Source organism: Lepidothrix coronata, unplaced genomic scaffold (genome assembly GCF_001604755.1).
Source record: "Lepidothrix coronata isolate B3197 unplaced genomic scaffold, Lepidothrix_coronata-1.0 Scaffold8, whole genome shotgun sequence".
In the NCBI taxonomy this organism is placed as follows: domain Eukaryota; kingdom Metazoa; phylum Chordata; class Aves; order Passeriformes; family Pipridae; genus Lepidothrix; species Lepidothrix coronata.
The window spans coordinates 8,614,031-8,758,209 of record NW_016690188.1 but is presented as its reverse complement, the minus strand read 5'-3'; the positions used below and the strand labels follow the sequence as shown (position 1 = coordinate 8,758,209).

At 39.4% G+C, this 144,179-nt stretch overlaps 3 protein-coding genes across 14 annotated transcripts; all 3 read right to left on the bottom strand.

Annotated features, from left to right (window-relative positions):
- Positions 1-32,311: 32,311 nt before the first annotated feature.
- LOC108509974 (cytochrome P450 26A1) lies at positions 32,312-36,726 on the bottom strand. 3 transcript variants are annotated; one of them, XM_017839620.1, is made up of 7 exons: positions 36,582-36,726; positions 34,770-34,994; positions 34,391-34,678; positions 34,121-34,270; positions 33,667-33,801; positions 33,303-33,455; positions 32,312-33,110 (listed from the first exon to the last, which is right to left on the bottom strand). In XM_017839620.1, the coding sequence occupies exons 2-7, from the start codon at positions 34,974-34,976 to the stop codon at positions 32,769-32,771; spliced, it is 1,275 nt and encodes a 424-aa protein (XP_017695109.1). In that variant the 5' UTR covers positions 34,977-34,994; positions 36,582-36,726; the 3' UTR covers positions 32,312-32,768. The 3 variants fall into 3 exon arrangements, with proteins under 3 accessions (XP_017695109.1, XP_017695092.1, XP_017695100.1); XM_017839603.1 differs by lacking the exon at positions 36,582-36,726 and adding an exon at positions 35,183-35,763; XM_017839611.1 differs by lacking the exon at positions 36,582-36,726 and adding an exon at positions 35,183-35,763 and having other exon boundaries at positions 33,667-33,798.
- A 212-nt stretch (positions 36,727-36,938) lies between these two features.
- On the bottom strand, positions 36,939-45,884 carry LOC108509901 (cytochrome P450 26C1). The gene is made up of 6 exons (XM_017839517.1): positions 45,693-45,884; positions 45,392-45,616; positions 44,988-45,263; positions 43,200-43,355; positions 39,746-40,252; positions 36,939-39,494 (listed from the first exon to the last, which is right to left on the bottom strand). The coding sequence occupies exons 1-6, from the start codon at positions 45,882-45,884 to the stop codon at positions 39,156-39,158; spliced, it is 1,695 nt and encodes a 564-aa protein (XP_017695006.1). The 3' UTR covers positions 36,939-39,155.
- A 685-nt stretch (positions 45,885-46,569) lies between these two features.
- Positions 46,570-136,596, bottom strand: EXOC6 (exocyst complex component 6). Of its 10 annotated transcripts, none has more exons than XM_017803935.1 (25): positions 135,977-136,589; positions 115,719-115,890; positions 114,394-114,441; positions 114,187-114,277; positions 113,242-113,287; positions 106,471-106,675; positions 105,233-105,388; positions 104,495-104,563; positions 101,087-101,170; positions 100,946-100,992; positions 100,438-100,558; positions 98,524-98,595; positions 97,833-97,930; positions 96,620-96,725; positions 94,620-94,649; positions 93,059-93,168; positions 91,952-92,063; positions 91,729-91,863; positions 87,779-87,958; positions 84,693-84,722; positions 78,874-79,015; positions 71,055-71,128; positions 48,588-48,700; positions 48,161-48,172; positions 46,570-47,693 (listed from the first exon to the last, which is right to left on the bottom strand). In XM_017803935.1, the coding sequence occupies exons 1-25, from the start codon at positions 136,096-136,098 to the stop codon at positions 47,561-47,563; spliced, it is 2,508 nt and encodes an 835-aa protein (XP_017659424.1). In that variant the 5' UTR covers positions 136,099-136,589; the 3' UTR covers positions 46,570-47,560. The 10 variants fall into 10 exon arrangements, with proteins under 10 accessions (XP_017659424.1, XP_017659428.1, XP_017659426.1 ...); XM_017803939.1 differs by lacking the exon at positions 135,977-136,589 and adding an exon at positions 133,707-133,812; XM_017803937.1 differs by lacking the exon at positions 84,693-84,722 and having other exon boundaries at positions 135,977-136,588.
- Positions 136,597-144,179: the final 7,583 nt, after the last annotated feature.

Sequence of the window (144,179 nt, the reverse complement as noted above, 5' to 3'; positions counted from 1 at the left end):
CTGAAATTCTCTTCAGCTCACAGGTTATACAGCACTTCTGGAAGGTTGTCTGTATGTTGTACCTCTACACATAGCTCTCAGAGAAGTGACAGAACGCTCATTTATTTTAAAGCCATCTCCATGCCTTCTCTGAAGACACAATGTATCCCAGTGCCTAAGGTCACTTGCTGACGGCTTTATGGAAGGCTGCCCAGACGCAATGAAGCCTATGAGTTTCATCTCCAGTGACTCTCCTACCATCAACCCGCCTCCAGAAACGCTGGAAAAGCTGGGAGGAGAGGTCTCAGAAGACAGCCTTCCTCACCTAGACCTAGAATTCTGAAAGCTTGTTGTACTGCTCTGTGATTTTTACCCAGCATAAATGGACTAAGGAAATACTTACATGCACATGTGTAAGTTAGGTCATAAGCAAACCTTCACAGTAGGTCAACAGCTCAAGCTGAAAATCACTAATGCATTACATAAAACTTCCTGCCACCACTAGTAGGAAGCTATTGCCACTGAAGTGAATGGCTTGTATACTGGAAATTCTACTTTTACTTCTCTGGCTTTTTCCCACAGCAGGCTGAAAGCAGGAAGAAAGCTGATGCTTGCTTCAGCAGAGCTAGTCCATTGATTAAGTACCAACCAGCCCCAGAACAGGTGCACGTGATTAAGATGCTGCAGCAGAACCGCCCAAGACAATCAACATTTGCAACTATCAGACACAACATGCAATGCACTCTTTCTTACAACCTGTATTTTTTCCATTTAGCAGACACAAGGCTACAGAAAGAGGAAGGAGATAGGGTAGTGATCCTAGTAACAATCACAACTTGCATCACAAGATCAGTCACAATCTCAACTACAAATATGAGCTTGGCAGCACAGGTTTTGAATTATTGCAGATGTCCACCAAATGTGACATTTCCTCATTCTCCTCTCTTTGCTCTTCACAAAGAACATAATTGCTAATTTCTTCTCTATGTTTATATCTGTTCTTTGCTGAGTAATGCAAGAATACCAATGAATTATTTCCAACAATAATTTACTCCTTTTGCCAAGAGCATGTGCCTCATACAGAGACCAAATAAAGCAATTTTAACAAAAATCTGTAATTATTTTACGTTTTCCTTGAATGAGAAGTTTATAGGGTGTTGTAATCAAATGACAAGTCCCCAAAACAAGATCTGAGCTCTTACACAGCATCAAGAAAAAAGCAAAAATTCAAACTTTTTGTAATGTAAAAATCAGAAAATATATGTGATATTAAAAAATATATTTTAGATAATCATGTTGGGTTTGGAGGGTTCTTTTGTGTTTTTTTAACAGATGTAGCAGTTCTGGAGAGCCTTGAACAGTCAGAGAAAACAGCCTTAAATTAATTGTTCCTTCTGATTCCAAATGTAAGTCTGAAAAAGAATTGTTGCTTCTTCCTGGTAGATTGAGTCTCCAGACCTACTATAAGAAAAGGAGAGTGTGCATAAGGAATTCCTTTTCATGGAAAAGAAGCTGAATTTATTACAGGCTCTTCAGTTTCTGGTAAGTTTCCGTATTTAAAAAATATTTTTGTACAAACTAGTTTTGCCCACATATTTTTATTTTCTGCTAAGCAGGTGAAAATTGCATTAACTGACTTTTCATTTCTACCAGCCTTATACTTCACATACGCTTGTAAAACCCGCTCAACTCAAGACTATATCATGAGATGACATAGATTAAAACTTTAAACAAATACATAAAGCCATGACCCATTTGTTTTGATATTCTGCAATGTTCCAGACGGGGAGAAAAGCCATCACTGAAACCATGAGACATACAAGACTTCACAATTTATTAAGAAGATTAGCTGGGTTTAGTTTGTGCAGTAATGATTAGTCACTGAATATGTGTTGGTTTGAAAGACTAAAAGGTCAGGGATCAAGGAATTATTTGGCTTAATTGTGTTTAGGGGTTTTTTGTCTTTTAAATAGTTAAAAGGTTTTTTTAAGTCAAGCAGAACTTTGCAAATGCAGAACCCCAAGTATATTCCACACAGAAAAACAAACACACCTTAAATATAGCATGTTTTTTCACTTTCGGATTATATTTGTAGAACTGCCTGCTGTGAAATGACAAAGTTCATGGTTCATCTGAACTTTTGAACTCAAGTGAGTATTTGACACAGCAAAACAATCTAAATGAACCTAACACAAAGTTTTCATAGTTTAAACCTAGCTTTCAGGCCTTTGTCTGGGGCAATTGGGTAGGAAAGTTCTTTTATTGATGTTGTAAAAACTACCAGTTTAATAACAGGCAGAGAGAGTGGAGCGATCAGTGGAAAGAGCACCTTAGCATTTCTGAAATAGTGCTGGTTTGGTAGTTCATTGAACTTTACCTGACCCCATTACGAAGGCTTCCCCAGGACAAGTTGTAGCTGCATTTGTGACAAGACTGAAGCTTCCTATCTTATTTCAAATAGGCTCCAGGGCTGGGAGTTCACAGATAAAGTTAGTTTTTTAAAAAAAAAAAATACTCTGCACACATGAATTCACTTGGCTCCCTGCACTGTTCTTTCATTTTAATGTTCCAACTGGATTCTCTTTATTATGGAGAACTAGAAATTATTTTTTCCAAAAGGAAAAAGTTTGTCACCTGCATTCCTGATTTATACCAGAAAAAGTCCTTGAAAAAAATGGGAAAACACAGTGCATTTAAGATTCCTATGCTGATGCTCCTCACAGAGCCTAAATCTTGGCCTGCCTGCATGTGACTACTATGATCCCTTCTTAATGTTACTAAAAATTCTACAGCAGTCTCAATTCATGCTTTATCAATTATAGACCAACTTATCAATCAAACAATAAAACCTGAAAAATATTATGAGGCTTTTAAAGTTACTTTTAAGGCTGTACAATACTTCCTGTACTTTGAGTTCACAAGCAGTTTCATAACTCACTAGCATATATGAACGACAAAGATTTTCACATTAGAAATGCTGACTCCATACTACAGTAGCAATCACTAACAATATTACACTCAAGGTCTCCTCTCTGATGCAGCTCACTAACAAATTTGTATGTTTTTATTCAGCTGAACTATGACAGGAAGGTAGATTCGAGAATTAGAAAATTTCTAAAGCAATTTGATGACAGTCATTATTATTAACGTCCTTTTCTAAGTCTTCCAACTCTACCATTTAACTCCAAAGCCTACTAATACAGCTCTCTTTCTAACCCTTTCACTTCATTTGCTGTCAAGTTTTATGTCCAAGATATCTGCTCTTTTTTTTTCCTATTCACCAAAGAGGTGAGCTTTCTGTAGGAATGAGAAAAGGAAATACCTATCTCGCTGCCTTAAAAAAAAAAAACAAAAAAAAAAACAAAAAAAACAAAACAAAACAAAACAAAAAAAAAAAAAAAAAAGGAAAGAAAGAAAGAAAGAAAAGAGAAAAAGGGTTGTGGGGTCTGGGCTGGCTCTCCCGGAGCGGGCAGGCGCGGTAGGTCCCGCCGGGACGGCAGGGAAGGCACAGCCCCAGCCGCTCTCGGCTCCGGCGTGTACCATCCTCCGGGGACTTCGCTCTCCAACCCTCCGGGCTCCCGCTCCGCTCCTGGCCACGCAATTAGCAGGTTACACAGATGCACATGACCGTAAGGAAGCGCTTTAGCTCCCACCCAAAACCGATGCGGACCCGCTGCCTTCCAAACAGCCAAACGAAAGGATGCCCTGCGCCTGCAAGTCACAGTCCCGGTATCTTCTCAAGGCACTTGCAAAAGGCACTAAACACGCGTGGCTTTGGCAAGGGACGGCAACAGCCCCAGGCCCGCCAGGCACCGGCTGAGCAGCAGTGGGGGGAAGGCAGGGTGGAAACAAGCCCATCGGTGGGGACAGGAGGGGACGGGACGGGACGGCCGCGGTGCCAAGCGGAGCCGCGATCCCGGGACCCGCTCCAGCCGCCCCTCAGCCCGAGACAGGGAGGGCTCAGCAACGTCAGCTGGAAAGGATTGTCCCACCTGTGCCTTGTAACCAGGGTGATGGCTGAGGGTTTTGCGTTTTCTTTTTTTTTTTTTTTTTTTTTTTTTAATGTACTTATTTTCTTTTTCAGGACCCACCTGTGCTCTACAATGTCATAAAATATGTGAAGTAGCTAACAGTGAGTCACTAGCTCACCATTTGAAGGGCAACACCGAGGTGAAATTCCATACAGTGACATGATCCAAAACAATAACATTTTGTACACTCCAATAATTGTATTGTTACCGGAAACCTGAAAAATAAATGCCTGAATCATTGCTTGATTAATTCTATATATTCTTCATGAAGTATCTAAATTCACACTCCAGATGCTCTATGAATTAACCTTCTGAACACTTCAAGGGATAAAGTTTAGTTTCTCTATTGTCCTTCCTGTTGTTGAAGACCCCAAATACTCCCTGTCAAGAATCACAAACCCTATCAAGCCTGGACCCAAGGTTCAGCACACACTCTGCAACTGTGTCACCACAAATTTACCCCACGGTTTCCAACCTGCTTGCTGGTGGCTCTTCTAAGTGAGCCTTGCTGGGCATGGCTTTCCAGTCAGGTCTTTTGCCACGCAGCAAGGAGAATTTCTTTTCACCTCAAATGTATAGGAGCGATTTTGCTGCTTCCTCCCACTCTCTGCAAAGACTGGGCTGGGATTTGTCTGAACTTGAGGAGTGGCTGTTGGCATCCATTTTGTGATCCAGGGAGAAAGTTACCTCTGGCATCTGGAATGATAACAACTAGGAAAGATTTTGTTGCCAGCCCTCCTGAGGCTGCAGTTACCTTCACAATGACAGGTGTGGATGACCAATATGTGTTTAATACTGCAGATCCCCATGTCTTTCTTCTGGGAAGTTCAGAACAGTATGTCAAACCCATTCTCCCACCGAAACACCGAATCCTCTGGGAGACATAGGAAGTTGACCCTTGCTCTGTAGACCCTGTGTGTGCCCCTGCTCTCCCATTTCTTTCTAATTTGTTGTAGGACTTGTACTGGCAACCTATTACAGAAGCATCAATCAAATCAGCTCCTAAAATGGTTTGTCAGACTGCTGTGTACATTTATGCTTTTTTAAGAGAGTTGGAGGGAGAAAGTCAGAAACAAGCGGTGCTGCTAAAATTGGCTGGGCCAGTTTTATTAATTCTGGAGTAAGCAGAAGCAAAGTAGCAAATGTGTGCAGAGTATGGTGTTTGGAATTATGCAAAAAATGCCACAAGCTTTTTAAAATCTGTGTTTAGATATGACATCTTTAATCGAACAATCAGCCCGCTTGATGCTGAAGAAAGGTTGGGTCTATAAGGCAATTCAAGGTAGCCAGGGGATCACGCAAAAGTTAAATCTTCTATTTATGGGCTGTTGTATGTAGCTATTTCATAAGCTACAGGGTAGCATCAAGTAACTCTGGCCTCTGGAACCATAATTTTGTACAAGTGTTATTAGTTATTCTTCTCTTGGCATCTCCGCAGGTCCTAGCAATGCTACATAAATGCAGAGCAGAAAAAGTCCGTAAGTCCATGCCCCAAAGAGCTCTACTATTAAATAAAAGAGGACAAATTACAACAGAGCTTTACAACAGAACACCAGAACAACGCTCATCAGCTTGAGGAACAGGCATTTCAGGAACCCAGCAGTCTGTTGGTAATTTTTTGTAGGCATTGTATCTAAGGGCAGTGAAGATAAATAGGTTGCATTTCTTTGTGAGTTCTGAATGGAGTTTCTGCCAAATATATGGATGAAAGCACTCTGGTGCTCTTTTGAAAATGTAACAAGTGGAAAATAGACACTGGCATCATTAACAGGTTAAAAATAGTAGTCAACCTTTAGATGCTGAATGAGATGATCACAAAGCTATGAAAATCTTTAAAAGACAGATCACTTCTACTGATTTAGACTGTGGAGAGAATGATTGTGAGACAGAGGTGAGTGAAATAACAGCCTAGGAAAATTAATTTTTAGCCATTTTTCTGAGCAGGAATTCAAGGAGAAGAACTGAATTTGTGAAAAACAGACAAAAAGATGTGTTAGAAACTGAGATATGAGTGGGTGAGAGTTTTATAAAAAGGTTTTAGCTGTGTAGGCATCTGGAGGTCACAGATCGGGAAAAATGTGTAAGATAAATATAGCACCATGGTCAACACTGGTACCAACTCAAGCATGTGGTGTTGTGCAGACAAATGGGTGAGGGTTTATTACATGGGACTCAGCTGGTGCACATGGTCTGTAGACTAGTTCCTTGGACCAGACTCCAGCTGTGACCATCCTCCCTTTGGCAGCTAATTGCAATGATTTGTTCTTTTTGCATGTTGCCCTGGGAATTTGTTTTTTCTCTACCAGTTTTGAACCGTTTCAGACAGCAGTAGAAGTTAAAATTATACAGACTTGACACTCAAATAATTCAAGACTATAAACTCCAGGACAAAGACTATTATGTTTTATAACCATAATGATGTTTTTTTATGGCTAGGATTTGAAAGAATGTGTGTTAGGTCTGTACTCAGATTTGTCTGAAAAATAAAACTCTGAAAAACATTGTATGGAAGCCAATTATTTGGTTCCTCCCATTGATCTCATTGCACTCCTCTAATCATGAATTATATCTTTTATTCAGTTAGGTTTGATGTAACTGAATCAAGTTTAAGTCAATTATTCTAAAGCATGGGAGCCGTACATTAAGAGAAATGTAAAGAAATGCACTAAAACCATCCACAGTTATCACTGTAACTACAAAGATGTATTTTTCATACATTTAAACTGAAGGACATTTTTATCTACTCTTTCTGGTATTTCCTGTGCTGCTTTTATGTAATCAGTACCAGCTGTATTGTTAATACAACTCACAGCAATGTAGATTTCCAGCTCAAATAATTGACAGCTTTCTCCACTGACCTCATCCTCTATTGAGGCATCATCTCTAAAACACTTTCCACAGACATACTCTTACTGTTTGCATACTCTTAACTCCTTTGGTTACTGTACTGTCAGGTTACATTTGGATCTCTGTCCATCCACTCTTCTGTTCTGAAGTTTCTGGAAATAAACTCATGGTCATGTTACTAAAATATTATGAAATGTTTTCTCAGTCATTCTAATGTCTGTTGTAAGACCATGATTTTTGCGGAGCATCCTTTTTATTTTGTTCATGCTTTTTTTGTCACTACCTGTCCTTCCTCTGTCAGTACCTAATACTGCTCCTTCATTACAACCTTAACAAAAACTCAGGGATCCTTACAGGTCACTAGGTTTCTGGTGAGATGCCCATTGACTTTAGCCAATTTGTGGTCTCCTCTAATGATTTTGTTCTGTTTTCCACTCTCTTAATTCTCTCAGGACTATGGTTACTCACTTAAGGATATACTCTGCTGACTAAGGCCTGCCCTCCAAATGAGATTTCAATGGACAAGATACCACTGCAGTCCCTTCAAACCCTCTAGTTGTGGTGGTGTCAGCACTGCCCTCGCTGTGACCATACTGCCCTGACATGCCCTCAGATAAAACTGTTCAGAATAGATAAGATACCACAAATAGTCCTTCTGCCTGAGCATTCAGCAAAGATTTCCCACAAGATGATCTTGCATCTTTTATCTGTACTGGTGCAACTGCCTCCCCTAACTTATTTTTGGCAATTGCTTTTCCTTTAAGGCCTTTGGCTTATATATTTTTTCTATTTCACATTTCTCCATCTGATCATGTTTGTTTTCAAATCTGTGTGCAGTCTTTAGAGGTTGTGTGTCATTAAAACCAGCTAGTACCAAACACTGTTAACTGCTGCCTCCTTTTGCAATGAGGCATGCTGTGCTGCCTCTGGATCTATTGCCCCAATAAACATCACATCTGTGACCTCAGCTCATTCTCTTCTATGGACCTCTATGTTTCTTTCTTGGGAAACACATTTTTTGCAGGGGGCTTTTCTTTTCCCTTTGAACACAGTTTATCATAGTCTACCACGTGCTGGCAGTTTTGCTTTTAAGTGGATGATTGGTGCTCCATTGCTTGCACCCCTTCCCATTTCTCTTCCCTCTTGAGTCAATGTGCAGTTTGTAGTCAACCAAACCTCATCCTTCCTCCTCTAAAGCAACATCTCCTCTGATCAAATTAATTTAGGGGCTGCTGTTCAGTGTAAGGATCCACCTGGTCTTTCTATCAGGTATCATTCAAACCCTACTTCAATTGATGAAAACACCGTATCTGACCTAAGTGAACTCTAGATTGGTCCTCTTAGTATTTAGCATTTAACCTGATCAAGTTAGATAGTCCCTTGCAGAGTAGTTGATGACATAGAGTTTTCAATGTTTTTTTTATTTAGTGGAAAAAATAAGTTTATTTCAAGAGGTCTATTTCATAACACAGTCACAAAATCAAACTTTCTCCTACGTCTCTCAAAAAGAAAAAAAAGAAAAAGAAAAAAACAACAACAAAAAAACCCCCCAAATAAACAAAAAACCAACCAACCAAAAAACCCCCCCAAAAAACCAAAAAAAACCCACAAACAAACAAAACCCACCACCAACAACAACAAAACCAAACCAGAAAACCTCCAAATCCTTCTGAATTGACCCGTGAAAGGTATACCATGCATAGGTGTCATTGCTTTTCATGTAACAGAATGGCACTTTGGCACTTTGATCCATGGGCTCTAAGCTGTCTTGGCACAACTGAAGCAGGACTTTGTTGTGAAATTTGTGCCTGCAATACAGATTATGCAGTATGACGAACATCTTGCCTTACAACCTATGCAGTGTTGCTTCAAGATAGCAGGAGTGCATTATGGCATTATCTAGGGACTACTACTTTCACTTTTACAAACTTCCACTGAAGTAAGTGGGTTTACTCACTCGAGTAACATAGGCAGAATTCATTACCAAATTAATATTTTCAGCAGATCTGTATGTAGACTTCACAAAAGACTGACTACCGTAACATTTTTACAGTAAACATCCATCAAAAACTTTACATATTTTGCTGCTGGATTTTCTGCTTAACTCTTAAAAGTTTCTGTTTAGTATTTTAACATTTTTAAACTAAAGTAAACAAAGGAAGAGGTGAAGGTGTTTCACAGACACGATCGCTTCAGGCAACTGTCAGATGTAAAACTCAGTGGAAAGCTTCAGCATGTCTCTAGTTTAACTCAGTTGAGGAATGCTGCAAAAACAGGTGTTGTCTGACACAAGCAATAATTATCTTTCACCTTGATGGATGTTAGTTTAATCTGTTTTTTACATGGTAGCTAGGTCTCAGCTGGGTTAATGCCAGAAAGCAGATGAGATGTTTTGCGTACTTTGTGTATGACAATACCCCAGACAATTTTTACTCCCCTTTTTTATTTATTATATAGAACAGTTTTAATAGTCTCAGTGGTTTATCCATGAAATTTTAACTCTAGATTCATTTTATTTTACATTATAAATGTGTTTTAAATGACTTTACAATTAAGCAGTTGGCTATTGAGTACTTTACTGGAAGAAAAGAGACTAATGAACAGAATATGCTTCTAAAATATGGATAGTTACCTATGTAATATTCACAAAGCAAAATGGCTTAAAGTACAAGATTAGAGGAACAAACTTCAGAAAAACCAAAAAACAAATCCAACTTGTTGTCATTCTTTTGCATATATTTAAACTAGAAAATAAAACCCTGGAAGTTCTATCTTTAATCTAAAATGCTTTGTTACTTTCTAGTATCTGGTGGTTGTGTTACATCTTTCATCATATTAAGCCATTCCAAACTAGATTACACCCTTCCTATGCCCTTGGGCAGACTTTCTAGCCCTGTGGGCATGGGAATAGTCTATAAACGATGTAACATTGAACTTGGCATAATGTCAGGGATTCTTTTTGTATAAAACAGTTTCTTCAAGGTGCTGGACAATAAATACAGCATGTTAAACAAAAGGCATGCAGAGCCTCATGGTTTAGCAAAGTTTTCTACAAAGCTTAAATTTATAGATACATGGTACACCACCTCTGATGTCAGATGCTTGCTGCTATTTCTTGCTTGTGCACACACATGATGTTGAACATTGGAATGATTTCAAACTAGCACTCATTCTAGTCACAGTTGGCTGGTGACTTCCATCAAAATGTATACAAGTACATTTCCACCAGATTATGTTGTCCAATCTGTTTCTAAGGAGCTCCTGACAGATAAATTTTCTGAACACCTTTGTGAATCACCTACCTCCAGGAACAAGAAGAGATCAATATTCAGTGGCTGCACTGCTTCTCTAATTTACAGTCCACCTCTTAATAGTTCTCGTATGACACAAAATTTCAGCATGAAATTTCACTATTTTTATGCACTGAAAATGGTAGGTTAATATTAACAGCAGTGGTGGCCTCTGAACATAGACCCTACTTCTCCCACTGTACAGAACAGCCAATGGTTTAAGTGCACTCTTCGACATACATATGCTTCTCTCCATACTCTGCATGCCCTAAGATTCTCATTTATTTCATCTTAAGACAACTACCATTACTCTTATGTTATGGTATTAGGCTTAAACAATAGGAAAAAAGTTCCAAATGACAGCACATAACAGAATTAGAAGACATGGCTACCTGAAAACCTGTGTTGAAAACAGACTGTGGTCTGCAGAGCCTACAGAGACACAGGGAAAATTGTCTCAAAGTCATATATTCGAAAGAGGCTACTAAAAAGGATTTCTTACTGCCCATGAAAGCAAAGCACTTAAGGAACAGGGAAAACGCACAGAAGGAACAGGGAAAACTCTCTATAAAGAGTTATCAGTAAATTTGAATGCTCTAGGGTGGTGGTAAATTTTGTAATTGTGCAGTTTGCCTCAGGGAAAACATAAGTCAGGTAACACAGATTAAAAGATGACAAAATGTAAAGAACATTACAAGAAAGACCTACGTAATAAGGCAGAAGTCTATCCATTCTTCACAGAACAGGAAATCAGAAAAATAACAAAACAACCTTCAAAGTTGAGGAATTTGATTTTGTTTAGGTACCTTTATGCATAAAGTGTGGAAGTATCACTGAGTTATTTAAAAATCCTACCCCATGTATGTTTTCATTCTTTACTATTAAAATGTGTGTAATATTATTCTCTGACATACTCATGCTTCTCCAGCAGGAAATTATTCTATTACAATGTTCTCATTTCTAGAGAGCAGCATAAAACAAAACAAATGAGAATTGCCTGCATTTTATATATTGGATATACAAACATAGTTTCACAGTTATGCATCCATTTTTTCATCTTTCTGGTTCCCCATTTCAATATGACCCTCAAACCACAAACTTTGCACAGAGTACAATGCTTGGCAGATGATTTTACACCTTATGGAAAAGAAACAAAAGATAAAAAGAGATGACCATGTGTGCTTAGGTATTTAATAAAAATACTTATGGATATCTTTTAATTAAAAGTGAAAAGTAAGTCTTATAACAGGTGCCCAGGAATTTCTGTGAAAGACATTCATGTGAAAGATTGGCCAGCTTTCAATATGGAATCTGGTTCTATTTTGTCAATGTTTTTAAGATGGCATTATGATTTATTTAGCAGCAGCTGGAGATATCATTACTAACATGTGTGCCCCTCCCAGGGTAAGTGTCGGAAACGCTCAGCAGGCACCTCAGATACAACATTAATGTTTTTGAATGTTGCTACAATAGACAGAGAAAGTCCATACATGTAAAGGAAGAGAAGAAAAAATCCTGTGCCTGTGTAGACAGAAAATATGACAAAGCAGAACTCAAGCTTGTAAACAAATTTGTGCAACAGTCTATAAATATTTTTCATCCAAAACCCCATGAATTTCAGACTACATAGAACCCTATTTTGCTAAGGGGTTTTCCTTTAAAAGGTTGAGTTAGAAGCCACACATAAAGCACAGTAACCATACTAAAATTCCAGTAGTTAGGACACAAGGAGTTGAAAATCTGTGTTGAAGTATGTAGACAATCATAAACTGAACCATTCTGAGCCATATGTGAATCAGGGGTAACAACACTTTCCTCATTAAGAAAAATGTACAGAAAATGCGTTGGGTCTGCAGTACTCAGATATTACATTCTTAGTGGCTCTATGCAGGACAGATCAATCTCAATATACATCTCAGATGGTGCTGTTCAGGAAGCTTCTTAGTTTGAGAGTGAAAATTGCAAAAGAATGGTTGAGCTCTGTGTAGTCATGGCCCAGAAGCACAGCCATGCCCACTGAATCAATACATCTCCAGGTAGAGATGGCAAAAGGAGCTGCAAACCTCTCAAGAGCCTATAAAATATTTAGCTTTAAAAAGTTGTCCAAACACTGAATGAAAGAGTGAGCACAGTCAGTGAACTTTGGGTAAAATCTTTTAAAAATAAGAAATAATTCAAGGGGACAAATACAAGGAAATGCGGCACCATTTCTTAAATGTTTTTAAATAAAAGTTAAAGATCCAAGGAAGAAAGAAACCCAAATACTGCTCAGAGATTGGCACCACTCAGGGAGCTCACAGAATTTATGGTGGAAATACACAATCATTAAAATTAATGAGAGCAATAATAAAAGACCAACATGAGACAGATAATCTTATATATATATATATATATATATATATATATATATATATATATATATAAAACCAAAAGAACTAGAGCATATTGTCAAGTTGATCCTTCCTTCACGCTGTTTAAAGGAATACATAATAAATCCTTTATTCAAAATCAGTAAAATTAGAATGGGGAAAAAAGGGCAGAGTAAACACTATTTCTAACATTATTGTAAATAACACAAGAACTGTAAAAAATAAACAATAACTCATATTTGTGAAAAGAAGCCAAAAGTTGAATTGCAAAAAGAAATTCTCTCTTTCCCTCCTCCTCAATAAGGCCAAAAGAAATTGGAGACATGGAGACTGTCAGGAAATAAGGATGAGATGCATCTTCCCAGTGCAGGGGTAGTAGAAGCAACATAACCAATCCTGATTGCTGCTGCATGTTTGGATGCACGTGTCTTGGGGAAAGCTGACTACTATTCCTGATTATATCCTAACATAACTTGACTGTGGAATAGCAGCTGCTGAGTGAGTAGGCTCAAAACTTTAGAGGCATCTACTGCTAAATTTTGAGAAATTCCAGAGGAGGAGTAGGCTTCCTCCAGGCACACTTAGACCGGCATGAATGCAATGCTTAAGAGTACTTCAGGCTTATATGGGATAATGAGGCTCTAAAGAAATTATATGAGACGGATCAACTCAAAATTTTTGGGGGCAGAAGAAAATGATCATGAGATGTTTTATTCACTTTCTCTTGGACTTACTGATAAGCAGCAATTTTTCCCCTTTTCACCTGTGAATGAACTGTTTGTTGTCAGAAATGGATAAGAAGCAGACTTTGCTGTGCTGCTGAGAAGATCACATTCGACACAACACTGCCTTCTTGTAGTCTTTGATAAGCACCATGTCACTAACATGGCTAAAATGAAGAGAGCATAGAACAATTAAAGCCGAACCGTAATCTCCTTACATTTGACAAGCTTCAAAGTATATGGAATACTTTTTTTTTCCTTATTTTCCCCTCCCAAAGCCATGTACAGAAATATATAAACAATTAATTGGAAGAAATTTCAACAGTGAGCAGATGTTATCTTCAGTTTTGTGAAGCAATTGGATCTACGAGCTTGGAATAGTATCTGGTTTAGGAAGACAGTCTCTCCCTTCCTGTGTAGTCAGTCTACGGTTCACATTTGAATTAGATTTTTGATGTGATATAGCTGATGAGGGCTACAACTTTCTTTCGTTTCTCACAATTTAAAGAGATATTATTTTTTAATTTCTGATTTTGACTACAAAATATCAACACACAAATAATGATATACTATTTTACTAGAGATGCTAGCAAAAAAATTATACTTGTTTTTTCTCGTGTTTTGCCCGTAGCTTCACTGTTGCTGGCAGCTCCACTAATTTTGAATCCCCTCTATTGAGCTCACCCCATTATGGAACAAGTTTATATAGGTTCACTTATAAGAGTTTAAATTATTTTAATTTTATACCTGTGATTTAATTTCATATATTTATCATAGATCCAGTTGCTTTACATTTTTGAATGACTTACAGGAAAAAATATCTTGTAAGATTTGAAGTGATGAGATAAGAGGACAGTAGCTGAGACTGAACTTCTAGAAATCATTGTAAAACTGTTTCCCTAACAAATTTTGATATTAAATGCTTGCATTCCAAAACAGGGTAATGACTGGTTTTGGATTATGATTTATGAGTCACATCCAGCTACATGTAACAGAAAAAGATCCATTTTCCTTTATCAAATGCCAAAGGAGAAAGCTGAGGCTTTGGTCACTCTGGAAATTGATTATGTAATTAATCCACTGAAGAATTATGGAAAAAGAGAATTATTCCTGCACCACATACAGGTATTAAAGATTAGTAGTAAACAAGATGCCGTTACACAAATATTTATTTTCTTGAGTAAGTCAGGTGTTTAACAGTGCTATTACAGCACTGGCATAGTATATGATTTCTTCTCCCTCCTCTTTAGAGAAAACATCCAGATTAAACAAAACATCCCCAAAAGCCCTCAGCTGAATTTTTTAATTATTTGCATTCAGATTGACTATACTATTAAATGTACTGCCCTCTGGAGCAAGTGAAGCTGGGTAAGGCAGGCATAAAACCTAGTGATTGCTGTTTCATACGCTTGGTTTCAAACGTCTCTGAGGTTTAGAAGTAGGACATTTTAAAGAGAAACACTCATTCAACTCCATACTGAAGGCGTAAGACTAATATTTTGAAAACCTCTAATTCAAAGACCTGTTATCTTTGCTTGACCTTATTTCCTGTCATTGGCAAGAAGTGAGTTGCTTCTATTCACTCTAATAGCCATATAGTATAACCCTTGCTGTGAACAACTGCTATTTATGCATCCCTTTGTAGAGTGCTCCAGTCTTGGGAAGTCATACCCTGCCTCAGAAGGGTCATTTACAAACAGCCTCTTGTTTGACCTAAGGGATACATCACATTGCCTTGCCCTGTACTTTTTACCTTGTGTACTGTACTTCCTTCCTCTCATGTTTAACACTGCACAGGTGGTTCTGTGGTTCAAAACCAGGTGTCTGAGTCTAAAGTCATCTGCCGAAACGTTTACCTTCTTATAATTTTTAGCTGGATTTCAGAAGTTATAAATATGCAGTTATTTTTCTTTGAGGAGGAAAAACCAATTTATCATGGCTTCTTTCCATTTTGTAAAGAAGAGATTTGAGATGTTTTTGTCATCGGACCAAACCACCTATTTATTCTCTTTTCCAAAAAATTATCAGTGATAAGATATTGGCTAAAAGTATATAGGAACAAACAAGAAATAGGAGTCTGTATCTGAAGAATTATAAACTATTTTCCACTATTAAAAGAATGGCTAATATAGAAATTACAGAAGGTATTTTACAACAGAGTCCAAGCATGAAAACTTTCTGAAGTCTCTCTGCTTTCCATTTCTATTTTTTCACTAGTATACAGACAGCTTTGTATAGGTAACTGTATCTGAGGTTGTCCATATCAGGAAAAGAGAAAACTCCTCTTTTTCTTTCTCAAATCCATTGTGCTTCACAAAGACCAAGATCTCAAAAAAATGTAAAGTCATAAAATGATACAGAATAGAAGACATTAGTGTAAACATGAAGGCATTAGTATATACATCATCTCTATGTAATTAGAATATTAATATTTCTTGAAGCATGTTTTTTATTAGGACAGATCAACTATGCCAGGTCCCTATTACAAAGATGTAATCATTAGGTAAATAAAGATGATATTTTGCAGAACTATAGTCACAAAATTTCTTTCATCAGCTCTGAAAGAATTTCATCATTTTGATTCTGAGTGAAGAAACCAACAGACAAAAAAAGCAAGTCAGACAAGCATTTAAAAAGCATTATCCTACTTCTGCATTCTATCCCCTCTGTTATGGGAAGAACTATTGCACTGATGTACCACAAAGTTGCATCTGTTAACAATACCATTATCCATATTTGAAATGCATACATTTTGCATTTTTCCTGACAAGTTAAGGATTGTTTCATAAAAAACTGTGCAGAACTAACATATGAAACTCAGCTCTACCAGTGAGAATTCATAGTAAATATATCAGACTGAATGAGACAATTCATGATGGTTTGTTTTGAAAAAATAAGAGAATTTCTTGCCACAGAAAAAGCCTGCAGTGAGCACTCAATGCTATGCTGCTTAAGTGGTTTAAGTTAAGGTAGAGGAGATAGGAATTGTGATTTGTGAGGTGGCTGATAATTTTGCTAGGGGGAGGTGCTGAAAGGAGTAATATTTGATCAGAGGTGCTTAGATGGGAAATAACTACTGTAATTTCTCAGTGATCAGTTTTTTGACCGTCTCATTTCATAAGACAGCAAAGAGTCAGGGGGGTTGTAGTGTCCAAAAGAGAATGGCACTTAAGAGTGGGCCAGTAGCAAAAGTGGGATGAAAAGTATCATATAAAGTACATGTTTAACAACTAATAGCAAGAGTTTAAAATGGACTAAGATGAGACTAATAATTCTCCTCGGCTGGAAACAACTGAAGGAAAAGATCAGGAGGTATTACCTGATCATGGAACGACTGAGTCGCCAATGTGATATGGCTGTGAAAAGCCAAAAGTGATCCTGGAATATATGAGGCAAGGCATTTCCAGTGGAAATAGGCAAATATTCATAACACTGGAGAAGGTGTTGGTCCAGCCTCATCTGGAATACTGTTCACATTAGCCCATATTTTAAATTCATCTTTGTTCAAAATTGAATGAACTGAAGAGAAACTTGCTGCACTGACCCTGGAGAAGAGAATGAAAAGGCTCATGTGGTGCAATAGAACGAAGTCTGCTAGAATGGTTCTCTATAATCAAATTGGGAAAAATCTTAATTAGTTTTAAAATCAAATTAGTGCAAGAATAAATAGATATAATCTCACTATGAGCAATTTTTTTTCTGGATTTTGAAGAAGGTTTTAACTATTAGAAAAGGGACACTGAAGAAGAGTTTTCCAATAAGAATAGTGGAAGCAAGTAACATACTGTTTTCAAGACCAAATTTGGTACAGTTTGAGAATGGGTTTTGTGACTAGATAGTAATTACCTGAACAGCAGTGTCAAAGGTGATCTTTTCTAGTCCAGTGCCATGATAATGCATATTGCATATGATAAAAATTACCAGCTCTGATATAAAATTTACCACATTGTTGCCAAAATAAAGTTATCTGTAAAATAACACCTGCAAGGTATTGACATATTAATATAGTTTCTCTCAAAATTTAAATTTAGAAACAAACTCTTTCTCCCACCCTTCCTCCCACCACTTAACATCAGCAGATACTAAAGTTTGCAAGAACCACTTCACCGAGCAGTAGTAATGGTAGGAATATATTATACATTACTTCCAAAAGAAAACATACCTTAGGATGTGGTTAAGTGTAGAAAGATCTTTTTACTGTCAATGTGAATATTTTAGTTTCTAGTTTTTGTGGCACATAATGATATTATGCTAAGCTATTATTCTGTAGTGTATGACTTACTGCCCCGTCCTCCTGTTTTAACTCAGATCTATCATGACTCCTTTTCAGACAAGGTGATTCTTTTACTTTAATTGTGCATTTGAGTAAGGAATGCAAAACTGAATCCCCATTTACTACATTGAAATAACATGAACAAACCAAATAGGGTATGAGAACAAGGAATTTGTATTTTGCATTTATTCCATCCATATGACAGATGTTTTCCAGATTTAACGCTCATTTTCAGAATTCTCCTACTACTTGATAAATCACTTAGAAAGGTTCAGGTCTATGACTATCTTTTATTCAATTCCTCTTTCCAGACAGAGATAATAAAGTGGACAATATTCACATTCAGGCACACAAAAGGTGATAGCCCACTAGGAAATAAGAGTATTTCTGCAGTAAGTCAACGTTGCGGTTTCTTGCCTCAGTCTTGTCAGTTTTAACTACTGTTGCCAGGACCACCATGGGCAGATATATTCCCCAGTGCACTGGTCTCTACTGTCCTCGTAGGAAATAACTGAACTAAATCATGGAGGTAAAAACTTTAGCCTTTGGAACTAGGGTCCCTGGGAGCTTAACTTTCATCCTTTGCAGTATTCTTCTCTCAAAAATCAAGTGCACTTATCACTAGAGAGCTTGGGTGTTTGTTATACAGTACTGAGATTGCAGGTTGCAATCTCAAAAGCAGTTAGAGTTGCCATCTCACCACCAGGGTAGCCAAATTGACATCAAATTCATCCTCAGCCTAATCAAGCTGTCTTTGAAAGATGTACAACTTTGTAAAAGGTATAGCAAAGCCCCTCACTTTCAGACAAGCACTCCAACTCCTGTGATAGCATCCTGCTTCCTGGCCAGACTAGCGAATACTTATAATCTTAGTCTGGCACAACTCCAGGTAAAGCTGAGCACTCCGCCATGCTGCTGGAGGCTCTGTGGTTAGGAATGCTTCCCCAGCAAGGGGGAGAAGCATGTCACCCAGCCAAGGTATGACTTAAGTTTTCTAGGTTTTGGATGCCAACCTCCATTAGCAGGCAATTAGATGAAAGGAAGACATCATTGCTATTTTCTCTCTTTCGGGTGACATCCTAAGCATATCTACTAAAAAATTCATGCATCTAGGACCCTTGAGACTCATAGATTATTGAGTACAAAGACATGGTAGAAAATGCTCTTTTAGACTCATAGTCTGTGCTTCAGATTCACAGATGCTATGAAAAAATTTTAAATAGCGACAAGATAAATAAGGATAGTCTCTTTATAGGGTTGCTAGGGAAGTCCTGCAAGACATTTGGGCAAGATACAGCCTGGCTTTTCAAATTCAAGTGGAGTTTTGCTATCAACTCAAATGAGGTTGTCTTTCAAATTATGCCTTGCTTTTGTAACACTGCATGGTCCCTGTGTTAGACAATGCCATCTTGACATCATATCATTAACAATGAACTTGATTTGAGTATTCTAGCAATTTCCTAAGATATCATTAATTTAGAATAAAATATGTAACAGAGGTAGTTTTCTTTTGTTGCTTTGAAAGAGTTAAGTAGCATTCAGCAAGGTAGGCAAAAATAACACTGCAGCCTACAAATACTGACAAGAGCCCGGTTAGGATTCACTTCTGAATGTCCACCAAAAATTACAGCCTCTCAGAAATCAACATTTTCTTCAACAGTCTTCTATTTTCTCACATATATCTTTCAGGTAATTCAGCCAGTACCTGAATATATCAAAGTCTACAGTTCTTAACATTTCTGTTTTCCCAACTTTTTCATATAGACAGTTGGGTCAGGTCCCATGACTTTCAGTTGTAGCATCATAGATACTGTGAACACAGTAGTTGTTACTGCCTTCACCTGAATGTTACCTATTCCTGAAGGATTCAGAAATGAAACAACTGGTTTCTTGGTAGAACTAGGCAAGCTTTTGATCTCATTATTATCTTCAGATGCTGCTCCTGAAAGCCCTCTAGAAATTAATTTTCTTGCTTTTGAAGGGACATAGTTACCTCTTTAGCTTCAATTTGGTCTGCAAAGGCCTTCTGCATGATGTAGACACTGGGCAAGGACAGGCTAACACGAAGAAGCTGGTCAGGAGAAGGATGCAATACCATCTGTGCTCCTCAGCCTACGATGTGTTTAGATGAATGACCTTGGCTTCTTGTAGAAAATGTCAGCCCAGGGAATAGAAGATACACACTTTGCAGTACTGGAAAATAACCACCCTCTCTGTGATCAAAAATGTTCCTAAGAGTTTAACATTGTTAAGTTATCAGGATGCTGAGCGGATACCATAGTCATACAGAACATACCTAATATACCTAAAGTGTTCTGAATTAACCAACCTTTCACATACCTGAAGGTGCAGGTAGAACACACCATTTGTGTAATAACAACATGAAATTCTTCTATGGAGTGCTCAGTCACCCATAATTCTGAATATATCAGTCTGCATCACAATTGGTGTACACAAGACAGAATTTCCATCTTGAAAAAATACATACCACAAATTACCCATAACATGCTGACTCTTTTCCTTACTGTGCACTTTGAATTGAAAACAATTAGCCAGATAAACTATTATTAATAATCTTGCCCAAATACTATGTATACCACTGGTTGCACAGAAGCTGAGAAATCATTCAGCCTTTTGTCAAGAAAATCTGAACCGCTGATCACTTACTGCTACCATAACATGCTTCTGATCTGGAACTGCCAGCCAAAGTCAGACCTTGTGCCTTCACAGTCAGCAGGCAGAGCAAAACCTCCCTCGACAGGGTGTAAAGAAGGGATATATGGGATATATAATACCTTTTACACAGCTCCACTTATAACAGGCTTATAGTTTGTGTAAGCCTAGGCACATTTCCTTCAATGAATCCCATATATCACTCTTCCCACAATTTAATGGACAGCTGATACTGCTACCATAATTTTATATTCAAAAGGATATTGTGTAAACACTTTTTTTGTGTGTGTGTGAAGATGTATGTAAAAGATGAACAGAAACAAATGTTTCATCATCCCCCAAACAATTCAATGGCTCCATTTCTTTGCCTAGTGAGATGAAAAATTCCATCAATCCAAGATGGGTGCTAATGTCATTGCTCAATTCATTTTTGGAAGGTTCTCATAGTGATGAGCACAGCAAGGGAACCCTACCTAGAACAAAACATGGTAATGTAGCACAGAAAATAAACAGAGCTCTGGACTCAAGCAGGTAACGTTGACAGAGTTGTCGGTGCAGGTTTGCTGACAACAGCATTTTGAACACTGGCTTGGTCTGTATACACCAGCACAACAGGCAATCTCTTCTTCCTAGTGCCAGGACATTCTGACTACAACATTGAAAAGAGAAGGGTTCACAGTCAGGGACATTTGAACAATGTTTAAGACATGTTTTAGTCATATTACTGCAATTTACACCAGTGATAGTAATGCCCACCGTCCTGTTACCTATCTTCATAGCCCTTACCCTTTCAAAGGAGAAAAAGTCTTTTGGCAAGGGCAGAGAGAGGTGAAGAGCCATACTGAAGGTGACAAAAAAGGAATCGGCAATCTCGGGAGGGGAACTCAAGCCCCAGCTGAGCAGTCTGGGAGTTACTTAGAATATGTGGAAACCTCTTTTTTTCTGCGGTAAAGAATGGTGAAAAGGGTGCACACATTTGTCAATAGATAGTGTTGCACTCCTGTCAAAGTGGTGCTATAATTGGCATCCAGCAGCCTCCGCAGAAGGCCACATGGTTAGAAGAAATTGCTAAATTATTTGACTTGTAAACTGGGTTTGAAATGCTAACTGCAGAGTATTTGTCTGAGTGATAAACTCTTTAAGGAGAAACCTTTGATCTCCAGTCAAGTAAAGACCTTTAAAAGTCCTGAAGTCTGGAGTAGTCAGCCCTAAAGACCTTTGTTTGCAGCCATCACTGGAAGAGGGGGAGGGGAAAAGCATTTTGCACAGTGATTGCCGAGAAGTTTGGCTTCGCTTGTAAAGCAGGAAGGTGAAAGGCCGTGCAGCTCCCTTCCCCCCAGAAAAAAAAAAAAAAAAAAAAAAGGTTGTCCAGCTTTATGGTATAAGGTAGTCCTTAACTTTAAACCAATGAATTTTGGCTTAATGAAGAAGGTTGTATTAATCTGAAAAAAAGGTTATACACAGTGAATTTTCTTGTTCATGAAAATACTCTTTCAAGATCAAATTTGAAATAGCTTGTGGTAGCCCCTAAATACAGCATGTTGCAAGACAGCACTGAAATGGGAAAGAGTTCGGTCTGAATGCAAGTTCTGGTAGAGACACTTACTCCGTTTATCACCCAGTTCAGCTCAAGAGGGCCAAAGCCTGCACGTGTTCTGCTCCCCATTCTTCAGCATCACTCAGACTAAAAGCAGCAGGGTGTTGGACTGCCACTGCAGTTCCAGGACAGTTGAACCAGATGTGAACTCTCTCCTGCCACTGCACAGGCAACCTCTAGGGGAGGCAGGCAGTGTTACTAACCTTTCCTTCCTCACGAGTTATTCATGGATAATATACTTAATTGCCATCATTCCTTCTGATGGAAGCAAGTAGAGTTAAAAAAAGTCTGGTAAGAAATTGGTAAGGCCCAAGTGTCACTCCTCCTACTTCCTCCTGTGTCCTTTCACCACCACCACCCCCTGGACAAAAGTTCACAGCTCACTAGCAGTGTCTGTAAATGGGCAGATCTTTTACTGCTGGCTTTAGCTGCTGCTGAGCTCCCAAATGGGATGGTGTTGCTTGATGGAGTCATCTGTTTACTTAAAACAGGACTGGGATCAAAAGTTCATTTTCATAGACCATTAAAGGACAATGATATGTTAACCACATCAGCCACTGCTGAGTTGGGCTGGATGTGACTGGTAGGTGAATGACACCATATGCCAGCCACCCTGTTTCTTACAAGATTTATTCCAAATGCCTTCCCTACACCAATCAGGGAATATGGAAACAGCCATCTGCCAGACCAGTCTAGAAGGTGTATCTGTAGGCAATCTCTGACACATTATCTTCCCCTTAGAGGTCACTAGTGATTCATTACAGCATATTTACAGACATACCACCAACCACTTGGATTTGTTTCAATGAATCAGTAACACTCAATTTCTGACCAGAAAAATCTTACTCATCTTCCACTTTTTTCGGTCACAAGGAAAACTCTGACTTACTGCCTGTGGAGCATTAAATATTAAGGTCAGCACTTGTGATCCAGAGAGATGGTGAGGGAGAAAGAGGAAAAAAATAATGGCAAAGGGTGAAAATTTAAGTAATTTCCAAGTCTTTAGGCAGCAGAATTGAAAAAGTGAGCAACAATTCATGCTGTCTCCAACAGGCAGCCCTCTGAAAAGTGGAAAAAATATGGCAGTGAATGATTTTTGGTATAAAAACCTGAGTTATTTAGGCTCTCCAAAGCCCTCTCCATACTCAAAGCCTCGAGTCTTTAATGACACTCGTCATGAGGCCTTTTCTCAGCTCGAGGGTGTTTCTCCCTCTGTAGTATGGTGTGTTTCGACTACCTCATCAAATCCACTAGAAAACGCCAAAGAATGGTGTAGACCAATGCCAGACCCTTCTTCAACTGGAGGAAAATTTGAAAACTGAGAACGGAGAAGTGGAAAACCCTTGTGCTCTGGGCAGCACCAGGGACTTCTGCTACAGTGTTTCGAACACACAAGTGTCTGGTGGCACCCATTAACTGCTTTCAGCATAACAATGGCTCTTTCTCACGTCTGCCCATCCTCCCTGTCCCAGTTAAATGAGCTATTTCCCAGACAAATAAAGACTGGAAAGACTGCTTCACTAGGGGTAGGAGACTGGGAAAGGGAATTCAAATGGGAATGATGGAAGCCCCCGGCAGAGGTGGGGAGACAGGGTCATCCTGAGCACTGCTAAGGGATATGAGGAGAAAGGTAGGAAAGCCTGGTACAGGGGAGCAAGGTGCAGGGAGCATGAGGGGACATGAACCACATATACACTCTGTAACAGGGATCTGCAGGAGGGAAGGGAAGCCACAGTGCAGCAGCAGATATTAGGGATCAAAGACGTGCAGGAGGTCAAAGGAGGATGGGAAAGGAGGAAGCTGACAGGGAGGTGGCCCTGGTGCAGGCACCAGCTCAGCCTACAGGAGTTGCAAAGTACACAAGTGTTCAGTAAAACCAGCAGCAAAGGGCTAGGCTTCTGCTCTCATCACTTAGTTTTCTTAGCATACCTCTGAAGAAGTTGAGCAGGCTGGAGGACAACTACACCGACCTTGTCTCAAGCTGGTGGCCTGATGCACCCCTGCCCTTTTTCAGCTGGGGCTGCAAGGACAGAGTGTCTGATCAAGAAGCTGCTTCTGAAATTCTTCTTCCTCCAGCCTTCAAGAAAAGCAAGCAAACAAGGAGCAGGTGGGACACACATTGTGCTTTAAAGGTGATGACAGGTCAAGGTTCAAATCCACAGATGCAGCTCTGTTTCTTTACCTAATGTTGGTAATGTGAAGATAAAAACCATTTTTCATATTTCCATCTGACTTTATATAGCTAGATGTATAACTATATACATTTGCCCACATACAGCATGAACAAATATTTCTATGTCTAACCCAACTGCGGACTTCATTCTGCCAGATAAAACAGTCAGTTTTAAGGAATTCAAGAATACAAGATTGGTTTATAACATCTCAATTGTAATTTTGCTGCTTCTGTTGAAAACAACTGTTCCAAAACCCCAGCCAGCCACAGTGATACAGCAGAGCCCAGAAGAAGGGGTTTGAGAGCATGAAGTTCAGTATATAAAGAAAAAAATAGCAAGACACAGACTTAATTTTTTAAAAGACTTTGGGCCAAATCTTCCTCTACAGCAATGTTAATTATAAGAAGCAATTATCAAAATAATTCAAAGAAAACCACTTTGAGTCTGCAGCACTGTCCCAATTCAGAGAGAGCAGAGAGCCTTGTGCAAGGCTGTGAAAGCATATTTGGGAACATTTTATTGTAGACCTCCTCAAACATAATTCTCTGCTGAAAGGATGAAGCCAATCAGCACTGAAATCAGAATGTTACTGACAAGCGCTGACTCAGCCTTGCCCAGGTATCTCCTTCCCAATGTAGCCACTCCTTAACTCCCTATTACACGTTCTGATGCCTCTGTATACAGGACAAGCTTGCTGGTACATGCAGCTCTGCTCACCCTTTCCACAGGCTGAAGAAGCAAGGAAGTCAGCTGAGGGCATACTCCGAGGAGGAACGCTCGCAGGGGCGTTTGCAGCACAGTCTCCCCCTCTTCCAAGTGTACTTTCTTCAATATACCCCTTGTTAATGTTGCTGTGACTTTTTTTCCCCCTCATGTAGTAATAGTGGTGCTGAATTTTGATGAGACAAAACCACATGTAGCCCATGACATTTATTTATTTATTTAGAAGCAAATGCAATATTTTGGTAAATATTTTGGAGTTACAAAGAGGAATGCTAGGTCAGCTGCTTCTCTCAATCCATAGTGAGTTCTTATATTTTTACGTGGTCAATTAAAGGAAATACTTGCCTTGAATCCACAACTGTATTTTTCCTTTTAGGTATTCCAGACACTTTTGATCTTACATTAAAGTTAGTGTTAGCTCTTTATATAATTCATACAGTAGCCACAGGCATCAAAAAAAAGTTAATTTCTTAACTGTAGCTTTCCTCTTTTTATGTTTGCAATTTCAATTAACTGTTCTAAATAACTGACAACATGGAATATAAAACATTCCTGCAACAATGTAGGTCTAACAGCAATTACGTTGATTTACTCTGGACCATGTTAAGTTCAGGGAGTAGGATAAAGAGACAAGAGTTTAAAACTTCTTTCACACTGATGTAATAAATTCAGTACATTGCTTTAAAGTTAGGGCAAAATAGCTGGTAACTGAAAGTCAAAAAAACCCCTTGTTTTGTTTTCCACTGTGATAGAAAACAATAGATTATGGGAAAGTTCTTCAGAAGGTGATCAGAGGAAAAGTTCACCAGCATCTATCATGGACTGTGTCTCTGTGGCCTGCTGGGATAGGAGGGAGGGACATAAAGGTGTCAGCAGTTGAACTGATACGGTAAATCACAGTAGGGCCAGTAAAGCGCAATGGCAGCCTAGTGTAAATGCCTTCAGACTTCTATTTCTTCTCCGAGGTTGTACTCGGGACACGTCCCCTCTTTGTGACCTTATCTCTGGGGCAGTGGGTTGTGCACTGGTCTCCTCTCTTTAGTTTACGAGGACTAATCCATTTGCAGGTTAATGAAAGGTGAAAAGGACAATCACCAAGAAGCCACCAAAATAAACAAGTAGTACCTTTGACTGCTTAAGAATTCTTGGTTTTCTGCAGTAGCACGCTCCTCCCATCTCCTTTCTGTCCTCTTAAATACTTTGATAATAAGTACATCTGCAAACCGTTGATTAAAAAAAAGTACTGACTATGCAACAGATGAGAACAATAAGACAATTCCATAAAAAGTGAGTGATTCCACTTTGCAGGCATGTAACTCATCTCTGGAAAATGTACTTTTCTGTGCACGTCCCTGTGGTTGAAATTTTCAACTTTTTTCTAGAAATGCTGACTGACAGTGCATTTCAGTGACCAACATGCTCTTAGTCCCAGTTAGAGGAAAGGTCCCCTCAGAAATGTCACAAATCTGAGATATTTCATTTCATTTCATATAATGAGCAAAAAGGTCACGACATGCCATTACTTCAAGCAAGATTAATGAACTTTTCTCTTTAACCACTAGATTTATAATGCACCTATTATCTTGCTGCAGTGCTGTAGGCAGCATCATTAACATCAATAATATATATGTAATATAACGATACCAAGAGCTAGAGAGTGTGGGACAAGAAGGATGACACCAGGGTGAAAATCACCTGTGTGTTAGGCAGCCAGGGCTGTAGTGTGGTGCTGGAGTGGTGGGGGTGTTTGTCTCTCTGCTGGTTCCCCTTTGTTCCCACCCTATCTCCTTCCATTCTTGTCAAAGTTAAGGACAATCCACAAAAGAGGAGGCTATTGCCAGGTCAGGGAGCAGTTTCCGATTACTTCATGGTCCTGAGGCTTCCAAGGGAAGCTTTGAAGAGAAGCAGGGTGTTTGATGAGTAGGTGTATGACGAAGACTTTGAAGTAAGAGGGAAAAAAACCCACTGTATTCACGCAGGCTGGCACCACTATAGCTAGCAGGGTAATATCCAGTCCCTTCCTTGCTTTCCCATAGGATACAACCAGGCAGTTAATTCAAAAGGGCTCCGATATAAAATAAAGGCTGTTGGGTAAAGCACACCACAGGCCCTTGCTTCTTTTAGTCAATTAAGGCAGCAAGTCAAGAAAACCAAGACCTACCATCATTCCACTGAAAATTCAGATTCAATCCTGAAAAAAATGTTTGCTCTGCTGACATTTCACACAGAAAAGCAGTGTATTTCTGAGATACAGGTACATTAAATTAATGCTGATCAAATACATCCACAGCAGAAAAATATCCCCAAACTAAGTTGTTGCTCTTCCCTCAAAACAGTGATCCCTTGAGGAACCTCGTTCATTTAAAGCAGCATTAACAAAGATGACTTAACACAGGTAGGTGTGTGCCTATGTGCAGCTCCTCCTTAAACTATCTGAGCTGTACCCAGACCACCGCTCAGGACCCACATCTCCATATTGACACCAATCTTATCAGCTTCCAACCACCTCAGAAAGTTACTGACCTGCCTCCTACTCGAAAGAGTGCTAATGGGACTGACTGCATTTTGGTTACTTTTATCTCTAGAGAGATCCTGTAAGGGGCCCTCATCTCTGGAATTTATTTCCCCCCTTTGCTTGAAAACAGCCTTCAACAATCTTTGACCTTCTGTGTAAGCTTTGAGGTCCAAATCCAAGGATTTGCTGTGGGAGAGGCATGAGAAAGGTTGGCATTTGTTGGTGTGGTAGGAAAGTGTGTTTTCTATAGCTGATTTAGTCCTGGGTTTATAATTTTCTCATGTTGTGGCATTTCTTTTGTAGAATAGTGTAAACTTAACCTGTGGAGTCTTAGGCTTTCCTAAACGTTCATAAATTGGGGAAAAGAAATGCATCGAAATCTACCAGCATATGAATGACTGTGTATTTGTGAACAAAATGACCTGGCAAACAAGTACATCATAAGTCACATTTACTAAAATGATCCTTCCAGCCTTGCAAATCACTCAAGTTCTGCGTGTGTCTCTGGGGCACTAACAGCATGCACAAGTGAAACTGCACTGTTGGAACTGCTGATAAAGAGACAAATATCACTTCAGTTGACTGAGAATACTTAATATGTGGCCCTGCCTGTGTTGCAACTGAGAGGCAAGCTGTAAACACCTATTAAAACAGCACTATTATGTCCTCCTGTCAAAGTTCTCTTGTCTGTTACCTTTTAAATATTTAAATCTCAGATTCTTTAAAAGCTGTTTCCGCTGCTTTTACTCTTTGGATGTAAACAGATTTGTTAAATATTTTATTTTTAACCCACCCATGAAGATACATTAATTTACATAACTTAATGAAGGCTGCATTATTCATTGAACTTCTCATATAACATTTTTCGTAAGACATTATTAAACAAGTGAAGCAAGCCAGTCTAGTAATGAGTTTTCTCTAAACTTGCTGCCAGTTACATTTCCTTTCTCCTAATCTATCACTCTAATGGTTGCGACTAATAAACTTTTTGAATTTTCGCTGCTAATCTGTATATGTTTTGCATTGCATGCTGGATGTATAAGTTGACAGAGAATTTACAATACAAACCACCTGGCAAACAAAACTATCTGGATTAACAAATGCTATTCAAACCCACCCCATTCTTTTTTGTTATAATAGAGAGGACAGCTACATGTAACGTAATACCTTTAAGCCATAAATAAATTCACTAATTTGGGGCTGGAACATATGAGCAGTATGTCCCAAACACAAGATTTGTGTCTGCCTTCTACAATTTCTAAAACTTTGCCAAAAGTCAATAGATTGAAGTTTGGTTTATGCAGATGTTCAGCATGGCCTTGTAAAAGATCCTATAGTCTTGCATAGGATCCTGTTAGACTGTTCTAGGAAGGACAGTATGTAATAATTTTAAGGTAAAGAAATTCAGCAATGAGTTGCTTACATTTGGGCTACTTAATCTTTGGGACTATGTCAAAAGCAGTTGGATTTTCAGGGAGCCTAAGCAGTGCAGCTCCCTTTGAGACAGCAAATTTTCAGAATTTATACCTCATAAAAATCAATTCCAATGCTTAAAAAACAGAGACAGAGATCCAGGGTTCTAATTTTATGCATATTGGTTTTTAAAAGACTGGGGTATACTCTTTTATCAGCACCCACCCTGAAAACCTCTGCAGATGTGTAGAGTTAACAAAACACAGAAGTATTCTGTTCTCAAAGATGACTAGATGCAGATTTGTAAAAAATTTTTAAAAACTTCCTATAGCACTTAGGAAAGTACCACTTGAAAGTCAAGAATGAAGCATTTTACATATTATTAAGTGTTTTTCTTGGTACCTCTCCAAAGGTTATTCTAAATCACTGAACAGAATAAAATGAGAGAACATATGATAGATTGAAATGGGGTAGAAAAAAGGAAAACTTCCCTCTCAGCCTCTCATCTTGCAAGGTCCAGGAAAAAACTCTTCTAATAAAGGCTAAAAAATAAAATAAAGTGCCAGAAAAAATAAATTTTAAAAACCCTAGGCATATAAGATTTCAAATTATATTTTCCCTTGAATAAGTTCTTCTATGAATCAAAAATAAAAAAAAAAATCTTTCCCAGCTCAACTACTGAAAGCAGCACACAAGTAACATGTCCTCATTTTACATGGACAAAATAAATAAATATGACCAAATTATTTTTAATCATTTCCAATGAATCTTCAGCTTTTTTTTTCCCTTACTCATATAACCTTTACCAAAATTCACTGTTACCCGTTCTGATATTATCTGGAAATACTGTTGTCTCTTTCAATAAGGTATTGATTTATCAAGTAACATTCCTCAGTGTCAACTTACACCCATGTCATTCTTTAATGTCCTTTTTGTTCAAAAATAGATATAACTGTTTGTTGTTAAGAACCACACATTTAGCATAGAATAGATATCAGAAACTCTAAGCACTAGAGATGCTGCTGGCTGGCAGCAGCTGTTATTCAGGTGGGTTTAGAAGTGTGGATTCTAGTAACTCATCTTACCCTAGGGAAGAAGCAGCATGCTACATAGAAATGCTGACCTTTTACTCCAAGACCAAAGCATAGTACTTTCTAAACTGCATGTGATTTTTCAAAGAGAGACCTAGTCAAATACTTTTCTTTTAAATGGCAGGTTAACCAATAGAAGGAATATGATACACTCCAAAAAGGCTGGGCTACAAGAAGGGAGAGAGTGCTCCTCACCAAATCTGTCCCTTTTGTTTGTATCACCTTGTGAGCCCTGGAGCATCAGTCACTAACAGTAACACCTCGTAACACCTGTGAAACGAAAGCGAGAGCGTGGCTGTAGGAGCTACCTGTCAGCAGCAGGGCAGGCTGAAGTGGCTGCTTCTTCTTCCTGCCTCCTCTGCATTGGTGCAGCAGCCCGGCACAAACAATGCTCATGCGGGGAGCTGGAATGAGGAGCTGGTCTGCCTGAAAAACAGTCAGTTTTTTTGGTAGATAATTTTTCAACAAGATCAGTTCCTGGACCCAGCATAACAAGAGGGGTAGGGGCTGGGAGTGCAACTGCCCCTGAACAGTAGCCACAGTCTCGGCGTGTGCCCACCCCAGCCTCTGCTGAGCAGGCAAAGCTACGCTGTCATACCACAGCTCACCTGAAACTGGTCTGCAGCCAGCATCTAAGCTGTCAAAATACAGCTGCAAGAGGAGATTAGCAGGGATTGTAAAACCTGCTCAAGAAGTTGGGCAAACATTTTAGCAATTAACCCAGACAGAGCTCCATTTTACTGTAACTACACTACTACCATTTCTTGAGATAGCTGTTTAAAACTAGCTCCAGGATGCCTAAATTGCACAGCAGTGACAGACCGTTTAACTACAGAAATAAATTATTACAGGGGCAGTACCTAACATAGGCTATGTTGTCATGATTTACAACAGCTTAGGATGTGCTCCCAGATGTCCAGACAAAATCAAATGAAGTATATGATTTTTTTCTTGTTTGAACATAAAAGCCACGCAAACTTGACTCAAAACCAAAAATGAGATTTGCACGTATGACCTTGGACTTACACCGTGAAAGTGTTTGTATTCTCCAGACAGCACTTAGATTCCTATTCATTATAAAAATAAAATATAAACTAAAATAGTAGGAAGACCATGTAAAAAGTTCCCACTTATAAAAGACTTCCATTAAAACCAAACATAACATTTAAAGAATATCAGCATCTATCTGGATTTGCAGAATGTTGTAATGTTATGGAAGAAAATGTTAGGAAAGGATACCAAGACAAGAGTCTTGCTGTTCTCCAGACTTCAGATCACCTCCAAATCAGGACCAAGGTTTGCAATTTTCTGCTACTATATATGTTATAAAAGTGTCTTAAACTGAGGTCATTCATCAAGTCCCTGAGAACATAATGGTACAAGAGGTTTGCATGGGAAAAATATTTAAGATTTTAAACATTGCCAAGAAGACAAAGGCACAATCTGAATAGAATATATTTTGTATTTTAAAATTACAAAAAAATGGATATGAAAAATTCTTGATAGTTAAACTCATATGTAGCTTGTATCTAAGGCCATAAGTTAGAAGCTTATGTATTTAAAATTGTAGCTGGAAACATATCAAATGTGTAATAGAAACACTCCTTAAAAAGAAATCCCAAATCTCATAGATGCTATTAAGCACCTGCAGCTATTTTGAGCAACTTAACTAAATACTTAATTTTGATCTTGGGAGAACGTAATGAAAAAGTGACTGTTTTCCAGAAGCAAACAGAAAATTAAATTAGTCTATGTGGTGCTATAAGTGTTCATGACACTGAATTACATTGGTTTACTTTGTAGATGTTTATAAAGCCAGCCTATGTTGTTTGACTTTTGAGGGAAGACTAATAGGTGTAGTAAGTGGGGGTGGGCACAAACCCCCTTATGGTTAAGCCAAAATAGGGGTCATGCCTAGGGCATTTTATCTGCCCTGCTTACACACCCCTGGGGAATTGCATCTCAACAGTTGATTCTCTGTTAATCAATTCACATTAGTGCCTGCCTTTTAGTTTTCACTTTGCTGAATTCCAGGAAAGAAGTTCTTAAATCAAATGGATGCTCTCTCTCTGACCTAGCCAGAGCTGTTGCATTTCAAGAAGAAATCAGCAGATTTTGTTTGCTCTACCAGCTGATAAGGGACACCTTCGTAAGTAAAGATTCATAGCCAGCAGACTCAACACAGAACAAGATCCAGTGGTCTGTTTGCACAGGTCAGCAGTAATATGGGAAGAGAGGACATTTATGGAATTTTTTTTCCTCAACCTATTTTCTCTAGCTACAAAGACTCACGTAATACATAATTCTTCTGCTTTCCTTTACTCTCTTATTTACTGTGACTCAAAATGACGTGCTTGATAAGGAGACCTGTAGCTCTTGTCATCACTCCTTGTCAATAAGCATGTGTTTTTGCATTGCTCTTGCACTTACAGGCTAAAACTTAGAATAATTCACAAGCGAGAACCACAGGTGAAGAGGGGAGGCAGGGAAGAGTTATGAGCACAGAAATAGCAAGTACGTCATTCACAAAAGCAGATCTGACTTTACATCCAAACTCTTGAGCCCCATTCATTAAGCTACTCTCTAGCAGACACACAGATCTTCATACAGAGGATCATAAAAAATAAACTTTATTACCAAACTTAAAATTCACACAATAAACATAAGATCTAGACACAAATAATACTGAAAACATTCTCAAACAATAACCATTTCAGGTAACTTGCATGAGTAGTTAGTTACCATTTTTTTGAATGCTTTTAGAATATTTCTTATTACATATGCCATCCTGAAATATCTTAAAATGCTTAGCTGGCCAGCTTTCAATGAGATTTTTAAATAGGGGAAAACTTATTTCTATAGAAATAACATTATCTAATTATGAATCAGAGACCCATAATTGTAGTGCTTGGGGAAAAAAAATATCATAGCCTTTCAAAATATTTAGAAGACATAAATAACTATTGTACATTTACAAGTTTAAATATTTAAAGGTCTTTGTTACTATAAAAAGTTACTATGTACATATTAGATGCTATATAGAAATCCAGTCAGAGGCAAATGTTGAACTCTCAGATTTGGCCACTGAAACCTGTGAATTTGGTAGGCAGATTGTCCACAGGGTACACTATGGGGCCCGTTTTCATTGTAGGAGGTCCATTCAGCAGCTGCCAGTCACAGCTCCGAGCCAACTCCACTGTAAATATTTTTAGAAGGACTTTTGCAAACTCTTTGCCCACGCAGCTCCTCAAGCCCCCACCAAAAGGAATGAAACTGAACCGAGAGGAATCCTCTGGAGATGGAGACATGAAGCGATCCGGGTTAAATTCTTCCTTGTTGGTAAAGAGATCTGCCACATCGTGGGTATCACAGATACTGTAAATAACATTCCAACCTTTAGGGATCTGGTAGCCCTATGAAAAGAAGAGAAAGAAGTCATGAAGCACCTTGCTGTGTTAATATATGTGAAGTGACAGCATAGGACACATAGGTTCACCCCACCTCCCCCTCCTGGCTTCCTGCAGGCCACTCTAAGGCAGACAGGCTATGTGAAAGCACTAGTACTTTGCAGCTGCTCTGAGGAGTTGTGCCCAAGCCTTGCTTACATTTAACTCAAGGGTCTTGAGTGCAATTCGAAATCCTCCAGGAACAGGCGGGCTCAGCCTGAGGGTCTCTTTGATGACACAGCCCGTGTACTTCAGCTGCTCCAAGACCTCCATGTCCAGCTGCTTCTCTTGGTTGGAACTGCACAGTAACCCCTAGAAAGGAAGATGCTGCCATGACATTCACGGAGCGGGCAGCCAGGACTCCTGGACTGCAAAGGAGCTGCCCCCCTCAGTGAGTTGTATTATCCTGCCACCCCTAAAAGTAGGGTACCACCTGGGTTAAAGGGAGCCCTGTCTGGGACACCTGTCCTGGAGGTACGTCCCACTGCCCCCTCCTTGAAATGGCTCTGGGGAAGATACACACCTTCACCTGCAGTTCTTTCCTCACTTTCTGCAGGACTTCGTGGTGGAGCCCTAGGAAGGCAATCAGTGATGTGGCAGCACTAGCAGTGGTTTCATGGCCCCCAAACAGCAGCTCTGTGGCAGACTCCTTCAGCTCCTTACACAAAGGAAAGAAGAGGGATAAACTAGACACTAAACACAGTATCTCTACCAAGCCCATTCTTCCACTGCAATGCTATGCATTGCTCCCAGAATGGAGCAGACACCCAGGGGCCAGGATGGAGGTGATCAGAGGTGCTTACGCTCCCAATCCAACAGCCTGGTTGCAACCTCTGCACCCCAGTGCTCAACACAAGCTGGTTTATTTTATGGGGAAAGGGAGCACCTCCTGCTCCTTCCTTTTTATCCAAAAGATAAGTGTGATGCTGACAAGGGGACTGGGGGAAAGGGATGGATCTGGCCCTGGGGAACCTTACCTGCATGTTTAGCTGCTCCCCATTGCCCTGTGTGTATTCCATCAGCAGCTGCAGCGCATCCTTATAGCCACCCTCGGGCTCCTTACGGGCCATCTTGGCACGGATGTTCTCCTCGATCTTGGCGTGGATGATGTTGCGTGCCCGCAAGCCCTAACCAAGCAGCAGGGAGAGCAATGTGGAACTTGGGCTGTACTGCCATCCCTCCCATCTGTTCCCCACTGCCCTGGCTGCAGGGGTACCTCTCTCCTCCTGGCCCACCGTGAGCCTTACCCGGTAGAGCCCACTGAACGGCACATCGATGGGGAGGGAGAATAGATTGCGGATCATCTCCTCGAAGGCCTCCACAAGCTGCTGCTCGCCGTCGGGGCTGGCCTGGCGGGGCTGGAAGCCCAGGAGGATCCTCATGGCAATACGAAACATGAGGCGCTTCACCTCGGGGTACACCAGCAGGCAGGGCCCGGCGGCGCCCAGCCATCGCTCCAGGCAGGCGCTCACCTCCTCCTGGATGACGGGCACGTAGTGCTGCAGGGCGTCCCGGGAGAAGGCTCGCATGATCACCTGCCCGAGGGGACGAGGAGGAATGGGACAGAGGCTCAGCCGCCGCGTCCGGGGCGACCGCGCCCGCTCCCCGCCCGCTGTCGGGCCGTACCTTTTTGCGGTGCTTGTGCTGCCCGTTGTGGAGGTTGGAGAGGCAGCCCGAGCCCAGGATGGTGCGCACCGAGGCGGGCCACTGCACAGAGACGAGCCGGTGCTCGCCCAGCAGGATGTGCCGCACGTTCTCGGCGCCCATCACCCGCACCGTGGGCCGCCCGAAGAGGTGAGTCTTGTAGATGAACCCGTATTTCCTGCGCTTCATCTGTAGGAATTTCCGCCTCTGGACAGAGGAGGAGAGGGGAGAATGATAAAATAAATTTTAGAAGGGAGGAGAGGAAGAGGCAGGGAGAGCAGCTCTTTCCCACCTGGGCACGGGAGCCTGGCAAAGTTGTTGCTCATCTCCCTCCCCTGCAGCCAGAGCAGCAGCCGGGGAGCCTCTCCGCTCCCCGCGGCATCGCCTCGCCTTACCTGCAGCACCAGCTGCAGCGTCTCCCCGAAGAAGGGGAGCCCCATGGTGCCCGGGGGCAGTGGGAGCGGGCAGCTGGGGTCGCGGCTGCTCACGCAGTACAAGTCCCAGAGCTTGACGGCGGCTAGAAACAGCAGCAGGGGCAGCAGGAAGGTGCACAGGGCGCTGGCGACCAGGACAGAGAAGCCCATGACTGGGGAGCGAGTCCCGCCTGGCCCCCTGGGAGCTCCGAGTGCGCGGGCCGGGCTCGCCGCGGGCCGCCTTTTATACCCTTCCCAGGTTGCTGCCCACCCTACCTTGGTCCGATAAATTAGTTCACCCAAAGTTCATCTTTAATTGCGGATTGCGGCCTGGCTCCTCCCCCCGAAATCTTTAACTATTTGCTTTGCGTAGTGCATCCTGCCCGCCGCAGATCACTGCCAGGGAAGGAAAGGTGCCACCGGGAGCAGCGGCAGAGCCTTCGGGCTCGCTGCCCCTGCACCGCGCTCGGCGAGTAGGCTGCGGGACGCCGCTGATAACTGGTGGCGGCCACCTCCTCCTCCTGCTCCTCGGATTTATTGTCGATGCTCGTCACAGACCAGCAGCTGCGCCGAGAAATGTCCCGCGGCTCGGCTGCCCGCAGACACCTACCCCCGGCGCGCTGCCCGGCCGGCTCCGGTGCGCTCTACGAGCTGCGGAGCTCCTTCGCTCGCTCGCCGCTGTCGCCGGCCGGGAACGGCGAGGTAGCGGCCGGAGCCGGACCGAGGGGTCCCCGGTGCTAGGGCAGCTGGGCGGCACCCCGGGCAGAGCCGCAGCAGTGCCACCGCATCGGCGGAGGAGCCTCCGCTGTCCCCTGGTTCACCTCGAAAGGCCCGGCTTGTATTTCTGCCGGCCGCGGAGGAAGGAGCCGCCGGCAACAGTCCGTCTCTCGATGCAGGTTCAAGCGCGGGTCACCGAGGGAAAGGGAGGTGAGGGCGGAAAGGAAACACCAAACCCGCCGTGCCCAGCTTCTCTCCCCGGGATCCACTGCTCACCCTCGCCTGAGGCTGCCTGGCATCCCGTCGGGGCTGCCGCGGTCGGAAAGAGGCGCTCAGCACCGGCGGGCACTCCGCCTGCAGGCGCGCCGCAGAGGGGTTCGCTCCCGGTGCCCACAGGCAGGCACCGGGGGCTGCGCTCCGGGCGGGAGCGGCGGCCCCGAGCGGGAGGAGCGCGGCGGTACCGGGGCGCCCGGCGGGACTGGGCAGGCTGTGCTGGCTGGGGCTGGGGCGGCCGCCGTGTCCCGGCGCAGAAGCCGCTGGGGAAGGGGCGCCCGTCGTGGAGCGCGGCTGCGGGGCCGCGGAGCTCTCCGCCGGGCACGGCTGCTGCCAATACACTACCGCGCTCGCTTTTTTCTTCTTCTTTTTTTTTTTTTACAGTTTTTACCTCTTCCCTCTTTGTTACTTTTGCTTTATTGCTCCCAGACAAGCCCAATAAACGCTGGAAGTTTTGTGTGTGTGTCTGTGTATGGGAGAGGGAGATGTCACTTTTAATTATTATTTTTCTAGCAATGAACGCATCACACGGGACCCTCCCTCCTCTTACGATCCCTTGCGGGAGCGAGGCTGCCCGCCTCCGCACCCTGTTACCCAAGAGGGACACCCCCGGAGGGTAGTCCCCCGGCCCCGGAGGCAGCAGCCCCTCGGGGTACGCCGCGGTCCCGGGCGGCTCCGCGGAGCCCGTCCGAGAGCGGCGGCCGCGCCCTGACCCGGCGCTCTCTCCTTGCCGGGCGCTGACCTGCTTGTGACCTACAACACGGACCGTGACATCTGCGTGAACCCGGCCGGCAAGCGCGCCAAGTTCACTGTCTATCAAAATAACGAGATACGGTGGCCTGAGCACCGATAATTGCCACAGGAAGGCTTTATTATCTCCCCAGCTGTGTATTCCCCAGCCACCGGCTTGAAAAGAATCAAATGGTAAAGAGTGAAAGGGATAATTAAAAACATCTTGGAAGGGGGTCAAGAAATTAACAGCCTAATATGAACAAACTTTGATTACAAGTAACAATTATTACACTTCATTTGTAAATGCTCGTGTTTATCTGCAAACAAAATCAGTTTCAAGTCTTTTTTTTTTTTAACTAGATTCATGTTACATTTTTCAGCGGGTGGCTACAGGGCTCGTTAGCGCTCGGGGTAATTTTTAAGTGCGCTGCTGGAGAAGCCCCGACCCTTCTGCACCAGGCTCAGCCCTGCCCACAGCCCTGCCTGCGGTGGGACCCCGAATCGCCCGCGGTCTCAGTCAGCCAGCAGCTCCTGCTAATTAAAGTTAGTCATTGCCACTTGCACCCGCCATCTACTGATTTCACCTCTGATAAGCAAAAGATACACCTTTCAGGACAAGGTCAGGAGGGGCAGAGGCTCTGGTTCGCCACAGGGCCGGCCTGCCAACAGCACTTAACTCAGCCCTGCAGTTCAACCTCCAGATTTGACCTGTTACATTTGGGAGCCACATTTCTGCCCCAGGTGGCAGAGTGGTCACTGCACAGCCCTCAGACAGCCAACGGCGGCACACACCCTGCTGCAGTGCCCCGGCACGGACAAGGGGGATTGGCCAGGGTGAGGTCATTTGTAGCCTGGCACTGAAGCAGGAGGATGACAGTTTCAGGAGACTGAAAAGCTCTCAGGGCCTTTCCAAAGGGACACTGTGCCACATTTTGGCCCTCACAGGTCAAGCTGGTGCTTCACACAGAGCACACCACACCACCAGACACAGAATGCTCCGGAGGAACAAGGCAGATTATTTTCCCCACTGCATCCACACAGGATGTATGACAGTGGGGAGCAAAGGGGAAGCTGAAAGAAGCTTATAAACGTATTGTTGTGGACCAAGGACCTGGCTCTAGTTCTGTTATCAGTACACAAGCAACAGGACTCACTTCATTTTACATGGGAGAGAAACACTCTGTGGAGGTACTCAAAAACCATCTAGAATGGTGCTCTCAGAACCCAAGCTTCCACCCTGTGGATGGACCATGGAGCTGCTGTCCTGGCACTTTCGCTGGCAGAGCTAGGCTGACAGAGCTGGCAAGGTCAGTCTGGCCAGCCAGTCACCACAGAGCCTGTGTCACCTTGCAAATGTCCCCTCTGCAATGTGAACAGCATCACCAGGAACAAGGGACTTTCTACCACAAATCAGACATACTCAGAAATGTCCATTTTCTAAATGTTTGCTCCCCAAAACCCCCTCCCATGCTTCAGTTCGATCCTGTGGTTAGGATTGGACTTGTAGCTGGGGAGCACATCCTGTGGGGACAGCAGAGTGGGGCTTCATGGCAGACCCCAAGCAGCAGCACAGTGCTCAACACAACATACACAGCTACTACTACTGGGTGACTGAGAGATATCCTCTTTGTGCCAGCTCTAATGGGAAGTGCAGGAATGAGATTAAATATTTACAATAAAAACCACTTTACACCCTATTATTCCAGCTAGCACTGATGCCATGAATTGAGCAGCTCTGGCTTGTGTTTTCCTGCAGAGCCCCCCATCTTTCTTCTTTTTACATCTAAAAAGCTACAGTGTTCAGGATGTTCATCCTGCCTCTCCTATAACACAGGAGAGGTAGGAGACAACCCAGGGATAGAAATGCTCTGGGAGCCTTAGCTGTAGGCCTGAGTTTTGCTCCACATCCCTGGTAGCTGGAGACCTTTATGGAGTGGGGGCTGGCTGAGGCCCCATGGCATATGCTCCCTGCCAGCAACTTCGATGGGTTTTGCCCCCAGGCTGGGGCTGAGGTTCACCCTAGCGTTCAGGAGCGTGACTCTGCAGGACTCTCCCTACCAGCCTGTACACTAGGAGGGGAAAAACAGACCTTTAGGTTTTGCTCTGCAGTGATCCAGTGCCATACCCAGCCTGAAGCAGTGGAGACCTGCCCCCAGTAGCTGTGGAGGGGCATCAGCTCCAGGGCTGAGGGGAGCAGCGTACCCCTAGCTCAGGCCCCACAGCCATGGCCAGGCTACAAGGGGTGGAAGTAGAGCTGCAGCCCATCATCAACGGGGTGCACGATGGGCACAGTCTGCATGGCGGGGTAGCCAGGGGTGGCCAGCTCCCAGCGGGCTGTGCTGACCAGCTCAATGGCCAGCAGCTTGAGGATGGCCTGTGCCAGCTCCTTCCCGATGCAGCTCCGTGCCCCACCACCGAAGGGGATGTAGTGGAACCGGCCTGCAGCCTCCATCCGGGTGGCACCAAAGCGGTCTGGGTCGAAGCTGCTGGGGGGGCTCTGGTAGACAGCAGCTGTCTCATGTGTGTCACGGATGCTGTACATGACACTCCAGCCTTTGGGGATCTGGTAGCCCTGGGAGGGGAGAGAAAAGGGGAGGAGAGGAGTGTTACATACCCGTGCTAGTAGAGGGTGAGCAGAGGGTGCCTGAGGACCGCCCCAACATACTGCCCACCTGCTCTGTAGCTCCTTTTCTCCCCAACCGAGCTGGGACCCACAGAGGTTGCTGGGTGCCACCTCCCCCTGAGCTACACTGCCAAGCACCACCACTGTGCTGTGCTTGCATGAAGTGCAAGCAGTTCCCTAACAGCCTGCAAGGCACTTACATCGAGCTCAAAAGTCTGCAGTGCCGTCCTGTAGCCTCCGGAGACTGGGGGCAGCACCCGCAGCACCTCCTTAATCACACAGTCCAGGTAGCGCAGGCGGCTCAGCTTCTCCAGGCTGATGTCCGAGGAGCAGTGACAGCTCTGCCCTGATGGTGCCTGGAGCTGGGAGCCAGTGCAGAAGTTGCTCCGGGGGACGGTGGGCTCCAGCAGGGCACCGGACTGGAGGGAACCTTCCTCCACTGAGGCCGGGGGCTGGCTCTGATCCTTCTGAACATCTTTGGCTGTGGAGTGGAAACGTGGTTTCTCTCTGTCCCTGCTCTGCATGGTCAGGGTGTCCGGGCAGGGTCCTGCAGGGTGGCACTCACACTGCTGATACAGTTCATGGGACATCAGCTCCTGCCTTATTTTTTCAATCACTGAGGGGTGCTTCAGGAGCAGGAGGATCAGAGAAGTGCTGGCACTAGCCGTGGTGAAAAAAGCAGCAAATATGAGCTCAATTGCTGACTCCTGGGAGAGGAATGAAGGTGACAAGTTTGAATGCCATTTTAAACTGATTGTGATTTAGACTGTTCTCACCTTTTTCAGATTTTGTCCCTGTGCAAAGGGCCCTGGCCCCCACTCTGTTTTCCACAAAGCTGTACCCATCCTGGGTTGGCAGGAAGCAAACCATTTATGAACTGGACATCCACTTGCCCAGTGACTGGTGCAGAAACACAGCTGAGTGCACATCACCACCAGTACAGCTCTTCTGAGCTTTCCTCCTAAGATTTACCAATTTTAAAGCAGCATTTTAACATGCATTATAGCACACTGAGGGAAGTCCATTTCAAGCATTATGCCTTTTCTCTTCATCTGCCAATTCCCCTTTGCACCCACCTTTTACTCTTCTGCCCAGGCAGTGGATATGAGCGTGTTTATGCACAAATCCTAGATGTGCTGGCAGCTAAAATGGGTTGCATTTGATGCATCTCTGGTTATAACTGACCGTTTGCTTATCTGGGAGGGGACTGAAGCCAAGAGTTGAGAGCAGAAAGACCTCTCTGCTACAGTAGGTCAGCCTGGGAAGTACTATAGCTTGCAGGGAGCACACACCAGGCAAAGGACTTGCTCACCTTTCAAGCTTTACAGCCTGAAGCACAGCAGTATTTCTGATAGCTCCGCTGCAGATGTATCCATTACGAGTTAGGAAGTTAACCAGCTCAGATAGATGGACCACAGAACAGTCAAATCTGTAATAGGTGCCTTGTTCCAGTTCACGGATCCCCACGCAGCCTCCCAGTCTTTGCGGGACTGTCTGCAGGGTCTATATTGGCACAGCACATACCAGGATGCTGTGGGCTGTTTGCAGCACCCTCTGATGAACTTTTGCAAATGGTTTTCCAAAAGTTAAGGGCTGCCCAGAGCTGGGTCATGGCATATCATGTCTCTGACAGCAAACATAATGCTCAAACCTACAACACCATCTGAAGGTGCCAGTGGGAGCACAGGACTGGGAGCACCAAGGCCAGAGGCCAGAGACAAAAGCGAAGGGAGGAATACCAGGAGCTACCACCCTGGGAGGACTGGGACCTGGCTGGCACTACAGAGCACTAATTGCTTCAGTCCAGGGGCAAAGCAGAGCAAAATCCTCCAAGGACACAGAGCAGTTTCCTTTCACATGACTGTATGTCTGGACTTTAAATTGTTCAGACACAACAATTGTTCTGGAGAGGTGAAGCCACAAACACAGAGAAGGACACCTGAAGCCTGAATGTACTTGGACCCAAGTCTGATAAGGTCAAGGATCATGTCACAAGGATGACTCTTTGCTACCATCCCCAGTGCCATATATTGGCTGGACTAGATGCTTTTGTCAAAGTGCAGCTCTCAAGGGCATCTTTCAGCTGAAATAAAACCTCTGGAATAACAGATCCCTGTCAACCCCTATCACACCTCCTGCAGGCATGAGCAGGGATTTTTACATTCACAAGGTAGCAGATCCAGATGAAAAGAAAGCTCTCAGTTCCACCACTTGCAATTAAACCCCAAGACATTTCAATAGCATGCAAGGAATTTAGGGCAAGCTCTGCAATTTGAAATAACAGCCCTTATGACTCTCTGCATCAACCTCTGACAGTGCTGCTGCAGAAGCTGTGACACTGAGCCGCTGACTTTCCCTTCCTGCTCCTACAAGGCCAACATAACCAGTGCCTGGAAGGCAGCACCTTCCCAAGTTTCACCAGTATTGTCCCTGTGCTACAGCCCAACTCCCTGTCCTGGAGGGCAGGACAGGCAGCATTACAGTTCCACCCATCCAGCCAGTGACAGCACTATTATGTAGGATGGGGTCTTTTTAATCTTTTCAGGGTTTTAAGTATTTTAAAACAGTACTTTTGGCAAAGCAATATTTTTTTAATGACCTTTACATTTCAAGGGTCCTGGTAAATTCATGCCAGCAGCGTATTTAGGAAAACTTCTGGAAAGACTGTCCTTCCAAATAATTTGAACACAAAGCAAATTAGTAACTAGTGTGTGCCAGTGTTTGAAGGCTCTCTCAAAGACAGATAAATCCATGTCTCTGAGACAGCTTTGGACTTTTTATCCAATTACACCATTTAATGGAATGAAAGCTCTCCTACTGTTATATTAGAGTGAATATTGCCATAATCGCAAGCATAGGCAGTTTGGTTTGCAAGCAATTTTGTTAAATACAGACAAAATAGAAATCTTCTAACCATAATGCTACAGGACAGTGTATCCTATAGTATATATATATATATATATATATACTTTTAATATAATATATATTATAGTATATATTATATACTATGATTTCAATCAGCTGGCCCCAGATCACCGCCATGTAACTCCATATTACATTTAATATCCCCTTATTGCATTTGTGGTCAGAGCCAGGGACATGATGAGAGATCATGAAATTATTCTTGTGTAATATTCATGTGAAAACTAACAGAGAGTAATTAATCTTAATCAATCACATTTTGAACGTTTCAATTATTTTAAAAATTACATTATAATAAAAATATATTAGAATAAATAATATAATAAATAATTATAATAAAATTACTTTATTAACATATTTTGATTCTAATTATATCTACTAGTTGCTCAAAGTTTTTCAAATATTTTAGATTTAGAGATTACCTTTTTACAAAATATTTATAAAATATTAGTCTTTAGACAGTTTTCCTTAAATACTTAAGTAAGCAGTGAAACTACCTTTAAACTATATTCAAATACTTTTGAACTGTATTCAGCTGCTGTACCCATGCAAAACTGCTTCAAAACTTGTTATATAAATGTAGTGTCATCTGTAATTCACTGATACCAAGTGACCTGGAACTATGAATGATGCAGTACTAATGACAATTTTTTTCCCAAGATCTTTGGGAAAATACTCTTCACATTCAGTTAGTGGTTTAGGCTCAGTAAGGACTACTGGGTTCATCTTTACCTTTAGCTCCTGCATGGTGAATTCCTTGCCGTGCTCCTTGGCACTGTTCATTATGAAATCCAGAGCATCACTGTGATCTTCTGGGTTGTTTCTCTGCAGTTTTTCCTGTATAGCCTTCTCCATAAACTCATGTAGCATGTCCCGTGCTTTTATTCCCTGTGAGAGGCAGACACAGTTCAGGAGAACCTTAGGAATTGAACCCCTCTCCTGAGAGACTGAGGGAGCCCATGAGTAGCAATCCTTAAAACCAGGATCTATAACAGCAAGAACAGTTTAATCTGTTGCCCAGCCCCAGAGCCTTGCAAGAGGCAGCAGTCTGGGGGGAACTGCTGCACATTCTGTTGCTTTGCTGTTGTGAATCAAATACAATAAGTCACAAGAAATTCTCTGAGAGGAAAAGACAGCAGTAAACACGTGGTACCAAGTTCAGAGGCATCTGCGCTGAGCAAACCCACAATTGTGTCAGGTCCAAAAGAAGCTTGTCCAAAGGGACAAGAAGAGGTAACTTAATAAAACTGAGTCCAGACAGCAAGGCACATCTGAGAAAGGATCAAATGAGTGGCTTAACCAGGGTATAGTGGAAAAAGACACATTAATCACAGCCAGCTCATCTTCAGTTGTGTAACATTCATGTAAGATCTCAACAAGTCAAGTGATCAGCAATCTCTTTGCAAAGTGGGATGGAGTCACAGAGTGTGGCTCTCTATCAAGATGCTTCCTGCAAAAGCCAGAAGGATGAGATTTGGAATGAAAAATGGCCACGACCAGATGTTGGGAAAAACATACAAAGGGTTAGATTTGAGGTGGGAAGGACTGGACAAAGTAAACAGGGCAGGGAGCAAGGGGAAAGACAAGGGGACCTAAATGCAAGTGGAACATATTGGTCTGGGGCCAGACAGCCTGTGGCTGACCTGAGAGAGGGCAGAGAGGGGTAGGATGTGAGGGGTGAAAGCCCACACTGTGCCAACCTGCAAAGGGAAACTGGACAAGGAAAACCAGAGCTTTGAACTGGTGAAGAGCAGCAGGGAGGCTGGGGGTGAACTGGGACTCGCTGGGTAAGGGGATCCAATGGGGCAGAGCTCACAGTGGAAATAAGAGATGAGGGAAGACCTGCCTAAAGTGGGCAGGAGACTTCAGCTGTGGTAAGTACCGAGAACCTAAAGTCAGAGGAGGGAGTAATGTGAGAGGAGAGGTGGTACACAGGACCAATACCTAGAACAGGAGTGTAGGGAGGCAGGCAAAGAGGAGTAGAGCAGCAGGGAGGAAACTGCAAATTGAAAGAGGCAGAGGAGGCTGTCTGCCACGTTCCTCTCCCTGGGCTGTCTCCATGCTGCTGGGCTACAAGGGACCAAGGATCATAAGAGGTCCCAAGTCCTTGGCCTGCCTAAGTTGCACAGGGGGTGCTAAACTGAGCTGTGTGCTCATGCCCACAGACCCCTCTGCCGTTGACTGACAGGAGTCCAGGTAGGATGAGATGGGACAGGCCCAGACATGATGAACTAACCAGAGGCAACATATGGGATGAGGGAGAAGAGAAGCCCTGCACAGTACAATGAACTGGAGCCAGGACCCAAAGGTGCTGGAAGTCAACCAGGAGCAGGTGGGAAGTGCAGAGAAAGGGAAATGGCTGAATTAGGTAAGACACCAAGCCCTCAGACCTGGAATAGGGTGCTGCAGATGTCCTGGCCCATTGAAAGTGCCCCTGGGCAGGCCTGGGGACAGGAGGTCTCTGCTGCCAGGGCCCAGGCCCTTGTCCCCAGGCAGAGGGAATGGGACATGCGGCAGTACCTTGCGCAACCCACTGAAGGGTATGTTGAGGGGCAGGGAGAAGAGGTTCTCCACCAGCTGTTCAAAAGTTTTGGCCAGATCCTTGAACTGCTTTTCCTCCAGGCGGAGCCCCAGGAGTATCCGAGCTGCAATGCGGAAAGTTAAGGTTTTAGCGGAGGAATAAACTGCGATGGAGCCCGGCTCCATGCACCAGCCCCGCAGCTCCCAGCTCACAACCTTCTGGATCCGTGGAAGGTAGCTCTCCAGGGCAGCACGGCTGAAAACTCTGGCCAGGATCTAGGAGGAAAAGGGGGGAACACAAGCAGGTAGTTAAAGCAGGGGGAGCACACATGCCACCGAGGCCCAAGCCTGGGCGGAGGTGCCGCCTGGGCTGTGTGCCCTGTTGGGGTGGCCGAGAGACTCACCTTGCGGCGTTGGCGGTGCAGGTCACCAGTGGAGCTGAGCAGGGTATGGGAGCCCAGGATGATATGGGTGCTCTGTGGCCACTGCGTGCTGACCAGCGTGTGCTCGCCCAGAAGGATCTTGCGGATGTTCTCAGCGCCTGTCACCCGCACCACCGGCCGGCCCAGGAGGTGGGTCTTGAAGACGTTTCCATATCTCTCCCGCCGTGAGCTATGGAAGCGGGAGCCCTGGGGACGAGCTGTGGGTCAGCCTGTGGCTTCCACCAGTCCCTTCCCATCCCGCCCTCGTCCACCGGCGCCTTACCTGGAGCAGCCAGTGCAGAGTCTCCCCAAAAAACGGCCAGCCCATGGAGCCCTTGGGCAGGGGCAGGGCACTGGCCCGGTCCCGGCTGAGGCTCCAGCGCAGCGCCCACAGGTGCCGGCACAGGGTGACCAGCAGAGCCAGGGCCAGCAGCGCCAGCGCCGACGCCTCGGGCCAGGAAAGCCCGGCCAGCATCGTCCTCCGGCGGCGGGGACGGGCGGGCGGCTGCGGGGGCGGCTGTCAGACCGGCTACCGGCGGCGGGCGCTGCACGGCGGGCCCTGCCGGCTGCTGCCCGCCCGGCCCCGCTCGCCTCCTGCTGCCGGTTCGCCCCTCGGCCACATTTATATAGATATTGGCCACTTACGCCCGATCCACCTTCGGAGATGACGTATCCGCTGCATATTTAAGCGGCGCGGCCAAGTGCGGTGATTGGCGCGGGAGAGCCGGGCACAGCGGCCGAGGGGCGCGGGGCCGCGGCGGGGCAGCCCCCCCGGGGATGGGGGCCCGGCGGCCCCCCTCCCACCCCTCTCCCAGCCCCTCGTGGCGCCCCAGCCGGCGGCGGGACGGCTGCCCCGGGAGCGGGAGCGCCCGGCGCCCCCTCGGGCCAGCTCTCCCCGCCGCCCGGCGAAGGTAGCGAGTCCCGTCCCGGGCTCCCCCGACCGAGGAGCGCCCCAGTCCCGCCTCTCCCGGCTGCCCGGACTGCAGCGGCAGTCGGGGCGATCCTGCAGTGCCCCCGACCCGCACCTCGCCGTCGGGGCCGCCCCGACCCCCGACCGCCTTCCCCAGGGGTAAATCGCCACTGAGTCAGGACCCGTACAGGTCCCGCGAAACCGGCTCTGGAGTGCGTGCTGGTGTGTGAAATTAAACAGGAACACGGGCGAGGTTTATCTTACTGTATTTAGACCGTCAATAACTTAAAAATACAGCAAAAATGTACATTATTTTTACACGTTCCATTTGGTTTGTATTTGTTAGACATTCTCTTAGTGTCTAAAATAGCCAGGAGGGGACAGTGCAAAGAGACCGGTGGTGGGACAAAATGCTAATCGCTGGGATGGGGCTGGCGGTAGAAAGCGCATACTGACAAACAGATGCGGCACGAAACCAACAGCGGCAAACCTATTCCTTACTGCAACCTGGGAAAAAGAACCCGGGATCTTACAAAATAGAATTAGTAACCCTGAGGAACAAAACCAAAACGAAACAAAATGTCACATTATAAAGAACTCAAATGGTTATTTACATTCACGACCTCAAGATTAAACCCTTTTGGAGAACAAAGCCTATAAGTCCTAACACTAAATAGGTATCAAGTCTAGTTCTCAGGTAGTTTTCAAAGGTACTAAAAATCAGAAGACTTTGTCATACCTCCAGACTACAAAATCTGATATACAAAATTATGTCCAGTCACTTTAAGGCTAATATACATTTAACGCAGGAAAACAATAGGCAGCATCTGAAACACAAGTATCTCAATGCTTAAAAACATTAAATTAGGATTCAACCAGAAAATAGCAACTAAGGGATCATTTCTCAAATAATTCCTATCCGGAGCAAAATTTTGGACACCATATCTGCAGATATTTAAATAACGTATTTACAGTTCAGCTGTTCCATGTACAATACGATTGCGCTGGTTTTTATTGTACAGTCTCATTTTTTACCATTTGTTTACAATATACAAAATAGTATTCGAACCATTAAAAATACGTACAAAGAATTGTTTGTTGAAGACTCCATGTACAATCCATCTACTGCATTTCTCCTTTACTCAGTCAAACAAATGTCCTAACTGGTATCACTCTGCTTAGTAGAAATAGTGGCTAAGAAACACCTCTTGGCATGACGAGATATTGTTGATTTAAGAGGCCTATGTGTGCTGGGACATACCATTCACTAAACTCCTAAGTTGCTTTACTACAGTCTCTATTAGCTTCTGCTTGTCACGATCATTCTTTCTGAATTGAGCAAAAATGTTGTTCTTTTTGCTGGAGTCTTTCATTCTAGAGAAATAAAACAGGAAATTACACAAACACATAGAAACATAATTTCAAAAGGAAAAATCCGACTACTGAAACAGTTTTATTATTGATCCTCTTTTTATCTTTCTGCTAATAAGAACTGAAAGATCACAAAACCTGTTATCTGTGTGTTCTTAAACTCAACTTCTGCAATGCAGAACTGGTTTTAACAAATATTACTTCACAAATAACACATAACTATGAAGCAAACACCCATTCGGCAGGACCCTGGCCCTACCCACTGCCATAAGAAAGAAGCAAACCATAAAACCCGTTAATATCATCTGCCTCCATGGTAATTTAGATGCAGTGAACGGGCGAATTTTGCTCACCATCAATAACGGGCATCGTTATCGCTGATTTCCCGTAGTAATGGATTTAAAAACGAAATTCGGGAAATTAAATAAGTTAAAGCAACAATATTTTGTAACAATATAGGCGATACGTACCCTCTGTGAACTCTTCAGAAGACATATTCATCACAGGCAGGAGAGGAGAGAAAACACTGTTAGAAAATGTCTTTAAACCGCAGTGTGTTCTGATGCGGCTTTTACCAGCAGGTTGGTACCGGGCTGGCGGCAACCCGCCCTCCTTACCCTGCCCTCCCAGTCCACCCTCCAGGCCGGCCGAAAGGCTCGCACCGCTTCACCACGGCAAACCCCACGCATTTCCCTTCCCTAGAGCGGCAATTCGGGCAGCCGCGGGCTGAGACCGCGGTACCAGCACCGCCCGCCGCTCCGCGCCGCTCCCGGCACCGGGACACGGCCGTGCTGCCGCCGGGCTTCGGCCGCGCCGCTCCCGGCAGGGCGGGCGGCTCCAGCCCCGACCTAGAGCCGCCTCCATTCCCGTGCAGGCAGCTCCGAACCCTGCACTTACTTCTCCAGGAGCGTGAGGGCCGTGCTGGGGTTGACCCGCAGGTACTTGGAGGTGGCCTGCCCGTAGTCAGCCAGGTAGGTGGACCAGTCCCACACCATGAAGAGGTCCAGGAGCTGCGGGGGAAGAGGCGGGTGAGCGAGCGCGGGGCGGCTCTGCGGAGAGGAGGACGGCCGCAGCCTCTCGCCGAGCCCAGCCGACACCCTCCCTTCACCTGCCCATTTCTTTCTTTTACATCCCTTGCCTCCCTCCCTGCGCAGGGAGGCGGCTGTGCAGGTTCGGCCCTAGGAAGGGATGCTAATGGCTTCACGCTTTGGTATTTGGGAACTTGCTTTGGTGTTTGGGAGCTTGCTTTACCGTGGGGAGCAAGCTAGGGATGTTTGTGTCTGCTGCTCCTCACAGTAGTTAAAAGCAGAGGTTCAGGTAGTCTCAACTAAGTGAATTAAACACCTCCCGCTGCACTCTCCATTGTGACTGATCCCCGAAACTCAGCGCCAAGCCCTGGGCACACTTCTGGCCCAAACAAACCCAAACATTTCAGTGGAGGAACAAAAAGCCTCCAAATGCAGCCCTACACCTGGCTGCAACTTCAAATCAGGCCTTTGACTCATGATCTCAGAGCTGCTGTTCAGCAAAACAGCCTGCTTTTACAATCAGACACAACGCGGAACCTCCAGCAGTCAGCACCCTCGCAGCCCTCCAAGCCTAATTCCCCCTCCACCATCACGGGGCGCAAGCCAAGCACCGCTGGGCACCCTGCCCAGGCTGCCAGGGGCCAGGACACAGGCAGCCCCGCTCGGGGAAGCCTTTCCCACGGCTACCTGCGGGCCAGCGGGCCCCACTGCCATTGACGTCAATGGCGGGGCGCCCCCAGCTTCCCCCTGCGTCTGGTGCCTGGCCTGGTCCTACTGCTGAGGGCTAACAAGGGCTTGTTCTCAGGCTGCCCTGTGTTAGCCAAACCTAGTGTTAAAGTAAGCGTGGGGAACCATTAGCAGCACTTCGCTCCAGCTTGTAGTGCCTGTGGCAGCATAACCTAGGGCCACTGCTTGCCTGAAGGCCTGCTGAATCCGTAATGCTGGAAAGGTGGTGCTGAACAGGATTTTCTATAACAAAACCACTTAAAAATATGTAACAGACTACTGCAAGTCACAGAAAGAAAGAACCCTGTTCACTTTAACATGTGCTCCTGCTAAGTCATACCAGAGCTGTTACAGCTGGGGCACAACAGTAGCAGCTCCTGCTCCTCGAGGTAGAGCTGCAACAGGTGCCCACCCCTCTGACTCCTCAGGCTATGCTAAGAGGGGGACTGCACCTCCAAGAACCTTGCCTTACTCAAACTTCTCAGCCAGATGAAGTGCCAGAGGTGTCCACTAATGCTCATCCTCAAAATCATAACACCAATTTCATTATAAAATAAAAGCATACAGTAGCAACATTTCCTGCCTTTATAATGAACCTCTGACACAATTACTGCTATCATCCCAAAGACCTCCAGGGACCATTAGAAACCTCAGCGACATCTAGATTTTACATTTAACTATCTCATATGGATGAAAAGTATTTAAGAAGCAAGGAAGCTATTTCATTCTCTGCTGACTTACATACCCATGATAGCTGACAAGATCAAAAACAAATAGTTCTTTCCCACAAAGCCCTTTCTCAGAATGGACACCACCAATTCTCCTACCTAACTGAGAACATCACTTTAGTCACTGAGCAAACAGACTTGGGAAGGCTTGTTAACTCAGGAATTAGTACCATCTGGGAAACCCACAGCCTCAGTTGCTGCTGCATATTACTCATCACTTCTTATTACCTGTGTTACACAGTCAGTAGTGCCCAGTCCTCAAAGGCTGTATGAAATTTAAAAGCACAACTCAAAGAGTAGAAAGGTAGGAAGAGCAGACGCACAACGCAAGCAGGGAGGATAAAGGTGATAACCACAGGAACCCAAACTGTATAATCTGGTGACTTCATGTTCCCTCTCTCTTGCAGAGAAGTAAACAGAGAAGCAAACAATGTATTAATAAATTACTGCTAATTACAATGCTACTTGTCATGGGCTTCACGTGGGAGACGGTTCTTAAGAAAGGACATGCAGTTCCCGCAGTAGGTGTGTTTAGTAAATCAAAGGTGAGATTTCTTAACCCTCTTGTAAGATTGAAATTGAGGATTCTGGGTAAATCCTAAACAACCCTGAAGCTCTGTATCCTGTTAGCAATCTGCAGCCCAAACCCATCAATGACTTACACAATTACAATACTGACAAGTTCAAAGAAACTTCCCTGACAGTATCAAATGAGTGATTTCCATACTATGCTTTCAGTGCTTGACTCAACTGTCTGATTGTGCCATGGCTCTGGGACATCTCAGTGACAGTGACAGCTGTGCTGGAAGATTATACCTCATTTGTCACCTAGCCTAACACAGGTAGGCAAGTAGGGCTCTAAACAGACCATGGAGTTTTGCTTTTCAAGACATGAGGTAAAAAAATGTCCCAAGAGAACAAGAAGCATATTCTGTGCACTCCAAGATAGTCCTGGCTCTGAAGAATGAACACCTCGAGAGGCACTATCGGTGACGGGGATGTACCCAAAGCTTGGTCAAAGAGCTGCACACAACCAGCCTCACGCTAAGAAATCTCCTAAGTTCAAGCAGCTGTCATGACATGTGGCAGGTAACTCAAAGGACAGGGACATGCAATCAAATGACACGTGCCACTCAGTCATAGCTCCCTTCCCTCCTTCTGCACAATGTCCAGGGGCTGCAGTGTGACAACAACGCTCTGCCTCTGGAGTAAACATGGCAGGAGCTGCAGACACTGCTGGAGACTGGACTGCCGTTGCGCACAATTATGCATTGTGCATTTTGTGCCACTCCCAGCTGCAGTTCTGCACTGTGCCATATTGCTGTATGTAATGGGCTTTGACAGCACATACTGTACACTGTGGGTGGGCAAGAGGCGCCTGGTGTGCAGCTCTTTGGATCTGTGTCCCAGCCATTCATATCACCTGCATCTGACCTGGCACTTGGACTCAGCGGATGTACAGTCAATGTAGGCACTTTGTGAGGGGAGCAGGTTGGTGAGCAGCCAACTGCAGGAAGGACAGTCCAGCAGAAATGTCCCAGGACCACCACATGTGTAGTGGGAAATAACTTCAATTCACTTATACAAAGCTTCACTTGAGCACAACCCCAAATTCACCTTCACACCTGCAGCCATGCTGCATAGGAGTCAACCCTATAATCTGCTTCAATTTCTGTTCCTCTGCTACACAAATGTGTGCCTTCCTCAAATGAAGCACTTTAATTCCTCTTCCTCATATAGAAGAAGTGGGACTGTCTTGGCCAGAGGCATATGATGTATATGACCTACAGGAGAATTTACTTGTTCTGTGACAGTATTTTTACTGTGGCAACTAGAATCAACTTATTGAAGGTCAAGTTAAAGCAACATTTCCCAACTACTATTTTATCTACTAAAACTGTCACTATTACCAAGACAATAACTGAAAATGAGATGTGTTGTCTAGCAAGGAATGGCATGCACTGTCATAAGATAAATATGGGCAAAGAGTAGGTCCTGGTAATAAATATCTTCCAGCCTCAAAAATCAATCAAAGGCCACAGAGTATAGCACATCAACTGGTGCTACTGGATTTGACTTCTTTGAGGTTAGAATATGTAATTGCTTGCCTTGAAATTACAATAGGAAAAATGTTTATTTTGCACATGCATCTTTCCAAAGTTAACACATATGGGAAGAACTTCAAACGGGACAGAAAGACAATCTCTCCTACTACTCTGAGAATCTGGAGGCAGTGCAGCCCATTTTAGCTGTTAGTCAGCCACTCAGCCCCACCTAAGGAGCCACCCGAGGGTGCTCAGTCAGAACCAGCTTATCATGCAGCTGAAACACTGTGAAGCACCAAATAAACTACATATATGTACTCCTATCCAAGAACAATGGCACTGCTGTACTCTCTTTATCCCACAAAACCCATGAAAAATAAGAATATGCTAAGACAGGCAATACTGTACCTGAGTATTTTATAATGAAGCAGAATATGCTTCCCTAGGAGTCACAAGCAATTATTCACTTCTGACTAGGAGTAATTTGCAGAGAAGTGTGGGTGTCTGAGTCATTACAAAACAAAACAAAAAACCAACAACAACAACAAAAACAAAAAGCTTTAACCTTTCAAGTATACCAGACAGAGCATCCAACAGACTGTCCGCTTACTTACATTTATAAAATAGGGTAGACTCTTCCCCTTATTTAGAGGATTTTGCCTCTTCTAAAGGTGTGACAGAAGGGGAACTTTAGCCAACATATTGGAACCATCAGGGCTGATGATCATAAAGCAGCATGTTTCTTTTACTGTACATGAAACTGTGTTGCCTTCTCAAACCAGCACATTATTAGTCACATACATACTTTTAACATTATAGGGAACTTACGCCTCTCATTGCTGTTCTGCACTTTTATTTCAAATTATGTCCTACAACGCTTTGGGTTTCTAACCTTTTATTCATGTCTAGGTACTTTCTAAATGCCTTTTATGACTAATATTAGGTATCTCTTACAGAAATAAACACCATTTGGGGAAAAAAAGGTGTTTATATGTAATTACATAAAAGTTTATAGTAATTTCTTACATTATAGAGATAACACTGCTATTTCTATTCAGAATATTTTTATTTTAAACAGAACAATTTTCTTGTAAAAGATACTAAACTATATTTTGGTTAAAAGAGGTCCTACTTTAAGACCTTGCTAGCTAACAGAATCGGTTAACACAAAACATTACAATATTGATGCTATGGGGGAAAATTTCTTAAGATTTTAGGGACAGAATTCTGCTTTCAAATAGGGCACTTGCACCTATTCTTCATAGTTAGTACTCTCGTGTTTTCCCAGTGTCTAGGTGATATGGTCATGTTTGGATAGAAATTACTGTTCCTCATTGCTCCCTAAAGCTTTGTCTTGTATTACCTAAAGTTCAGAGCAGCTCAGCCATAGTCCTGTATTTAGGCCATCTTGTAATTACATGAGAATTCTGTGCACTGGGAACTGCTGAAATCAACCATCCGGCCCTTTCAATGCCGTTTGAGCCTCTTGTCACATCCTCAAATATCATACAGATGCCCTTTCCTTTTTACTTTTGGGCAACTGTCAGGAATAATCTTGGAAGAGAACGCAACTTTGGGAACTAGCTATGAACAGAGTCAACACAGCAAGAGACAGGAGGAGACATGAGCTTTGCAGATGGAAATGGGGGCAGTGTCCATTAGACAACAGCAACTGTGTTGGTTATACTACAAAAATCCTAATTGTAAATTATCAAGGTAGCTTAGTACAAGCTGGAATGGTGCCGTTATCTCTTCTGAAGTAGCATGAGTGTTAGCAAATAGCTTTGGTCGTACAACAGACACCAATGATTCAGGAGCTGGAGATAAAAATGAGGAGTTGTACACTCAATATCCTACTTACCTTTCGGTAAAGTCAAATATTCCATCCAAAGAAAGTAATTTTTTTAACATACCACTGTCAGTTATGTCTTTCTGGCCCACTCTCCTTGCTCATAAGCAGAATATTTCTTATGTTGAAGTTTATTAACCCCTAATCACCCAGTTACTTCTGGACTTGATTGCATGTGTAATTACCTTTTGTCAGGTACAATTTGCCTGATAAACATGTCAGAACACTTGCTGCTTAGTCTGTTGAAACAGATAAATGCTGTCTTTCCACAGCCTTGGGACATAATTAACAGGGAAAAAAAAGGCAGTTATAAAAACACACAGAAGCTGATTCAGTGAGGCAGGAGTTCACAGCGTGCAGCCCGCCAAGGCCCATTGCCTGGCCTGCTACGCTTGCCTGAGCTCTTATTGAGTTCCAGCCTGCTGTGACAGGGCAACGGGGGCAGCCCTCAAAAACTGAGATTTAAAGTAGGTTTCCACGTGAACTTCAAAAAAGAGTGGGATGATGCCTGTTTGAAAAAAAAAACAACCCAACACAGTGAAGCAGCAGATAATGAAATTGTTAGAGTCCCTGTCATCATTATGTGTTATACGCTCAAGGAGACTCTCTGGGATGGGACCAGGAAGAGAAAAACCAAAAGAAGACAGAGAAAAAAAATCATGAGAATAAGCAAAATGGTCAAGATTAAACAGAAATGCTTTGTGGCATCCTTGGGCTCAGTTGCTTCTGATTTCTGCCCTGTAGTGTTTGCAGGTTATGTACCCGTGCGCTACAGGGAGTGCGAAGAAAGAAATCCTTACCTGACCTCTGGATAACCCAAACAGGAGATTAGCCCATTTCCAAGCAAAGCAGGTTGTCACACTGTTAGGCCAATTGCTTCTATTGACACTTTGCATAAACATCTTACACAGGGTGATCAGAAAGGACTGTTATGCCATTAACGCTCTTTTTATTTTTTTATACCTAAGCCTTACAGAATAAAGGCCCTTCTGAGTAAGGGATAACAAAAGGGTCAAAAGGTCACAAACATTCTTTTAAGTAGGCAAAAATCGGGGAAGTTTAGATTCACTGAAAAGTGCAAATTGGAATTTTTTTTTTGCATCTTGGGACATTCCAGCACACTCAGTTTTTTTCTAATTTCACTTCTACCAAATTCATTCATCTACTTAATTGTGCATTTTTACTTCTACTTTTAAATAACAAAAATGCTACAGTCTTCATTTTAGAAAATAGCAAGCTGTCCTCCTCAGCTAATCAGTAATCTAAACAGATTTAGACACTACCATTAAAATCCTCGTGAGGACCAGTGTGAAAACACATAGAACTTTTTCTTGGAAGTGGGATGACTAAACAGTCTCTCATGTACAGTTTTCACATATAATTTACACAGCGTGTGGTTTGCACTGTGTACAGCAAAATATTCTATATTTTCTTTTGTTTTGGTTTTGCTTTGATCAGAGATGGAAACAATCTCCCTTTAATAGTATAAAAGCCACCTGCTGGGCATCACAGACTACAGCTAATTGGTAAATTCTTTGAAATTTTGATATAATGGATTTTGACCTCTTTAATTAAAAAAACCCCAAAGCCTAGAATACGGTGAACTCTTCTGGGAAATGAACAGTGCCAAGCATATACAACTGCAAGCTACACCCAACCATTTCTTAGGAAAGAGTACAGAAATAACATTACAGTTTTTTCCTTGAGGATGCATGGCTTTTGACCTAGGGAAAAAACTCTGTGACTGTTGTTAGCTATGTATCATTTAAGTCACTAAGAAATAGCAAATACATTATTATTTCAATTATTACAATTTTTATTGGGTTTTGGAGCTAAAAATACCAATCACGAAAGGGACTTTTTAATTTTAAACACAGTAAAATTGCAAGAGCCACTCACAAATGTCCCATTCCTCAACATTTCCTACTCTAAGGAGCTCACACTGTACCAATACACCACACCTTGTATTCAGAAGGACAAATGGGTTTGATGACCGAAGAGGAAGCCTGTCAACCAGAATCATTGTTATTTCATAATTTCTGACATAATGTTAACCTTTCAGTGGAGCTATAATCTCATCAGTTTGCGAACTCTGAGGCAGCGCTGTCTTTCTTTTGTTAAAACACTTATTTATATTCTGCCCAGCATAATGAGGCCATGGTCCATGACTGGGACTCATAGGCACTGCAGCAACACAGCTACACAACAACAACACTTCTTTCATCTTTGCTTAGGTTTTGTGCACAAGTACACATGAATATACCTTACACAGGTATACAGCTATTTCCAAGAAATTAACAAAGACTCCTGCACAACCATCTAGATAACACCACAATTATTCACCAAATGTTATGTCCCTGTTTATTAAAGCATGCACATCATGAAAGCACTTACTAAATTGGAACTAGAGCACCAAGGACCAAAATCAGAACTGGATAAAGACAAGTCGTGTTCACTCTAAACATTTCTTGGTTGCAAAGAACAACAGAAGTACTTAAAATATAGATATCTAGGTCCAGCTTGAAGGAAAAAAAAGAATTTGCTAACGGTAGAATAACACCATACCAACCAAACACAATTATCACTTAATCAGCAGGTGTCCGTTACTGCTGACAAATATCTTGTTAGCCTGGTTAGCGAGTCTGCCTGCCATTTGCCAAAATATTTTGTTTTATTTACACCTGGTGACTTATTTTGTGAATGTGGTGAATTTAAAATCCCCTCTCTAAATCACATAACTGGAATAATGCACACTGGGCTTGTATTTCAAAGTGTAAATTGATCTCTTGATCTGTGAATGTCTCCCTATAGTTTATGCTACCCTTTTTCTGGATTGGTACAACAAATGGATTTTCAAAGTGATGTTATGGGGACTTAGCTATGCAATTCCTATTAGTGTCAATGGGGGTCGCAGGCTAAATTCCTAGACAATGCTTTGAAAACTGAGCCCTGGATTTTCAAAGGAAGGATAGTTTGTGTTAGAAAGGCAGTGTCTTTCAGTTTTTAAGCCGCTGCATTAAAACGTGCCTTTTTTTTTTAACCACCATGCATTTAGAAATTGTGTCTAAATGTAGGACATTGAAATGTTCACAAGAATGAAACGATTTCATATTTAAATGCTACCATCTGTTTCAAATTTATAAGTGAAATCATATCTGTCAGTATCTTGAATGTTGGGATACAATCTTTAACACATTCATAAATGTACAATGTATAAACTCAGAGGTTATGACAGCTGAACCATTGGGAATTGTTGTTATGCTAAGAAAGAAACAGAAGTTATTTGTATTCATGTATCTTTTATAAGCAAAAATTCTTACAAAGGGCAGAATTTTTTCATAAAATCTGGATGTTGTAGTACACTCAGAGTTGCCTGGTCTTGTCATATTCATGAACAAGTCCAAATACATTTTTTATTCTTTGGCACTTCAAATGAATTTAGGCCTGCCTACAAAATAAAACACTTGCTGCTGAAGTCATGTGAACAAGCTTGTTGCTGTTACCATAACCAGAAAAACACTCACAATGTATAATTTTTATAAATCCCATTAAAATTTCAAGGAGCCCAAGATGTAACATCTGAAGACACTGAAAAACAGTTACTGAGACAAATATAAATAGCCAGGCCCTATGAAATACACAATATAGCAACAAGTAATACCTCTTCAAAGAAGATTTGTTTAATTACAGTGAAAATGTTTATTATGAAGTGTGTTGTTCTTCATCATTACAGAATAAGCTGGACTAGTAGCAAAAGAACCGTCTTTTGAGTCTAGAAACAGGGAAGAGTTTGAAAAGCAGGAGCCTGGCAGACAGTCAGGCTCCGGAGGGCATGGGCTCGGGCCAAATTGCTCCTGTCAAGCGTGTTAGTCCGTACACAAAGTCCCTTTAGACAAAGCGTAAAACTATGTCAATGGCAAAATTTGTGTGGATTAAAAATTGTGTATTATGCAATGGTCAGGTCATTCACCATTTTTTTTGGTTTTGAGCTTCCGACACAGAGGTGTACACACCCACAGAGCACACAGAGGTGACAACTGCAGCCCCCCAAAACAGGCCATCTGCTTCTGACCTGAACAAGACTTTGAAAACAGAATTTCAGATGTTACAATTAAGGAACATTTAATATAGCACAGTTAAAGTTAAGCTGTCATTTTCATTTGGCTTCTGGTGTTTTTTAAACATGTTTGCCAGTAGTACTTAAATATTGACATTTACTGAAACTAACTTTTACAGTTTAATTTATTTAAATTTTAATATTCTATAATCACTTTTTTTTTCAGTTGCACAAAACTTACAACAGGCTTGCTTTAAACTATTTGCTCATCTGTGAAATACTGCCATAAATAGCACGTGATGAGGCACAGTATCTGAAAATAAGTTTCTTGGGGATTAAAACTGTATCATTTGTCTTAATCCTTCCTGTAAAAATCCATTTGAGTTGATTCACTAAAAAAATGTATCCAAAATTTTCAAAATCTAAAGTTAAAATTGAATTTTAACCACCTTCTCTGGCTTAGAGAAGGTGTGACTAACTTAAAATAATCTAATTTGGCGTAACTAGAATAAAATTTAAATACAAAACACGTTCATTTCAACTTCCATACTGTGTTCTGGAATTGAACTCTCTTGTCCATTTAATATTTAGCAGTATCCACATGAGCAACTCTGGATGCCTGCAGTCTTACAAGTATATATATTATAGTGCAAAAAATCATTATCTGACAAACGCTGTTTTTAACTAACTAATCCAAACTGCCCTTGTATACACGCACATCTAATCTATACAGTCAGGCTGCCGTGCCCTAGAACTAAACATCCGCAGGGCTCTGTCCAAGTATAATTACAACTCCACGTTTAAATTTCAGTCTGATTACTTCTAGGATTGAAGAAAGGAGTTTTCAATACACAGCCCTGGTGTGCAAATGCAAACTGATGCCTACGGGAAGACAAGTAAGCACGGTACAGCTCCATGGCATCAGCTTCGTGCTTCCAGAGGAGGCAAAGACCTCAGCTCTCAGTGTGAAGCTGCAGCTCACAGAACAGATCCAGGGCACTGGGAACTAGTGATTCAGCCAACAGGGTGTTTCCCTCTCCTAGCTTTCCAGTTATTTTTTTTCATATTTTGACATGGACAAAAACACCAGAGAAAATTACACCTACGAAATAGACTGAAATTACATTGCTACAGAGATTGATTCAACCTAACATGAGGATATACATCAGGTCTATAACGTTTATGAGCACCTCTTGAATCTGCAGCATCTGGTCTCCACAGAGGTCCATGATCTCTAGTGTACACTATGAAACACATCATCTCCCCTGAGGTGACCTGGGGTTCTACAGCAGGTAAGGGGAAATAGTTCTTTTCAACACAGCAGAGTAATTATTTTTTAGTTTAAAACTTTTTTTGGTCTGGTTTGTTTTAAGATCTGTGCATTTCTCAAAAGCTGCACATCTAAAATAAAAAAGTTATAGCCGCAGTGCTCCAGATTCTTCTCTTAAGTGGCCATTAAAACACTCAGAATTTTATATACAAGTGTCTCTCTGAAAAGCCTCTGCAGGAAGCAACTGTTCAATACAGCAACTGTTCAATAAAGTACCTCAGCTGATCTTGGGTGCTGAATCAGAATATGTGGAAAGCCACCAAAATCCAAGACATAACAGGCCACAAACCAGCATAATTTTGTTTGTGTCCAGAAACAAAAATTCAATGCAATCTGTAAGGCACTGGCACTTACAGATCTGATCATCATAAGTTTACTGTAAACAGACAGTTATTCCTTCCAAAGTAGTGCACTCAGGGTATGGCTGCATAACCACCCTTCATAACAGATGAAGTTACATCCCTTAGGGAAAGCTATACTAGACCTGGGAACCACTGGACAAGGAATTCCACAATCAATAGCTTAGGAATGCAAATGAAGACAAGTTAAAAGCAAAGCCAAAATCACTAGAAAAGAAGTTTCATATTCTTTCCTGGACAACCTTCACTTTCTTCTTCAGCTACAACAAGACATTTACTTCCACATTTATATCTATCAAATGACTCTAAAAACATTTTAGGAAATACTACAGCCCACATAACATCCTGGTCTTGTTTTTGTTAATGTGTTGTATAGACAACTTGGTTTAGCAGAGGCTTCTGAGCCCAGCAGGCAGCAGTAACAAGAAACCTGGATTTGCTTTTTTGTTGGCTTTTTGCAGAAGATCTTTCTCCTCCTGCTGCTGTTTACAAACATATTAGGAAAAACCTTTTCTGCTTAATGGCAATAGTCCAGCACAACCTCTTTTCAAAGAAACACATATTCATGAAATTATTCTCCTTAGAAGTTGATCATTTTCCTTTAGATTTTGCCTTTTCCCCTCACTTCTACAGACAATATTTTCTTAAAATGTTTTGTCTGAAAAATTATTTGTTAAGATTGCTCTGAAAGACAGAGTAATTCCAAACTATGTCATACATCATTTGTAATAATTACTCTTCATATTTTAGCTCCAACACATCCCAATATACATGGAACTCTTGCTGGGTAATGATGCCAAAATTCAGCCTCTAATGCCTCCTGCAACTCGAAAAACTCTTCCCTGATTTTAACTTGCCACTTTGAAATGTTATCCCTTTCTGATGAGTAATCCTGTGCTAGATTCTTTTGCTTCTTAAACGAACATTATTCTCACCCTTTATTGACTGACCACATCTATTATCACATGTAAGCAGTGTTAATCCTCTAGTAATTAACACCCTTATTAAAGTAATTTTAAAGCAAAGAAGTTTAAATCACATTATTGGTTTTATTTAATTAAGCTATGGGGACTTTTTCACACTGTCATTTGAGTTTTTAGCTTGTGCCTTTTCTACCAGTTATGCAGGTTTCCCCTGCACACATCACACCCCTACACACACACACACACACAGGACCACCACCACCAACTCACTCGCCACCCAGTTACCTGTGTGTTTCTGTCTAGGAGTTATTCAACATCACTCTCTTTCATTGTGAACTTTTTAAACTATTCTGCATGTTAATAGATGCAAGATGTAGACACTACACTGAATATTTTACCATTTCCAAAACTATAATTTGGCTGTGGATTTAAATGATAGTATCAAGTCCATCCTTGCAGAGGACTCAATATCTTGTTAGTGCCTAAAATGAAAGAGCCATTTTTAATGTCCTTCTCATATAGCCTAAGCAAGGGCAAAGATTTTTATTTAAATTTCAGACTGGCAAAAAGAAAGAAGAATTTCAATGGACTGAGTTGTACCACTTACAAAGGCCACTTTTTCTTTTACTTCAAAAATAAGTCAAGTTTTAAAGTTGCATTTGTGTGTGTATCTACTGCATGTTCCTTTCTATGGGAAAATATCTGATGGCCTATGTTCTCTTCTCAGGTAAGCTACTCAACTGACATGTTTGACACAGGGTCAAAAGATGAAAACTGTCTTCTGGTTTAACTGCATCGTGTTACACTGTGCACTTTGGAAGAGTATGGGCTAATTGTGTGTCCTCCTGGAACGAATTCCTGAAGGCACACTACTGAAACCGGGAAAGCTTGCGTTCTCCTGGGAACAAGGCAATCCGATGGTTTCATGGACATTAACTGTGTACTGAAAGTCCTTTCTTTTCTTTGGGTAAAAACATCTCTTGAAATTTCTGTTGTTTAAAAGAGAAATCTTCCTAATGAGTCTCAGCATAAATCATGGAAAATGATAAACACAGAAAGAAAAGGATAACAATAAAGTACATGTATAGACACGAACCTACTTTTTCCCTTTTTTCCCCCTTCATCCCATACCTTTACAGTCTTTTCTTCCCATCAGCTACTGCTTTCACCTACCCATATTTTGATTTTTTTCTTTTTTTTTTCATTGCTGTTATCATTCACTCTTTTTTCCACATCATCACACTTTCTATAATTGCAGGGTCTTAGTTGCACTGTTCCTTTGCTACCAGTGCTCTAGGGAAAATCCTTTGGAAGAGTTTTTCTTTAAGTTCTGACACATATTTCACCTACATGTGAATCTTTCACTTTATTTGTTATTTCAATATTCTTTAAAATAGTGCAACTTGTAATATAATACAGCTGACACACCCATAAGAGCCATAAATGTTAACATATATGATAAGTTGTGCCTAAAAACATGCTGGTTCAGTCATATTGCTTATATAGTTCACTTCATTCAGAAACCAGTTATTACAAAACAGCATGAAATTCAATTATTTCTTTTGCCAACTATTAATATCCTTGTGCTAACTTCATCTCCCAAATTTCACTGACTGACTGGAGGCAGTCAGCTACACAAAGTAATACTTTTTAATTTGTATTTCTGCAGTTATAAAACACTCAGCTGAAGATCACTGTCACATTATGGTGCATCCTATACAAACACTTTTGAACATATGATCTTTTTTTCTAAGACACTATGATCTAAATGAATAAACATTCATTAACTACATTTCACTAATTCAAGTCATTGCCATGGTATGGCAATGCAGTTCCTTCGTTGTGTTGTTACTGTCCTGAAGCAGAGAACAAGTCTTGTTTTCTTGATGTAAAGAATTCCTTTGATTTTACTGGGCTTTACATTTGCCCTACAGTGACTTCCAAAGATGAGATGGACTAACTTTTTTTTAACAGAAGAAACTAGCAAAAGGAAAAAAACCCAGGATATTCTGTCCACCACCTATGATTGACAGATAATTTAGAGAAAGAATGGAACCTAGGTATGTTGATTGATGCAACTGAAAAAAATACTGAAGGCAAATCTGCCCAGTACATACTACATACCAGTGATACTACCAGTTTAGCTAAGGCTGGAGAATGTAAACAATTTTGGGGCAGAAATTACTGAATATGCTAATGCAGCTACCAGTCCCATGGCTCTTTGATGGGAGACTAGGACTTACAGATGTCAAGAGAATATAAACAACACGTAACTTGAATGAAACCAATAATTTTCTTCTCTTGTTTGTTCAATTAGCAATGTTCATTCACTGCTCATAGGAACCACATACCGCTCACAGGATTCAGAGGAACTCCTGTAGAGATGGGGGGCTCCAAAACTGAACTCTATCCACCAGCTCAAGACTACAGAAGGGCCCAGACACAATCGTACAGATCCTGCAGCAACCAGCTGTCAGCAGCGAGACAACAGCTTGATATAATGTATTCACAAACTTCAGGGAAGTCGTGCACCTAAATCTTCCTTCCTTGCATGTACATAATTTCTTACATGACAAAGAAAAAGGCAAGGGTTGGATAGGAGCACAACTGATAGCAGAAGAAAACTAGAGAGAAACTTAATTTTTTTGAATAACTTCCACTGAATGGGATGTATATCAGTGACTCAAAGGAGCGGTACATAGGAATTTACAAATATAATAGGCACACAGATCAACTTAGATTTGTTAATCAAGAAATTATCTAAAAGGGAAGCTTCTCAAACTTTTCTACCAACAAGTCCTTCTTCAAAAGAATAAAATCTCCTCCAGATAAAGTTTATTTAGTGCCTTCTCTCATAATGTCCTTGGCAATGACTGCTTCATAAAGTGTTCCAGACATATAGCATGCCAGTTATTGAAGAAATTTAGTATCTTGCCCAAGAAAACTGAAGCATTGGGGTACCAGCATTATGTACAGGGTTTACTTGGAATTTCAATTCAACTACCAAGGCGGGATACAATTTACTGCCATTTAGGTCACAGTTTTACAGGAATTTCCTCTGTAACTACGGGATGAGCTTTCTTGAACAGAAAAGCTTTCCAGAGATATGAAGTTTTCATCATAACAACAGCTCTGTAGGTTTTGAGTTAATTGATTAACTATTTCTAAACCGTGTCTTGCGAAAGTACTGATGACCAAGAGGAAGAGCTGAAAGCTGATTAAACGTGACAGTTGGTAGTATTCAGATAGGGACTCAGATATATCCACCTAAATAGTCTTGACAGCAGCTTTTGCCTACTTTCTTTTTCTTTTCTTTTTTTCTTTTTTCTTAATTTCTGCTTTGATCAACCTCTCAATGAAGCTTTTAGTGATTTCTATGATGAAGTATTTAGAAGACGAAACTGCCCTGCACAGCTCTAAGTCAAGTGTTTCACCTGTACATGACAAATGAGATCAACAATTGCCATTTCCTGTCTCAGTTCCAAAAGTTATAAATTCACCTAACAACAACAAAAAATCCCCTCTTGTTCAACTAAGGCTTATGTTCTTATTCAAAAGCTGTTATCTGCAGGTTTCTAAGTCAAGTTGAGCCAGTACTTCACAAGTTCTGTAATTTTCTAAATACACAGTACAGATTTCTTGTGAGCTCATTTAATTCTTGCATGTATATAGTTTGGTAAGTGGAGAACTAAGAGAATTGTATCTCTTAAATGAACTAGCTTAAAAAAAATAAGAAAATTATTTTCTTATCTAATTTCCATAGTTTAGGTAACTACAGCATTCTTTACTGCCAATTAAGAGATAACATTCAGTTTAAGCATTATACCCTTACACCTCATAGCCTTTTGTGCACAATCTACTATAGTTTCCTTTGGAGAAACTGGTAAGGTTTTTGCCTTAGTGAATCTTGTAGCTAAATTGCCATATGTACATCATTTTAGTTAAGTGAGATATTGATAGATCTACTGAAGTAACAGCATTTGTATACTGAGTTTTCCAAACCTGTTTTCAAGGTGTGCCCCATCATTGTCAGTAAGCCAGGATCTAGAGCAAAAAGCTTGTCGATGATCAGCGTGCTATTTGAACTTCTCTGCTGAAAAAGGGGCATTCAGATGAACTGGATACAATTTCTTTTGCATTGAATTTGATGACTGATTTAATGTCCCAAGGAACACACGTACACCTAATATCTGGCATGTGTGCTTTTAGTTTCTGGCAGTAACAGGGTAGGAATACTTACTGCCAGGAAATGACTGGCTTGCTACCCTGCTTTGATTCTGCAAATCCTTATCAAGATAGTGTATCCAAAGCCATGCTTGTTTTCGACCACCCGCTGTTAATTTCTGTGCATTTGTTTCCAAAGCTTCCTAATTCTTACCAGCTGGCAGGTATAAATCCCATCTCAGTAATGAGCTGGCTTGCTTCTGTGTACAGAGCACTGATTGAGATCTTCCTCGCAAGTATCTACACACACAGCTTGTGATCTGATCCTACTGTGATTTAACTACAGGCTTCTGAGAATCTAGCTGAAAAGGAGAAATCAAAAGTAAGAGATTCCATTGGGGAATTTAAGTGCTTACAAACAAGTAGCCACATTTGTGTGAAGAATTTCCATTTACTTGTAAGAATATAGTACTCTGAAAAAACATTGTGTTGCTACTGCAAGCCAGATAACACACATTTTGCTTGCAGTCATACTCAAATAACTGTGTCATTTTGAACACAGGGATCCATATGCATGCTGTCATTGTATGATGCAAATACACGAGATACTGAACCTTGAAGTGTCCCTGTTCTGCTCACAGTGTGCCTCAAGCCCTCCTGCCTTAGTGCCAAGTCAATTTACATAGAAGGGAAAGGCCAGCAAAGGGACTTGCCTTCCTCCCTGGAAAAGTGAGGATCTGTGTTCTGAAATCCAGGGAGATGCAACTCCTGTTTCGTTGCTGTCTGAAATCTGAGCTCCTTTCTTTAGCTAAATAAGCAGCATTGCACTGAAAACTAGAGAAGCACAAATCCCATTACATAGCACCCTGAGGCTGGGCTTCATGTTACAGATGTAACCTGCTCCTCTGCTTGTTCAGAGAACCTGGGGAGTGCATAACGGGGGGAAAGGGATCAGTAAGCATTGTGAAAGAGCCTCTGTGAAGATGAAAGTCTCAGCAACCATTTCCCTCAGGAAGCAAAAGATGAAATGTTCTGTACTACTTGCTAATTAAAAATTCAAACTGTTGCCTTATGAAAGAAAGGCTTACTTTTATCTTCAAACTCTGAAGTTTTTAAGACTTACTCCTAAACATACTGTTGGGAATTTCTTTCTCTTGGAAAATCCTGATGTTTTTTCAATTCAAGCCTCCTTTTTGGAATAGAGGCCAGGGGTGGGTGTACCACATTAATTTCAAAGCCTTGGCACTCTGTGGGCTGGCAGCTTGTGAAGGGAGCCATAGCACACCTTTAGAGCCCTCAACCTCCAAGAGTCATGGTGGACAGGTTTGGCAACAGGCTGCAGCTTATTCTCTAAGGTCTACTGAAGGGCTCAAGAGCATTCTCCACAGGGAACATAGATGGCAAGAGCCTCGGCAGGCTGCACGCTGGGGGAATCTGAGACAAGCCCGAGCTGAAACACAGTTACTACCACAGGAAATTAATTCAAATTAAACACTGCAAACAAAACAGTGGGGAAGACTGAGCTGTCAGCCTGCCTTTAGCGGCAGAAAATCCTGTGGCTGGGATTAAAGCCCAATGATCTGTTATACAGTTTCTACCTACAACGAGTTACTTCTGAGTTTATCGGAAGGACAATATTATCTCTCAGTAATGAATAGGAAGCAAAGAAGAAAGAGGAGGGCTATATTAAGTAGTAGCAAGAATTTTCCCTTTCAAATAAATTTACATTTGCATTTGTTACACATAACACTAGAGTTCTGAAGGTTGGCAATACTTCTCACCAGAAAACACATTACAAAATAAATGGACAAGCACCCCAAGAAACTAAACAATGCTTTGGAATGAGAAGAAAATGTATTATACTTTTAAATATCAGGTATCAATTTTCAGATGGAATACATATTGTGTACTACTGATAACTTGAGCTCATAGAAGTGCTTATCCACATGCTTAATTACACACGTCATAAACAGAAGTCTGACAAAAATGTATCTTCTAATGTTTCCATGGGACATTATTCTGTATATTAATCACATTGATTGCATTATGACTTTGTGTCTAACCCTAACATTGAGAAAATGCAAACAGAAATTGCTGAAAATCACCAAGATTTTCCCCCATGAGTATGCAGAACTTATGGACCTTGTCATTCACAGCCCTTGGCCTCCCAGTCTAAGGGACACCACTATCAGTCTGTAAACTCTGTGTTGCCATGTGGAGGGAGATACTGCTACTGTGGTTGCTTAACTCAGGGGTTACTAACAGCATATGATTATTTTCACTTGAGACTGCTGCCCCTGTTGCAGGACCAACACTGACAGCAACTGGAGGCTATTAACATATACTTCAGTGCCAAAAGAATAAAGATGAGACACAGTTCTCCTCACCCCAGTAAAATAAGGAAATTCCACAATCATCAAGCTAGCATAGTACTTATTTCAGATAAATAGAAGAGGAAGAAGTCTGTAAGCAATGCTCATGGTGGAGAGAAACACCTGGAAAAGCTTGTGAAGTCAAAGTGAAAAAAAGTGAAGCTACATTTGCAGGTTAGGTTATATCTCTGCAGGAAATTATTTGATTTCAAGAACAGGTATTTGTTACCACCCAGTTGGTTAAGAATCAGGACATTCAGCTTAGGACAGCAACTGTTGACCTCTCGGCCTACCACAAGGTTATTGTTCTTGTCCACTACACACTACATTGGTTCTCCAAAGAATAATACACAAATTGTAATATTCAGGCCTTTTCCTCACAGTATTTAAGTGTACAGGACATCCAAGAAACTACCTCACATTCCAGAACTGTAACCCTAGTCTTTAGGCACTAAAGAACAGATCATAACCAGGAAAAAACTAATTCATGTCAGAGGCTGAGCTTCCTCAGAGACTAATTCAAGCAGAACAAAGTAAAACCTGTTTATTTTTGAAGGTTAATTCCAATTAACCTAGGATCTGAATTGGTAGCGAAATCCCCAAAGTTCCTTCCACCTCACTTGGGGACGCTGCACTATTTACCCAGGCTCCCTGTAAAGGCAGTAGCAAGAAACGGTCTTCAGAGAGCAATGCAGGTTGCAGGAGAGCTTGGTCACCTTCACAGCAGCACATGCCACTTTGATAATCACCCTGTTGAGATGGCCTGTGCCTTAGTGGCTTTAAATGGGATCAAAGTGTGCACATAGGTGTGATCTCAGGTCATACGCTGAGACAAGTGGCATAAGGCATGACGCAGTTACTGCAGCTGCACAGAACCGTGAATCTTTCCCAATTTTCTACCTGCTAAACTAGCTGGAGCTGCAAGTTTTTATATGATCATGGCCATGTGATTCACTATGTGTGATTTAGCCAACCACATCAAGTCACCTCTGTAAGATGCTGAGATACTGTGGTTATGGAAATAGCACAGAAATCTTTATTGACTAAGGTTTTTTCAGATTACAAAGATCTTTAAGGAGCATGTTAAGTATGACAAGAGCATAAATGCAGAATAGAATAAGGAGAAAGAGGTGGCTCATTGTTAAGTGCTTGCCCTTTCTTGATTCCTGGCCTCTTAAGAGCTTCCTGCTACTACCTACTGTTCTCTTCTTAGACACAACTGTTTCTCAGGCCAGCTGTTTGTGTTTGCTTCTCTATGTCTGTGGAGGGAAGAAGGAAGCAGGAAAGTTGGCTTGCTGGGGACAACATGCTGTCTATACATTGTCTTCAGGGAAAGACAGAGGATCAGGAACTGTTAGGTTGAAAATACCTATGTCAATTCTTTTCAAAGCTGCCCCTCCCTCTATGGTAATCATCCAAGTGTAGCTCTTCCCTCTGTCTTCCAAGCTGGCTCCTTGTAAGTGACTTCACTTCTTTAGTAAAACATGCTATAATATTCTACTGCCCAATCCTCATTAATCTTACACATTGCACTAGTACAACAGAGAGAGAGTAAGCTGTTGTTGAGATAACTGGCTTCCATTAGCAACCATGTGATTGGCAGGACGATAAAGTCTTTTTCCTTGCAGGTCAGTTGCTTTTTAAGAAGAGGGCAATCCTGCTGATCCATCTTTTAGCTACAGTCTCTCACTGAGTCCCAAATCTCCTGCCTTTTAGCTTTGATACGGTTCAAGCTTTCCCCCTTGTATCAGCCCCTACCTGTCATCAGCTCCTCTGTACCAAACAGCGAATATCAGGAGTTTGACCTCAGGGCACAGTCCGGGTGGGCAGGTAAAACCTGACCACTGGACCTACTTCCTTATCTTTCATATCCTGCAATTCATGAAGAAGTATCAAATTCAAACTAAAAAACAGAAGCATGACCTTTTATAAGAACTTTCTGAAAAAGGCTCTGTTGCCTTTCTAAGTATTCCTGAAAAGAACTGTCATCCACCCTATTAAGATAGAAATGGATCACAAAAAACGAAAAGAGGAAAAGTACTGAAAATCCTTACTAAATGATAAAAGTTTTTAACGTGTGCCTACAATACCTTTTGGTGATACACACAAAAATATAGTAAAAAACAAACCAAAACAAATATACTAGAAGTAGTCTACATATACAAGCTTTAATTGCAACCCAATAAAGAGACCTTTCCTGTTTAAATGTATCTGAAATCAGACTCATGACATACAGAGCATCCTCTATAATGTGTTTGAGAGAACTGTAAGTTGCTAACATAAACTGAGAGTTGTCATAAGCAACGTAATATCTACTTATGTGACATACTTAACAGTTAGTGTTTAAAACATAAAAACCCATTTATTTCCTGTAGCAAGTATGTACACATCTGGCCCTCCTTCATAGCTGGAAATCATGATTTCCCCTGAAACAAATGCAGACTCTGCAAGGATTTATACCACTTAGGTAGATGACAGAAATCGTGCCAAAATCTCTCAGCATTCTTTCCCTTCAACTAAAATGATCTAAGTACAGATTTGAAGGTGTTTAATCATTTTTAACATTGACAGTAAAAAGACAATAAAAAAGAATCCAAAAGAGGAAGGCCGCTAGTCAAGGCAAAACTTGTGGTATTTGAAGTCTGGCAGAGTGCATCTTTACATGCTGAATGCTGGAACTCCTAAAGTACAAGTATCACATGAACAAATCCCTCCTCAGGATTTGTAGTCCACACTTATCCCTGTTCATTGATATATTACTGTGAGAATTTAACAGACAACTCTACCTTTTAACTTTTTCATTTAAGAAGACAGTTTAATGAAGTCCTCTCTAACTATTAGGAGAAACTGGAATACTTTTGCCTCAGGAATTTTCCCTTCTGAAATGTCTTTTAATAATCTTGCTGTGAAAAATCTACTAAACTATTAAAAACAAAAATATTCTTACTACATAGATAATTTGGTATGGAATTCTTTCTACTTTCTCTTCTTTTCTGGTGACTTTGACAGGCTCATAATGGTGCTGAAAAATATCACCAACATCTGCAGAAAGCAGTTAATGATTAATTTAATTATTTAGATAACACTTATACTTACAATTTTGTGAAATAATAAATCCTTTGTAAAAGCTAACTTCAAGCATGAAAAGGTTTTGAAAATCAATTGCTATGGGTGGATACAGTGTCCAAATTTACAAAGCTTTTTGTAGATTTTTTAGTAGATTTCGGTCTGGAAAAACCCTTCTTTTGGCAAGATCTGTGGAAAAGCACTTCCAATATTACGGCATTTAGAATTAAATTTGATATAGAATAAAGATCAGCCAGCTGGAATAAAGCTGCTTTCGAACAGTTTGAAAGAATTCTGTGTAACAAATTCAGGAAAGGAAATGTTAAATAATACCATGCCCGATTCTGCTATCCAGGGAGTAGTTGTACAGACAGAAGCAAATGCTCAGAATGGAATCAGGCCAGCACACACCAGGATAACATGTACACTCTTGCAAAAAGGCATCACGAGATCTTTACAAAATTTTCAGGACCAAAATTCAATCTAATATTCATGTAACAGTACCACCAGTAGCACAGTGCCCCCTAACCACACACTGGAGAAACAGTTTTATGCTAAATTACAGGGAATAGTGCCACTAATAACACTTCAAATAACTGCTTTTCACAACTAATTACATGGGAATGCAAAAACATGAAAGGTTCTTGAATTTAATAACTTCAGCATTGGTCAGAAGGGGAAATTAGTAGGATAAAAAACACCAAACTAGTGTCTTACTTGTCTGAGGTCGATGAAAGCTAACTGCAGGGTGTCTCCCTGGAATCCTGGCACAGGCTCAGAACTAGCAAACACTGGAAAAAAAAGGTTAAAATATTACGGATGTAGATTTTTTTTTTTAAATGTAACAGAAAATCAAGCTCTATTCAATATAAATGCTAGCTATCATTAAAATGAAACTAGTTTCACTGGATTAGTTTAAACTAATAACTCATAGTGATTAAAACTAAACAAACTAACAAACAACTTTTCCATAATTTTTACAGTAATCCAAAAGAAGAATACCTTTAGGAGTATTGCTAGAAATTTTATTTAAAATTCTAACCCAGTAGCAATGCTACAACCACAGAAACCAACATATTTTTTGGCCTGAGGTGCACGATTACTGAAGAATTTTGAAATAATACCAATTCCATGGTTGTCAACATATTTTCAAACATCTGCTTTTGTTGCAGCATTCATGCTATAAAAACTTCACCTCTAGCCAAACAGCAGTAAAGGAAAAACACTAAGGTGGGAGTTAGTTTAATGTGTAGACAACTGGTAGAAAGCTCTACGTGCCACAGTCAGAACAGAGCTGAAATGGCAGTTCACGCCTTTTAGCCCATTTGTCAGTAATGAACTTTGCTCATTTTGAACCCAAAAAAAGGCTGCCAAAATCAGAAGGCAAAACTATATTCAAAATACATAAAATGGTAACACAGTAATGAAAGAAAGCTATTGTTTAAATCAGAAAATGATCAATAAATGCCAAACTTAAAAATAAATACACTTTTTGTTGTTATTATCCCAGTCACAAGTTAATAACAAACACCCACTGCCCCACATCACCACTCAGGTAAGATATCTTATTTCAAAAGAACTTAAAAGTATTTTTCTTATGCCCTTCAGTCAGAGCTCTTAACAAAACAAAGTAGGTACTACTGCAAGAGTTTTAGAGAAGTATCATCTGAGGCAGTGAAAGGTAACATTTTTTTCCAACTCTGAGAAACTGGTCATTCAGTGGTAGAGGAAACAGAACATATGCATCCAAAAAATTTTCAGATCCAGAGCTAAGCTCTACTATGCCACATGGACTCCTACTAACGTGTAGTACAATGAAATCCTTAACATATTTTTTAAATGGCTAGTTAGAAAATTTGGATTAAGTAAAAGTAAAATCCAGAAAAACATTGGTGTCTGAGCTAACACAATGGTAAAATAATGGCCTCAACCATTTAATTCTGACTGTATGGGTTTAACTTAAAGCAGACTAATGAATTCAGACAGACTATTCACAAGTCCAAAAAAGATTATATGGAATACAATTGTAAATACGGACTTTTACTTAAATGGTACAAGAAATTAATAAGACCATCTCAGAATAATTAAGAATAGCTTAGTAACAGATGAATATAGTATCAGAGTAACAGCTTTACCAGCAGAGGCAGAATTTATTACTTGTATTACAGTAGTGCAAAAATTTTTTTATGAGAGTCACGTAATAGGAGAATGAATTAAACTGTAATACTTCTTTGTCAAGTAAAGAAATAAAAAATAGTAATCAAACGCCCTAGAGAGATCGCTGTAATGTCTCAGACAAGTACTAATAGCAGTTGTCAAATGCTCACTGATTACTGTATTCAAGTCTGAATTCTAAATTGTCTAGTTTTCCTACTTTATAAGTAACACCAACTTTCTAGGGGAGTTTTCAGGGAATTTTAATCGACCACAAAGACGCTTTCAAAATAAAAATTAAGAAAAATAAAAAACAGTAGAAAAAGCATATCCTACGCTCAGCATTTTATAGAGAGAGTTTTCTAATAATAAACTCTTTAAAAGCAGCAAGGAGAAAGCAGCCTGTACAACCACCAAACCAGAGAACAACAAAAGACGTCCATGCCTATGCAAGCACCCTTCTGAACAGCCTTGCCTAAAGGCTTGCAGGTCCACATGGCTGCCTTCTGCAGGTATTTCATGGCCACTGGGACCACCCTTTGTTCAGGGACAGCCAGGCTGGCCTCTGTGGGCAGCCAAACACAGCGTTTGAAATGGGAACACCACACTATAGCAGGGAACTCCAAGCAAAGCTCCATAGCAAAGAGCTAAAAAGAGATACATGAGTTGTGAGCTATGGCAGCACACCAATAAGGAAGATAAGCCTGATGGTCAGAAGGGGTCTTTTCTAGACCTCTTAAATCAGAAAGGAGAAGCCTTACTACTCTTGAAAGGTAAGACCCATCTGTATCTGACTCTGTATTAACTTTCTGTTCCCAGACAGTACACTGAGACCGGCTTCCTCCACTATAGTCTGAGCTCCTCCAGCCACTCCACAATGGTAGCACTGGGAAAATAAAGGTCAATGGCAAAGAAAGGGCCACAGAACTGAAAAGTAAATATGACTGAAAAGTGTGACCTGCGGAAAATCATTTCAGTTAGCTATTGGCACTACACAGTTCAGGAGGTATCTTCCTACAGTGGGATACTCTTACATGCCACAGGGCAAATATTTGCATCTTTTCTGCAGTTCATCTGGCTAAGGTAGTTTGGAATTTATCCTAATGCATTAAATAATGCAGAATGATTTAGTTTCTATACATAGTACCTACTATCATCACAGTTATAGAACAAGAAGCACAATGTACCAAACTTAATTATTGTATAAGTTTTGTTCTCATTACCTAGAATTTTATATAGTGAATGCATTTACAACATCAGGGACACTCATTATAGCACAAGCATTTATTCTCACATTTGGATCACTTTGACAGGTGACTACAGTAGAATTTGTTTCATTATTACAATTTCATGAGTTCAAAGGGCAAAAAGATAATCTACTTATGGTAACGGTCAGACAGTTCCCCCTCCGCCCTCAGCTCAGGGCTTTTAAGTTTGCTAACAATTTTACAAAGCTAATTAAATATTTTCTACTGCACAGCATTTTAGGAAGATATTATAAGAACAGGATTAACATTCTTAATGTCTTTGTCCTAAGGGTCCTTTTCCAGATAGTAATGAAACATTGTCATATATACATCTTTTAAAATCTTCACCCCCTACAATCATTCTAGGTTTAAAGAGGATTTGGAAGGGTAGGGGGCTGCTTGGTTGTTTGTTTTACTGTGCATAAAAGCATTCAGGAATTTTATCATAAAGGAGAATGAAATACAAAGATCACCACTGAACAGTTATTTTTAGGGAGAAACAATTGGTTGCTTGGCGGTTTGAATCACAAACTTAAATGTCTGGGAAAGATCAGCTGAAAATACACATTACATCAATCTGGTATTCACAAGATTTTTGTTAATATCTTCTCTCCTTTCATTTTGCTGATATTGTGTAGACCTTTCCTGTATATACAGAACAAGATCTTTGGCACAATGTGTGTCCTCAATATGTAGAATCTCAACATACTTCGTATAACAAGCAGTTTAGGAATATAAAGAAGGTAGGATCTAATGAAAAAAATAGGTAGTAACACAAAAACAGGCTGGGAGGTAACACATACACTATAATGTTAAATGTAAATATTTCAAAGATTATTTCAGTCCATTTTCTTTTGAAGATTTTGCTTTGATCTTTTAATTATATTTTGTGTACAGGATATATGTGATTTTTATATATGTGTGTGTGTGTGTGTGTTAATGGAGATCTCAAGAAAAAGGCCGTGTCTGCTAAATGGAATTTAAGACTTCTTTCCCTGTAAATTGTACTGAATTTCCACAAAAATCTAGATATATTATCAAGTCTCTTCATTTAGTCTCTCAAACCCCCAACTTTTAGACATCATCTGGTTGTGCCCTTCTGTTGGTCTGGGAATTCTGTACCTAATTCCTGACAAACAGCTTTGCCACTCAATGGCAGAAACTAAAAACTAGAGTCCAGACTTCGAATCAAAAGCTAAATTAGGACAGTTTTACTTCAGTCTCATAGCACTGATTCACAGGCAGGACAGTAAAGGTACAAATGTATTTTTAAAGGAAGAGTGGAGAATCAGGTGACAATCTCAGCAGCCACTTTGCAGCCCTGTTGGATGCTCCAGCTGTTCAAACACGCCTGGAAGGGAGCCTTGTTGAGGGAACTGCCAGCTGGCCAGGCAGCAGCCCCCAGCCCTGGCCCCAGCACCAGCAAGATCGGCTGCTTCCCCTCACTCCGTGCTGCCATATGTGACCGGCAGATGAAGGATGGTCTCAAGTGAGTTAACTTAACCTGGCTTCCCAGAAGGAAGAGGTGGCAGGTAAAGTGAGGGGCCTCCAGAGGAGAATATAGTGCCTTTTCATGGAAAAACAGGATTTGAGTTCCCCAGCTTCCGGCATGCCCACCTGGACATTACCTTTGTGTACACTCCACAGAGAGCACTTTGGTCAAGATACCACTTTCTCTTGGAAACTGCAGCTCTCCACATATCGGGTGAAAAAGGAGGGACTGTCAGGAAGCCCTATGTAGGGCTGATAAGAAAGATACACAGCATCCTGCTTTGCACTAATTCTTCACTAACCCATGCTCATTTATAGGCAGGACCCCAAACTTTTCATCCTTGCACAGAATCATATTTAGGTGAAGACAGACACCCACTCAAACATATTTCATTCTGCCAATTCATCCTGCCTCACAGTTCAGCAGTGTTAAAATGCATAAATTATAAAAATTACATTTAGCTCTTCCAAAAATTAGAATTTCTGACAAGTTCTAATTCCTTAATAAAAAGCTGATGTAAGGTATGTAGATCTGGATGGTGTCTCTGAAAAGCTATTCTTTTATTATACACACCTTTCTTCTTGTAAAGTGGGATACAGCAGCCCACATTTGACTTTCATCTTCAAGAAATAGCAAATAGCCTCCCCTTCCCAATCCATTTTCCTCCTGAAAATGGAGAACTGAAATGCGATGTCCAAGCAAAAGACTATACTTTGGATATTATTCAGTGGAACCTGTATGTTCTGTTTTCTGAACACTGTTCCAAGAATCCTAATCACCCTACTGGAAGATAACCACTGATAAAGAGTGGTGTAAAATATGGAGGTAAAACACTGCTCCAGGCTATAAAATATGTAGAGAGAGTGGAGAAATACTTCAATTAGAACAGGACAAACTAAAATCAAATGGAAAGCTTTTGGAATGTTTGCAAGGAAACCAAAAAACTTGTTAGAAGAAGAGCAAGAAGATGATCACATTTTTTTTAAATGAATCATTAAAGAAGACCAGCTGATGCTATTACTATTGTTAAGCAAAAATAACAGATGCTTCCAGATTTTCTGCTCTGCTCTTTAAAGTTAGGTACTATAGGTACTACACTGCACAGAAATTTAGTGCAGGATAATGAAATGGCAGTTCACCACCAGATCACTTCCTTCCCTTCCACTTTCATTTCTTGGAAGTCCACTTATCATTCTACCTATTCACTGCGAAGACTAAGAACTTCAGCACTTACTGACTTTAACAGATTGCTGCTCATTAGCAGATTGTTGGGTTGTTGGTTGGACTGTTGATTGTTTTTTAATGGAAAAGAAAAAAACCTGACAGGTAATCACATTTTTCTCCTTTTATTTAGATCTCTCCAGTTCATACAAGAAAGAATAAAATTACAAATGTTAAAGATCAGAAAAAATATCTAGAATATTACCAAGAATTTTTAAAAATGTATCTTCAGATAACTTTCTACATCTCACCTAACTTCACAGTTCAAAATGCATGAGTATACTCTACTGTGTCTAGAAGTAAAATGTCAAACTCATGTATACAATACAGTAGAAAACTACCCAACAGTTGTGAATTATATGCACACTCTAAGCACTAATTGAAATGTCACTGTCGTATCCATTAATCCCAAAGCATCAAAGAATAAAGCTGGGGGAGGGTGATGAACAAGAACATAAATCACAGGCATCACAGCGAGGCCTGGAATGTGCTTGTGATGGACCTTATGAATGAAACCACATCAGCAAAGCTGTCTGAGCAAAATCTTGTGTCAATCCTTTATTCCACAGATCGCAAAATGTCCTCTGTTGCAACATACTATCCTGACAATAATTACATAATTACATTTAAACTATTCAAAGGGTTTCTGTGCAAAACCAATTTTTTTTTTCTAACATCCTTGAAAAGCTTTGCACAGAAGAAGAAATAAAGTTTATTCTATTTGCATTTGTACAGCCCATGCTAAAAGTTGCACACTGGTGGAAAGAAAGTGTTTCAGTCTTCAGGTTACTAGCTTTCTGAAAATGTCTTATTTTGGCCCAAGCTTTGTCATGTCCTGTCCATGCCATATGCTCCCAGAGTGAAATAGTGAATTGGTTAATCTATACAGAGTACTGAACTACTGCGTTGTTCACAGCTGATATTTTAAAAATTAGAAACTGAATAATTTGGTAACGGTTAAGTTTTCTTCACTGTTACACTAGCAGATGACTGTTCAGTGGATATCCTAATTCAGCTTGTCTAGATGAATGATTATGATGTCAGTATTATGAATACTATGTAATTTCTGTTTTTACAACTGGGATCTTTTTTACATCTAGAAAACTACACAAATGAACAAACACATACCCCTATCCACATACCTGACAAGAAGACTATTAAATTTGCAACATCAAGCGTACTAAAAGCAAAAGAAGTCAAACCATGATACGTTTGGCCAACTTGTACAATCACGAGACAAATTTTAATGTCACAATCACAAATACTTTTTCAATCTGACCCAGATAATCCCATCAGTTCATTCCATGCACTGAAAGGCCTTAGGGCTGGATAGTGAAGGACTGTCAGAAAGATGCCTGCTCTACCTGTTACAGAGTTCAGCTGGAATGTAACAAAGGCAGGAGAAGGAAAGACAAGTGTATGGTTCAAATGTCAAAAATGTCCCTAAACTCTGTCCCTGGACTCCCACAAGAATCCTTTGTGATGCTAATCAAATTGCTTGAAATCAAATTTCCAGTCTCCCATAGGTGGCTTCTAACTGAGTCATCAATTTTTTTCACATATCCAAACTAAAAACCTCAGGATACAACTTATAGAACTGCCCCATTATACAGCTGTCACCAAAATCACCGAGACCCATCCTTCAAATACATAATAGAAAAGATACTTTGGAAAAAAACAGAGCAGAAGAATCTGAAAATATGCATTGAAAAAAATCACTAGTCAGTCTTTCCACTGTATCTCAGTCATCAACTATAAAACAATTAAAACTATATTCACGGAATTAACTTCCTTCATACAGATTAAGAGCTTGCCCTCAACCATGAGCTCTATGCAAAACATGAGGTAATTAATCCTGCCTTCAGTGCTGGATTGAACTTGAACCAGTTTATAAAATAACTCTGATGCCATATTTTAAATGGTGAGAATAAAACAACATCTGATGTACACTAAATGAGTACTAGTATTCTGCATGGTGAGTAAGGCAGTAGCAGCTTTAGGAGTAAGGAGACCCTGTGTAACAGCACATTTAAAATTTGTACCATAATAGATGAACTCAAGAACAAAAATTAAAATTCCACAGACATTTGAACTTTTTTTTTTTCTTAACAATTTCATAATAATATTTATATTGAAGTTTTGGGCAATTCTGTACTAAACTATTGTCTTTACTGGATACAGTGATTATGATCCCATTAGGAATAAAAACAATGTATGTTTCAATCACACACTTGAGTTAAAAAAAAAACTTTATAAAAAAATTCCCAGAAATTTTAACATACTTATAAATATTTTCTCAAGAAGATATACTGTCATATTAATCGTTTCATAAAAGACAAAGTTTTAGTACATTATGGAAAAAGATCACTTACACTATCTTTTTTCAGTGTTAAGACAGATGTAGGTTGGAATATATACTTACATTCACACTGGATCACATCTAAATTAAACTGCTGAATTGCTCCCATGCTTATTTGTTTTAATTCACTGTCCAGTAGCATCTGCATTAGGGACATTGAAAGATGCTGGCAGGCTGACATGCAAGCTGTCTGGGCCACTTTTCCCTAGTAGAAAAAGCAATAGGTTTTAAGATAGAAACAAATGATATGTCACTAGAGAACTACTTGTCTGATTTGATTTCAATATACACTCAAAGTCTTAATGATACAGAACTTAGATTAGGAAAGAGATCACACTTTCTGTTATTTCTCTGACATGTTAGCTTTGTTTCTATTAGATCAAATGGATAACTAGATTAAATATATGTCAAAGCAATTATTAATATTTCTTCCATAAATCCAACAGTTTTCATGAATACAAGGACTTTTCCAAAACATTATAAGTTGCTGAAGCATATGAAGATATGAATAGCTTTGTGGTTTTATTGAAATATTTTAAACCCAAACAGAATGAAAGCAAGAATGTTATGAAAATCAACATGTTGCATATTTTTAACAATAGTAAATAAAAACCTCCCAAACTTTATATAAACAAAAATGATTGCTATGACTTGGGGCATTTCTCATAACAGCTTGTGCTAATTATTGTTACTTTAATTGCTTGAATTCCATCTCAAAGCTTGTAGCTAAATTATTTAAAATATTCATGTTTATCCATCATCTTTTCAGCGCTTAATAAATCAGTGCTGTCAATAATCAACTACTTACAAAATGAAATGTAGCCCTCTGCTGTACAATATAGAAATAATTTCCCAATCACAGTCTCACTAGTAACATTGCTCTTTATCATCTATATGTAATTGAGATAAATTTTCCAACATGAGACCAAAAAACAAAACACAAAGTCAGACATTAACTTCATAATCAATTATTAAAAATTTAGTACAGAAAAATTCAAAGATAATGAAATTCCACCTTAAAGCTAAGAAAACCACTTAAGACCAGATACTGAACCAGATGGCACCATTCTATTCATAGCACTGCCATCTTTTAAAGCAGAGTGATCTTGGCTTTCAAATGCAACTACCTGAATCTCTGTAGTTTAATGCACTTAAACCTCACTTTTCAATTGATGTCTATGTTACAATGTATATTGAAACAAAGGTAACAACACACTTGCACAAAATAAATCACAATTATGTAATACAGCTACTGGAGCACACACCACTATTTTTTCCTTCTATCCATCAGTGAAATGATAACACCTGTTTCTCTAAACCAATGGCTCCCCAGCTGTTTTCTGCAAAGTCAGGTTAAGCAATTCACTGTTGAATCCCAGAAACACACACAAGCAATGAAAGATTATAATAGACAGCAGTTCAATGTCCCAAAAAGTTTGGAAAGTTCTGCTCCAGCTTCTGAAGAGCCAGATCTTATCCTTAATAACTCAACTAGCTCACGTAATTGACTTTTCATGTACAGAAAATTTTCATAACAGAAAGCAGATTTGGCCCCAAATATTTTGTACTTTAAAAATCCATTATTTGTTAAAAGGTAATTAACCAATTGTGTAGTGAACACAATGGAAAGCCTTCAACTCTCCTCATGTTCACACTGAAACATTAAATGGTTGTTGCTAATACCTCCTTAGCAACCTGTCAGTAGGACACCTTGAACTGTTAGGAGCTTTATATCTAAAATGAGATGTCAGTTTCTTAATTGAAAATCTCAGAAAAGCACATAACATTTTTGAGCAAAATAGATGAACTGGCAACAAGGAATGTAAGAAACAATGCAAGAACAGCATGCTTAAAAGTCTCCCAAATCCAATGGTAATTACACCGGGAGACACGTAGCTCGATTCCCCAAGCAGAACAATACCAATAGGAATTGCGGGGGGGGGGAGGTGGAGAAGAAAAAAAATAGGGGAAAAAGGAAGGAAAAAAGGAGGTGAGAACGGGAATCAATGGGCCACAGTTCATGTAATTACAGTGTAGTAGATTTGAAATACTTAATGGAAATGTCATTTTGATTTAATGGAACAACTAGTGCATCTCTGTTTAATGTACTGCTCCATCAAATCAGCTCCATGTCCTATTTATGCTGCCACTATAATGTAATAAAAGTTCAACCAGATTAATAGGTTGTCACGAAAAATTTTAACATTCAGTTTATTTCATACGCAAATAATGTGTACTCCTCTGTTATCTTCAATAAAAGACAGAATTTTATATTTCTAACAAGCATGTGTAGTTAATTGTTACAATCTGGCAAATATCAATAGTACTGGAGCACAAGGTAATGGTTACAATACAGAAATGACATGGTTAAAGCCACTTGGACTTTAAATAAGTATTAATACATGTACATTTAATGTTCATTTTAACATTTCATAAAATGGAAACATCCTAACATATAAACTATTTCCAACTATGTAACTTGAACTACAGGCTTATTGTTCAAATGACATATCAAAAATAATAGAAGTTTACTATACACAGTTAATACTTACTCAATAAAATCACTCAATATTCTCAAATTTAGAGAAAAAATGAAGCTACACATACCTCTCAAAATGCTGAATTTTAACTGAAATAAATGTGAACTATACTGTTATCCTCTTCAAAATTCAGTGCTTCCCAATTCAAAATATGTTGGATGTATGATACTCAGGAAAAAATGAAATTAAAATTTGTTTTTGAAAAATGAGATCTAGTTAAAAATCTGTCTCCGAATTTCCACCATCTACCAATTAATCAGTTCCTCACCATGTTTTCATACAGCATTTTGAAGAGGAAACATAAGGATTCATGAACATAGCAATGACATTTATTTTCCAGAATTAAATCCCAGTTAGTTTTAAAACATTATTGATGTTTTTATTTACCAGTTTGTTGTTTGGGGTTTTTTTAATTAATATTATTAATTTTTAAGGGGGGCGGGGGTGGCCGTGGTTATCTAGCAATTAAATACCTATATTCAATAGCATGCAGAGATTCAGCAGGCTTCTCACATTCTCCCCAGTTGCCTCCCATTTGGAGACACTACTATTGTCTCTGCTGTGCCTATGCTAATTGCTGCTGTCTACAAAACCTATTCTTCCACTCAACCAATGTAAAGTTTAGGAAACAAGGACCCCATTCTATAAGCAAAAACACCTGCTAACAGTGTTAAAGGAAACTGGTTTTTTCACCCAGCCTTCACATTTTGCTGAAATACAAGTTTGTAAAAAGAGAAAACCCTTAGACAAACTTCTTATATTTCAAAGGAGCTTGTAAAGAGAATTTGCTGACATATTAAATCCTTTTTTATAGGACCCAAAAGCTTTTCTCCAAAGAACAATTGTAGTAAAGAGACATTTGGCTCCTAGGAATTCCCAAAGGGTCAGCCATATGCATCCTTCCACGGCACCTTCGCGGTGCTAATTTCTAAAACCCATGCTTGCTGTCTCAAAAGCAGCTTTCATCATTCACTATGGTGTCAGTCAATATGATTTATGGACTGCATTTCAACAAAGTCAAAGCATATAGAATGAGAAATATGACTACAATCTGCTAATTTGTTTTGTATTGAGCCACTTAGGAGTCAAAGACCTGATGTCAGGCTGAGACCAGCAACACAATTAACCAGCCAGTGACAGATTCATCCATCCTCCCTGCCAGGCTGTGCCAATCAAAGACAGCATGAAGCAGCATTTGGAGAAATCAGTAAGAAAACTCATTCTCTAAGTAGCCTGTGAAGGCTGTTGATTGACAGTTTTTGAATATGGTTGCAGAAAACCACCACCCCTCCGCCCCCACTGCAAGCTGTGAAATTAGACTTTTGCTGCCAATCACAGAAACAATAAAATAACACAAACTGCCATCCTCAGCATAAAAAGAAAATAACAAAACTTATCTGTTAGAAATCTAAGATGTTAAGCTGAAGAATTAATTTAATAATACGAAATGAAAATGTCATTCTTTCTGAAAATGCAAAGAAATTAAACATACAGATTTTATCAGTTGGAGCTAAATCCAATTTTTGAACTATTGATAAAATACAAGTATACTAAAAGCACTAGTGGAACTTTTAAGAATCAATTTTACCTACAGCCTCTGCCCCAAATGCTACTGAAACAATGAAAAATACCTAACTGAAAGTAATTTGTAACTGTTGTTTTTCAATGGCCATTCTTTTCCAAAGAGTTGTCCAGTACTAACTTTGTATTTGCATTATATTTGTATTGACAAGGGACATACCTAGAATAAAATTTCAGCTAATTCTAAACTTAGATTAAAAGCACTTATATACAGACCCATTATAATTTCAGATTACCTGATCTGAAATTAGAAGGTAACATTTTTCCTTAACAGTTCAAAATTAAACTTGAAAAAAGGCAGGTCCTTAATAAAAATTTGATCATCCAATTTATTTCAGGAGATGAATGGCTGTATAATGAAATTTTAATTTGCTTTTTGATTCAGAGCATCTAATGGTACTATAAACTGCAACATGAACTTAAAATAGGATGTAAATATAATCTCAAAAGACTCAATTCTTATGAATTTAGAAAACAGAACCATTAAAAACTGCATAATTCTCAAATTATAACCTTCCAAATTCCACGCAGCTTCCGTGCTCTGCTTTGCTGAAATTCTGCTAGTCCTTAGTCATGGCATAACGAGCAGACTGAGACCTATGCAACATTAACAGGAAGTATTTCTACACAAAATATTCAACATTCATAGTGCTCATGACACCTATTACCTCAACAGTTCAACATGACGCTGAGTATTCAAATGATAGAAATGTTCATAGGAATGAACCACTAACATCATCTAGTCCAACCTTCTACTTGGAGCAGGACTATTGCCAACACTGGATCAGGTCCATTGTCCCTTTTCCTCACTAAGGTTTCAAAATCACCAAGGACAGGAATTCAACAATGTCACTCTGTAAACTCCTTCAATACCACACCACTCTCTTCATGCAAACTTTTGCTCTAATATTGAAGCTTCACCTCCTGAGCTTCTATCTGTGACCATAGGCACGTGTGAATTTGTCAGTCCTACCAAGAAGAGTTTGGCTCCATCAGTTTTGGTTTTGTTCTTCAAGAGGTTGTAGGCTGCCACTAGATCTGTCTGCAGTCTTCTATTTAACAGGCTAAATACTTGACCTCCGTAACTCCACTTGTAACTCCTGTGCTCTAGGATCCTAACAACTTGGGACCCCACTGCTAGATCCATTCTCCACATTTTGATAATTTAGTAATATTAACTTCATCACTTTCATTATCATGGCAATGCTTATGCCAAATCAAAATAAACTCCTCATATAAAAAAAATGACATGAAAATAATCAGGGAATGGAAGAATTCTTAAATGCAATGCATCATCTTCTTTAAAAAATTTTAAAAAAGCAAATAAAGAACACCAGCACACACATTCCTTTGACCCCAGGCAGAGGTAGCAGAGAAACTACGGAACTTTTGCTGATTCTTTATTCAGCTCTATCACTCTACCCTTATTCTGTATGCATGTCTCATGGCTGTATTTTGATACCTGACCCCTCTTTCAAAAGGTCTAATAGTCTCCTCTAAATTACCTCATTTGGGATGCAAGACACATCCCATCAACCTTCTGCAAGGTTTTTAGGACTCCTGCTGTCTGTCCCAGTGTATGAAAGCCCAATGTTAGCCATTAACTCGATCCCTGCATGCAACCACACAAGGTACACAGCAAGTCATCAGCAAAACAGAAAGGGTCTCTTTATTAAATGATTAAAAATTGAAGCAATAAGCCTGCAGGCAGTTCATAGTTTTTCTGTTCACATGCTTTTTCTTCATCTTGCATCTACTTACCGACATAGCTGCATGGTCATTGTTGTTATTCTGAGAAGGAAACCAGTAAGGCAATCAAAACAAAAAAATTAAGATGTACTGTCAACTTCAAAAAAAAAAAAAGAATAAAAAATTGGTAGCAATAACAGGTAAGAAAAATCTAACAAAAAGAACAATTATAGCTACAGAATTCCTTAAATTATTTTTTTAAAACCTGTGAATTTACACAGTATTTTGTTGAGGCATAACAAAGAGATTTTAATTTAAATACTACTAATCTGTCAATAATACCTTTTTCTGTAATAAGGAACTGTATGCCAAAATATCAAAGTAGCAAACTTCAAATGACAAAGTGTCTGTTGAAATGCCCTTCCAGAAAGTTTTCATTACAAGAAAGAACATATTCCAAAACTCTTACATTAAAAAATATATGCCACGTTTACCACCTTGGCTTACAGAGGTTATCTGTATGCCATGAACATACTTTGTTCAAGCAAGACTTACAATGGTCGAGGATATAAGAATCTAAATGTAACATGACTCATTAATAAATTTTAACATAAATCTAATGGCAATATCACTCTAGGGTGGAATAAAGCTATTTTCTTTTCCAATATTGCTTCCTAATTACAGTAAACAAACACAGAGGAGAAAACTAAGATGAAAAACTTAAGAGAAGGGGGGAAAAAAAAAGCTTTGGAGACACAAGACATTTCCCATGATTCAACAGAGATATCAGACTCTAACTAAGTTGTGTCATTTTGTGTGCAGGTTCAGTAGAGTTGAGATCATAGCCTACCTGATTTAAAGCTCTAACATTCCAATAAAAATAATACAAATTGCATAAAACAGATACACAACATAAGATGTATTATTGAAAAGTTGTGCCTACATTGGTACAGAAATACTTCATTACAGCCCCACATGGAAGCACAAAAGGAGACGCATCCCTGTGCATTTACACAGCTTACACACACAGCTAAAATAAAATGACATTCTACCAACAGGAGCCAAATGAATCACAGCAAAAAAAATTGTTAAAGAACATATTTTAACAGTTCTACAAGAAGAGTAGCATTTGAAACAATACCAAAGAGAAAGACCCTTGAGTGTGACTACAGAGAACTAGTGTGGCCAACCAGCCACACTGTCCCCAGCCCTGGTACAATGCCCTCTAACACCATCAGATATGCTAAGGTAGAACAGAAGAGATTCCTCTACTTGTCCCACTCTTTTCCTTACTAGAATTATGGCCAGTGGCTAGGACTTTTGTTCTTCGATTTCTAATTGCATAAAAGTTCTGACAAACTATTTGGAGCAGAGGAATGTTTCTGCCAGTCATATAAAAATTATTATGGAAATGACACGGTGACATTATTGGAATAATCCATTGATGAAAATTAATTCTAAAATTATTCCAAATCTTAATTATGGCATAGGAGAATCTAGCTTAGTTTAGCACTCCAAAGCACTTACTATTTTAATGAGCTATGGAACCTAGTTCTGGGCTAATCTTTAAAAATGCTTTTACTATAAATTTTCTCTTAATGAAAGTAACTTACTAGTACAAGTCTAATCAGAATTACCATAATGCAACTGTGTACACATTTTCATATAAACTCCAGAGCTCACACACAACATCCATAAGACTGTATGTTTCTACAACTGGCCAAGGTAGGATAGGAAACAAGATGCAAGATAAGTAAAAAATTATAAGAAACCTCTTGCCAGAGCAGATTAGTTGTCCATATAGTTCTACATCCTGCCTGGTACCTGACCAGAGTTTGAAATTAGAGAATAGCCTCTTCACAGGAACTACCTTTCTCCAAAGGCTGACCTGTGCCCCCAGGCACATATTTCTACTCTTTCTACAATTTTTAAGTCCTAATGCCACAGCTGCTTCTTTCCATCCCTCTTAACACATTACATTCATGGCAGATGTCTGTACATCCTGCTCTACAAACTTCACATCCCTTAACTACAAAATGCATATAACCACAGAGGAGCAGTGCCTTTTGTTCACGCTGCTTTGTATACTGAGTTATTATGAAATTAACTATCTAACAAACTTATTCTGTATCAAAAAACGCTCCACTGATTTGGCACAGAAGCACATGCCTCACACAACACAGTCAATATCACATGATACGTTTTGGGTGGGTTCTGTCTTTGAGTCAGTTAGAAGAACAGGAGATTGAAGAATCACAGCCTCTTCACATATAATCTGGAAGACCAGATAAGCCCACTATGCCAGCAACTTCAAAACCTTGCTGTGCACATAAAGAAATTATTATTCAGACTATTTCCAGTCTGAAGCCTCAAAACATTCTATGCCTCAAGGACTTATTCTTTACAAGCATTGCATGTGGGCAAAGCACTCAGACATCAGTGTGACTGTAGTAACCAAGGACAAGCTGATGAAAAGCAGATGTAGCTTGAATGACTTACTGAAGTCACTCCCAACCTATAAAGCTATAAACTATTACGATGATAAACCAAACTGGAAGCAGTCTTTTTTGTCTTAAAGCAAGGGGAAATCAGACAACAGAATGTAACAATTCATGCATAAGACAAGTTAACAGTACCCTTTTTGTTGGGACAAAATAACACAGGATATATTTGAATACGAACAAGGATTTATTTCAAGGAAGCTCAGTTCACTAGAATCAAATGACTTCTTATGATCAAAACTATTTAGCTAAAAACCTTGGAGAATACAAGACCTCCATAATCTGATGCACAAATGCAGGATTAGCACCAATTCTGCATTGTTTGGATCAGTGCACGTATACACAAAACCAAGATGTTTAACTAAAAAGTCCATCTGATGCTCTACAAAACTGTATGAGTTCTTACATTATTTATAAATTAGTTGTTGGTAACAATATTACTAAAGTATTTGTAGGTATTTTCTTCGTATTCCCATGGGTAACCATCACCAATATACTGAAACACATATGACAATATTCCTGTGCTGAAAAAAATTAAAAATACATCTTGCAAGCATATGCACAATTCAAAAACCATATCTATCCTCAAAACCTTCATGTATTAAAATAAAATGATGTTGAAACAGTTTGAAATTAAATTTAATTTTGAACACTTACAGGTAAATGAGTAAAAACTTGAAACGTGCTTCTTAAAAAGTTAATTAGGTCCATTAAGTATCCACTGGCTCTTCCATCTGATTCAGACATTGTCCAATCATAATCAGCAATCTGAATAAATTCATCTATTTTTTGGTTAAGTTTTGTATATATTTCTCCTTCTGCAGCATGTCTTGCATCCTGAAAAAAAAAATCGTGTGCAATTGTCAGAATTCTAAAATATTATTAAATGCAGATAAAACTATATCCATCAACAAAACTCAAGTCTTGTGTTTTTCTTAGATTAAAAAATATTTTATTTAAATTAGCATTTTAACTTTGTCTTACAGTAAGTCTGGGGCTGTGGTTTTTAAAATACTCGCATAATGCATACTGTGAGCGTTTATAAAATAACATGCCTACAAAAGAATCTAAGTTCTCAGACAAATGAAGTTAATTTGAATTTGGAAACAAAGCAAGTTCTTTACTCTCTTCACAACAACCACCTTTTATTCAGCCTTACAAACCCTGACACAAAGTTTATTTGCCTTCTTTTATAAAGAAAATAATAAAAGAACCTAATAATTTTATCTTGTATGGACAGAGGCCCAGCAATCATGATTTTTATGTAATAATGCCTTAAAGCTGCACATCTGAAAAATACTCATAATTTTTCATACTCCTTTAAATATCCTGATCATCATACACCATGATTCAGAACTTCCTCCTACCCCTACTTTTTGTTCTGCCACACAATGGATTCTACTTTTTGGAACAGTGAAGTCCTGCATTTACTGCGAACTGAGTTCACACTGCTAATGATCTGCTTCATTTGTGTAGGGGACACCTTCAGAGTTCCAATGGGATCTATGTGCAGATGCTTGGTACGTTTGTGTTGCTGGAAAAGTGTGCTTTTGCCAGCCTGGAGTTTAAAGTTTCTCAATGTCTTTCTAATTTGGGCACAGCATGAAACTTTCTTCACCGATACGGAGCAATAATTCAAGTAAGATATTTGATTTAAAGTGAACAGATCAGTTGCTTGAGATTTTTAGAGAGTTAAAATAGGCTGGATATACCGAAGCAACAAAAAAGCAGATGAAACTCCCATCATTACTTTCTTCTAGGAAAAAGCAGTCCAAAAAACATGGCACTTCAGAAAAGTGTAAATGTGAAAGGCAAAAAGAAAAAATAAAAACATTTACATTTATCTGAGATTACAGGTGCTTTTACATTGAATGTGCCAAATTTAGTCTTCAGTCAGGCCCCAGGCTATGAGGCACTTCAGAAGCAAGCAAGAAAGCATGTGGCCCTGCCATGAATAAATACAAAAGTATGATTCCTTAAAAATTGCATTTTTACTGCCAAAACAACTTGTAGAAGCCTCCACTGAATGGCTCTCCCAATCCAACACACAAGAATCTGGCAACCTGTTAACATGTCAGAGGAATATGTTGACATCCACAATTTTGTAGACGGTCATGACTAAGAAAGCTTTAACTAATCTATATTTAAAGTTTCTAATTAACAATGAGACCTCAGTTTCAACAATCTATAATGATGGGGCTTGCAAATACATCTGCTTCAGCTTAGCAAAATTCCTTCAATTTTTTGTTTGTTTGGGTTTGGTTTTTTTTGTTTAAAAACTAAGTCATTTGTGGAGTGATTGTATAACCCTTAACAGTTAAAATGATTTACTGGTGATGGGAAGACTAGTCCTTCTGTTTTTAAAAAAATGTAGTGTAGATGCACTTAAAAGTTCATCTCATGGAATGTAAATGTGATCAATGCTGCTAATAAAAGGAGATTTTTGACCACTCAGAAAGAATGGAGGTGACACAATTTGCCACCAGGTCATGAATTTAATAACAGTAGAACATACCAAACTCTCTGAGAGCCCAGGTGAGAAACTGTGAGCAGTTTTTCATTACAATAGAGAGGGAAAAAAAAAGAGGGATTAACAAGAAAAGAATTCTCTACTTTAATTGGAGAACACTGCGCTAACAAGTTTTCCAGCAAAGTAGACAGGAGAGAAACCATACAAAATAAAAAATCTTGGTTGTCAGCATTCATCCCATATTCTTCTTTAGTGCATAGATACTAAGCACAGATACAGAATTCGGTTAATCCCTCCAATACATATTGGATTTCTGTGGCCAGGTTTTGGCAGTGGGGGGGCCTACAGAGGTGGTTTCTGTGAGAAGCTGCCAGAAGCTTCCCCCATGTCCAACAGAGCCGATGCTGGTCGGCTCCAGGATGGACCTGCCACTGGCCAAAGCCAAGCCCATCAGGAATGGCAGTAACATCTCTATGACAACATGCTTAAGAAGGAAAAAAAAGTTATTGGGCAGATGAAAATTGCTGCCAGAGAAGGGCAGAGTGAGAACATGTGAAAATCTCTGCAGACACCAAGGTCAGTGCAGAAGGAGGAGCAGGAGGTGCTCCAGGCGCCAGAGCAAAGGCCCTGCAGCCCGTGGTGCAGACCATGGTGGAGCAGCTGTGCCCCTGCAGCCCATGGAGGGCCACTGGGATGCAGAGACCCACCTCAGCCTGTGGAGAAGACACACTGGATCAGGTGGATGCACAAAGGAGGCTGTGAGCCCATGGGAGGCCCATGCTGGAGCAGGGTCCTGGCAGGGACCTGCAGCCTGTGGGGAGAGGAGCCCACACTGGAGCAGGTGTTCCCTGGTAGGACTTGTGGTCCTGTGGGGGACCCAAGCTGGAGCAGCCTGTGTCTGAAGGACTGCACCCCATGGAAAAATGACCTGCATTGCAGCAGTTTGTGAAGAACTGTTGCCTGTGGGATGGACTCATGCTGGAGAAGTTTGTGAAGGACTATCTCCCATGGGAGGGACCCCACAGGAAACAGGGAAAGGACTCCTCTCCCTAAGCAGAGGCAGAAACAAGAATTGACCATAACCCCCATTCCCCATCTCCCTGCAATGCTGAGGGGGGAGGAGGTAGAACTTGGAAGGAGGGAGGGATGGAGGGAGGTGTTTTTAAGATTTATTTTACTTCTCATTCTCCTGCTCTGATTCTGTTAGTAATAAATGTAATCAATATCCCCACTTTGAGTCTGTGATCCCCACATCATGACAGTGATCAGGAAGTGCTCTCTCCCAGTCCTTAACTCATGAAACTTTTGTTATATATATATGCAAGAACAACTTCACCTACTAATGAGATGAGGAGCCATATATAGAAAGAAAACTAAATAATTTTTTATTTTAGGATTATTTTGTCCTCAGGTTACAAATGTTGACATGCTAAATGATGAAATGGCAATTGTCTATGCTGAATATACATCACTTAAGATTTAATTTTTTGAGATATAAGTTTAAGCACTTCCATCCTTTCTGAAAAGCATCACAGAAAACACAGCTCATGCAGATAAGCAGTTGCGGTATATTAGAAACAGGGAAATTTTCAGTGATCGTTTAACAACTATTATTGTGTCTATACAGGACATGTAAATAAAACATAAATTGTAAAATTAGAATAACTTGTGCTTTGTAGCACATTCTTAATACTCCTGTTATATTAATAATTATACCATTTGAAAATACACCACAAAATATTTCCACTGTAGAATAAAATCAAAGAGATACAAACATTTTAGAGTAAGCTAGCTGTTTGCTTGATTCCATTGAGGAAAAGGGAGATGTTACATAAATTGGAGCTTAATCTATTAAAAGCTTCTTGTGAAGTTAAGCTTAGATTTTAATTTCATAACTTAATAAAAAATTCATTTGAAAGACAGTATTGAGGCTTCTCACATACTGACATATTCCAGGTCATACTAATAACATAAAAACAGTGTTTATCTGCTCAGTGTTAGAACTGAATGCTTAAGAGTTCAGAATTATTTTAAGACAAAAATGAGAATGCACCCTTTTGTTTTAAAGTGCTTCATTTATAGTGATTTTGACATAACCTTTCAGATCCAATCATATAATGGATGCCATGTACTATACCTTAAACGTAGAAAGTCCATAAAGTCTTGCAGTGTGAACAGTCAGCTGTGAAATATTTGTAATGTTTGATATAAAATCCTCAAGGTATTTACAGGCTTGTTCCAAGTGTGTTGTGTTTATGATGATTTGAACAAGCTACAAGAGACAAAAAATTTTTGTATCATTCATTGTCATTTGATTTTGTAAATGGTAAGAGTCTTAGAATATAGGTTTTAAAACTTACCTCTGTTAAACCTATATGAGGTTTTTTAATTAGATTCTGTAAACAACTACTTAGGGTTCTTGTAAGCAGCAAATTTGTAGATTTTCTGAGCATATCATCTATTTCTGTTGAGCTGAAAAGAAAGGTTTATTTTTATTACTATGCTGTGCATGGCAATATTTTGACAGCAATACTTAATAATTTTAATTTTTTCCCTGCAAAGGGAACTTTTCATGTTAAGAATTCCCTACGTGCATTTAAATTCTGGTTGCTGCAAGTCTTCTGTGATCTAACAGACAGAACACCTCTTTTACTTACCAAATATCCATTAACTGAATTTCAAGACTGAAGCAAAATCTGTTATTTTTAGATTTTGGACATGTTTATTGACACAGCAGTTCGTAAAGAGTAATTTGTGGGTTTTAATGAGTTACTAAGGAGGTCAACATGTGCTCATTAGTACGTGTAAATTATAAACAGTATCAATTAAGAATGTGTGAAAGGGAGTAATTTACATCTTTAACAGTGCAGAAGTGGGTGACGGCCACAAATACCTTCCAGATTTCAGATCTATTAATTCTATTTTATGTAATTAAAACTAAGCTTTTGAAAGCCAGAAGAGGAAAGGAAATGGGTCAGAAAAAGGTGGGATAGAAGAGGGAAAGAGATGCAGACACCACATTTTGTTTCAGGAAAAATAATTGCTAAGGAAACTCAAATCACTGAGAAGGGAAAGACTCGTAAATAATCAGGGACACTAAACAATTGTTTCTGAAATGGTCAGTATCAAAGTATACGTTTCAATCTTTACATGCTATGTTAAATAAATAAATTCCCTAGATTATTCAAACCAGTCAATACTGTTTAAAAACCCCAGCAGTCCTTTAGACTGCTTACCATACGCAGCTACTTTCACCCATACACATATTGTAAGGCATATATATACATGAAATATATACTATAGCATTGGGAATCATAGAAAAATACAAACAATTATATATGCAAATTATGAAACAAGCACAGGAAGCAAGTACACAAGAACATGTATTTTCATTTTAGTATATATGTTTGGGTCACCTGAAAGTTACAGGTTACCTTACAGTCACATTCCTGATACTTCAAGCTCACCTGCGGTGAAGTGACTCCGAAAACTTAAGGCTTGCGTAAATAAATTCCTTGACCTGCATATAAATCTGAGGCACTGACTGAGACATTGGAAGCTTCTTTGGAAAGGACTGCTGTGAAAATAAAAGATCACACTATCTTACACCTGAAACTGATTCCAAGAGAGCTTGGTACTAAACCCAACAATTAGAAAGCCACTTAACACTATCAACATTTTAATCTATCTTAGCATTTTGTGCTTTTCATCAAATACAAACACTGGTATGCATTGAGCTAACTTCTAGATCTGTTTGAATGGTTTATAAGCAAAATAGAATTTTATCACTTCTTTAAACTACACTGAAGTTTGGAGACTATTTAATTTAAGATTCCCCTGTAGAAAGCAATTTACAAAAATACATTAAAAAATAGGTCTTAAACTTTTTAATCTGAATGAACAAGATAGAAGTCAATGGGATAAGAGGTTCAAAAATGAAAACATTCTTCTTCGAAATAAAGAAGTGCAAAAACAAGTTTGAGAAGTTCAATACTTCCAGGATTTTCCAAGTATCTTGGGAATGCTTAGACATTCTTTTTTTGATGGTTCACAAAACCAAAGCAGTTTGAATTATTTTCAGGAATCTGGATTAACATGCAGGAAATACCATATTCTGTAATAATAAAATCATGCTTCTTACTTCAATTTTAAAGCTGATATTGTATTTAGGAGAACAAAAATAAACATATTCAATTGAATCTACAGATACCAAATAGGTAATTCTGCATTGAATAGAGAATTTTTGAAATCTGCAAAAAAATTTACTTTTCTGTTTACTCTATTTACTCACTCTGACTAGTGCATGAGAAAAATAATCAACTGGTATCATCCCTGAAGAATTCAATTTCTCTTAAAAAAAAGGCATCAATCAACAACAGCTCAACTTCTTTATTAAAAAAAAAACAAGGTAAAACAGATTACCCTGACATTCTCCTAAACCATACTCTTATCTAAGATTAGGCAGTCTGACAAATATGTGATGTAAGCCAGGCTTTTGCGCCAACAAATAACAATAGCAAACATTTTTTAACAATAAAATTTACTTCAAATATGTGTTTATCTGATTTAAGAAATTAATTTTTACAAATAAAACAAATGCTACTACATACAACTATCTCAGCTCATCACAATATTCTGTCAGCAGGACTTGAGTTTCCATCTTCCTATATTCAAAGATTTGCAGTTCTTTATCCTCTACAGTATCTGGCCAATACAGGAGGACACACCACTTTTTATTTGATCATTAGAGCAGGAAGCAAGGGAAAAAACCCAATAGAGCTACAACCAATTGTTTCACTTCTGAATACAGAACAAGGAATAAAATTAAATTATATAATCAAACCATGATAGTTTGCCATAATCGATCTAAACAGTAGAGTACAGACAACACTATTTTGTTCAGTCAGATTGGATTTATGTTAAATAAATGTTAAATATCTATATTATCTATTTATGCTATGTTAAATATCTAATAGATTGTGGTCATAATTCTGCCTAATGTGCTGTAAGCACCTCTTATAAACTTACCTGTAAAATGTGAGGATGCTTCATCCTAACCTACAGTTAAAAATGAGACACAAGCTCACGTTTGTCTCTTTTTATAATAAATTGAGAGAAACAGACATTTTCAAAGGTGAAATTTCCTTTAATCTGTAAAAGGCACCAGAGATGCATCAAGTGGACTTAGTCCTCTGGGGTGTCTATTTCTATCAACTACATAGGTTCCTTCAGTGACTAGCCTGAACTTATACATCTTTATTTTATTATTTTCAACATCGAAATGTAGATTAAATTAACCCTCACAACACGATCTCCCGGTGTCTTACAGTCTGAAATAACAACAGAGAGGTATCAAGTGGATGCAATTATAAACAGTAATCAAGAGAAGTGATGTTGGAGCATTTATAAAGTTTCCCCTCGGTTTGGATCCCCTGCTACCTAATAACACACAAGGTAACACTGTAGTCTTTCAACAAGGATACTTAACGAATCTTTCTCCTCTCTTTTCCTGTCTAGTCAACAAAACTTTTACCAACTCAAATTATCACAGAGACTTCTGCCCCTTCACTACATTTGATTGAAGTAAACTAAATTGATTCAAAAATTGCTAGGACACACAAAAAACCCCACCAGTCTTATTTCTAATTACATACAGGTTTCAAAGCTCTTTTCAGAGATACATTAAAAAAAGTTTTCCCTCCTTTAAAGATGAATTAACAGTGACAGAGAGATGTGAAGTGACTACTAGCACCAGGCAGCTGGTTAATGATAGAGTTGAGAACAGAATCCAACCTGATTCCCAGCTTTACTCTCAAGCTCATGAGCCCAAAAACTAAGAATCAGTGAGATTCTGCCTGTAAAATATCTCCATAAGTGCTGCTCACAATGAAATAGAAACAACTCTCTGTATCATAAACCAGACTAAAAATTTTTGAGTACAGAGAATACATTTCCCTTTTGGTGAAAAAAAAAAAAAAGCCAAAGCTGTGTATTAATCATACATATATGTAACTAGAAGATAAAATTATCTAGTACAAATTAAACATTTCCTCAATTATTAGCAAAATATGTTATTCCGTTTATCTTATTTGAGTATTATAATGGCTAAGTAAATGAATTTGATGGAGGAAAGCATCCAGGAAGCCCTCTGGAGTCTCATTCAAAAATCAGCATAAAAACCTACTTTAGTTTTTCATCTTCACTGTATTAATGACAGGCAGCTGTATTAATGACACTGTATTAATGACAGGCAGCTGTTACATTTGCCTGGCAAATCCCTGCTGAACCACAAACTTAGAATAGCTTTTTACTTTAGCAGGTATCTGTAGCAATGGATTGTGTATAAAACAGCTTTCCCCTACAACAGTTACTCCCACCATCAGGTTGTTCTTAGATTTAGTTCTTCTCTACAGACTCCATCATGAGCCTCTTAGTTCTTTATTGGTATTACCAAAACCATACTTGAATAGCAAAATATATTAATCACCTTTCTGTGAAAAGAGTTTGTAGTGAAAGAATGGCTGAGGCTACAAAAGGACATCCTACTGGAATGCTACTACAGCAGAATTATTTACAGTCTCTTCATGTTTATTTTGCCCCCCACAAAAAATAATTAAACTTAAAAGTGAAATAAAAAAGTCGCTGTCTCTGATCCCTGTTCTACATGTATTTTTGTAACACTACAGCATATATTGAGTTACTAAACCCAATGAGTTGCAACAAAATTTAACTAATTAAAGACAGATTGTATTATCATTACATAAAGACTTTATCAATTAAACCATATTATTAATCTGTTTACAAAACAATGGGTTTCATTATTCACTCAAACATCAGAGCAAATGACTAAAGCTTTCATTTTCATATTTATTTATGACTAGATAATTATGCACAAAGAAGGTGATTTAGCCTCTTAATCTACCTAGCTTTTCAAAGTTTAATTGCTTTTTAATTATAAAAATCATTACTGTCCCAAGTGTCCTTAATTGGATTTCCACAAACTTGAATAACATAAAACTTCTCCTTACCTTATCAAGTTCTGGATCTTGAAAAGGAAATTTGCTTATGACTATTTTGTATTCCTCTTCATTTGCTACAGGAATAGGGCTGTAGTTGTCTGCTTCAAAAATATCCCTGATGAATTAGCAAAGTGAAAAAAAAATTGGACATGTAACTTATAGTATTTTCTGATGTTAAAACATGTAAATGAATATAAATTTTACTACCACATTTATGTGTGCATCTTCAAGAAGTTTTAAGAATTTAGCACATCCCAAATATTACTTTGAAAGTACCTCATATATGCTAACTCTTTATCATGTGTCTAATCACAGAGAAAAAAATACTTAGAAGTGTTTTAATATGTGCATAATACATCAAAGGAACCTTAGATCAACTAGTCCACTCCAGAGTAAACCATAATAGAGTTATTAATTACGGTAACCCACAGCTTCCTACACTAAAGCCGATATTCCGAGGGTCTCACCTGGGCACCAGAGCTACATTCAGCCAGCGGAGATGATTCAGAACTCAACCAGGCCTATGGCACAGCACAGTTTGAGTGCCCTCTGGACTTCCCTACTAGTCAAATGACCATATTAGAAGAGTGGGGAGCTCAAGAACCTTAAGTGGTCAATTTAACGTTAAGGTTTTCTGTAATACAATGTAACATACTTTATGGTAAACAATTTATGCACATTTAGACATCACGCCCTATCTACAAATACGCTTTGGAGTACAGTCTCAGACCAATGTATTCCTGGGTTTAAAATTTACTCAATCAAAGGATTCCAAGGAATAGGTGGAAATTAATGTGCATTAAAAAACATGAAGACATACTGGTAATATCAGTAGTTTGTCAGGGAGATATGCATATCAGCTAACTGTAAACATTAAGACTAGATAAATTAGGAACCTAAAGCCCTGTTGCAATAGATTAGAATTATTAGGTTCCTAATGAAGAGAAACAGATGCCTCTCTCCTGCATGTTTCTCCAGTAATGTCCCTTTGGAGACCTTCCTTTTCTCCATTAACTATAGAAGTAGTATTTGATGTCTCTTTCCCTAAACATTAGTCACATGTGATGAATATCTCCAAACTGAATATATATCCAAACTGAAATTCATACACAACACTTGAGTTAATAAATTCTTCCAGAATTATAACTATCTCATAAAAACTTGAAGCTAGACAAAAACAATAGATGCAATACAAAAGACACTATTATTTTGATATACTAACCTGAACAATCCAGACCACTTTTTAAGAAGCGTTTCATTGTACTGGTCTCTTATCTCGAATAAAAGATCAAATAGTCGGTTCACAGGAAAACCATAGCCCTAAAGTATAAAAATAAAGGGGGGATAGTTCAAGAACTAATACATTCAACTACTATCGTAGCACTTCAGGACTCTGAGATGGGACTTATTATTCAGTCTTGTCACTTCTATAAAATAAATTGTAGTACTTTAAGCACACGACTGTAAGTTTATATATTAAATTTTTACCAAATAATTTATCCTATGCCTTTGGAAATTTGCCCCATTTCTCTTTGTTAAACATTGCAAGAATACTTGCCAATGATGTTCACCTGGTCTCTCATCTAAGGAATTAACGATAACTGGAATGCTATTCTTGTTTAAGATGAGACATAAAGTATTTGTAAAAGACAAAAATGTACACAAAATTACAAAACACTAATTTTGCACAGATATGAATAACTGATGCTAGCTGGATAGCCCAGAATGCATACATTCAGTTTATAATATTGAAAAGGAGGAACTAAGGCAAGAAATACATATATTTTTAAACACTACTGTGTAATTTTGGGTTTGATTTGCATATATGATTCATGAAAACACAAACATTGCACTTACATAAAGTTAAAATTTGACTACAGGAATTTCAGTTAAAATAGTAATACAGTACGTACCTGTAAAGTATCAGCAAATACTACAATGAGATTCTTCAATTCCAGAACAAGATCAGGATCAGTGCAATATGACTGAAAGCGAGAAATTCTGGTTTTGTTAAAAGGATTTCAAATATGAGACATGTATTTTCAAAGAATAGTAGTACAGGTTAAACTCTCCAGCCTTAGTAAAAAAACTAGACTCACTTGTCCTTACTTAGTCCAGCTACATAAAAGTATTTGTTAAATTTTCATATGAGTTATAAATAGTATAAAAGTTCAGAAAAAGTAAACTAAATTATGAGATTCAATATCAGTATGGTGTACTGAGACTGAAAATCAGCAAATTACATTTATTTCAGTGGAACATAAGCACACTTTGCTAAATCAGTATCAGAGAGGTTCCATAGGACACTCTTTTGACCACCAAGCCCAGGTCTAACTAATGCTGAGTCACCTCAGTTTCCCAGCTGTATGGGTAACACTCTATAAAATACTTCCTGAACAAGCTCAAAGTTAAATTTGATGGTAAAAAGGTCAAGACGTAAGTTATTTACTAAATAACTGTAATCTGATTTTCAGAGGTGCAAAGTCACACAACTAAGGCTTTCACCTCAGCTTCACTATTTGCAATACTGGACAAAGTAAAAAAATATTCCCATTAAAATAATTTGAAGCAGCATGAGAATATAGTTTTGGTTAAAGATTACATACACCTGTTTCACCTTTCTTGAAATTTTGCTCCTAGCATACTTTCTTAAAGTAAGGGTTTGGTTTATTTATCTAAATATTATTCTACAGTAGGACAATGTTAGATTTTGATAGAATTGGGTTTGATGGGAGTCATGCATTTTGAGAAGAAATAGTGATGAAGTATTTTGAAGAGTTCTTTAGAGATGACATTACTTTTAACCCTTAAATTATCATACATATAAATCCACACACAGACAACTAACTAGCAAAGTATTCATCTTTAAAAATGCTGGATAAATATATCTCAATTTATTGCAATCCACTTAAAAGAATTTAAAAATATGAGAACATCTCACGTACCACTGATCAGTAAAGGTCCTATGATAACTATAGTTGCAACCTGAACTTTTTCTCCATTTTTCCTCAGTATAATTGAAATATCAAATATTCCTTGAGTTAAAGATGAATTGCAATAAAAATAAAAATAACATTGCATAAAGGAGCTAACATTAAAAAGGGAAAGATAAAATTCTTTTCTTCTTTCTGATAGTAAAAGTTCTACCAATAGTAAACTTTGAAGCAATTTACTATCTGTCAGTCTGAGTGAACAATGTGTTTTCCAGTGTTTTTTCACAGAGGAGTAAGAAATAGCTTGCAGTATCACTGCAGCTAAGGTAGAAATAAAACTTTAGGAGATGCACTTCGAATGTACTGAAATACTGAGCTAACATAGAATTTTTCTAATACCTTTTCTTCAACATAAACATAACACTACTATAGCACTGAAGAGAGAGCTCCAAGGGGTTTGCTGGTAGAGTTTATTTTGGAAACATTGCATTTGGAATGATAATTAGGAACTATTTCCTGGTGGTGCTTTCAGTGCTGAACTATTCAATCTGATCTAATGAAGAGGTCAGTTGAGACTAATGAGGAAGGATTGCAATAATAACAGCAGATTAACTCTGCATATTCTAAACTGCTGGACTAAGAGAAGGTTTGGAAGACCCAGTGAGTTGTAAATCAGTGGAGGATTATGCAAATAGCCCATGGCTGCGGATCACAGCCTGATACTGTGGGGAAAAACAAAAGCTTGGCAGGCTCCCTCCCAAATCTGAGCAATTTTTAATCACAAGAAAAATAAAACATGAGATAGGTGTAATTTTTCACTTTGTTGCTATCCCAGCCTTAAATACACAGAGCCCTGAAGTAAGAGGATTTAAACTGATAAGACTTCTCACTTACTGAATGTGTTCTAAGAACAGCAACGATCTTGGAAAGGGCCATGTTCCAGAGTTCATCAGTATATGTTCTAGTTACCAATCCTTGGGTTACATGTAAAATGTGGTCTTCTACTACAAAGAAACTAAAACAAAACAATGCTTATATTATTCAGTTGTTTTCTAATATTAGAGTAAATTCTACTCTTCACACACAAGCATAGTCAAACCCTTCCCCACTGGAGCAGTGACACATGGGTAGGTTTGGTGTTCAATTTTGCCCAGAATGAAGTCAAAATGTGAAACAGTTTGTTTCATGCCATCTGGAATCCAGGATTCTGAAGTGTCCTTGTAGGGCACAGGGCTGGTAGGATACGGATGCTCCTCTCTACTCAGATTCAGCAACAATCACCCACATGATTTGTGCAGTAACTGAATCTTGCAGAAGGAAGTCTTCAGACAATGAGAGAACACAGAGTGAATAAAGCATCAACAGATTAAAACTGAAATAAATTTTTATTTATAAAACTTACCCTACAATTTGGCTGAAGTATCTTCTATAGCCTTCTACTGTTTCATGCTTTCAGTGAAAAAGGAAACAAGTTTAGAAATAAAAATACCACTAGGCATTAGCTACAACTTAAGTCAATGCAAAAAAAATAAAAATTGATTACCATGCTTGACTGTGGCTGCAGAACTAATCGTGCTTGTTTCCTTCTTTGTTTTCTGTAGTAATTTTCAAATATTTCTCCATCACCCTAAAAATAAGAATAAAAAGTAGTTAAAACAAGAACATTGTTTCAGTATGAAAAAGGCACTTTTTAATTTCAGGGTAGAATTCTCTTAAACTCAGCCCATATTTTGCATTTATTCCATATATAAACCTCCAGCTGTCAGCAGCAAAGTTTTGCATGAATGAAATATGCAGAAATTACCTTTTCCTATAAAGTAGCCAACAGCCTGTACTGTAAGTAGAAATTTTGCTCGTGCCTACATTTTGTCAAGCAATATGGATTTTAAACAGTATGTCTGTTTTTCAACTACAGCTTTCAGAGTATACTAATATTTATAGATAAGGTATATTAGCTATTACTCTATAACTGAAACTCATCCTCTCCTAAAATATTTCTCTAGGTTATTCAAGAAAGTAACTACATTGTTACAAAAATTTTTCTCTGAATATATGACACATCTGAACACTGTCTGCACTGGTTTTACCTAAGAAAAAACAAATATGAGTTTTATCGAATATTTCCTTATTCTCTTTGGATTTATAATGAGTGTGGACTCGGATTTTTCTCTTATCATGATCCTCAAAAATACAAAACCCTCTGTGCCTAAAGATTATACTGTGAGGAATTCAAGTGACATCCTACTTATCTCATTAAGATGACCAGTCAGTAGAAACCATCTGTCCATTTGAAATCAGTGCTACATTGACTCATCATCTACCTACTGAACCCCAAGTAATTGGTCTGCAAGCAGAATAACACAGCTTAGCATTTTTAAGGTTTGTTTTTACTTTATGAGCCTATTATTAGGCCAGTACTATTTAGAATTCCCTTACTTGGTCTTCCAAAAAATCTCCAAATCAAATTATTAGACATTTTATACTACTAAGCCAACGTTACTTACCTAACTCCCTTATAAGATATAACAAAGAAAGTTTACATTTAGATCATAATGAATACTTCATCATATTTAGAAATAATGCTAACCTAAAAAAATCTCAAAGTAACAGAGAGAATTATCTTAAAAACAAAAAAAAAATCCATTTGAAACCAAGATGCAAATGTATTAGAACACTGTTTGTCGCAGCAGAACTTTACACAGTGTGCTCTAATTCATACAAACACATACTGATCAGACACACTAACCATTCATCTCCAGCCCAAATATTCAATGCAGTTGTCAGATTGTTGACTTCTACTGTCAGTGTCAAATCTCTACCCAGTCCTGACACAAGCTTCTCAAGTGAAAAGGGTAGCTGCTCTTCTCAAATCCACACCACAAGTGGAGATGTAAAATATCTTACCATTATTTACAGATCATGCTATACTATGCAGTCAAGATCAACAATTCAGGGATAACAACGGTCTGAAACAGATGTGCTAAAGCAATCAGCAGAATATAGTAACAACCTTGATGATTCACTAACTGAATAAGCAAAGCCTAGGCGAGATAAAATATGCCAAAGCAAAGCATTTGTTTTGCCCAGTTTCCAAAAATTCATGAGTTTATATCAACAGAGACAATAAATCAGTTCATGTCTGGCTATAAATTCTAGGAATATTGCTAATATATCAAGTGCTGTTTCACTACATAGATACATTTATTTAACACTGATACTGCGTTTCACTAAAAGGTAACATTACATGCCTAAGGGATAAGGGTATTTTCACCAGAATTTAAATAGACAGCATAGATCTTTATGTATATTGCTCAGAAGTTTCTAGTCTAAAGAAAGGTTACTCGTCAATAAATACAGTCTACGTTTGGTATGTATTTATCTTGTCATCACTAGGTTGGAATCCCAAGCTATGTAGTATCCTGAGGTATATAAAAATTGTGCTTTATTCTTCAATATGAAGAAGCAGAGTAAAAAACTTCAGTCCTTCATAAAAACAGAATATTTTCTACAATTTTGTAGCAGAGATAGGATTCATTAAGACCATAACATTTGCTGCGAGGTAAGTCCTTGTTATAGAAATGTAATGAATAGCCACCTGGTATCAACTCCCCTCCTCTGCTGTCATCATTAAATTCTCTAAACTCAAAAGGGATGGTTTGCAACACACGATAAATGAGAACTCCAAGAAGTGGTTAATGCACAGCTAATTAGATGATGTTAGCAGGAAATCCAGAAGTCCTGTCCTGAAGACAGTAACAACCCTTTCCAATGTCAGAGAGCACTCCAACTTGTTTTCTGTCTCCCGTAAATTTGGAACTTGGTAAAGTTGCTGTGCAAACCCAAAAAGCATATTCTTGGATCAAAGATCCAACACTGGGATCCTTGTCAAAGTGAAAAACATAATTATGTATCACTTTTAAATGCCATCTATCGACTTTATTTTCTGTTCCTTTATTATACTAAAGAAAGAATAAGCAGATGTTGTCTGGTATGTTTAACTTTACACATTCTTTTTTATGTTATTTCACACTTTGTTTTCTGTAAGAAGAAATAGTCCACTCTTTCAATAGCTTTGGCAGCCTGTCTTTCTGTCCCTCCTGATCTTTCATTGAGATGAATAATTACTGACAGTTTTGTTTGGATTCCTTCCTTAAAAAAAAAGGTAACAGTGAAATAACATTCTAACCAGTTTTTCAATATATAAGCTTTCATGTAACACAGCTGCAAGGATTCCATAAAAAGAAGATAACCCAGCCCAAATGCTTGAAACCAGTCCAGCTGAGATTGTAGGATTACCAATACTCACAGGTACATCATCTTGACTTAAGTCATTGATACTTATATTCTATGAGAAATTTGACTTCAAAAGTAATTGAGACATAGGAAAGATGAGAAAATAACAAATAATTTGGTAGCATGTTTCCCAAAAAAAGTTTTCATCCTTGTCAGTTCATGAACTGAATCTCTTTTACAGAAATTAAAATAGGCTACTGTGTCTCTGCCATCAAATCCTATTTAATCTGCCTGAACACAGTGTCAGAATCCCCAGGTTTTGTTTTCTATTTTTCTCTACTGTTCTGATTTCCACAATATTAAGAATGAATATTGCTATGTTTTGTAATATTGATCCAAACATTTGGGTAACACAGAACACTTGCAGGAACTGCAGAAGTATCAATAGCAGTATTGAGGTAAACATGCATATTTTACATATATACTTAAAAACACTTAGGTAATTAACATCTTACTGTGTCCTTTATTATGCATATAAAACATGGGAGTCATGCCTGTGTATCCCTACTCTACCAATCTCAGCTGGTTCATCCAGGAGTACTAATCCTAGAAGCAATATGCTTGCATGTTTGGGAACTATTAAGAGTGTGAAAAATGTGAAAATGAATATTCAACTACAAAAATTTAAATATCCTTTTGAGGTGACCTTAATACATACCAAAACTGAGTAGATGTGCAAACACCTATAGACTGGAGAAAAGTCTACAAGATCTTGGGCTGTCAAAACCTGAAGAAGGAAAGGACAAAGAGGAGTATATAAAACATAAAAAATATATAATTTGCAAAATGTGATATATTGCCAACAGAACTTGCCTATGTAAGAAGGACTCAAAAATGGATGGTTTCTATCACAAAACAATAAATCAATTGCTTGAATCTCTCTTCCCTTTGTACTACAAGTACTATATTTTATTTACGTCACACCACCAGACTCCTTTCTCTGTTTCAAAGTATCAGATTTAAAGGTCTAAATACTCACTGTTTCATTCAGTTTAGGAATAGCAAGTATTTGACAGATGAAAAAGTTCTAACTCAAGCTCACGTCCTCAACACCAAAAGGTTGGCTTTAGCAATAGTAGAATATTCCAGTGGGCCACATACCATTTACAGTGGGCAGGTAATGCATAATACCAATTGCAACTGAATTCCAGAATAATTGCAAGCTCTGTCAATCTGAATGTCCTCAAACATGATCCTAAAGCTAGCATTAATACAAATAATATTTTGGTCCTATTCTTTCACCCTAAAATGCTGCTCTGGACTGGTGTCCCTTGAAGGTGTTCTGTGATTCTTCATAACTAACAATTACCACGTACAGACAGGGTACTGCAAGTTTTGTTAAATAAACCTAAAAAATTCACTTTAAACAAGATGTACTGATTTAGAACAAAGTTACCTCGTCTTCATGTTCATCATCATCTTCAAATGTTCGCTTCAATGTCATTTCATTCTTGGATTCTGAAATTCTGCTTCTACCTAAATGCATATTCCGACCATAGTTTACATTATTCTGCTTCTGAAGAGTGGTACTAAAGGTCTTCTGTTGCTGTGCCTGTTTTAAGAGTAGAATCAATAAGGAGGGATATAATTCAAATTTCACCATTGATGAGCGTACGCTAGGACATGAAAAACAGGTGGTGCCATTGAATACACACCAGTATAACTGCAAGATGAGTGCCCTCAGCCTACACCAATGATTTTGCCTTTAATCAATCTGGGATGATAAATGAGTTCAATAGTGAATTCTGCAGTTTTTCCTTAACCTCCAGAATATAATTTTAAAGGTAGAAAAAATAAAATAAGCAATCTGTAATTTTCCTGATCATAAATTGCAAACAGAGAATCAACATTTAAATGAACTACAGTTATCACAGAGTTTCCAACTATTTGTTTTCTGTCTTCAGTTAAGTCTAAGTGAGCAGTCGGATGCAGAAGACAAAGGCATTATATTGTCCTCGCTATTAAAAGAAATGCAACGAAGTAACACGGCACAATCTTGCAATTAAATTTCATTTATAATAATCAATGCAGCATTCTACAAGAACCCTAGATGACAAAGTGGCAACCCAACCTGAATTCTCTCCAACAAGAAGCGAAATGAAAACTTTATTTGCTCTGAATAATTTTAGAAGTATTAACTGATTTAAAGCTTGCCCAGTACCAGTGCTTTAAAGAGGTAGATTATTTTGTGATGGAATATGCAAGGCCTCCAGCTGTCTCAGTCTCCCCCTGGCTTTACTTCAGTCTTCTGTATTAGTAGTATTTTAGAGAGAACTAGGTAGTATCTCAACACTTCTTTTAGTCTAATTCATCCTTGTCATCTGGCCAGATAGGCTGCTCTTTGTTTTGGTGCAGTAGCTGCTGAGCTACAGATTGTCCAGGAGTTGACTACTCAAAGTTTCTCACAATTTTTTGAAACTTGAGATATACAGCATTTCTCCTTCCTTTCCCAGGGAGGAAACTACTTCTTGTCTAGGACACAGACAGAAACCACACAAGATGTTAGCAAGCTCTCCATCTTTACTTAGAGGCCTATGTGATAACTATAACACTTGGGCAAATCTTTTGGGATAATTCAACACTGAAATTTTCACTAAACAACAGGACTGAAATCATCCTGTTATGTCGGCTTACCTGCTTCATGGCAGTCTCCCCAATTCTGTCAGAATGCTTTCGAATACTTTCTAAGAAATCTTTTAGATCTGACATGGATATTTCTTTTATTTCTTCACGCAGTTTTGGAAGATTTTCTATCATTATCTGGCAAAACCGATATTGGCTAACTCTAGGAAGATATAGATTTTCAAGCTGTTCCATTGTTTTTAAAGCAGAATAGTATCTATAAAGAAATTAAAATAAAATTATGTAGCTTATAAAAACTTCATAAAATAATTTATCAAATATAGAATATCAATATCACACATGCAATCAATATGCATCTAATGAAATTACTCTGTTATTAGAAAAAGTAAGAATCAAAACGCCATCCATATAATGCTTTAGTTTGGAAAAAGACAGTGAACTGCCAGAGTGACTCAGTCAAGTAAAAATTTTAAGTAGGCTCCTCTGGTATTAGCTGTTCTGATCAATAGAGTCTCAACACCACATGGAGCATCCTGCAGAATGGAGACACTACAGTCACAACCTTTATCTACCCTTCTAGATTGAATTGGTTAGGGTTTTTTATTAATTTGATTTTTTTTCTGAAACACAAATTGCCAATTACCCAACATTGCAATATGTGCACCAAACAATGAGAAAAATCTCGAAAAAGCATGCCTGTATGTATCTGCCATCTTTAGGTATATGTGAACACGTACTCACCTACACCCACCCTCTTTCCACCATCCTTAGTCAGAAAACACATGTATACATGAGTAAACAGTTTCAAACTGAAATACAATTCAAGCTTCTGGTTTCCTTCAGTAGACAAGCAATAACAAATTACTAATACTAGAGTCACGACTTCTTGTTCAATTCTGAAATTAACACAATGTTTTGAATTTTCTCAATCGAGACATTTCTAAGCTAACGATTCAGCATAGATGGAGGACGGGAAAAATCTTTCTTTTATTCCAGAACAGAACAGCTTTCAGAAGACTGCAAATAAAGAGATTTCAAGTGTAAATTAGGAGCTTTAGTTTATTATATACTTGGTTTATATAAAATATACATAAGGTGACGGGAATGTTGCACATAAGAAAAGGTCTGGGGGGTTTATGTGTGTGGTTTTTGTTTTGTTTTAAATAGCAAATGACCGAGAGTGCCACATGGTGAGACTTCTGGGGAATAAAACCATAATAGCGTCAAAATCGTATAAAAGGTTTTTATTTAAATTATACGGCTCAGCTTATCAGAACACTGTTAGTTCATCTGGAAGGTTTTTGACTGTTGTCTCTAAGATCAGAATTAACATAATCCATTTTAAATCCATTCTAGAGTCCCTTACTAATTATACATATATGGAGCTCAGGACCTTGCTCTTTTAACATCTGTTCTGATAAAGCACCGAAGTCTTATTAATTTGAAGGTCATCTGCAGGTCAGGTTTTAAATTAAAAAGTTTTGCATATCATTTCATAGAATTATGTACTTGGATATTTTGATTTTAAAACATTCCACAGATTTAATTAAATACCGAAGATTTTGCAACAATATTATTAGTTCCTACCCCATATTATCAATCATATAAGGTGAAGATTGACCATTTGACTACAAATGAGTCAAAGTATCTTCAAAGTTATTTTTTTCATATAAATAGGGTATTCTTCTGTCTATTCTTTTGAGCTAATCTTGTAAGAATATTCTCCTCAATGCAAAATATATAATGTAAGCTTTGAAACTGAAGACACAAGTTTGAAACACCAATAGAAGTCATATGATAAGACTGTGCAGAACTTATCCATCTCATCATCAGAACCAGAAAACTGTAGGATGGACTTTACTAATATCTCCAAACTATAAAAATGGAGCCTTCTAAAACTAGCAAGAAGGAGGTCTGGAAAGTCAAAACAAACACACAAAAATAAATCAAATACCCACAACAAACAAACACCTTCCCCCAAGGATCAATATTAGTGTTTCACATCATGTTATTCTTTACAAAATGTCCCAGGCACAGAGTAGTCAGGTCTGTATAGAATTTGAAACATCAACACACAAAAAAGCCAAAATTAAAATAAAATTACCATTACATTAGTGTACACAAAGTATTCATTTATGTTTCAAATAACAGAGAGAACTTTTAAGATTTTTATCAGCAGAGTGTCTTTGGAGGCAGTTAAGAGAAATAGCATAACTTACTAAAAAAGCCTCATCAAGTTAAACTACAGTGGTCAAGAAGTTACATAGAACAAGAGCAAGATCAATTCAAAGACTGAATTTTACTGAGAATAATTTATTTGTACACAAGTCTATTGAGTAAAGAAAAGTGCAGTTATATCACAAAATTTCCTGCTAAAAAAACGAGACAAAATTCTCATTTTATTTTAATTAAGGAAACAAACTTAGTTTGAAAAAAAACCAGTAGTGTTCTCCAACTTTTGTGCTTCTCTTAGAGGCAAATACTGCATATTCCTGCTTACTACATTTCCAGTGAGTAAATATGAAAAAATTTTCTACCAAACACATTTGGTAGAAGAGAGTTCCTTGGAATTTTTCAATAATACTACAGAAAAGTCACATTCACAGAGATCCTGAAGATGATATATTGAAATTGCAACCGAAATCTTTTTACCACAGGAACAAGTATTTATTCTGTTTCTACATCTAGCTGCCTTAACAACTCTAAACCTCATTTTTAAACTTCCCCAGTATACCAATTTTATCAGTTTCCCCAAAAGGATCATGAACTGAGATCAAGGCACTACTAACTCTGAAACTTCTGTAAAGTGAATCAATATTTCTGCATATCAGATATGAGTTGCTGTGTGGAAAAGAAAAAACAAAACAATATCTGTAGAATACCTTTTTTGTCAATAATCATGTGGTAGGAAATTTTTTTAAAAACAGAAATTATCGAACTAATAAGGTTCAGTGTTGTCCATCCCCAACACTGAAACTGGTGACAAAGAAAGCAGCTGACAGTTCAGTAGCAAATATATATTTTGATGAGGTTTTTTGCCAGATCCATGGTACCTCTGGGAAGTATTGATTTGCAGCTGGTAAAAGCCAGTGCTTCATTTTGACACGGTTCCAACACAATGCAGAAAAAACCCAAACAAAGTACCATGGTTTTATCTGTTCTGATATCTTTCCATACACACATGGGTAGAACCAAATCATATGAAATATTAACTTCTCATATTTGCATCCTTTATGTCTTAAGGTTTATTTGGACGCTTGGAGGGTTTACAGAGAAAGGCTGCATAACTGTCTCAGTGAGATTCAGTAACCTAAATAACTAATCAACTTTGTCTTTCCCACAGTTCGGAAGAAAGCTTACAGTAAGGTCAAAAAAACCAAATCCAAGTCTTTCAGGGCAAAGAGCTCACTCAGAAAATTATACTCATTCTTTAGTCCATCTCACAGTAGATTCGAGAAGATTAAGCAACTACCTTAGCAGAATGACTTATTTAATTATTTTTGTTGCATGGTGGGTTTGGGCTTTTTGTAATACTGTGGAAAAAGACTTGCAAAAACACCAGTTCTAACAATTCCCACACTTCGACCACAGTCACTTGAAACAGCTGGGAACTTTCTCCCAAGATACATACCACAATCCAAACGCTAAGGCCATGGTAACAGAGCTGTATGAAATGTGGAATGATCTTACCTGTGACTAAAAATTAAAGATCAAGGTAGTTCAGTCTCAGTGCATAGCCCCCACTAGGCGGTTTGGAGAGCAGTGAAGAAACCACACCTCTCCTTTGTGTTTCCTCAGTTAAGACTTTAAACCCTCCATGACTCTTTCCAGTCAACTGTGTCTGTTTAGAGCAGATTCTGCAGTCACTTCCTCTCACAACTACAGTTCTTGTCAACTTGTGTTATCCATGGCTCAGGAGACAGATAAATAGGATACAGAGCCTTTCACCTCTAGGTCATCAGTTCAAACATAACCCACGTTGGTAAGGACCAAAAGTTGCTACCAATAGATGGCTTTTGGGACTCCTCTGTAAACCTCCATTCCTTCTACAAACCAATATGTATTCCAGACCCAAAATCCTACATTGTCTTAAAAGAGGTCTGCCATGGAGAAAAGGAGATGAAATTCTAATCTTTATCCTATAACAACTATTCCCCAAACATATCTAATACCCATACTTTCGCCTTCTCTTACTTTAAACATTAGAATTGTGAGTTTTATTCATGGTGTAAGACTGTAAGACAATGGAATAATGAAAACATACTCTAAAAGGCTGCAAGCAGAGAAAGTCAAGATGTCTTTTTATAAAAAAGACCAACAAAAGTTTTGCTGCATTAACAAACCTCAGTGAAGGTTTATGACAAAAATTATCTTTCCCTAAAACAAACATTCCTCGTTGCTTTGTTATGACAGGGATTGTGAATGCTCCTCTCTCTGACTCTTCTAGGAAAGCTTCACAGTAAAACTTAGGAAGATCAGTTTTGAAATTCCTTGTATGTACACACATTGGCTATCAGGTCTTTGCACTGACACTATGAATCTCCTTGCTATTGCTCAATCTCTTAGTAGTGATAAAGGCCAGGATACAGCACACTTCGGATTTGTTGCCTGCTGAGCCACAAAGAAATTACCATTTGAATTACCTGCAAGCTCCATGGGATAGCCACCTGTAGGCTGTATTATAGGGAATTGTAAGTCACAGGCAAAGTAGTAAGTGTAGCACAGCTAATGAAAGAGTTGTCTGAGTCAGAGCAGTAGCCTGAAGCAGAGTCTAAGCCTTCTGCACTCCATGTGATTTCAAGGTATGGTACATCAAAGCTATGGAATCTCCCCTCTCCCTTAGATCTTTTTATGGTATGACAATGACATGTCCAAACCCCTCAATTCGAGTCCTTTGACTTTTAAGACTTCCTGTCTGGTGACTCCTTCCACAGGAAAATTATCAGATCTGAGTATTTTGAAAAATAGAAATTTAGTTCTAGACTTAAAGAGTACCGATGGTTTCTCAGGAAGCACATCAACCATCAGTGGACTCTACAAAACCACTAGCAACTATGAAGTCAAAATGCCAAAAAAGTCATCTGCAATTTTATCTCGCCTAAGTGACCTTTACATGATGACATTAAGAACTATTACTTCCCTTGGAGTTCTAAAACCAGGATGCTGTTTGCCTTGCCTGACAGAGCACAGGAAGGGCAGAATGCAGGCCTTGATCCCAGTGCTTCCAATATTTTCAGCACACTAAATGTAGCACACTCCACAGAAGACCTTGCAAAGGGAAGCAGTGCAATTCAGACACTGTTCAGTCTGTTCTCTGACTGGAGTAGCAAGGGCACTGGACTGTTCATGTCTTTCTGCTGAGCTGCTCCAAGAACACTGCAACAACACGCTGCCAGCTACTCTAAGCAGATGCCAAACCAGTGTCCTGTTCAGAGGAAACAGCGTATGGTAGTCAAGCTGATGAGACGTACCACACTGCTTCACATACAACAAGTTTTAATTGTTTTAAGAGACAGCATAGTGCCATAGCTATTAGGTTGTTCTTAAACCTCTTGTATTTCTACAGAAGACCTCCCAGACAGCAAACATGCACAGGTATCATGCAGCACATATATCACTGTCAAAGATGCATCAGATTTGCTGCAATGTTGATTGATCTGACGTGTACAGTTGATCTGAAGCATTTAGGACATGTCTGCACACAGGCTTTAGAGCTGATTTGCAGGAGGTATAGGCTACTCAGAAACAGAAATCCAGACAAACAGTTCAAAAGCAAATCTAGATTACAAAGCAGCCCTGCAGACAACTGACTATGCATAGCTAGTTCCAAGTGGAAACAGACTGGTCCAGACAGACTTGTTAGCAGGAGCTCACTGCAGTGGTGCCAAGCACACAGAGACACTGACAACAATCCTGAACGCAGAAAAGGAAGGCACAGAGCAATCAGTGCGACTGAGGCACGATGAAAAGCAGGCAGGGATGGTATAGAATCAGACAACAATGCCAGAGAAATCATGAAGAAGAAAACAGCAGCAGTGGTATTCCTGGGGTGGGTGTGTGAGGTGCAGCAGCCCCAGTGGGATTGGATGACAGCTAAAGCAGGGGGCAGGGGCAGCCAAGCTGCCATGGAGAAAGAACGGGGGATACTGGGGCTACAGCAGCAGTGAGTGGTGAAAAGTGGAGACACAATAGGAAGGAAGAGCTGGTCATATACCAGTTATAAACTATTATTCTAGAATTTAATTTTTAATTATGGTTTTAATTTAACAATTAATCATGAAGGAAAAAACTCCAAACCAAAACACACTTCCTTCACTTCATTCGCATTGTCCCATTTACACAAAAGATGAGCACAGAGATACCAGATAGGTCTAAAGAAAGGTATATGGAGTGAAATGTCCTTTCTTCTTGGATTATGAGTTTACTTAAATATATCATGATAAATTAATCAGATATTAATGTACTCTGAAAGCTCTTTAGTCCCAAAGGATCTTACTTTTCTTAATTCTTAAACTGCTTTGAGTAATAAAAACCAGTAAACTTTACTTCACATTTTATAATCATAATTTCATTACATGTCATACCTATTTAAGTAAACATTACTTTTCATGGCAATCACTAAGGTCCTAGAAGTTCTTTATATTTAATATAGTATTTGTTCCCTTGCAGTGACATTCTTGAAACACAGGTATTATGAAAAGAAGACTACACATATCAAGCTACAGGACTTAGAATGCTTACTTGTCTACATTAGTGTTTGCTATTCTATCAGCTTACTGACAAATGCTATATTTTTTTTCTCATAGAAATAAGGTCACTCACCTTTTTACATTCATCTGTTCTTTTAATTTGCTGTACATTTCCAGCACTGCATAAAAACAAGCAGATTAACTTATGAACCTTACCATGGCTTTACTTAATAAAAGAGGAAAACATATATTGTAAAGGACAAAATTAGAAATAGAAAAGAATATGCTAAATTTAGCTTATTTAATTCCTACTGTAACATAAATGTGATAAAACTAGCAAAAAATATGCTAGAATGCATCTAACAAAGAAAAAAACCCTGAACTATTAACAGCTTTTAAAGTAAAAAGAATTAAGATTGAACAAAAGAGTCAACACTATATATATCAAGCATAGTCATTCACTTACTACATACCATAACCTTATCTGCATTACCAGCCCGTGACCTGTCTCCATAAAAAGGCAACAGTACCACCTACTGTACTCATAACATGTCAACATCAAGACTTTACAAAGGAAAATTCTCAAATCTGCTTTACACCAATATCACGAACAGGACAAAACCTTTATAGAGCTGTGTGCAATCCCACACTATCACCTTCTGAAACATTTAGAGCCCTTATTTTTATTTAAAAAAACCCCTGTAGTGACACAGAACTAAAAGCACAATGTTGAAGGTGCACCATTAGTATTTTCCCCAGTATTCAAACAGTAAAAGCCACCCTCTTAAGCAACAAATTCATTGTTCATCATATTAAAAATACTAGTTCATTTAACACTGTATGTGGCTACATTGTTTGCAGTATTTAAATGTCTCACTGTCTTCTCACAGCATCATAACTGCTCTATGTCAAATATTGTAAGAGACAGAACCTACACACAGACATCTTTTAAGAACTTATTAATTTTTTCATTAAACTGGATGTTACAGGACTACAACTTAAAAAAATAAAATTCTTATCCATTTGGCTATGGTGACTTCATTTAATTTGCCATCATATTTAGCTATCGGTCACTCACCTGGAAGACACAACTGTAGTTTTTCCACAACTGTTGTAATATTCCGCTGTTGAACTCTACATCGGATGATTTCCTCTGTTTGGGATATCACCTTAAAGGGAATTTTTTTTTTTTTAAATAGAAAGAAAATCACACTTAAACTATGCAAACAAATTTATTTTGCTACAAATATTCATAATGGCCATATAGGAAGCACCATTTTCTCACCTCTTTCCCAGCATCCTGAAGCCTTCGGTTGGTATCAGTAACTTGGACCTTAAAAATAATTTCACCTTTGTTAGACAAATATGCATATATTGCCCTGATGTGACTGCTCACCCTTGTAATCAGATCATGCTTCCTGAGAAACTTAGAACAAAGAAATGCAAATTCAAATTAACTCTACAGCTTGAACTTGAACTTTTGATCGCAAAGGGCTTTTGTTAACTTCAATTACTTATGACAGTTCTTTCTAACAGATTCTGTGGCAAACTTCTCAAATTTACTTGGGATTTTTGAACTTTCCTTGTTTCTGTAGGTCTGTCAAACAATTCAAATCATTGACCCAATTGACCACTGGTCCCTTTTTGATAACCTCAATGAGCTCTATGGGCCATTCATTGTCTGTAAGAAATGGTGATTGCATTTTATGGTAATTAAACATTCATACTTTGCTGAATGCAAACACTGGGTGGTTGATTAACATCAAACGTGGAAATCTCCAAACCACAGCAACATTTTAATGCTGCAGGTGCAGGCAAAGCTCAACCTCAGATTTTCCCACATAGTAAGTGACTCATTAGGTCATCATAATAAGGAAGCACATTCTAGTTTATTAAAAATCTCATTAATTTCTGAACAAAGATGCTCAATGACCTCATTGATGCTGTATTTGGTCTCTTGTTATCTGAATATCCTTTATATAATGCTCTTCTAATCATAACCTCTGATGAACTACGCTCATTCTGTCTGGTGTGCATATTTTGCTCTCAAAAGTGTAAAGAGAGCTAAAAGGGACATAATTCACTATTCTGCATTCTGATCTGAGAGTAAATCTTGGTTCTCATATCTAATGAAAACTACCAACATCACCAACTCTCTGCTCATTACAAAGTAAAGAACACTTTTTTTAATGCATAATTGCAGTATTTTTATTTTTCTAATAAAGATTTTAAATTTTTCTGAGGTCAGATACAGAAATGCACGAATAGAAAAAGACCTATTTAAGAAATACTGCAGTTATTGTTTATTATTCTTTACCTTCTGAGAAAGACTTTAAAGATGGAAAAATAATTTTGGTAGCATTTTGTGAAAACATACACTAAAAAAATCGGAATTAGATCTAAATAAGTATTCAGTTTTGTAAATGTGAATTACTGTATCAGGCAACACAGCTCGAATCACAAATCCTATTCAATCTGCTTTTAAAAAATTGCTGCAAACATCAGAGTGCAAGTGATAATCACTAATTTATTCTCCAGTAGAAGAGTCCAGTTCCTTCTTTGAAATTCAAAGATAATGATAAATGAAACTGTGAAAAACTAGTTCCTTACCTTTAATTTTTCTGCATCAGCCCTAACTTTAAGAAGTTCTGTAATAGCATCCACAAAGCCCTGATGGTGAAAATTGCACATCTTTTCTATCTCCCTGTCATGGTTACGTATGCAGGCATCAAGTTTTTCCATAAACTTCTGATGTGCATTTGGTTGGTCATCATATACAGACCTATTAAATACAAATAAGAAAATCAAAGTTTACTTTTCCCCCAGTTGAAAACAGTACGCAAGGATCTTTATTGAAATCTCTCTCTCTCAAAAAGAAAATAAAAGCAAGCAAACTTGATGTTAGAGTGGCATCATTTGGTGGATCCACTCCACGAAAATCAGCATTAAAAGAAAGAGATGGCACAAAACCGAGAACTGAACCCAGCTCTTATGGCATTAATCCAGGTGCTTAACCAGTTACATCATGGTTGACCTGAGCCTCACTGGTCTGTTATTTATGCCCTAATGCTCAAATATGGGTACAAAAGAATCAGTTTCTCTGACCACCTCAAATAGCATGGATCGCTTTTCCATCAAATTCCACTCTTTGCTAAATATAAAGAAGTGCAAACATACAAATTTGCTTTTCTGGTATTCCTAACACCAGAGTTATCCAACTAAATCAGGGTCGGATGCTTCCAGCCAGAATGACCGGAGCATGGTGCGGCAGGAGCCGGACTCCTGGCAGAAGGCAATCCCCAGGGCTCCCCGTCTCCGCCTGCCCACATCCAGCAGCTCCCAGAGCAAATCTGTAACACACACATGCCTAGGGCTGCTGCCTCAATGGGATCTTACAGTCAGAAAGGGTTAGAACCAGGTCTTTTGGCTTATTTTACTAATTGTTTGAATAGTACATTTAAAAACTTCAAGCACAAAACATAACTCCTGGATAAATTACTGGTGTAGCTCGTTGAGCAGCGTCAGAAATAGAAATCCGTGTGGAAGAACACTCAAGCATGGGAGTGAGCAAAGGAGGCAGAGAGGAAATTAAACCTTTAGACTTCGGACGAGGAAGCAAGAAAAGAGGTATTACATAGAATTGTGCTGGAATACAAAGGTATGAGGTCTCCTGACAAATGCATGGCACAGACAGTTCCAAAAATTGATGAATAATTTGATATAGCAATACCAGCAAAGACATATAATTTTTGAAGTAGCTTTTCAGAGAGAATGGGAGCAGCAATACAAGAATGATACAGTCATACATATACAAACATGTTTCTACCTACAAACGAAGACTGTTAAAATATAAAGGTGATCAAAAGTCTATAAATTGCTCTTTTTTTCTTCCATATTTTCCTTTTATAATTTCAAAGTTTTCTCCAGAAATTTATAAGAAGCTTTTTTAAAAAAAATAAAATTAAAAAATCTTAAGATGGGTGAAAAAAGGTTGGAGTTCAAATGGTCTCAGTGTCGTCTGTAGAAGTACAGTCTTTAGTTCAAGATTCAGGCAACAATGAAACAAAGCCTCTCAAACTCTTGAGCAGCAAGAAAGTACTTCCCTCCCAGTCTTCTTGGAGAAGTATGATTTCCTATACTCTTCGAGATCCTCTTTTCTAACCAGACATCTGGGCTCTGCCAAGATCTGGGGTCATCACCAACAAACACATTCAACAAACCTATAGCTGAAAAGAACTTGACCTTTCAATGAAGAAGAGGGTGTCGAAGAGATTGAAAAGACTTGTAACTAGATTCTTGCTACTTTTTGAGTTTCTTCTTACCTTGTACGAAATACTCAAGCTACTGAATTTAGAGACATGAGAAAGGCAATATGCTGTCATACATGTCAAAGGAAGAAAGCTGATTCCTTACAGTCTGCTTGTTATTGCTATTTTCCCTGGGAAAATCTATGCAATAAAATATTCCTAGAATATTTTATTCCTTTTGCTTATGATAGGAAAATAAGGCTATGGTACTGAAGGCAGTTTTTTTCCTCCAAAGGGCACCAGGAGAAAAATAGGATTGTTGACCCATGAAGTGGTTTACCCCTCACCATTTCCACCACCACAGTTTGAAATGACAGCTGGAAGAGGCAAATGTGTACCCATCAGTCCCTCCTCCTGAGGTTCCTGTCAGACTGCCTGAAAGGGACCCCTCTCAAGGCTGCCCAGGATGACTGAGGTGTAAAGGGCCATGGTGGATTGTCACGAGTGACCCATATCTGCCAGTGGGAAATATCTGCACCCAGAACCTGGTGCTGGCTGGAGGAGAAGCAGCATCCTGGCATGGGAGGAAAGAAAGGTGCAAAACAGTCGGCATTGAGTGAGCTCTCATCAAGCAACCCAATGTTCTGCATCTGAAGGCACAGGAAACCATATCACTGTTACCTGTAAAGAAATGGGGAAGGAATGAGAAAAAGGCTCAACAACTGATGTTGTAGTGCTCCAAACTACACAGTACACGCTGGTTACATGACTGCTGCTCTGTCTCCATAAGAAAAGGGTCAGAGATGTTGGAACCTACAGGGTGGACATAGGAGGACACCCACTTGTCTCCAGAGTTCCTGGAGAAGAAAAAAAGATTAGGAGGACCAGATAGTGCCTTCAGAGATATCAGGCGCGCATCTCTGAATGGACTGGACTTACCATCTATGCTGCACTGTATGCTAAAGCAAAAAAAATGTTCAATTCATTACTGCTTCCTTTAGCCTTTTTTTTTTTTAAGAGTGAAAGGAGTCTCCAAGTTCAGGTCTCCTTTCAGAGTTCTCAAAGGAAAGTGAGAAAGGAGCATAATTATCACAAAGATAGGAGACTTCCACCTATCGCCATGTGCTCAAACTGGGAGTTGTGCAATACACACATAAATGAAAACAGCAGTAAAACACAGTAAAGCAAATATGCCTAAAATGGAATAAAACAAAAAAAAGATGGTGCAAGAGAAACTCCACGCTTGATTTGGTATGACCAAACTTTCTTTGGTGGTTGTAGTGTACTGTCTTTTTGGACCTAGTTATTGCCTGATGATTTGGGGATATCCAGTAGCTGCCTTGTCAACTTTTTAATCCATTTCAGATCTGCCAATGCAGTCAGACGTGCTGTTGAAATACTGACAGAAGGAAATCATTTGAGATCAGAAGATTTCTCCTTAAAGTGTTATCAAACAACTCCAGACAGCATAGCCAGAAATTCTGGAAGCACATAAAACGCAGCAGAGGCAATACAGTACTCACTGTTGTAAAAATTAGTGTTTATTATGTTTTCCTCAATATATTAAAGCTACTTATTATTAAGTTTAATGATCAAAAAGTACTTATTTTTAATCTCAGGGGTATTATCACAATATTTAATTCAAAATCATACAGGGAATAACTGTTCAAAACTGGAGGGAAAAATCGACACTGCATACATCCCAACGCCTTAACCACAAGATTACCCTACCTTCTTAAAATAATAGTTACTATTTCATGTTCTACATTGTACTCTTTTCTGCAAAGATACTAATATAATTATGATCTGTGATCTAAACCACTATTTTGACAGAGCTCCCTAAGATGCACTAGTAGTACAAATTCCATATTCATTACATAAGTAGACAGCTCCATCTTGTGGGAACAACAACAAATTAATCCTCTTCAGCATATGAGTGAAAAAACTGAGACAAACTGCTCACTTTTACAGAAATAAATCATTAGTGTATTTAAAAGAAATTCACACTTTGTATCACAGCTTCCTGTGAAAAAGTGAGAGAAGAGATGGTGAGAAGAAGATGAATTAAACAAGTTTACTAACTTCCTTAAAATGCTGTACTCTTAGGACACTACACACCTGCAATTTAGGGGCTTCAAAACCAAGTCTGGCCTAAAGCACTGGCCTTTTTAGAAATATAAGTGTACTCTAGAGAGCCATGCCATCTCTAGCCATGGACAGAAACTGGGCTTTTTCTCAAATCTGCAAAACCTGATTTACCCATTATGGAACATCACACGTTGTATGGTATAGTTGATTTCTCATACTGAAGCTTACTTTCCATACATACATTTCAAAGATTACCTACGCTTACCTAAACAAAGTAATTTGAATAATTATCTGAAAGTGTATATTTCACCAGATAATGGGACTGCAAGCAATCCTGACAGCAATTCTGCACTTTTCAGAGTTAGACTATCACCATATTGCAGTATCTTGCAGAGAGACATGGAATCCTGAAAGTATCCTAGAGATTATTCTTCTAAATTATAAGATAAAATTAACAGAATTTACAACACACACAGAGAATTCTCTCGGAAAGAGAGTGAGGACGTAGTAACCCTTCCAGCTCCATTTCTTCAGGAGATGACTATTAATGCTAATCTGTCTACCCTAAAAATCTCTCACTGTAAATTGCTTCATATACATCAGTGGGAAATGTCATAAAAAGGGGCAAACGTGCCTAGGATACCAAAAGGATTTTTACATGTGTAATATATAGTTCTTTCAACTTCTGTTTATACACTTCTGAATGAAGAATCCCAAGGATCCTCCCTTCAGCTTTATGGACCCCTGAAGTGGTTGCTAACGGTCTGAAATACAGCACAAATCTAAACTGTGCTGAACTGAAAGACATGATCAGTTTGTATTACAATTACTTTCAACATCTGATCTACACAGCTATAGGAACCTATAGACCACTAGTTGTTGATTCATACCATGAATCCCTGACAAGAAGGTTTTTTCTCAGTATGAGTCTTCAAACTGGGGAAAAAAAAAAAAAAAATCACTGATGTCAGAGACAGAAGTTTGTATTTGATTTTGGCACCAAAAAAACCCAAAACAACACAACATATGACCTTAATTTTCAATGTGAAATGAGAGAACAGTAACTTGAGAGACTACTTAGACAACAGTACTGCAAGTCAGTGATACGACAGGTACTATTTTCTTTCCTAATCGACTGGGCAAGCAGGGAACCCATGAAGAGCACAAGCAGAGCTGAACAATTTTTGTGGTAACATGTTGCAGGTCATCTGTCTGTATGTCCCTGAACTCTGTATATAAACAGAGGAACTTTTTTCTCTGACTCATCCCAACAACTGGGCAATACAACTGATATTAATGCCAGGCTAGGTAAATAGAAAGTGCAGGAAGTACTTGTAAGAGAAAAAAAATTAACTAGGAATAGTCAGAGACTAACCTAAGGAGAAAGATGTCTCAGTCACTGGATCAATTTTATTTTTACCTTGATCATTTTTACCAGTAGGCTGAAGGGAGAAAAACAAGCATAAACAGATTTGAATTCAGGTCTCAAAAGGAAAAAAAAAAGGAGAATTTTCAGATATGCAACCATTTTCCAATTGAAGAAAATAAGTTTACTTTATACCATAAAAACTTCCCTAAAATTTTTACTTTCAAAACTGAAACACGTTATGAAAAATACGTATTTAATAGGTCTTATTGACGCCTTCTTGTGTTTACATGCAAAACTACATTGAGGCACCAGAGGGCACCATTCTATGCACAAAAACACCAGCTGCTAAGAAAACAAAAGGAGTCATCTCCAGAGAACTAAAATTTAGCCAAGGATCGTAAAATTTAACATGCCAAAAATTCCACCTGATCCTTCAAAAAATAATATTCCTTTTAAAAATCAATTATCCTGAAATCATCTGATTTATTCCATAATGACAACTCCACACATATGCATTATCACTCTAAGTCACTATCACAGATGTCTTCACAAATGATTACAGTCCCACTTCAAAAGGATATTTCTGCTAGAACATCGTATAAATATTTCTGTGCATGCAATCAGGATATATGTCCTTAAATGCCTGAGTGCAAATGGGACTGAAAGAGGATGAACATTTCACTAAGGAGAAGGGAAATAAAAAGTTACATGCAAAACAAAAATCATATAAGCCCAGAAATTTATTTAATATATTGACTATGGACTACTAGAAAGGCATACATACAGACTAATAAGTGTAAAAGGAGAGAAGCCTAAAAATATTTTTTGAAACTTCAGCAAATACCCCAAATTTGCTTTTTTCCTCTTCATCCCCAATTTGCACATCTTTGTTCTCTTCTCACTAGAAAATAACAATAACCATAAACCTAAATACAACTTCTCCCATAATCTATTTGGTTTAGCATGGAAAAATAGATTACAAGAATAATCAGAATCAGAACTAAGAAATTTTGTTTCGTATCTATGGCAATAGCTGTAACATTTCAATCAGAAGCAGAAAATAATATGAATTCCTGATTGGTGATAAGTAACTCTGTCAATTAAAAATAATTACTAAAACAGTCTGTTAGACAAAGAAAAATAATATTTAACAAATCCCATTTTGGTTTTTTTTTTTAAATCTATTATTTCTTGAAGGTTTTGGGGTTTGTTTAGAGTGTGTTTTGTTGTTTTAAATGAGTAATAGTTCAATTTTTAATTGCAAATCCATATTCAGAAAAAACAACTCTGAGCTTATGGAGCATTACTATAAATTTTTGAGTGAATAATTTTCTTTCTAGTAATCACTTATGGTAATAGGTTCAGCAGCAAAGACTTTTAAAACAGAACATCTCTTTCAAAAATAGCCAAAAAATCCAGAAAATAGAGGAAAAAATACCAATCTTTTTACAGGATGAAGAAGCTCCTCATTAATAACTTGCCACCTTTCACCACTTTCACACCTCCCTAACCCATCCTGTTCTGTCCCATTTCTAGGATGAATTGCAGGTTCCCCACCCCTGCCCACATTGCCACAAAGTCTTTCATTTCCTGATTACACAAGACATATGAAGCAATTAAAAACTGTATACACACATTCCTCTCAGGATACTGATAACAATCAGTTACAACTCCATGAATGCTGTAACAATGATAGGAATTACACACATCTGTACAACAGTTGTAAAAGTTTGACATGGAATGTAAGTCTGACCGTGCAGCTTTTGACCTGCTACAGACACAAGACAAAAAGATTCATCTGTAGAGCTTCAGATTAAAAAAATCAATTGATCACTTTGATCAATTAAACGAAGGCACAAAAAAAAAAAAGAAACTCAGTCATACACTTTTTATTCAGTTTTTCTAAGTGATACTTAAAACAAAACACACGCAAATAAATCAACTCTCAAATGAAGAACCTGTGCTTATGGAAAATAATTGTTTTAGAATTCATATCGTGCTACCAATGCCAATTTTGTCCTGATGCTAGAGATGCTCTCAGCTAGCTCCCATACATAGACTGCAAGAGGTGGCCCACTAGATGTTTGTCCTCTCTCTCTATTTCTCCCTTCACTAAGAAAAAAAACACAAAAAACAAAACCACCACCAACAAAGAGATATAATAAATAAAATTATAAAACAAAGTACTGATTATCAGTTCACATTTCGCTGCAGAGTATGTTCATTAACAGCCATCAGTATTTGCATTTCCATGATGAGTTCAGTGAGATCAGTGCAAGCACAAAACACTGACAATGCAAATTAAGATTCTGCCCCTTAAACAGACCTGTCACTATGACTATAATCATGGCATCCCTAACCACGATACTGTGTCACACACTCCATTTAAGCTGCAATTTCACAGGAAACACTGCAAAGACTTCCTTTGTCCTACAATATACAAAGATATTTTCTGTTTACACAAACTGCAAACTTTGTAGGGATTTTCCATGGAGTAATTTCATATAGGCTGCTGCATGCACCCTTAAATGCTTTATAAAATAATGTCCAGGTGTTTCCTGGAATTCAACTGCAGTTATGGTAATAAGCACATTTCTTAAAACCTAAGCAGCCTTTCAATGCCAAGCGCTACCTAGGGTCCAGTTCTGCCATCCTTATTCATAATTGCATCTCACCACTCTATTTAGATGATCCTATTACATGCCAAAACAATGCAGAAGTCAAGCTAAAAGATTTTATTAATCTTAGTTTAGCTGTTATGCTTTGCTTGCCTGGTTTTCCTGGATGTGCAATTTCTGTGAATTGTTCTCACTAATAGTATCCTGTTTCTATGAGCAGGAAAGGGCCGAGCACAGTTTGTTAGTTAACATTACTTCCTATAAGCAGGGTTCTTGTTCTGTAGTAGCAGCACTACAGCAGTCATTGTTCATGCTGGATAAGCAATGGATCACGCTGATGGCTGTTAATGGACATCCTCTGCAGCGAAACATGAACTGATAATCAGTACACCCAGATTTGCAATAGACTTCCTCCTTCCTGTTTTTACACTGCTGACCAAGGAGATGCCTCTTCCTGCTAAGCCTTTGTGCGACTTACTGATGTATGAAGCAAGAAATTGAAAAACAAGTGCTGCACTAACTTTTTTTTCTCATTTTGTGTTGTAATAGTAGATTAAAAGACAGCAAAGGAAACAGCCCCTTCACTCACTATGGTACTGGCTATCGCCACATAATGAAATGCCAAGTTTGGCCATCTGTTCCACAGACATAAATGGATCCAAGTGGATGTAGTTGGAATCTATTTTATTTCATAGAAAATCAAATAAGAAATTGAAGTCCATAGAGTAATATTCTTATTTTCCCTTAATATTTCCATAGACTGTTTAGTTACATTTTAGTAGCAATGGATTCATCTGTAAACCAAATAGTGAGCTTCTAAGTTCTTTTTGAAAATTTGATCAGATTTCTATTATACATGTTTCAGAAATAATTAGCCATCTCTTACAACCTCTAGCTAATCTGTCATCTTTATCTAGAGCACTTGAGACATAAATACAAGATAAATACATACCAATTGACAAAATAAATTTCATGTCAACAATTTTATATGCCTCTTCATGAGACACGTGAAATAGAACAGAACACTTAATGTCAGCAATGTTAGTTAGTTATTTCAACAAACTTTGAATACCCACACTACACAGATGTAAATATATTATTTCAGAAATTCAAGAAGTTCCAGATTGAATAAAATATACAGTAATTAAAAAGTTTCAAAATCAATTGGATTAAGAATGTATTCTATTTAATATTGATCAAACCAAATAATTCTTTGATAACACATATTCCTCTGCAAACATAACCAAAGCATGTATTTTGCAATAATTTTATATTATTAATTTTTGTTAACTCTATGAGCTCCCATAGCCTATACATAAAAAATCATCATATATTTTTTACTCATGCAAAACAGCAGCCTGTACTGTATATGCTTTGCACATCTACCAGGATCACTGAAGAAAACAAAAGATGACTTCTAAAAAAAGTCTGCTTTCTATTCAGAAGCCGAACTGAAACTAACTCACAGAGTTTCTCTCTGTTAGGAAGCAATTAAGACTGTTAAGGCAACTGACTTACTCCAGTCCTCTGCCTGCTCAATAAACAGACTAAGAAAACCTGTTCATTTCTTAGGGAAAGGTGACACTTGAGCATGCCACAGAAACTCCACATTTCAAGAGGAGGTAGCACACATTGGCTAACTGCTTACAGCTTCCTAAGTTTATGAAACAAAATAGAACAAATATACAGTATAAAACAGTATTTACTATGTTACTTTTATGTTGAAATTGAAACCTAGAAGAAAACATTGCCTCAAGGAATAAAAGGGGGTAAAGAGCCTTCAAAGTCACTCTATGCATCAGGTAGTGTGCAAACTGTGAAAGTGCCAGTGAGAGCTGCTACCAAAAGAAACATCTAAATGCCTGTAATAGAAAGGAGAGCATATTAAAATTGAAGTATGTGATACTTGAAAGTTGAAACACTTCTTTTTGAAGCTGAAATGTCTCAAAAGTATCCCCTAGGTATATATAAAACAGTATATGCATTATTCATTTTGTATTACTCTGATTCACAGGAGGATTGCAAGCTACACTCACTGAAACATTGCAAGCAAATTACTTTCCCTAAGACGCAGTGAAAATCCCACCCACTGTATTAGAATCAAACACCTTTCTCATGTTATATCAAAAAAAAAAAAAATCCCCAGCATCTTTTTTAGGTCTTCTCTGTGAAATCCCATGTCTTTCCATCAAGGCTGATGCACTCTTAAAATCTGCTTCCTTCCTTCTTAGTACCTCTGTCAGTGATTAAGTTCCCTCCTAGTTTGCTATTACTGGCAAAGGTTGAGGTACTGGAAGGGCTTCAGCCAGGCTCCAGGAGATCATTAACTCCTTCATGCACAGCACACAGTTTGTCAGGTGTACAAATAATTCCATAGTAGACAAGTATCAGATGAGGAAGAGATGCATTGCTGAACATACTTTAAGCTGAACATCAATTTGAGAATTCTGTCATTGATAAATCAAGGTCTGTGGTGACAGGGATTTCAACCTGTGGGATGTGGGCATTTCAACCACTACCAGAAAATAGCCAGAATGGCTGGCAACAGTTAGATTTTATAACTAGCCATAGCAAGTCCTTCAGTAAGATAAAATCTCATGTGATTACTTGATGCTGATGCAGAGCTATGTTAATGTTTTTGAACAAGTTATTACTTAATAATTTATTACAACCCATAGAAATAGTTTCCTATTTGCAAATCCATTCCGGGCACTATCCTAGAAGCATTATTTAAGAGATATTAATCCTCACAGATTTGTATTAACTCATTTTAGTAGTATAATATATAAAACGCAACATGACAAAACTTGCTTAACTGAGTCACTGTAATTTCAGCCTTGTATGTGCAAACACTCAACACTTAGTCAAAATCAGACTCATATTTAATTGAATTATGCTAAGGCTCCCTCAGGCAGCCATTGGTATTGAGGAAATTGCAAAGTCTCGGAGCAATGGTTCAGCAATACACAAAAAAAGCTGGAGTACAGGCTATGCTGCTGGCTTTCCAAAAAAATCTCCAAGAAAATAAGTACCCATGTGACTGGCATTTGTGAAGGATGTAAAATTATGCACTTCCTATGCACATGGCAGGTTCAAAATCTGGGTCACCAGACACTAAATAAAATCAGCTTGAGGAAGAAATCAGTGAAGAGATGACAGGAATAAGAACTGACTTTCCTGAATTTAACTGAGATAAGAGCTTATGCACAAGCATAAGCTGTTCCTATGATGAGAAGGCTAAATTTAGATGAAATACCTATTAAGTACACTATTCTGGATCTCTCAGCAGATGATACCTCTATTTTAAAAGCTTTAATGTATTTTGAAACTTGTTTCCTAAACACTGGGACAATTTCAACTCTTTGGTAATGCCTGTGAAATTGGAGGGAGCTATTTCAGAACCATTTACACAGGTTACTAGCTAGGTTAAAACTTCACTTGGCATTTGCCCATTTGGAAATCACAGCAAGAACTGAGTCAGAAGCTGATGCATGAACACTTAAAAGATCAAGATAACTTGATTTGCAGACACATATTTCATGATGAACTGAATCAGCACTGAACCTAAAGATTTTTTCACAACAGAAAAATGCAGTGCAGATATGATTACCCACAGTTTCAGGCTTAATAAAAAGTTCAGAAGTAATATGTTGAAACTTGTAACAATGCAAGTGAATCCTCACCTTCTAAAATACTTTTGCTGCCAATGACAAATCTGACTGAAATATCGGGCTAGTCTGTGGAAAAATCAGAGCTGCAGTTCTGCTCTGAATGCCAGATTAATCAGTCTACAGCACACACACTTCTTATGCCCTTTTGACTCTATATAGTAGACTAGTGATAAAAAACAATGCTCCTTCATAGTAATATACATCAAATAGACAATTGCTTTATCTGACTGTTGCCTTTGAACCTAAACATTTGGAATACCATCAAATCCTGCACCAAGTAACAAAATCTGCAACTGACACTACAAGCAAGCCTCTGGTTTTTCAGGATACACTTTTCACAGCAAGCAGGCCATTCTCCTCACTCCCTAACAACCCAGTCACAAAACAGGAGTTCACTATTACAATAAAGATAAACTGGTATATAAATATATGTACTGGTTTGGGCTGGGATAAAGTTAATTTTCTTCACAGTAGCTAGTATGGGGTTGTGTTTTGGGTTTGTGCTATATTATCAATATAATAATATCACACAGAGATAATACAGAGATGTTGTTGTTGCTGAGCAGGCCTTGCACAGAGTCAAGTCCTTTTTGTGCTGCCACGTTCATGAGGAGGCTGGAGGTGCGTGGGAGGTTGAGAGGAGACATGGCCAAGACAGGTGACCCCAACTGACCAAAGGGATATTCCAGACCATATGAGATCATGCTCAGTACATAAAGTGGGGTGAAAAAGGAGGAAAGGGAGGAGTTTGGAGCCATGGTGTTTGTGTTCCCAAGTCACCACTATGTGTGATGGGGCCCTGCTCTCCTGGAGATGGCTGAACGTCTGCCTGCCCACGGGAAGCAGAGAATCAATTCCACGTTTTGCTTGTGTGTGCAGCCTTTGCGTTCCTTGTTAAACTGTCTTTATCTCAACCCAGTAGTTTTCCAGCTTTTACTGTTCTGATTCTCTCCCCCATCCTGCAGGTGGGGGAGTCAACAAGCGGCTCTGTGGTGCTTGGCTGCTGGTGGGGGTTAAACCACAACAATATACATAAAAGTACACTCTGTGACCTGATGCAAAAAAGACCACAGCTATCACACAAGGAATTTCCAGCTTTTTGGGCTACTTTGTAACTTCAGTTTGAAAGGGAACTAGGAATGAAGCACATTAACTTGAAAACTGAGCAGGACTCGAAGACAGACCATTAATAAAGATATAGACTACTTATTTTCAAACCAATAGCTTACAATTCTGTAAGAAACTATTATACTGTTTGAAATTGAAATACGTGATCAAACCATTTAAATTCTGATTTAAAGCACTGGCTGATGATCTCAGAGTCCTCTTATGTTTGCTCTGTATGCTGGCTCATACTCCAAAACCAAAAAAATGAAAATACAGAAAAATGCCTTTAGACAATCCTACCTGACAAGTAAGACCACACGGCAAAAATGAAGGCAACCACAATTTGTCATTGGATAACCACATCACAAATCCCAACAGCCCACAGGTACTCAGAAAATGTATTTCCCTGTCTGCAACTGTGTTAATGCTGTACTATCTTCCCACATTTTGAGAAGTCATTCATAGTGCCTATGTTACTGCTTACTAACTGTTGTGCTAAGGATTCAGAACCACATAGCTAAAGCATGCCTGCTATTAACAGTAATGTACACTTTCAGTAAAACAAGTTACACTGAGGTTTCAGAGCATTTAGGTGCTTTGCGCACTTGTCTTTGGACAGGCCCCCTCAACGGATACAAAATATCTCCAAAATATAAATTATGGACCCCAGCCTGATAGCAGAGTAAAAGCAGCAGAATTAGACTCTCACTCCACATTTCTACCTCTGAATTTTCTTAGAGACTTTGATTAGGAAAGGACAAAATAATCTTGCTTATTCTTCTAATGATGTCTTACTGAAATGTGCCTTTCACCTTCAGCTTTTCTGCAACACAAGGATAGAAGTTCAGGATGAACAGTTATCAGTTGGTTGTAACACTTCACCCATACTCATTTATGAGTCTCATAACAAATATACATCCAACATCCAAACTGTTTAACTTAAATGAGAAAAAAGCAGCACCATGCAAAAGTGATTATGCTTTGCAGCCTGGTGGCTCGCTGCTGCTTTTACCAGTGCAATGCAGTCCTAGATCAGTGGAAGGTCACTGCAGCAAACTGCAGCATCAGACAGAAATGCCTCAACCAAACTGCTCTTGGGGGCATGATTCCCGCAGCCAGAGACAATAAGCCAGTGAGATGTCTTCAGAGGAGGCCCTCTAGTAACTCTGCAAAGAAGTTTCACGGCCAGCACAACTTAGAGCAACCTACAAGATGCTCTAACATCTACCAGGCAACAGCTTGGTGATGACAGATTTCAGGAACAGAGAAGCTGCTCAAAAGCATTTTTATGCTGACTTTTTAGGAGTGCTTTCCGAGCTGCAATTGTGGGTTAAAGCCACAGAGCACATCCCACTTACAGACACATGAACAGACATAGCACCTCCTTATCAACTTCACCTTAGCTACAAAATTGCCATCATCGAGTCCCACATAATTTTTATATTTAATTTTACTTTTGTATTACTGTTCAGTCATCGGACTGTGGGCAGGGAGGTCGTCCTCTGACAGGAGGATCACAGAACAGTGCAGACTCAGCGATGCAAAGCTCACGAGATGAAGTGTTCAGAGAAAGTCTGCGATACGCTTACACAACACATTGCCAAGCTAGAATTTAAGAGTTAATTAATTTATTTTTTAAAAAGGCTTTGAAACACATTACCACAAACTCAAAGAGACTCGTAACTATAGTATATCAGGACACCAGCAGAACAACTTCTTCTACTCTGTTGAGCTACACTTTGACCTATTTCAATCAACCAAAAACTAACCATCATATAAGGTCAATTATTTTCTTCTGAACAGAATCTATCTTTTTAGCTTCCCCAGCATATCCAACTGACTATTCAAGAAGTCCGAAGACAATCTTAAAAACTGACTCTTGAAATTCTGTTAGTATATATTTATACGGAGTTCAGTGAGGGCCTGAAAGTTTTTTTGTTATTAACTTTTTAATTTATCTTTTTTTGAGAGAGAGAATATAGGAATTGCCTTTCTTTCTTTTTGTCTTTTTCCACTTCCTTTAAAAAGATCAAAAATGTGCTGATAATTCTCCCTGGGTTTGCAAAGCCCAAAAGTATGTGACGTGAATTACAAGATATTAACATGTTATATAAAAAGGTGAGAGTGATGAGCCTTTAACAGGTGTTGTCACTAATCTCATTTTGTTAGCCATAAAAGCTAAAAAGATGTTGATAAAAGTTTCACAGTCTGATGAAAAAAAAATTAACCCTGGCTTGCTATATGCAGTCTGCCTGTTTAATGAATGGCATGCTATACAGTTGTTTAAGTTTCATTTATAATGATTCAGCATGTGTCACTGAATTTAAAGATGCAAGTAAAATACCAGCAATTTTAAATCAATAATTAATCCAGTTAAAATCTAAAAAGAAAGTTAATGCAATCAAATCCAATCTCTTCCATTTCATATTTCTTGAGATGTGGAGCAATCTTTAGGAGCTAACTTACTCTCCTAAATAGTAAATAATCCGAATAGTACCAGCTGTACCTTGATTCCTCCTATAAAGGACTGCATTTCACATTCTTCTATATGGGTGGATCTCAACACTAGAAAACCACCCGCAAGATCAGTCTGTATATTATTTCTTACCTGTACATTATACACAAACCCATTATATATCAATAAATGCTGCTATTTTTTATATCATGAGAACAAGTGCTGTCATTTTCGTAGCAGGGTAGGAAACAGCACCCTGGCAGGGACATCTATGCCAAACTAGCAAACAGAACCCTGCAGAAAAACAAGAGCAGAAATGTGTTTCCATGGAATCTACATACAGCCCACAAAAAATATTACACTTCTTTTATGAAGCATGGATGCACTAGGAAGACATTAAGATCTTGATATGAACAATTAAGGATAAGTCATACCTTGTATATCCCTACACCTCATGCTACTTATCCAAACCGCTCATCTTGAGCCCCTTCTTTTGTTCTGCTATTTAAGTAGGTACGTTGGTACTTTCTTTCATGTGACAATGCTATAAATATTCTCCCAGCATTACAGACCACAGATAACGAAAACATTCCATTTCACATAATGAAATGAATGTAATTTCAGTCATTACATGAGACAACTGGCTTCAGTGGCTTCTCTGACTGGAAATCAATGGATCACTTTATGTTGTAGTCTTACACAACTGAATATAATTACTCAATTCATTTCTTTGATTCATATTGTCTAGCAAGTAAAACTTAGATCTCACACAGAAAATAACGCTCCATTTTACGTTCACGCTTCTGTTCACTGACATAGATCTTGAAATTAGTTGCGGGATTTTAGACTTCTCAGTTTTGCCCAGCAATTCACAAATTGTAACAGACATAGCTGAGCAAATAGCTACAGTTTTGATTTTAAACACTGCTATTCTTATGAAGTATCAGGATATTACTGTGATGTTGACACTTCTTTCAAAACACTCTGCCAGGTGTAACCATTCTTTAGCCTCATTTTTTAAATTTGAAATTGAACACCAGAACATGCAATCTTTTCCAAAAAAGATTGGGGTCCCTTAAAGTCAGCAATGCAAAATTCCCCTACTGGAAAGCTAGTGAGATAACAAGATAGACAAGACAGATGAGACACAAATAGAAGAAAGGACAGGAACATGCAAAGAAATTAAGAAATTAAAGGTCCATATTTATAAAAACTTTGGCACATTTTAAATGCTTAATATGGATAAGAGATTTATATAGTCCCTTCCCCATCCACACTTGTGGGTCCCAAACATGCCTTCTTCTACTGTGTAGCCTGATTCTCTGTATGTCCTTTAAACAACGTACTGTGATTAAGCTCCATCCTGGAGAAGGTAGCAAAACTGCAATTATATTTAATATTTTGTTGCTAAGTTTTTTGTTTTGGTGTGTTTTTTTCCAGACATCAGCCTCAGCCTGCCTGGGCACGTTAACTGAAACATGGCTAAACTGCCTCCAGGGACAACTCAATCTAGTTTCTCTCAGCCTGAGCTCTCAGAGTCTCACAAGTGAAGCTCCTTGTGATGCTTTCAGCATCTCCACTCTGTACTCCCAATACTTGCTGTGTTTAAGGAACACGAGGGGATATTAGAGTGCAGTTTGCTCCAAGCTGACCTCCAAGACCAAACTGACCTGACAAGCAGTCCCTGTGTGATGTCGGGACCACCCTACTATCTGGGGTCTTGGAGGATTGATTAGCCCCAGCCTCACACAAATGCCCAGACTACCACCTTCCACACTGCTCTGGAGGGCCCACTGTAGACACACGCAGCCAACCTCAATATCATTTGCTGTGAAGTGCAAAATGATCCATTTCGTATGCAACACAAATTTCTCTTCCATCAGTTCTCAGCACAGGGTTCCTCATCTGTGTACCCTGCATTCACCCTTTTCCAGCCCTGTCCACGCTCTCCAGCAGGCACCATTCCTGCTCCAGGAAAAGCAAGCTGCACGCTCACCACTGTGCAGCATGCTGCCACACAAACTGCCTTTTCCAGTTCTCTGCAAACAGGCACTCTGTATCAGAGGGAAGAATTCACAGTTCTCTCTCCCCTGTTTGTTAGCATCCATGCTTTTACACTTCTTTCTGACATCTCTAATCAGGGAATCATCAAGACAGCTCCAGAATGAAGATTCCCTTTCCCAGTGTGTCTCCTCCATTACTCATTTCACTCTCTCCAGGCCCTGCGCTTCTCTCCCCATCTCTCTCTCACGTTCCTCTCTTAACAGGAAAGGTTATGCAAAACCTTTTTTTCAACATGCAGGCTATGGTATTTGGCAGTATGTGGAACTGGAGGGAGAAGAAAAAAACCAAACCACTGAACTCATGGCACATCAGAAACGCTCTAAACACTGTCATATCTCCAGGAGGAAGCTGACCAGGGCAGGATGTTTCAGACCGCATCATTAAAAGCTGCACAGAGGAGCACTGCAATACCCGCCCACGACACGGTTTCGGTCCCGTTCCCAGCACCGAGCCGGGGGTACCGGCACACCCCAGGGAGATGCCTCGTGTCCAAGCGCGGGGCAGGAAAGGCCGGCCCTGGGTTACAGCGGGCGCCCCGAGCCTGGCCGAGCCTGGCCACCGCGTCCCGAGGCCGCGCTCCTCGCCCCGCTGCTTCCCCAACACACAATGCCCGGGAGCGGCCAGCCCAGGGCCGGGGCACGGCCGCCGCATACGCTCGGCTCCCCTCCCCTGTCAGCGCCGCGGCCCGGGGTGACAGCCCCGCTCCCTGCCCGCGCCGCACCGGCCCCGTCTCTCCGTCCCGCCGGGCCCGGGGCAGGGGTCGAGCTCCTGCGGGGCTCCGGGCCCGGGGCAGGGGTCGAGCTCCGCGCCCGGAGCGGCCGCTCCCGCCGGCGGCGCTGCGGGCGGCCCCGCGCCGTCCCTGGGGAGCAGCTGTCAGAGAGCGCGGCCGGGCCGGGCCGCGGCTCCCCGGGCCGGCGGGCGGGCAGGGCGGGGGAGCTTCGCCTGGCGGCGGCAGCGCCGCGGCCCCCGCGCCCCGCACCTCAGGGTGGGTCCCACGCAGGCCGTGTCGGTGCTCTCGATCTCCTGCAGGATCCGATCATGCTCGGGGAGACTCTCCGCCATCTTGGATGGGAGGGACCCGGCGGCCGCGCCGCGGCGGGAGGTGCCGGGGAGGGACCTGGGGAGGGAGGAGCGGCCGCGGAGCCGGGAGTTGGGAGTCGCCGGGGAAGGTTCCCCGGCGAGGAGGGGGCGAGGGCAGCGGTGAGGACAGAGGGGAAGGGGCTGGAAAGGACAAGCGGGTCGCACCACGCCCGCGCGATTCGTCCCAGCTCGCCGGTGCCCCGCCGCCCCTGTCAGGGGAAGAGCTGCGCCGGGAACATCCCGGGAGCCCGGCAAAGCCCCTCCGTCCCCCCGGGCATCTCCAAGTGTTGGTGTCCGGCAGAGACCGTGGGCAGCTGCGTCTGCCCGGCGCCACCCGCTCCGACCCGCTCAGCGCCCTGTGACAGACGAGGGACACCCAAAATCCGGCCCCTGTCCCGGCTGCGCTCCGGACGGGCCGCCCGCCCACCCCGGGACACCGCGCTGCAGGGACGCCTTGGAGGCTTATAGGGTCAAACCCGGCCCTTTCCTCTGGGATAGTTCTGGTTTGTTTCATGGTATGGTCTTGTTTTATTGTTATTATTATTTGTTTGTTTTGTTTTGATTTAAGCGCTCCTGCGCACGCGGGCCGTGCCCGTGCCTGTCCCTGTCCCTGTCCCTACCCCTGCCCCTGTCCCTGCCCCTGCAGTCGGCGGCTGCCAGGGCCGGCGGCACTGACCCCTGAGACGGAGGCTCTGCGGGGGTTTCTGCGTTCGGGTTATGTCACAGACTTGATTCCTTCCATTCTTTAGGTGATGGAAATTTGGGGATCGGGGTAAAAATAGAACAAAACAAAACAACAACAAAAAAAGTGCACCTTTTGGCGCGTTGGCTTGCTACGTTTCACTAGAAATTGACATATTGTTTCCTAGTGCTTCATTTTTTGAGGAGGATCAGCCTATCTTCTATTTAAATGATATGCTTTGTGGTCTGTGGCCAAAGATGAACTAGTCCTTGGGTTTTGCATGCTCAGGAGACAGGATACACCTGCTTTCTGGGCAAAGTTATCTGCACACAAGTGGGAAGCCCATGCAAAAAAAATAGGCCAGATGTGTAAAACTTCAGGTTGATGTGTAGCTACTTTTTCCAGTGAGGAACTAACAGCAATTCACAACTGTGAATGCATCAAGGTCTACAATAGCATTTGGCACCCTTCCAGTTACTGTAATCAAACTCGTCATCTCTCCTGCCCTGGTGCAACTACACCTGTACCCAAGTTAGTAAATGGCTGCATGTCTTGTCTGTGCTTGTGGCTTTATCATATTCAGTGTTGATTCAGATGAATTTATTGATGACACCTACTAAATCAACAGGGACTATTCCAAATGTAGACAAGTGCCTACAAAGCGCATGATGCAAGAAGAAATAAGAAAAATCCTACAAGCTACCACCACAGTAGTAATTCCTTCAAGAAGTCATTCAAATGCAGTAATAATCTTCCCACGTTCCTTTTTTTCCCATCACCAAAGTACTGAATGATCGATTGACACATTTTTTCTGGGTAAATTAAATTTTCTTTTTTTAGCCTGATAGTTACTGCAACCTGATGCCTACAGTGCCAGGCAGGCTATTTTTAAAACTCTTCTACAGATACTGACATTATACTTAGACATATAACATCATAATCTTTTGTGTATTACTCTTTTAGGGACAAATATGCAGAGGAAATTTTTTCAGTTACACTTTTACCATTAAACAGTTTCCATAAGCTGCAAATGAAAAAAAAAGTCTTCAGATATTTAGGAATATCAATGGTAAAACCTTAAGTAGTTGTGTCTTTAGTGATTAAAATAAGTTGCATTTCTTAAAAATGTAAGAATAAGAAGCACTTCATTATTTAAAAATTTAACTGTTAATGTCAAATTAAAAACACTGTTACACTAAATTTCCCCTTGTTTTCATTTTTAAGAGTAATTTCTTTCTGCACAGCAAATCTGCAGCCAGTCATCAGTAACAGATCGCTTTGTCCTGGTGAAAAGAAAGAGCTGAGTAGCTGACCTAGGTTTGTATATTTTCATTTAGGGCCAATCACATTGAAATTAAACTCAACTGTCCTGTAGGCATCAGGGTCAGGAAAACCAAGTTTCTAATCTGTTGGACTGACTAAAAGAACAGCTATAGAATGGAACATATCCATCATAAAGAGTATAATATTATCAAAAAGAAGCATACCTTAGTGTGGTTCCAAGAGGCAACTCAAAGGACTGGATCTCAGCAAGGGCATTTTCATATATCTGATCTTTGTTTTCTTCTAGACACAATTCTGACAGATTTGACTTGCTTTTCCTTGCCATAGATTAGCATAAACTAGTCTAACTTTAGGAGAGGACTTTTATTCTGATTATTATAGTTGACTAAGTGACTCTGTAGTCAGCAAAACCAGGCATGAAAAAAGAGATCCTGCACTAACCTCGTGACTCCTGAGGACTTTGTGTCCAAGAATGGTGCACAGCTGCTGTTTTCCTGTCTGCTGCTAACATTTGCCTCATAGGCAGTACCCAGGCCTCACACTATCTTTGTTCTGTGTGCATCCAGTTTTTTTATCTTAACAGGAAATTTTCTGCCAAAATAATATTTTTACATCTTTGAAATAGCTCATCATTAACAAATAATAAGCCTGAAATTTGGTAATTTTGAAAACACAATTTTAAAGTGGCTTCAGACACTAGGTATCAGTGCTTAATTTCTCTGTTAGGTTTTATGAGATTAAAAGCAATTTTAAAAAAAATATTGTGTTTTTCCTTTTGCTTGTGTAAAAAGCCTACTTGCACAAGGAATTAGCTGGATTTATGAAACAAGGTTATGGACCTTGTAAAGCAGATAAGAAAAGCAGAGAAACTTCTATGTTTTCCTATTTTTCCTTTGCAGAATTATTAAACAATATTTTAATAAAAAAATTGCAAAAAATGCTCTGTGATAACTGTGTTTTTTCTGAGTGTGCAATAAAAAAAATTGTTACTATTGCCTGCATGGGAAAAAAATGGATAAGCAAATGCTGAGAGCAGTGCTGTCAAGTCGTTGTCATTATGATGATGGCAAAGAAAATACACAACCGCCATGAATTACTTTAAAATTTCAGGCAGTTACTTCAAACACGAGAGTGAAGTTCTAGATCTTTCAATTTAAGCCTTATTAGAAGGCTTATTCAATACTATTTGGATAACCAAACTTTATACATCTGGCTATTTTAAATATTTCAAGGATTTTAATCAAAATTTGTTTCCTATTTCAGTACTGCTCCTGAAAAAAATAACAAGAGTCTTGGTCATAGTGCAGTCAACTATTAAATGCAGGAAAACAGAGATTACTCATTTCTGATATATTGTGATATATTGTTTATTCACCTCTCTGTGTCCACTGGGAACACTGGGGAGATGAGTTTACGTCAGTAGCAATGGGAAAGAACTCTAAAGGCTATAATGAGTTAAGGCTACATGCACATCTCCAATGTGTTCCATTGAACAAGCTGTTTTAATGGCCTGTTTATTTTTAACCTAAAGTAAGCAATTGCTCTGCTAGCATTAATAACCAATACATTTCCTGCTCTCACATTCTAAACAGAGTTGTGAGTCATTTTTACATTTTTCACAAGAAATTGGAGCCTGTGATTGAGCCATCCAGCCACTGGATGTCACACAAATGCAGATGAAAGGATATTGTAACTGCTCATTCTTATCTTAACAGTTACCAGGCTTGGTATTAATTTAACAATTATCAGATGACACTGTGAAAGTAAAGTGCAAAAATTATTACAGTAAGCTTAAGCTTGTTCACGTTGTACAAGACAGTACATCTACTGCCACTGTGGCAGGCAGGCCAGGTAAATCAGAGATGCCTTGGACATCTGCACCCAGCCATCAGACACCATGGCTTGCAATAAAAATAGAATGACCATTTATACAAAGAGCTTTTATGACTTTAAATTAGTTCAATACTTACAGGGGCTTTGGGTACAACTACTTCATTCTTTCCCCAAAATTTAAATAGAAACTTGCTTTAGGAAATCAGCAAACCAAAATAAACAGGACTCTGAATCCCTTGTGCAAGTGTTCTTGTTGGTATCACAGCTGCCAGGAAGTAAATATGTTTAGTAAGAAAGCAAAACAATGTAAAAAGAAGCAAACAAATATAAAGGTGAATGACCAAGACACAGGCAGGTGTTATACTCTCTTCGTTTGTGGCAGTGGGTGTTGAAGTACCTTGATTCTTTGCACAGGATTAGACCAAAGAGCACCAGGCCCAGCTGCTTGGCTCTCCAGAGTGGTTTACACCCACACTGAACCTGTCTGAGATCATGACATGTAGAAAAGAATCTACCACATAGTGGTGGATCTGTGTCTGACCTCAGATCACATTAACACCTGTCAAAAGCCCTTTCTGCTGCAGATGACCCTGCTTCCTCCCTGTGTTGTCTGTTCAACCTGCGCTCTCCTTCTCCACCTCTGTCTTCTGCTCTTTCCATTGTCCAAGGAAATAAAGGTTTTTTGCAAAAAGACAAAAGGACAAATTCAGTACAGTCATATGACATCAGCTTCTGGCAGAACAGTATCTTTACTTCACAACTATACATAACATAGAGGCTGCAACTAAATAGATTGTCAGCAAAGACAATGCTAAATATTTAATTATACTTTTTTTTTTTTTAATTTATGGTACTCCCTATGCAGAAAAGGAGAGTAGTAGTTATAATTTTTGAAGTATCACACTTGTAGGAGTTGAGATTTAACCAGATCAAGAAGCCTGAGAAAGTATTAATATGCTAGATGTCCTTGGTAGAAAAAGGGAAGGTATCTTCTGTGCTGGTTAAGTTCCCGCTATTTCTGTGAAGGAAATATTTAATTGTCTGGTCAGGCAGAAACTTCAGGCCCTGTAAGCTGTAAAGACAGCTGCTGCCATCTCTCCAACCATCCTGAGATTTCCCTTCAAAAAAATAAGCCAAAGCACCTATTTCTTGCTGAAGGTGTAAAAGTGGTTCACAGCTCTGTGTAGAATAAGAGGGGAAATTGAGGCAAATAACAAGATTGTGAAGCAGGAAGCAGAGGCTTATCTAGAGCAAAACCACTTTCACCACGTCCTTTTTCCCTTTCATCTCATAATACTTACTCTTCCCCAACCCCTAATGGGATACCAGAGGGCCAAGAACTGCTGGTTTAAATCTTGCCTGCCCGTGCTAATACTTTAAAAACACATTTTACCCACATGATCATTACATAAAATGTAGCATGTGCTGTAGTATAGAATCCCTACTGGGTATGCAATTCCAGTGTAAATTTTTTTTTTTTAATTGCCGATACAAGATTAGAAGCATCAAGTTTTTTTAATTTTCTTTCCCAGTTGGATTGGAATCCATTTTGAATGATTCATGGAAAAGAGGGAAGGGGGAAAATGTCCACCCTCAAATGGAATTACTATAGATAATTTTCTCATGCAATGCCATCCATAACAAATTACTTCATTGGCCATTGCTCGGATATCTCCTCTTTACATCCCTCCACAAAGACAACAATGGCATTAGTCATTTCTCTGGCATCTCCTGCTCTGGTACTGCCTCCTTTCCTGGGCTCATCCCCAAACTGGACCCTTGAAAACCAGCTGATTCTCCTTAGAAACTGCACTGGCTGCTCCCATTTCCCTTGTGCCTGCTTTTCTGGTGGCCAGACCTATTTCTGCCTGCCTCTCAGATGAAGCATGGTGACAACAACCCTGTCAAATGGTTCCTGGGGAAAACAGGCAGATAAGGAGAAGATGGAATTACTGCTGCCATATTTTTCCTTGGTGCAGATGTGCTTTAAGAAATTTTATTTAATCTGTAACCTGAATAGCTACCTGGGCTTCTTGATGAATACTGCCATTGGAGATTTACCAGGAGGAGGAAGGGAGCTCTAACTTGTTTCTCACTCATTTTTCTACCCACCCTCCCACCCCCTGAAGAACTCTAATCAACAACATGCACTTCCCTGTACCTCAGCATCAACAGTACAGCTGCACCTAGCTCAGCCTGGCACATTTGATCAGGACAAAATTATTTTTTTAAAAATGTACCATTGAAAGTTTGCATTGAAAAGCTTAGGCCTATACAGCTCAAGGTTATGCCATCAGGAATTAGGCACCTTTGCCCAAGCAAGTACAACAAGAGCAGCTACATGGGAACAGATGATTAAGTGCAACCTATGCAGTAATAACCTGTGTACAATATAGGCTGGGATGAATGGAGGACTTAGGCAGTATCAGTTTCAGCTGGCAGAAACATATTGAAGACAGCAATCTTTGCTCTGTAAAAAAGAGAATTCTAGCACCTTGCTAGACCTCTTCATTCATTATGCAAAAAAAATTTATTCTCAAAATTTTTCATTTTTTGAGATAAAACCATGCAATTGTGTATGAAATAGGAGTGTAAGAATAATTTAAATAAAAGGTACACTGGTTACCTCCCTTCTTGTGCTTTGATCTTTGTTATATACTGCTTTTTCAGAATAAATGCATCATGAACACATTAATAACTTTGATATTAACTTCTAGAAACTGTAATAAAACCCTTACCAGATTAGGTAGAAGGCCCCTGTGTATGATTCACAGCCATTTGTTGCAAATCAATACATTTTTTAGTTGTCTCAAATGCGCTTCAGTATGGTAAGGGTTTGCAGGAGAAACTGTGCTTTGTTATTGCATATAACATTTTTATTTCTATTTTAAAACATTTATTTTTAGGTATTATATACACACCATAAACCAAGGGAAAGATGCTAGGAGTCGTTTTAGTGCTCAAAGCAGTACCATGACTAAAAATCTGAGTTTCCTTGAACTGAATTGCACCTGTCTCTCTCCAAAAGCTACTATGACATCTCCTTAGCATGCATCTGATAAAATGTATTCTTTTAAGGTTACTGACTTGCCTGATCATTCCATACTGACAGTGCATTAGATAGCAGCAGTGAAATTACCTTGGTTTTCTTTCAGAGCATTTAAGTGAATTATGCTTCCTGAATTGTAATCAAAATGCATAAATCCATTGGTTTTTGTTTTAATTATACTGGATTTAAGAATTGGACAGTGTATATAACAATCTCCACCAAAATACTGAGGAAACAAAGTTCTATTGCACATTTACACCTGTTTTTTTATAGTAAATTGCTCAAAACAGTATGCATCTCTCCCATTAGGAAGGCAGTGTATCACTAACTACTTTTGAAATTTCACTGAGATCTTACAAGTGTCTAAAAATATCTGAAGAGATTGACAGCTGGTGCTGATGTTATCCATGTCTAAGTCAATAAAGGAATCAAGACTGCTGGCTGGACAGCAGCACTTCTCTCTGACAGCAGTGGGAACAAGAGGAAAGTCACTCTCATCATACACGTTTATGTAATGCTTGGTGCCATTGAGGAACAAGTACCATTGTAACATACAAACCATGAAATAACACTCAGCCCCATCTCCGAGCACATGTAAAAAGTAATTAATAGATCAGACTAAATAAATACCTCTATTTTTTAACACAGCATTCGAATTTCCTATTTGAAGAAGACACTTTATTAACACTGGATAATAGCCTACAAACTAGTGTCTTTATCATTCTCCAGAACAAAACAGTGATGCATAAAAAAAGTTTTCTCTCTGCTTACTAGTGCTTTTAAGGAACAGGCATCGATTAAAACCTTGAGTCAAGGATGTGCCTTGGGAGCCTGAGAGCTTTGCTTCCTTGTAGGCAGCGAGGAGCTATGTTACAGATGCTGTCCTGGAAGACATTGCTTCTCTGGAACAGGAGGGCTTTTTTTTCTCCCCCCTTTAAGAGCACCCAGTCTTAGATAGCCACAGCATTTAAATTCATTATGTAATCCAGGAGAACTTTCTAGAGAAAAACAGCCCCTATTCTAGTTTGGAGTATAAGCAAGTCAGAAAATAAAATTACTTTTGAGGTTAGGAAAAGTGTATGGACCTCTGACTGGTGATGGCCAAGTGATCCCAGCTTGACGAGTTGCTGCAGTGAGTGACATACACTGTGCCCAGTCTGAGTCTGTCCTCATTGCAAACCGAAACCCTTTAATTGAAACCGCCACAAACAACCCACTCAGAAGTCTGATCATTTTTGTCATGGCCTATATTCTTTAAAAGCTTTAGGGAAAAAAAAATCCCTTGTCTGAATATAAGCTTGAGTCACTTCAGCTAACAATTAATTAAACTAAATATCTCCATAGGTATTTTCAGTCTCTCAGGCTCTTACTTCAGTTTAGTTAGAACTCCACCTACTTGACTTAGGTGAAATAACTCTGCCTTTAAAAAGGAATACTATCAGCTTTTTGCACCAGTTTTGTGCAGGTGAGGCTTATGCTTCTGCTACATTCTCCACTGGTGGTTCACTGAAGTTTGCAGGAGGGGACAATTAACATTAGTTTACCACTCTGTGATGGCTGGTATTTTAATTGTCCTGCTAGTCAGACCTAGCCAGAGGAAATCTTCAGAATTAATTTTGCTGAAGAGCCCGTGCCTAACTATCTAGTTGTCTTAACAGCAGTAAGAAAATTTAGAGGAAGTACCTTGACTGCCTCCTGCTTAGATAAACCGAGTCTTATTACTGTCAAAGAAAAAAAAAACAAATAAAAATAAAAAAAAAATAAAAAAAAAATAAAAAAACCTCCACAACATTGCCAAATAGTACTATACTTCAAAAGAAAATCTCTTTTCCAGTAAATGAAAGCCGGAATTATTATTTACAGGATCACACCACACTAGCTGCTTTTTTGTAATATTTCCTAGCTATATTCAATTAACACTGCACGTTAGACCTTGTAAATCAACACTAATAGCTCTGAAAGGAACTTCTTGTTTTTTGAGAACATTCCAGCCCGCAAACACTTTTTCCAGTGAAAACTGAACAATTACAATAAGACTCTGTTTTGGTAAGAAAATAGGAAATGATGCTAAACAAAAGGGAATGTTTATTTAGAAATTCCAAGGCCATTAATTTATATTAAGAAACTGTTTGTGCTCAGAGACTATAATCAAAAGGTGATGTGAAACATTGATCACAAAAGGACTTCATAGATAAGGAGCAAGTGCAGTGCTGGGTGATTGTATTATATATTAACAACTTCCATGAGCAGCTTTTGCTGATTCATTTGGCAGGAAGTGAGCTGCCAAGAGAGATTTCTAGGGGAGGAACAATCAACAATATTTTCATATAAAATAACCTCCAGTTACTGTATTGTTCTCACAACATTTGATAATGAATGTTTTCCTGTTCAAGAAAAAAAAGCATAAATCACAAAAAACAAAGGCAGATCTGGTTTAGTGTTACAGCGCTATAAATACACACACAGTCCAGCAAAGTGAGGGAAGGGTCTGATCAATTAAAACATTTGAAAGCTGGTAAGTACTTCTTGTGAAATTGCTGCACAGTTGGGAATTAAAGGTATGGTAAATGCTACTCTTTTTGGAGGAAAAAAGTTGCGCCTTTATCTGCCCTCTTGGTAGGAAGCTCACTGGCTGTGCAGAGCTGGGATTTCCTCCAGCAAGCAGTACTTGATTTCCATTCAGGAGACCAAGGCCTTCACAGACACCGATATTGAGCCACACTGGGAAGCTGTGACAAGTGACAGGAGAGCTCAATACTTTAAAAATTGAAACTGAATCACTATAGGCAGGCCCAACCCCACAAACCCACACCACAGGACATGGATGTCACCAAGCCAGCCCCAAGCCTGCCAGAACACTCCCAGGGCTCCCCTACAAGAAAGTCAGGTACAAGAGCAGCATAGCCAGCGAGTCCCTGCTGCTCCACCAGGACAAGGGGAGTTTGGAGGGGCTGTGTTGTATATATATTACATTATAATTAGTCCACAGAGGGGGAACATGGTAAGTCTATGAGTCCTGGGCCACCTGGCCTGTGCCAAGGATGCTTTGCCCACAATGCCAGCAGGCATCATTCAGCTTTCTTAAACTCTTTCATGGCTACCACTGTTACAAATAGAGAAAAAAATTACTAATGCCTATAACTGATTTCAGTTATAGCTTGGCCTGTGATGGGACTGCCCAAACACAATGCATTTGGGAGCACGTTGTGCAGGACAGAGGATGGGAGAGAGAGCATGTACCAAGGAGCCTGTGAGAGTAAAAGATGTTGCAATTATTTTAGAGACACTTGTTGTAGGTTCTGCTCTAACTGGATACTGGTTAGATGTTATTCATGACCAGTTATGTAGTTCTTCAACACAGACTTTCTTATTATAAAGTTTTCTACAGTACTTGTCCACAGTAAACAGAGGCAGATTTAGGAAGCAACCTGTTAGAATGACTAGCAAAGGCTTTAAAGAAATAAGGAAGAAAAAAACAGAAGCCAAATAAGTCAGCAGTTGTGGATTTTCATTCATCATAGACC

What these genes read in the sequence shown, in the direction of transcription:
- LOC108509974 (XM_017839603.1), bottom strand. Translation starts at nt 35,371, where the DNA reads ATGGGCTTCTCTGTCCTGGTCGCCAGCGCCCTGTGCACCTTCCTGCTG. An exon ending in GGGAGCAGCTAAACATGCAG is followed by an intron (nt 33,802 to 34,120) that starts GTAAGGTTCCCC and finishes CCTTTGTGTAAG; the next exon opens with GAGCTGAAGGAGTCTGCCAC. An exon ending in TCAAGACCCTTGAGTTAAAT is followed by an intron (nt 33,111 to 33,302) that starts GTAAGCAAGGCT and finishes TTCTTTTCATAG; the next exon opens with GGCTACCAGATCCCTAAAGG.
- LOC108509901 (XM_017839517.1), bottom strand. Translation starts at nt 45,884, where the DNA reads ATGCTGGCCGGGCTTTCCTGGCCCGAGGCGTCGGCGCTGGCGCTGCTG. An exon ending in TGCACCGCCAACGCCGCAAG is followed by an intron (nt 45,264 to 45,391) that starts GTGAGTCTCTCG and finishes TTTTCCTCCTAG; the next exon opens with ATCCTGGCCAGAGTTTTCAG. An exon ending in CCTTCAGTGGGTTGCGCAAG is followed by an intron (nt 43,356 to 44,987) that starts GTACTGCCGCAT and finishes TGCCTCTCACAG; the next exon opens with GGAATAAAAGCACGGGACAT.
- EXOC6 (XM_017803935.1), bottom strand. Translation starts at nt 136,098, where the DNA reads ATGGCAAGGAAAAGCAAGTCAAATCTGTCAGAATTGTGTCTAGAAGAA. An exon ending in AAGATCCAGAACTTGATAAG is followed by an intron (nt 94,650 to 96,619) that starts GTAAGGAGAAGT and finishes TTTTAACTGTAG; the next exon opens with GTTAGGATGAAGCATCCTCA. An exon ending in ATGACCATGCAGCTATGTCG is followed by an intron (nt 79,016 to 84,692) that starts GTAAGTAGATGC and finishes TTTTTCTACTAG; the next exon opens with GGAAAAGTGGCCCAGACAGC.